The sequence below is a fragment of the Heptranchias perlo genome, chromosome 21 (genome assembly GCF_035084215.1).
Source record: "Heptranchias perlo isolate sHepPer1 chromosome 21, sHepPer1.hap1, whole genome shotgun sequence".
In the NCBI taxonomy this organism is placed as follows: Eukaryota; Metazoa; Chordata; class Chondrichthyes; order Hexanchiformes; family Hexanchidae; genus Heptranchias; species Heptranchias perlo.
Window position 1 is genome coordinate 10,072,052 of NC_090345.1, and position 121,896 is coordinate 10,193,947.

A 121,896-nucleotide genomic window follows, 5' to 3' on the forward strand; every position below is an offset into this window, starting at 1 on the left:
ATATGGCTGGTCCAGTTAAGTTTTTGGTCAATGGTAACCCCCAGGATGTTAGAGATTACACAAATTGGGGTTGTATTCTCTGGAGTTTCGAAAGTTAAGGGGTGATCTGATCGAAATTTATAAGATATTAAGGGGAACGGATAGTGTGGATGGAGAGAAACTATTTCCGCTGGTTGGGGATTTTAGGAGTAGGGGGCACAGTCTAAAAATTAGAGCCAGACCTTTCAGGAGCGAGATTAGAAAACATTTCTACACACAAAGGTTTGTAGAAGTTTGGAACTCTCTTCCGCAAACGGCAATTGATACTAGCTCAATTGCTAAATTTAAATCTGAGATAGATAGCTTTTTGGCAACCAAAGGTTTTAAGGGATATGGGCCAAAGGCAGGTATATGGAGTTAGATCACAGATCAGCCATGATCTTATCAAATGGCGAAGCAGGCACGAGGGGCTGAATGGCCGACTCCTGTTCCTATGTTGATGGTGGGGGATTCGGCAATGGTAATGCCGTTGAATTTGAAGGGGAGGTGGTTAGACTCTCTCTTGTTGGAGATGGTCATTGCCTGGCACTTGTCTGGCGTGAATGTTACCTGCTGCTTATGAGCCCAAGCCTGGATGTTGTCCAGGTCTTGCTGCATGCGGGCTCGGACTGCTTCATTATTTGAGGGGTTGCGAATGGAACTGAATACTGTGCAATCATTAGCGAACATCCCCATTTCTGACCTTATGATGGAGGGAAGGTCATTGATGAAGCAGCTGAAGATGGTTGGGCCTAGGACACTGCCCTGAGGAACTCCTGCAGCAATATCCTGGGGCTGAGATGATTGGCCTCCAACAACAACTACCATCTTCCTTTGTGCTAGGTATGACTCCAGCCACGGGAGAGTTTTCCCCCTGATTCCCAATGACTTCAATTTTACTAGGGCTCCTTGGTGCCACACTCGGTCAAATGCTGCCTTGATGTCAAGGGCAGTCACTCTCACCTCACCTCTGGAATTCAGTTCCTTTATCCATGTTTGGACCAAGGCTGTGATGAGGTCTGGAGCCGAGTGGTCCTGGCGGAACCCAAACCGAGCATCGGTGAGCGGGTTATTGGTGAGTAAGTGCTGCTTGATAGCACTGTCGACGACACCATATACACCGCATCAACTGAGTTACCCTCATCTACCCTTTCTGTTACCTCATCAAAAAACTCTATCAAGTTAGTTAAACCCGATTTGCCTTTAACAAATCCGTGCTGGGTTTCCCTAGTCAATCCACACTTGTCCAAGTGACTGCTGATTTTGTCCCGGATTATCGTTTCTAAAAGTTTCCCCACCTCCGAGGTTAAACTGACTGGCCAACAGCTGCAGGGTTTACGGCGGACTCACGACTCACGGTGGAGTATAGTTCCACAGGTGATGTTCCCTGGTACCCTACCAAACTGGTCTACCTTCATGTGTGACTCTGGCCAACATTTATCCCTCAACCAACATCACTAAAACAGATTATCTGGTCATTATCTCATTGCTGTTTGTGGGACCTTGCTGTGCGCAAATTGGCTGCCGCGTTTCCTACATTACAGCAGTGACTACGCTTCAAAAGTACTCCACTGGCTGTAAAGCACTTTGGGACGTCCTGTGGTCGGTGAAAGGCGCGATATAAATGCAAGTTCTTTCTTTGATAGTATTATCAGGCTATTCCACCACGAAGCGCATCACATCACACAGCAGCTCAGGACTCCGCCCTCACCCTTGTTTTCCTGCAGCAATTGTAATAGAAGCGAGGCGTGCTGAAGATATATAATCACTATGGAGCAGCAATCAGCAAAGCAAATAGAAAGCTGAACTGTGTACCAAAAACTAGTGGAGCGTGAGGCTGAGGGTGTTACACTACCCCCTGTCCTGTGATCTGCTCTTGATTGCATCATGAGCAGAATATCCAGTTTCAGTTCCCACAATACCAGGGAGAAATTCAGTCACTGGAGACAGTGCAGCTAAGGGAGGACTAACTTATGAGAGAAAGGTGGGACTGTTCAAAAGGAGGCGGCTGATAGCAGGCCTCACTGGGGCCAATCGGTTAGCAACAGTAAAGGACAGATAAACCTGGAGCAGCACTTCAAATTCAGCCTCGATAGCGGGTCATGGGGGAGCAAGTTCAAACTGGCAAAGGGTAAAGTTAAGACTGATGCCAGAAAGCACTCCAATCAAAGTGCAATCAACATGCAGATTGGATTCTGGATATGCTTGTGAAGGCCAAAAGTTTGTAATCACTCAAGAAAAGGCTGGATGGGGGTTACAATAAGGTTTTCTCCTGAATAAATCAACCTTCCCCTTTCGTATTTAGCTTGCAAATCTTGAGACTTGGCTGTTGCTGTACAGGAGGCAGGGGAAAGGAGTTAAAGACCAGGGAGTAGATTTTGATTTTGAGCGGAGAGTGTGGAACGGGTGATAGTGAGTCAGCCGCCTGTTTTGCATCTCTCCTCATTTTTAAAAATTTCCATTGATGTAAAACGGGCTGCCGACTCGCCATCACCCGTTTTACATTATCGCCCAAAGTCAAGATCGACCCACCCCCCGACTCCCCCAGGAAAGAGAATATTTGTGATAGTGGCAGAGGAAAGGAGGAGAGAGATGCTCGGACAGGGGGGATGTGGAGGCAACGGAGAAAGGCCATGGAAAAACGGACAAAACAGTGACTGTAAACAGAAACACGCGCATGGCTTAAAAAAAATTACACAATGATACCACAACGGTGGCATGTGACAATTTAATTTCAAAACTGAAAAAGAATGGGTCAGTCGGACTAACTTGCAAATAATATATAAACCATAAGAAAAATCAAGGATGAGAAAAGGCTATTCAGCCCATCGTACATTAGCTGTCCCTTCATGGCATCCAATTGTATTTTGAATAACCTCAGATGGTTTTGCCTCTATTACCTCGCTTGGTAGATTGTTCCAAATATGTCTCAGTCTTTTGAGTAAAATGGGTTTCCCTGATTTATGCTGTAAATTTACTTTTCACCAATTTCCATTTATTTGGCCTGGCAAAATGCCACCTCACAAAAGTCAGCGGGCAGCGAATTGCCGGGGCGAGATCATACACTCGATCTCACGACCCAGGCCTGTCACCAGCAGGGCTCCTCACTCATAAAATCAAGGGGCACGTGTACATATATAAAATCACTGGCACAATACCCTTTCCATTTCTCAAGGTGTCAGCCGTGCCTCAGTGGACAGCACTCTCATCTCTGAGTCAGAAGGTTGTGGATTCAAGTCCCACTTCAGAGACTTAAGCACAAAATCTAGGCTGGCACTCCAGGGTAGTACTGAGGGAGTGCTGCATGGTCAGAGGCGCTGTCTTTCGGGTGAGATGTTAAACCGAAGCCCCGTCTGCCCTCTTGGGTGGCCGTATAAGTTCCCATGGCCAATATTAATCTATCAACCACCATAACTAAAACAGATTAGCTGGTCATAGGACATAGGAAGGACATAGGAACAGGAGTAGGCCATTCAGCCCCTCGTGCCTGCTCTGCCATTTGATAAGATCATGGCTGATCTGTGATCTAACTCCATATACCCGCCTTTGGCCCATATCCCTTAATACCTTTGATTGCCAAAAAGCTATCTATCTCAGATTTAAATTTAGCAATTGAGCTAGTATCAATTGCCGTTTGCAGAAGAGAGTTCCAAACTTATCCCTTTGCTGTTTGTGGGACCTTGTTCTGCACAAATTGGCTGCAGTGTTTCCTACATTACAACAGTGACTGCCCTTCATTGGCTGTAAAGTGCTTTGGAACAGCCTGAAGTTGTGATATGGGCTATATAAATCCAAGTGTTTCTTTTCCAATAACATAAGGGAAACTTCTGTTAATTCATAGTGGAGCAAAGTAACTTTTAATCGAATATTTCCCAGCCATAAGTGTGTAAGATGAAAATAATGGTAAACTGAAAGCCTTTTTCCACATTATACGTATTCCCCTCTGTACGTAGGGACAGAGGAATTTATAGACGAAAAAGACCAAGGTCCACCTGGTCCACCTTCTACCACCCTGGTAGTCGCACGATTCAATGATAATGAGTTGTTGACTGTAATCTGTACGGTGTTACATAACTTTGACTTGTTCTGCAAATGCTATCATTTGACCCCTATTTGTATTACCTGCACCCTTCCTTCCTCCCCCCCCCCCCCCCACCCCGGGTCATTTGAAGATGCTATCAGTCACAACATTTTCAAAGTGCAGTGTCATTTTTTTTGGCAATGTTGAACTTGTTTACGCATGGAATGTGCACTGATGGCATCGTGTTTCGGTGGAATTTTATGAGTAATGTTTTATATAAGCATACGTTTCTGACACGTTGTAAGCCTGGAACTGAAACACATTACTGATAACCTGGCTCAGTTGCCAACACTTTTACATCTGAGGTAGTTGTGGGTCAAACCTCAATCCAGTACCTGAACCCAAAAGTTTGCGAGGCGCACGATGCCTTCCTGATGGACGTCCAACGGCGCCCAAAATATTTGAAGGAGAAGAAACTTTGGCTCTTAGGGGAACAGGACCAGCCTTTGAACGCAACCCTTGGCAGATTTTGCACAGTGCTAAAGGACAAGTTCCTTGAACAGGCTTCGTTTGTGCCTGTGTCCTACCTGAATTACCTTAGATCGCAAAGTTCAGCGCAGTCCGCTCATTTAGTTACCGACACAGGCCGTGGGGCGGCGAGGCTCTGTATTGCCGGGATCACAAAATCGGGAGTGCGCTGGATTGTTGGAGGTATCGTCCTACGGATGTGGAATTAAATTGAAGTCCTGCCCAGGCGGATCCCATAGCATGGCACTATTTGAAGAAGGTGGAGTATCCAGCTGAGCGTTTCATCTCGATTGCTACCGAGATCATTCATCTCATTGCTGTTTCATAGAATCATACAGCACAGAAGGAGGCCATTCGGCCCATCGTGCCTGTGCCGGCTCTTTGAAAGAGCTATTCAATTAGTCCCACTCCCCTGTTCTTTTGACGTACCCCTGCAATTTTTTCCCCTTCAAGTATTTATCCAATTCCCTTTTGAAAATTATTATTGAATCTGCTTCCACCACCCTTTCAGGCAGTGCATTCCAGATCATAACAACTCACTGCATAAAAAAATTTCTCCTCATCTCCCTTCTGGTTCTTTTGCCAATTACCGTAAATCTATGTTCTCTGGTTACCTACCCTCCTGCCAGTTTCTCCTTATTTACTCTATCAAAACCCCTCATAATTTTGGACACTATTAAATCTTCCCTTAAGCTTCTCTGCTGTAAGGAGAACAATCCCTGCTTCTCTAGTTTGTAGGACTTGCTATGTGAAAAACAGTTGCCTACGTAACAGTGCCACTAAACTTCAAATAATTTCACTGTATTTGAAGCACTAACTGATGTGACAATATGTAATGTAAAGTGCTGTTGAAATGCAGGTTTTCCTTTAAAGCCATAATGGAAATTCAGATTTAAAGTGGGATCATCTTATACAATATGTTTGTTTCTGTTAATATCCAACTTCTGGGAGGTGGGGGGTGTCATCTTTTTTATTTCTCCTCTCTGTCTATCAGGTAATGGATAAGAAACATAAGCATGTCCCTTGCTTGGAGCCTTCAGGATGACTCCAACACATTGCAACAGCAACTACATCTCAAAAGTATTTCACTGGTTGTAAAGCACTTTTGGACATCCTGAGGTCATGAAAGGCGCTATATAAATGCAGGTTATTTTTTTCTTTCTTTCAACAGTGTACAGTTCTGGGCACCGCACCGCAGAAAGGATAGATTGGCCTTGGAAGGTGAGCAGCACAGATTCACCAGAATGTTACCAGAGCTCCAAGGGTTAGATTTAGAGGCGAGATTACATAAACGAGGTTTGCATTCCCTGGAATACAGAAGTGATTTGATTGAGGTTTTTAGGGTTTTGAAAGGAATTGATAGGGTAGATTGAGAGAAACCTTTTCCACTGGTGGGGGGAGTCTAGGACAAGGGGTCATAACCTTCACATCAGAGCCAGGCCATTCAGGAGAGAAGTCAGGAAACACTTCTCAGGATTTTCCCCTCCCTTAAACAAAGACATTGAAGCCAACAATAGTATCCCTACCCCCACTTCAGCTAAGATCAGCTAACTCAGAAGTGACCAGGGATCGAATCTGGGAACTTTCTTGGTCTGTATAGCTCAGCCACTCATGATTGGTTGAGTCACCGAGAGAGTCTGATTCTGTTTTTAGATCAATAATGTATTTACTTGTTAATGGATAAAAGTTTCTATTTGTGTGGAATAAATTACCATAAATCACAGCACCTTGTTTCAATTCCTCAAAATGCAAAGAACTGATTTATTTTACTGACACGTGTGACTGACATGCCAGTGGAAGTATACAATCCAAATATACATCGTGCGAGTAAAGTTTTTCTTAATATCTGTCCTTCTCCCCCAACCCTCCAAGTTCCACCATCAATCTCTCCCCACCTTCAGAAAGCCTCCACCAAACCTTGTCTTCAGTAACCTCCCCTAACTCTTCTCCCAATACCTGCTCAGTGTCCATTCCCCCCTCCCTTTTGTGAAATGCCTTCAGGTGTTGCTGTTCGATAAAGGGACAATAGAAGTGGTAAGTGTTTAAATTTACTTTTCACTAACTTCCATTTGTGCCCTCTTACTTTCTCGGTGTACTTTCATGTAATAATCTGGCTCTGCCATAGAGCAATATAAAGATGTACAGATGTAAAATATACCAACATCAACAACTTGCATTTATATATCACCTTTCACGTAATAAAACATCTCAAGGCACTTATACGCATGTTAGGGCACCATTTCTGCCAAATGCCCCTTACACTGTCAATACGGTCGGTATGAACTAAAAAGAAATTAAACATCTTGAAGGGAAAAAAAACCTGTCACTCAAATAACAAAAAGCAGAAAATTCAAACAATAACTTCACGGCAACTTGAACAGTGAGAAAACATAGCCACAAAATGCACACTCACGGGTGACAATAAATGTGCTGGTTAAGAACATTTGATGGTTAAAGATCAGATATATGCTCCCTTGATGTGCTGTGAGCTTAAGGGGAACAGTACTCACCAGCAAACACCATACTGCAGGCTCCTGTGAAACCAGATTTGGCATTGAGTTCCCATTAAGTCTCCACACAGAAGTCCAGGACTGATCAGTTCTGGGACCCCTTCAACTCTTATATAGTTTCTTTTTTTTTGCTCTCGGCTTCGGTTTCCAGTGACTAACACACTTTTCCTGGAGCTGGTGGGGTGTCAGTTCTCCATTTTTTTTCTTCTAGGCTTTTCTCTGAAATGAGGAAGCTGTGGGAGTGGCAACTCACCCATGGGAATGTAACAGTACCGTCTGATGATTCAGCTACTGAGAAAGATTCTGACTCCTCTCAGTTCTGATTAAAAATGGATTCTAGGAAAAAAAAATGGGGTAATAGTTTTCCTTCTGTAACATGATTTTTTTCTCCCTCTCTCTCTTCTATTGAATGCGGAAGACTTCTCTTCCTAAGCAGCTCTGCACTAATACAGTAACACACTCCATACTGTTATACAAGATTATAGGGGACTTGTGCCACTCGTGAAAAACTGAGCAATCTTACAACTATCAAAATGACTAACTACTCTCTCACCCCTTCACGTATTTCAGTTCTTTTTTAAGCAATAATGCACTGGAGTAGGGGAAGCCAGACAGGATTTCATAATGCAGTTCTGAATCACTGCCCTGTTATTTCCAACATTTCAGGTTTATCTGTCAGTTTAGTTCAGAAAATAACATTTTGGGACACAGCATATGAGTAATTTCAGACATGACGTATGGTGAGTGCAGCATGTTTGGGAGGAACAGTTTATTTTGGGCCGATGGTTCCCATAACATTCTACTACTGGGGTTTTCCTCACCTCATGTCACCTGGGCCTGTTGTAGACTGATTGATAGAGATTGATTGCTATGATTTACATTGAATCATGCGACTACCAGGATGGTAGAAGGTGAACTAGATGGACCTTGGTCTTTTTCTCCTCTAGCAATCGCTATTCTCCTATGTCCCTATGTTCCTAAGTCCATGTACCGCTATGTCCCCATGTCCCTTTTTTCCCTATGTTCCTATGTTCCTATGTGCCTATATTCCTATGTCCCCATATCTCCATGTCCCCATATTCCTATGTTCCTATATCCCCATATCCCTATATCCCCATATTTCTATGTTCCCATGTCCCCTTGCTCCTCTATCCCTATGTCCCCATATCCCTCTATCCCTATGTCCCTATATCCCCATGTCCCTATATCCCCATGTCCCTATGTCCCCCTGTCCCCATGTCCCTCTGTCCCCATGTCCCTCTATCCCCATGTCCCTCTATCCCCATGTCCCTCTGTCCCCATGTCCCTCTATCCCCATGTCCCCATGTCCCTATGTTCCTCTGTCCCCATGTCCCTCTATCCCCATGTCCCCATGTCCCTCTATCCCCATGTCCCTATGTTCCTCTATCCCCATGTCCCTATATCCCTCTATCCCTATGTTTAATTTTCAGTTTTATCACAGTCATTAGGAGTCATCATGCTTTTGAAAAGTAGCGCAGAACTGGTATTTTGCGGCGTACCTTTTGGTGGCGTACTTATTTCCGTTCCAGCTGGGCAGCTGGGTAAGTTTACGAGTGTTCATTGATGTGAGTCATTGTCGCGTTGCATGCCCCTTTAATTCGCAGCTGTGAAACCGCCAGCGAACCAATGAGTGCAAGTTCACGATTTCTGGGTTTCAGTGCACGTGTGCGCATTCGTGAACTTACTCCATCGATTCGCCGGTGGGGAGAGAGGACGCCGATATGGAACGGCGTCCCGACGTGAGTAATTTCTGGCCCATTACCATTCTGGTGAGATTAGCACCAGTTCATAACAACTTTTACACATGTGCAGGATAATTGGCCCTGTGCATTGTTCCTGTCCCTCTCATGTTGCTTCGTTTTCAGCTGAAGTCTTACCATTCTAAGGTCACAGTGTACGGGGTACATCAGTACTTACAGCTGTTACAGTTGCTGTGTGTTTGACGGTGATGTCAGTGATTTTGCAATACCTTGGTTAGAATGATGGGTTTTGAGGGAGATTTTAAAGGAGCAGAGAAAAGAGGAGAGATTTAGGCAGGAAATCCCAGAGGATCGGACTCTGGCAGATGAAGTCCCTGCCACCGATGGTAAATCAAAGGGAGGGATGCACAAGAGACCTGAGCCAAAGGAAAGGATTGTTTAGGTGGGGGAAGATGTAGGGCTGGAGGAGGTTACAGAGGTTACAGAAATAGGGAGGGGTGAGGCCGCGGAGGTATTTAAGGAGGAGGATGAGAATTTAAAATTTAAAACAAAACCACTCACTGATTTCTCCCTCTGAGGCCAATTATAATGGCCCTACCCCCACTTAGCGCAGGTGTCCTTTTTTACATTACTTACATTTCATTCATATAGTTTCATTTTTGACACATAGCAGGGCAAAGACACAACAGAATAACTGGAATCACATCCATTGGGAAGCACGAGCAGTAACTGCGGTCATAGAACCATAGAAATTACAGCAGGGAATGAGGCCATCCAGCCCATTACATCTGTGCCAGTGCTAGCTCTTTAACTGTGGCTGTCTGATCTAATCCCATTTTCCTTGTCCCTTTCCCATATCCATTTATGTTCTTCCTTTTCAAAAATTCATCCAATTCCCTTTTAAATTATGATATAATCTCTCCCTCAATAGGCATGTTCTAATAAGCCTGCATGTGAAAAGATATAAGTTCACCCTTTGTTCTTCTAATGATAGTTCTGATTTTATGCCCTCTTTTGTACCGATCTGCCAACCTGTAGAAATAATCTTCCATTATTTTATCTTTTACAATTTTGAAAGCTTTTAATAGCCCCTTCTTTAACCTTTTCTGTTCCAATGAAAAATCTTTCTTCATAACTGTAACCACTCATTACTGGTTCCATCCTAGTGAATTTTCATCCATGTCTCTAATGGACCAGAATTTACTGTAGCCGTGAATGAACGGCGCCCACCATTAGTTAGAATTGCCCTTGCTCTTTTAACTTCCATAAGACTTTGCACTGGAAGTTGCTGTTAGTGGGAGAGGGAAACGAGGATCTACAGGGCATCTGGGACCGGTGTGAACAGGGCAAGCAACTGCGTATCTCCTTAATCAAACAGATTGAAGGATTGCAAAATTAACAGCGCAGAGTCTGAACCAGGAAGTGTGAGTTAGAATAGTGACTTCAATGTCAAATCAGGTACAGAAAGCCAAATAAAGAGAGGAAAAGAAAAATTGGATCAAGAGAGAGAGAGAAAAAAGAGACAGAAAGAAAAAGTTTTTAAAAATTAAATTTAAATTAAAAAAAAATCTCCAACAACAACTAAAACCCGAAGGAATGAGACTCCACACTTGTAATAGTTAATTTTCAGTGCCAGAGAGGTTGTGTGGCAGTAATTAAGACTTATCACGCTATTAAAAAGAATACTTAGACTGAAGTGAACAAGCCCTAACTTGCAGTGGCGAGTTTAGTTTGTATCTGCCATGGAAGTACAGGAACTACACGCCGTTCAATGCACTTGATTGGAGAGTCAGACAGCGAGGTGGCGTTTTCGGGAAGCTAATGGCAGAGCGGCGCATCTCAGACAGCAACTTCTGGCTTTTCACGTTTAACCGCGCTTCTGCCCTCACCTGAAGTTGCTGTGCGATTTGCGCATAGATAACGGTGAGTGCCATTAGCTTCTCTCTTATTTTGACAGCAAATTCTGGCCCAGGATCTTTCCTATAATAGGATAACTACATGCAATACCCCAACCTACCATTACCTTGTACACATTTAACATCATGTGGAACTCTGGAGACAAACAGACCGATGTTGAGAGAGAGAAAGCAAGAGAGACAATGAAGGAGGGCTAGACAAAAGCTGACAGCAAGAATTGAAGAGAGGACAGAGCCTGTGGGCAATGACATTACCATGCCCTGGGACTAGTTCAGCGGGTGCTTCCCCTTTATAATCTTTGCTTCTTTTTGTTACATATTCTAATTCCAATTTTCTCCAGCTGGGATCCAGTCATGTGTCGCTCAGCACTCCTCCAGTACCTCGTTCCAATGGCTGTTCTTCCTGTGTCAGTCAGTGTTGGAAGGGTCTTCATCCATGGAGTAACATCTCATTCAACCCTGATGCATTTACTGTCCGGCCTGACCAAAGGGACGCATCTTTTTAAAAAGACACAAGGATGGATTTTTGGTATATGCAGCAATACAAACCATCCCACGCTCAAAGTTCACAAAGTGGACATAAAATATATCATGAGTTTGTGGACACAGTTAATTCTGGGAATCATACAATAGTTGGTAATATTACCCAACGTTTACTATTCACAGAGGTATATTATGCAATACTTGTAATAACTTCCCATATACATTTGTAATAGTTCACCACAGGATGACTAGGAAAACCAGTCAGGATTCTCATCTTGGACGACTGCCCACCCACTCCAGCTGGCAAGTGCAGGCGTGTGCATATCGGATGAAGAAGGGAGAAAACTGAAGGGGGTGGGGAAAGACCTTTCTGGACAATTGGATAAGCAGTAACTCTCAGTAGAAAGTACTGTTTTAAAAAAAAATTTCTCTCTGCAGGCGCTCACTTGGGTGTGCTTGTGTCGCTTGTTTGTTTTCAGGATTGATCCTGCTGGTGGAAGGAACAGGCACATCTCTGAGAGAAGTGGCACATCCCACCAACTGCACCACTGCTCCACGCAGTACACTCCCCATCACCCACCCACCAACAAACATTGCCCATCATTACGCAATGCTGCACTCAGCATGCTGCATCTCGCCTGCACATAGTACCACACTTGCAGGCCACACAAGCACCACTTACAGGTCACACACACTGGCAGCTATTCAACCAGGACAGGCACATCACCCACACATCTTGCAGAAGACTCACTGACACACTGTCCTCTGTCTTGCAGGAGAAAGTGGCTCATAACAGCCGGCAGCAGGTGGGACCTGAGGGTGGAAGGACACGGTTACACGTCCTCACCCTCCTAGAGGAAACAGTGCTTCGGATCATTGGGTGGGCCATCGGCGCAGCCGTGACAACGTGCCGCGTTGGAGGTACCGATTAAAGGGGGGGTCTCTGCATCTCTAATGCTCCTTCTCGTTTCCCACATCTCCCTTCTTCCAATAATCTTTTCTGACTCACGTGCTGCATATGCTGTCGGCATGCACTTCTTACTTGCTCCTCTCCCCGCTCCACAACTCAACCTGTTTCCCTTTGTCATTGCAGATACCCAAGAACACGTGGCGGCACCGTCCGAGGAGGAGGAGGAGGTTCACTGAAACCACACCATCACTCAATCTGACACTGCTTCCACCAATTCAGAGGCTGACACTGTGCGTCCTTTAGAGGCTAGGTTAGAGGAGGGATCTGCATGTGGTGAGACACTGGGTACAAGTGCACAGGAACTGGGGCGGGGGGAATGGATACCACAGGTGCCAGCTCGCCGGAGTGCGAGGTCACTCACTAGTTCTGCTGCAGAGGAGTCAGATGAGGACTTCGATGGGCCAGGCTACAGAAGACGGCTGATGGGCGTACACCAACAAATGCACTGGAAAGCCTGCCAGAAAGCCTGCGCACAATGAGAAGGGGCATGGAGGAGTCCAGCTCCAACTTGGCACGAGGCTTTGCGCAGAGCTTGCAGCCCATCCTTTCCCACATGGAGTGGGTGGTCACCTCCATCGGCACACCTGTGGAACCCACCACGATGCAGCGTCTGATGACCGATGTCACAGCTTCCATTGCAGCACAAACATCCGCCATCCAAGGTCTGACTGCTGCGTTTGGAGCTCAGACTGCTGCCTTGGAAGCTCAGACTGCTACTATCGTAGGTCTGGGGACCACTGTGGAACGGGGCTTCCAGGGCGTTACAGCACTCCAGCAATCCGTTCTCCAGCTGATCACCAAGATTGCTGAGGCGCCGCACCGGGAGAGAGGCAGTGGCGCCATAGCAGTCGGACCTGCTATCCTCTCTCAGGACGATGGCATTCCTACTCCCATCCCTGCCCCTCTGCCAGTGCCCCTGTTGTTGTCTATCGGCCAATAATACTCAGAACAGCAATTATTGATAATCACTCAATTAAAAAAAACTCCATTAAAAATTAACTGAAGTAATTATTTCCCAGAATTACTACTACTACTTTCGTATGCCAAAAGAGGTGATTAGCAACATTCAAATGATCAAGTCCAAATTGATAAGACGGCGGACGGCTTCAGAAGTGGTTAACTCTGCTGCCTGCATCCTTACTCGCGCCAAGTCCCATTCACTCTTATGCTCGCTATATTGGCTCCCGGTCCAGCAACGTCTCGATTTTAAAATTCTCATCCTTGTTTTCAATTCCCTCCATGGCCTCGCCCCCTCCCTATCTCTGTGACCTCCTCCAGCCCTACAACCCTCCGAGATCTCTGCGCTCCTCTAAATCTGGCCTCTTGCGCAACCCCGATTTTCATCGCTCCACCATTGGCGGCCGTGCCTTCGGCTGCCTCGGCCCTGAGCTCTGGAATTCCCTCTCTAAACCTCTCCGTCTCTCTACCGCTCGCTCCTCCTTTAAGATGCTCCTTAAAATCCACCTCTTTGACCAAGCTAATATCTCCTTATGTGGCTCGGTGTCAAATTTTGTCTGATAACGCTCCTGTGAAGCACCTTGGGACGTTTTTACTGCATTAAAGGCGCTGTATAAATGCAAGTTATTGTCCTGCTTTAAATATGCAGATCAGACTCTGATGACATCATCAGGGCCAGACTGCAATTTTAACCCGAGGCAGGGCAGGGGAGCCATCATGGCTACCCCTCCAGTTCAACCAGGCGACAAGTGGATCTGGGGTCAGAAGAGGCCCAGAAAGGTGAGTAAATGTGATTTGTTTTGTTCTGTTTTCCTTGAGCAGGTTGGGCCCCCCCTGCCCCGGGCCGCCCTCTCGACTGACCACTTATCTCAATACCAGGGCCACTACCAGCAGCAACCTCCTGCTGCCGGAAACCCTACTCCCACCTGCCGGCCTGCTAGCGCTTACAACTGGGTGCGGGATGTGGGCCTGCAGATGAAGCCTAGGATTTAAGACCTACTGGGCCTCGTCCTGCAGAGGTTTCCCAGATTACCTTGGCCCTCACAACCGCATGAATCCCACCAGGTGTTAAAATCCAGGCTTGTGTCCGATACTGCCCTCTCTTGACATCCATTTCCAGCAGGAGTCACTGGATAGCGATCTGGAGCAGGAACCCTGCCCAATTTGTCCTCCTGTAATACGAGTATTGCTTAGGCAAGTTTGGTGCTCCTACCTCTAACTCCAATTTAAGTAATTCTTTCAAATGAGATGTTAAAACAAGGCCTCATCTGGTTTAGATGGATGTTAAAGATCCCAAGGCCATATTTAAGCAAGAGCGGGGAGTCCCCTTGGGGTCTTGGCCAACCTTTCTTTCTCAACCAACATCACTAAAAAAAAATTGCTGCAAATATTGACGCATTCCTGCCATCCCCCTACAAATATTAACGCAGTCCCAGAGTTGCCTGCAAATATTCACATTCCTGCCTCCCTACAAATATTGATACATTTCTGGGCCCCCTGAAAATATTGACGCATTTCTGCAGAACCCCCCCAACACAAATATTAACACAGTCCCAGGGGTCAAACATCTTACATTAAATGTAACAAATATGTCACAAGTGTTAATATTTGTCAAACTCAAAATGTTTGCTATTTCAATGAATAGCAGGCAACCAAAGTCACTCAGCAACATTAGTCAAACAGCAGGTCCTCATCTTTTTCTTCTTCAAGTAGGTTGGCTGGCGCATCCACATGGCGCACCCTACGACCTAATGCAGTGCTCATTTTTATTAGAATCCAGCAACGGAAATAATGTCTTAGTAAGTCTACGAATATAAAAATGCAGAAATCTGATAACCTTTCTCAGGGTACGGGGGCCCTTTGGACTCGAGCGTTATTTGCCTTTGGCTTAGATGCTCAATTATCTGTTCCAGGTCTCTGTTACTTTCCTGCCAGAACTGAAACGGTAGTTGCATTTTTGGCACTATCGCTAGGGATTTGACGAGAGAAAGATTCTACTGTTGTGTCTGATGAGCAAACAACACTGACATGGAGAGATTTGAGCTGCTACACATAGATGGAAATGTGACCTAAGCAAATCTATGATTTGCATAGCACAAAAAATTTACTCATCACCTTCGATGCCTTCTACCTGAGATACAGCTCGTTTGCACCTTGGAAAACATACTCTTGACATGTGACTCTGGTTGTTCAGCGCTGAAAGACCACGATAATCTGCATGTCTTGAAGTACCAAGTACTTCATTGGCTGTAAAGCGCTTTGGGGCGTCCTGAGGTCGTGAAAGGCACTGAAAAAAATGCAAGTTCTTTATTTCTTGCTATGGCATCTGATCCACTGACCGATGTGGATCTGCGAGTCTCCCATTTGCACACGTGAGGGGCACGATTTTAAATCGGGGCGTATTCGGGCGGGAGGTAAATCCCTGGCGGGAAGATCAGCATGAGGCTTGGGCCATTTTACTATCCCTATGCTGACACCTGCCCGAAACCGGCAGGAGTGATGTCAGGACGGGTGGGAGCAGAACATAGGAACATAGGAAAATGGGACCAGAAGTAGGCCATTCAGCCTCTTGAGCCTGTTCCACCATTCAATGAGATCATAACTGTAGAAAGCGAGTTGGGTGCCTGAGGATGCAAAGAAGGGTCCCCCCACCCTGGGCATGAAGTTAGCTCTGGGGAGAGGGTTTCACAGAGGCAAGACCAGGGCTGGGGGAGGCTCAAGGACTCCCTGCGGAGCCTCGGGGAGCACTCCTGCTCCTCCTGGCCCAAGAGGATTTAAAATAAAAGTACTTTTCTCTTGAACTTCCCTTGGCCTCTTCTGGCCATTCCGCAGACTCATACCATGGGCCTTGAGCTGTCGGGGCGGGCTCCGACGCGGAAGTAGAATTGGCGCTGTGGCGTCGTTGGATCACGGCTTTTCAATGCAAAGTGGGCCCCGACCTGCCGGAGTGAATCCCAGCAGGATATTTGACTGTGGAAGCATCACAGTTGAGCCTGTTTCTGTTCTCACCTGATACACAGCAGCAAAGGTCACTATAGCGATCAATAGCAGGAGACAAAATTCTTGCTGTCAGGTTTCGTGCCATTGAAAACACAGTTGACATTTCCTCCTCTGACAAGCATCAGATGCTTAGAAGTGACATGCAATTGCAGGAATGTGATTATATCAGCGGCTCCTCCGGGCCCCTTCGATGCCTGTTCTCAGGAAAGGTACGATGGTGGGGAGGCACGAACATGTCGTGAATATGGCGCAGCACTCCCCTGCCATCTCAATCCCCCGGCCTGCACCGTCCTCACCTAGATGGGGGTGGGGGGAGAGGCTAAAATCAGCCCCCTAAGTCCAGTGCAGCAACTCTGAATCAGTGTTGAGAATGCATGATTTCCTCAGAAAGAAAGACTTGCATTTATGGAACACAGGCTGTCACAGCGAACGAAATACTGTTTGTGGGATCTTCAGTGCAAAATGGCTGCACACTCAAGGGCAATTAGGGATGGGCAATAAATGCTGGCCTCGCCAGCGACGCCCACATCCCATGAACGAATAAAAAAAAACTCACTGACATAGCAACAGTGACTCACTTCAATGTAATTAATTCTATGTGCAGAGCTTTGGATCATGATCAGGTGCTATATAAATTTTCTTTCTTTCTTTCTCTCTCTCTCTCTTTCTTTCTTTCTTTCTCTCTCAGATCATTCTATTAAAACAGCTAAACAAATGACAAAACAGATTACACCTGCCAAGATTTCAAATATTTTACTAAATTTGCACCAGCTGTCTGCACTGACTGTGCACTTCCAGCTTGACAGCAATCGACCAGTTTTATGATTTGCCTTGCAATGGCCTGCTTGGTGAGTGCTGGAATTCTAAATTTGAAGGAAACATGTGTTTAATTCAAAGGATCAGTATACTGCAGCAGATTGAGACACTAAGGGCAGTTTGCAACTCAACCAAGTTAATTATTCCAGCCACTCCACACATTAAAAATGCATGAGTGGATATTTTCAAAAGAGCCATTTGAGAGCTATCAGAAAGGCAATGGTATTGGTGGTGCTGTGTGAGGTGAAATTGTCTGTTAGTTTGGGAGCAGGAAACTGGGATCATGAGAGAGAGAAAAAAAATGAGTTTAACTTGGACTGTCGACAGTTTTCATGTTTTGTGTCTTTCACAAAAGTGCTGAGGTACACAGATAGAATTATAAACCACCTGCAACAGGGTTGACATAAGAAAGAACATGATTTGATATGAAAAAAAATAGATATCCAGTTTGGGTAATCATATCTGGATGGGTTAAGGCCCAGGCCAGAAAAAACATCCCAGCCAATGTGTTTCAGTGATACCTGGCGTGTTGAATTGCTAGACTCACTCCTGCAGGGCGAGCCACATGAGCCTCCACCAAAAAGATCAGGAAGGAGGAAGGTACCACGACCAGGTCAGTCAACCAAATCGGGTAACCTCGGATCGGAAGAGAGGACCCGCCAGTTCGGAAGGACTAAGGGCTGCGAGGAGGTTTTCCAGCTGCAGATGTCAAAGAGGACCCCGAGGAGAAGCACCTCTAACGAAACACTCCGAGACAATGCTATCCAGACAAAGTCCGATATTACAAACCAGAGCCCCAGTTTCAGTGGGCATGCAAACCAAAGATCGAACATGACTCCATACTACGCGTTAACAAAGCGAGAGACAGATTTATGGACAATTATGTCACTACTGTTTAAGTAACGTGTAAACTCTGAATCATAAATAATTGATGTACGTTTAAGTAAGAAAGAACATGTATTCACAGCACCTTGTCATGTTCTAAGGTACTTTGCATCCAACGATTTACTTCTGAAGCGCAGTTGCTTTGGGGTCAACGATGTTGGATTTCTCCCCTGATGTGGTTTGTGATAGTGTTGGGTGGGAAAAGACACCACGTGAACTCCCTGCTCTTTACATCGTATTATGGGACCTTTTGCACCCAATCAGGCAGGTGGGACTTCATCCAAAAGAGAACCCTATCCAACAATGCAGGATTCTTCAATCCTACACTGAAGTATCACCCAGCATTCTGTGTTCAGTTCCCTGGAGCGGGGCTTGATTCTATAGGCAGGAGCACTATCGACATAGCCAAACTGACACGCCAGCTCGCCCAATGGCTTACCACAATATGCACCCCCTCCCCCAATGGAGTACGGAGGCATTCAGGCCACAAAGGTCCTAGGTTTGGTCCCCTGTCTGTGTTGAGTTAGATGATCTTAGCAGCAGCAGCCACAGGGTCCACGACCATAAGGCTCTTAAGCCAGGGCAATCCTTGTACACTTCCACCAGTTGGCCAACCTTCATATGTGAACACTGATCGTGAATGTCGGCAGACTATTTGACTGTGGGGATCATCTCAGCTTAGTCCAATCCTTTCCATACGTGCATTTTCCAGCAGGAGCCACTAAGCTAGTGAACAGGAATGGAAGCCCTTGGCTTTTTTTTCCCACTTCCTACAGTGACAAGCAGTTTTTTTTTTGTTTTGGTTGGGGGGGGCGGGGGGCTGCAGGGGAGAGATGGGGAGGGTTAAGTTGGCACTGAAGTCCACTAAAGTTGAAGGCAGTAATTCATGTAAGCTGGTATCAAACTCAAAAAGTTGGCATAGCACTTGAGTTGTAGATAGGGTCTGTTCTCAAGCAATTCGCCCAGGGAAGCAGGCAGACAGGGGCAGGGCAGTAGATGAAATTCTAGCAGTCAGCTCCCTGCTATTTGAAACACAGGCTGACATTTCCTCCTCCTCCCATTGTTAAAAGTGCTTAACACGAATGCGGAATGACATACAAACGTTGGAATGTGACACTACCGGTGGCTCTGCCCCAGTTCCCATGCTTATAGACACCAGCATTGTTCCATTGCTGTGACAGCTTTGTTATGGAGAAAATATCTCCTTGATCGCTATTTAAATGCACTTGAAAAGAAGATGTTTACGATTTCACAACTCACAGCAACCAGGTAGTAACTCTCCCTGTGTTATTAAGTGTAAACAATTTTACAACACCAAGTTATAGTCCAGCAATTTTATTTTAAAATTCACAAGCTTTCGGAGGCTTCCTCCTTCCTCAGGTGAATGTTGTGGAAATTCACCTGAGAAAGGAGGAAGCCTCCGAAAGCTTGTGAATTTAAAATAAAATTGCTGGACTATAACTTGGTGTTGTAAAATTGTTTACAATTGTCAAGCCCAGTCCATCACCGGCATCTCCACATCATGTGTTATTAAGCACTAGTTATTCAGGTGACCTTGTTTAATTGTTGCAATAAAATATGACTTTATATAGTTTAGCAGTGAACCACAGCTTCACAGTACCCAAGAACTGTGGTATGTTTGATGTGGAGATGCCGGTGATTTCCACACCGTTCACCTGACGAAGGAGGAAGCCTCCGAAAGCTTGTGGAATTTAAAATAAATTTGTTGGACTATAACTTGGTGTTGTAAAATTGTTTACAAATGTGGCATGTTTGACAGCGATGATGCTGCTCCACAACATAGCCATTAGATTTAATACATCTGCCCTAGCAGCAAGTCTCTATGCTCAGTCGCTGCTCTCACAGCCTCACTGAAAGCAAACAGAACAGTGTTACTGTTCACTGTGAAGAACTGACCTGTGAAGCTGATGGATTGACAAGTCATGCCAATTTCCTGGTCTGCACAGCTCAGCTGCTCACTGAGTAAACCCACTGAGCCATCCAGGGACTATTTAGGACTATTTATGTTAAGTTGTACTCACAATATTTTTTAGAGGGTATGAATTGCTCTATGTTCTCCCCACTCCACGTTTAAATCTCTTGAATCATGTCCCTCATGAAGCCACACACCAGAGGTTTATTAGGAACAGGAGTAGGCCATTCAGTTTCTTGAGCCTGCTCCGCCATTCAATTAGATCATGGCTGATCTTCATCTCAGTTCCATTTACCTGCCTTTGCTCCATATCCCTTGATACCCTTACCTAACAAAAATCTATCAATCTCAGTCTTGAAAGCTCCAATTAACCCCCAGCACCCACAGACTTTTGGGTGGAAAATTCCAGATTTCTACCACCCTTTGTGAAAAAGTGCTTCCTGATTTCACTCCGGAATGGCTGAGCTCTAATTTTAAGATGATGTCCCCTCGTTCTTGATTCCTCCATCAGAGGAACTAGTTTATCTATATCGACACTATTGAATCCTTTTAACATTTTAAACACCTCGATCAGATCACCCCTCAATCTTCTAAACTGTCCTCATAATTTAAACTTCTAAGCCCCACTATCATTCTGGTGAATCTGTCCTGCATCACCTCCAAGGTCAGTATATCCTTTCTGAAGTGCAGTGTCCATACTGAATGCAGTATTTTGGATATGGTTTATCCGAAGCCCTATACAACCGCAGCATAACTTCCATCCCTTTGTATTCCAGCCTCCTTGTAATAAAGGCCAACATTCCATTAGCCTTTATAATTGCTTTTTGTACCTGTCCACTAGCTTTAAATGATTTGTGTACTCGGGCTCCCAAATCTCTTTGCTCTGCGACAGTATCTGGTTTCTCACCATTTAGAAAATATTCTGATTTATCTTTCTTAGGTCCAAAGTGGATGACCTCACACTTGCCCACATTGATCTCCATCTTTTACTCAATCACTTAATCTGTCTATGTCCGTTTGCAAATTCCTGCTCCCATCTGCACTACTTGCCATGCCTGCTAATTTAGTGCCATCTGCAACCTTAGATTTACAACTTTTTACTCCTTCATCCAAGTCACTAATAAATATGATGAAAAGCTGAGGCACCAGATCAGATCCCTGGGAAACACCACTTGTCACATCTCGCCAACCTGAGTACATACCCTTTATCCCCGCTCTCTGTCTCCTACCTTCCAACCAATTTCCAGCCCAAGTCAAAAGGCTATCTCCAATTCCGTGTGCTCTTATTTTTGCTAATAATCTTTTGTGTGGAACCTTATTGAACATCATTTGGAAGTTTATATAGATAACATCCATAAACACTCCCTTGTTTACCTTATTAATGACCTCTTCAAAAAATTCAACTAGATTAGCCAGACATGACCTTTAACAAAGCTATGCTGGCTCTCTGATCAGTTCATATTTGTTCAAGTGCTTAGTCACTCTATCCCTAATGGCATATTCTAGTAGTTCCCCTATAACTGATGCTAAATTGACAGGCCTATAATTACCTGGTTTCTCTCTCCCAACCTTCTTAAATAATGGAGAGACGTTGGTCATTTTCCAACCTAATGTCACAATTCCCAAATGAAGAGAGCTTTGAAAGATTATAACTAATGCTTCTGTAATTTCCTCACCTACTTCTTTTAATACCCTGGGGTGGAACAGCACCAACTGCTGTAAAATAATCTACTCCCGTGCCTTTGGCTAAGTTATCTGTTAGAAAGTAAATATATGAAAGCAGCCGAGAGTCCACAATCTCTCTTAAGTGTGAGCTTGGCTCAGGGTTGTGGCACATGAGTCAGAAGATAACGGATTCTAGCCCCACTCCTGGATTTGAGCACATAACCTAGGCTGACTGCAGCACTGAGGGTGTGCTGCATTGTCAGAGGTGCCATCTTTCAGATAAAATGTTAAACTAAGGCCCCGTCTCCCTGTTCAGGCAGACGTAAAAGATCTGTATTTGAAAATGAGCAGTATGTTTTCCCAGTGCCCTGGCCAAAATTCCTCCCTCATTCAGCAGCACTAAAACAGATTAACTGGTCATTATCTCATTACTGTTTGTGGGACCTTGCTGGACGCAAATTGACAACTGCATTGTTCATGTAACAACAGTGACTACATTTCAAAAGTAATTAATTGACTGTTAAGTGCTTCTGAAAGTTGCTATATAAATGCAAGTTCTTTTCTTTTTCCTTCTCTCTGTGGAAGGGACTTCGTTTTGATTTATTACCTTCCCATTGCTGAACAGTGGAGACAGAAAGCATATTCTCCAGCACCTCAACGAAGTTCCTATTGTTCATTTGTGAGCCAAAACGCTGAACGCCAACTTTGCAGAGCAATCTGGAATCAATGATGGCCACATTAATGCACCTTCCAGCAGGGGAACCCTGACTGATGTTTCCTCTCCATAACCCAGAGACACTGAGGTTAGTGTTGCTGTTACTGTTACCCTGGCTGAGATCACTTAATTCAACACAGACCAGGGACCAAACTTTTAAATGTTCCTGATCTGACTCAGTTCCACCCCGGGCAAATACGTCAATGGGGAAAATTCCTAATTATATTGTATTTCGATAAAATTTAACTTGGGGCTAGAAATTGTGATTCATCCAAAATTAACTGTGTTACTTTCAGCGCCCGGATGGCTTTGGCCGCAGGACATCTGTGTACAGGAGCTGTAGCCTACACGCAAGACTTTTATTGTATTATAGATGAGGTTTCCATTTCTGTTCTACCACCAGGTACTCTGCAGTTTCTTTCACTGTCTCCGCACACCAAGATGCATTTAAAGGGAAGCTAGATAAGTAGATGAGGGAGAAAGGAGATACGTTGATAGGGTGATGAAGTAAGGTGGGAGGAGGCTTGTGTGGAACATAAACACTGGCATGGACTTGTTGGGCCGAATGGCCTGTTTCTGTGCTGTAAATTCTATGAAATCTATCTAGGTCTTTTTAAGGTTTGACACAATGATAGTTCCCAATAGAAAACAAGTGCAAAAACATCCACCTCTTCTTCCTCCTCCTGTGGCATGTTTTTTTTTATTCGTTCATGGGATGTGGGCGTTGCTGGCGGGGCCAGCATTTATTGCCCATCCCTAATTGCCTTTGAGAAGGTGGTGGTGAGCCGCCTTCTTGAACCGCTGCGACGATGAAGGAATGGTGATATATTTCTAAGTCGGGATGGTGTGTGACTTGGAGGGGAACGTGCAGGTGGTGTTGTTCCCATGTGTCTGCTGCTCTTGTCCTTCTAGTTGGTAGAGGTTGCGGGTTTGGGAGGTGCTGTCAAAGAAGCCTTGGCTAGTTGCTGCAGTGCATCCTGTCAATGGTACACACTGCAGCCGCTGTGCGCCGGTGGTGAAGGGAGTGAATGTTTAGGGTGGTGGATGGGGTGCCAATCAAGCGGGCTGCTTTGTCCTGGATGGTGTCGAGCTTCTTGAGTGTTGTTGGAGCTGCACTCATCCAAGCAAATAGAGAGCATTCCATCACACTCCTGACTTGTGCCTTGCAGATGGTGGAAAGGCCTTGTGGAGTCAGGAGGTGAGTCACTCGCTGCAGAATACCCAGCCTCTGACCTGCTCTTGTAGCCACAGTATTTATGTGGCTGGTCCTGTTAAGTTTCTGGTCAATGGTGACCCCCAGGATGTTGATGATGGGGGATTCGGCGAAGGTAATGCCGTTGAATCTCATGGGGAGGTGGTTAGACTCTCTCTTGTTGGAGATGGTCATTGCCTGGCACTTGTCTGGTGCGAATGTTACTTGCCACTTATGAGCCCAAGCCTGGATGTTGTCCAGGTCTTGCTGCATGCAGGCTCGGACTGCTTCATTAGCTGACTTAACCACACCCCTACAATCGATATTATTGTTCTCTTCCTTTGTAATAGCACCTTTAAAGTAGTAAGAAGTCCTAAGGCGCTTCACAGGAGCGATTATCAAACAAAATTTCACACCGAGCCACATAAGGAGATAATACGACAGGTGACCAAAATCTTGGTGAAAAATGTAGGTTCTAAGGAGTGTATAAAGGAGGAGAGAGAGGTCGAGGGGTTTGGGGAGGGAATTTCAGAGCTTAGGGCCTAGGCAGCTGAAGGCATGGCCGCCAATGGTGGAGTGATTAAAATTGGGGATGCGTAAGAGGCAAGATTTGGAGGAGCACAGAGATCTCGGAGGGTTGTAGGACTGGAGGAGGTTAGAGATAGGGAGGGGCGAGGCCTTGGAGGGATTTGAAAATGAGGATGAGAATTTTAAAATCGAGGTGTTCCTGGACCAGGAGCCAATGTAGGTCAGCGAGTACAGGGGTGATAGGTGAACGGGACTTGGTGCAAGTTGGGATATGAGCAGCAGAGTTTTGGATGAGGTCAAGTTTATGGAGGCTGGAAGATGGGAGATCAGCCAGGAGAGCATTGGAATAGTTGAGTTGAGAGGTAACAATGGTATGGATGAGGGGTTCAGCAGCAGATAAGCTGAGGCGGGGCGGAGATGGGTGATGTTACGGAGGTGGAAGTAGGCAGTTCTTAGTGATGTGGTCAGAAGCTCATCTAAAGGTCAAATAGGGCACCAAGGTTACCATAAGACCATAAGAGATAGGAGCAGGAATAGGCCATTCGGCCCCTCAAGCCTGCTCTGCCATTCAATGAGATCATGGCTGATCTGATTTTTACCTCAACTCCACTTTCCCGCCCTTTCCCCATATCCTTTGACTCCCTTGCTGATCAAAAATTGTCTAACTCAGCCTTGAATGTATTCAATGACTCAGCCTCCACAACTTTTTGGGGTAAAGAATTCCAAAGATTCACAACGCTCTGGGAGAAGAAATTCCTCCTCATTTCCGTCTTAAACGGGCGACCCCTTATTCTGAGACTACGCCCCCTAGTTTTAGATTCCCCCATGAGGGGTAACATCCTCTCAGCATCTACCCTATCGAGTCCCCTCAGAATCTTGTATGTTTCAATAAGATCTCCTCTCATTCTTCTAAACTCCAATGAGTATAGACCCAACCTGTTCAATCTTTCCTCATGAGACAACCCTTCCATACCCAGAATCAACCTAGTGAACCTTCTCTGAACTGCCTCCAATGCAAGTATGTCCTTCCTTAAATAAGGGCACCAGAACTGTATGCCTTACTCCAGGCGTGGTCTCACCAGCACCCTGTACAGTTGTAGCATGACTTCCCTGCTTTTATACTCCATACCCGTAGAAATGAAGGCCAATATTCCGTTTGCCTTCCGGATTATCTGCTGCACCGGTATGTTGACTTTTTGTGTTTCATGTATGAGGACACCCAGATCCCTCTGTACTGCAGCATTTTGTAGTATTTCTCCATTCAAATAATATTTTGCTTTTTTATTTTTCCTCCCAAAGTGGACAACTTCACATTTTCCCACATTATATTCCATCTACTATATTTTTGCCCATTCGCTTAACCTGTCAATATCCCTTTGCAGACACTTTGTGTCCTCATCGCAACTTGCTTTTCCACCTATCTTTGTACCATCAGCAAATTTGGTCACAAGACACTCTGTTCCTTTATCCAAGTCATTGATATATATTGTAAATAGTTGAGGCCCCGCCACTGATCCCTGTGGCACCCCACTAGTTACAGATTGCCAATACAAACGGTCTGGTTCAGCCACAGACAGTGGCCAGGGAGAGGGATGGAGTTGGGGACCAAAGACAATGGCTTCAGTCTTCCCAATATTTAGTTGGAGGAAATAGGGGCTGTGGATGCTCAGTCATTGAGAATATTAAAAACTGAGATAGATAGATTTTTGAATTCTAAGAGAATCAAGGGATGTGGGGATTGGGCAGGAAAGTGGAGTTGAGGTTGAAGATCAGCCATGATCTTATCGAATAGCAGAGCAGGCTCGAGGAGCCATATTGTCGACTCCTGCTCCTATTTCTTATGTTCTTATGTCCTTTTGCTCATCAAGTACTGGATGTTGGACAAACGGTGTGACAAATGAGCGACAGTGGAGGTGTTGAGAGAGATGGTGGTAAAGTAGAGCTGGGTATCATCAGCGTACTTATGGAATCTGATGTTGTGTTTCAGATGATGCCGCCGAGGGGCAGCATGTAGATGAGAAATAGGAGGGGACCCAGGATAGATCCTTGGGGGACTCCAGAGGTACTGATGCTGGAGCAGGAAGAGAAGCCATTGTAGGTGATTCTCTGACTATGACTGGATAGGTAAGAATGAAACCAGGTGAAGGCAGTCCCACCCAGCTGGACGATGGAGGAGAGGCGTTGGAGGAGGATGGTGTGGTGAACAGTGTCAAAGGCTGCAGACAGGTTGAGAAGGATGAGGAGGGATAGTTTACCACGGTCACAGTCACATATAATGTCATTTGTGACTTTTATAAGGACCATTTCAGTTTTGTGGCAGGGGCAGAAACCTGATTGGAGGGACTCAAATATGGAGTTACAGGAAAGATGGGCATGGATTTGGGAGGCGACAACACGTTCAAGGACTTTGGAGAGGAAAGGGAGACTGGAGATGGGGCGGTAGTTTGCAAGGACAGAGGCATCAAGGGTGGGTTTTTTGAGGAGGGGGGTGATGACGGCAGATTTGAAGGGGAGGTGGACAGTACCTGAGGATAGGGAACAGTTAATAATATCAGCTAACATAGGGACCAGGAAAGGAAGTTGGATGGTCAGCAGTTTGGTGGGAATAGGGTCGAGGGTGCAGGAGGGGACATGAGGGGAGATAGGAGAGAAACTACAGAAAGATGCGCGTTCAGGGCTAGGGCAGGGGGGACCTTGGTGGAAGTTTGGTTTGGTGGGCGAGGGGAAGGAAGGGAAGCGGCAGAGGCAGCTGAGTGGATGGTCTCAATCTTAGTGGCATAGAATTCCATGAGCTCCTCACTCTTGTTGTTGAAGGTGAGGGTAGAGGAGGCAGGGGACAGGGATTTAAGAAGATGTTTTGTTGTAGAGAAGAGAAGCCAGGGGTTATCTTTGCATTGCAGGATGATCCTGTTTAAGTCTGTGTCCCTTGGACTTAAGGATGAGGGCCATACTGGGGGAACAACCAGGGTGAAAGAGACTAATGGTTTTAATTGTGACAAGGGCATCAAAGGTGGAGGTGAGGGTGCGATTGAGCAGATTGATAGCTGCAGAAATGTCATGGTGAATGGAGGGCCAAAGGCTAGACAGTTGAGAATTTGAAAGTGCAGTTCTAAATGACTTTGGGGGAGAGTTTTTTCCAGGGGCGACACAGAAGGATGTCGGGTTGGGAGGGGGAAAGGGATGTGGGTGGAGAGGGATACAAGGAAGTGATCAGAGCTGGTCTTATCCGAGATTGACACAATGGGAGGAGAGAGGCTACGTGAGATGGCAAGGTTGACGGGGTGGCCATGAATATGGGTAGAGGAGTTTCTTTGGAGGGAGAGATTAAGGGAGGTTAGGAGGGCAGTGAACTCAAAGGAGAGGGAGCATGATGAGTTGAGATGGAGGTTGAAATCACCGAGGGTGAGAAGTCGCTTGGTACAGTGGCTGAAGGAGGAAAGCAGTGAAGATACCTCAGTGAGAAACTTGGCGTGGTACTTGGGTGTAGAATGAGGATTTTAAAGGAGAGGTGAGAGAGGTGAAAAAAGATGAGATGCTCAAAGGAAGAGAAGGTGCCAGAGGAGTTGGAGGACAGACCAAAGTGTGATTTGCCACCGCAGTAGTCTGGGCGGTACAGTAAGCTCATGGATGGCAAGGGCCTTGTTCACAAGTGAACGGACATTCTGGAGAGAGTTGCGGAGAGGGGCGGTGATAGCTGATCGCTGCAGAGTCCACAGGGTCAGTGCTGGGAGGGGTGAGTGGGACAGGAAGGAGACTGACAAGATTAGCCCCCAGCAGGGGTGCTGGGCGGGAAAGTCGGTGAGAGAGCAGGGTGGTGCAGTTGGGGTTGATGCTTGTAAGGAGGCAGCGACAAGTGCCTCGATGGGCCCTTCAGAGGATGTCAAGAGAGGCACAGAGGGAAGCTGTAGGCTTATCCAAGAGGGAGTCAAGCCTGGGACAGCGGCAGGAGAGTAGGAAGGTCGAGGAATGCTGAAGGGTTGGGGTAGAGATTTCGGGGAGCGGGGGCAGAATACCCGAGGGGAGAAATGAAAGGAGACATGACAATAGGAAAGAAGGGCCTAGGCCTAGGAGGGGTAAAGAGAAAAAAAGAAAAAAGGGGAAATTTAAGCAATGGGTTCGGGTCCGGAGCGGCAGCCAAAAGGCGCATGCGAATGGACACAGGGAAACTCAAGTCACATAGGTGTGGTTACATAGCAAAATTGGGATAGATAGGTCCTGGTAATAAACTAGAAATAGAGAGGAGATAATAGGAGGGAGTTCAAGATTAAAGCCCGTGGTGGGATAAAGTTGACATAGATAGGGTGGAGTCAGCTTGGCGCATCGACGAACTGATGTCCAGGTTCGGAGACAGGTGTGGAAGGCTAGAGAGTCCAGAAGTTATTTGAAGGGTAGAGTATCGGAGGACGGAGTGTCGGAGGTATTTCCGTGGGAATGAAGAGCCAGGAGGTGAGCAGAATCGATCGCGGGGCAGGAAAGCGGAGGCAAAGTTGGAGGTCACTATGAGACCCAGAAGCGGCGGAGAAATGGACTACGGTCCAGCAGACTGAATTTCTGCCCAGGAATCACACTGTAGCAAAATAAATCTGAAAAATCAGTAGGACAGTCATAAACTCAGCAGGTAATAGCAGTGATGTGGAGAAGCCGGTGATGGACTGGGGTGGACAAATGTAAGGAGTCGCACAACACCAGGTTTATAGTCCAACAGCTTTATTTGAAATCACAAGCTTTCGGAGCTTTGCTCCTTCGTCAGGTGAAGTGAAGAGTTGCATGAAGGCACAGCATATCCAGTCAGAGAACAATGCCTGGTGATTACAGATAATCTCTCTAACTGCCCTTTATCACACCTCAGCAGAGAGATAATCACAGCAATCAAAGGAGTGAATGGTGTTCAGACAGGTTAGTCAGGGAAACATTACATCCAAGAATACTGAGGTGGGGTCACAAGGGGTGGGGAATGGGCTGTAGGCTAGACAAAGTCACTTTAAAACGTAAGCAATTGAATAGCAGATCAGAGTTGTGTCTTACAGTGTACTCCGGTCGAGAATTTTTTTTAAAAAGCACTCAAAGGTTCAAAAGTTTAATGAAACTTTAAGTGCAACCAGAGACAGAAAAAGCGTTAACTCATGTGAAACAAACATCCCAAAGTGCTCACATAACAGGCACAGCACTCAACAAATAGCTCTTATAAAAACATCTTTTATTGATGAATTTTCCAATACATAGCACAACAGTACAAAACATGATTAGGAAGTTAAAAAAAAAGTAGTGTAAAAAAAATTTCCCAATCATTGAATTGCATCAATAACATTTTTGCACGAAACTAATTTTTAAAAAATGGAAAAAAGTAAGGCTCGGGTTCGGAAAAAAAGTTATTTTTTGTACTTTTTGCAGAGTTGGGTCACCCTGTCACACACTGGTGAACTGAACTGGGCGCGGCGCGCTGCATTGTGGGATTTGTAGTCCAGCCGGCCCCGCTTCCTGCTCGCTCACACGGCCGTCCTCTTCCGGTCCGGAACTACAATTCCCATGAGCACCCGGAGCAACCCTTTCCCCTTACTTCCAGGTAACTGTGCCGAGGAGAGAGAGAGAGAGAGAGGCCGGGCCTCTGGTGGTGGTGGGAGGGGGGTGTCAGGTGCTTTGAGCCGAGGTTGCCGCGCTCTCTGTCGAGAGAGAGAGAGAGAGAGAGGAAGGAAGGCGGGAACTGAAGGGAAATATTTTTTTTTCAACCGAGCAGAGAGGCCGAAGGGCAGAAAACGTGAAGAGGGGGCGGGAAAACATGCGGCAGCGAATGGAGCGCGGCCTTTACTCTTCTCACTGCCGACAGCAGCGGATTAAAGTGAAGCCATGAAGCAGCGCAAACCTCTGACTTTTGGCAAAGGGTGAGGAGCAACCGGCGTAACTAACATCCGGCGGGAGGCCCAGTGTGTGAGGTGTTAAAGTTTTAATGAGTCTGTGACTGGCTTTATTTACACCCCTCCCTCCCTCCCTCTCTCCTCCCTCCTTCCTCTAACCGTTGCTTAGGAGCCCAGGGGCTGCAGGAAGAAAGTGCGCAGCGGCCTGTGCTGGGGACATCATCCCGGGGGGTGGGGGGTGTCTGTTTATGGGTGGCGAGCCAGTTGTTTTTACACTGATTTCCCCTCTCTACTGTTGCTGGTTCTCATCCCCACATTGGCCAGTTGCTTCCTCCTCCCCGGGGTTGGGTGCCCACCGGCTGCGCTGCCCGGGGTTGGGTGCCCACCGGCTGCGCTGCCCGGGGTTGGGTGCCCACCGGCTGCGCTGCCCGGGGTTGGGTGCCCACCGGCTGCGCTGCCCGGGGTTGGGTGCCCACCGGCTGCGCTGCCCGGGGTTGGGTGCCCACCGGCTGCGCTGCCCGGGGTTGGGTGCCCACCGGCTGCGCTGCCCGGGGTTGGGTGCCCACCGGCCCGGGGTTGGGTGCCCACGGCTGCGCTGCCCGGGGTAGGGTTCCCACTGCTGCGCTGCCCGGGGTTGGGTGCCCACCGGCCCGGGGTTGGGTGCCCACCGGCCCGGGGTTGGGTGCCCACCGGCCCGGGGTTGGGTGCCCACCGGCCCGGGGTTGGGTGCCCACGGCTGCGCTGCCCGGGGTAGGGTTCCCACGGCTGCACTGCCCGGGGTTGGGTGCCCACGGGCGTCCTCTCCTGCATGTTCTTACTCCCTCTTGAACTTCCTTTTCCCATTGTTTAATACACCTTCCATCTACTGATGGGTATCTTGGAAAACATGACATTGAGCTGGAGGTTTTTGAAGGCAAAGCACTCTGCTCTTGATGCTGTTTGCCTGATACAAATGGAGAAAGACTTCAGGCACAGCACAAATTAATGTGCTGGTGCCACAACACTTACTGTGATTGGCTAGCACAGAGTCAGATACACTGAGCCCTGGGGGCTGAGCTGATTTCTCCAACTTGTGACTCGTAAGCAAAGAGTGCAACACCTTTACACAATGACAGATAGCAGGAAGAGACATTGAGAAAAAGGTATAATTTAATTTAGCTTCCATAATTTAAAAAAACTTTTGGGTAAAATGTTTTTAATTTTAATAGCTTTGTGGTTCCTTAATTGTTTTAAAAAAGTTAATCTTGCATGCATTATTTTTAATGTGCTTGGTGGCATTGTGTTGGACCAGCAGTAGCTTTTTGCAAACCTTTACAAAGCTTTTTCGTTTTTGAGGCTTAGTTGAGTTATTTCTAAGGTTTTTTTACACAGTGCGTCAAATTGTTTATCTAGGAAAAGGCATAATCAGTGTACGTAAAGGATATTGCCAAAGCTGGTAATACTTTATGGGTCTGTGGTGATGATTATAAAAATTGCAAATTTCTTTGTAAACAGCAAGCTGAATAATATCTTCATTTGAAGTGAATGTTATGTTCAATCTGGTTTGTGATTGCTGAATAAGTTTTGTATTGTCCTAATCTTGCTATGGTAAGGCAGCGGCAGCAGTGGAAGTGCATACTGTTAGGTACTGTCATATCTGTGAAGACTGGGCTATTCTGTAAGACGATTGTGTTAGTTGTTCCATAGTCTGACCCCAGCGTTCTAATTTTCCAAAATTCTCGGTTTCTGGATGTGACATTGTCCAAATTAATTCTTACTCTTCCCTTCACTCGTGTTCCCAATACAAGTATTGAAGCTGATGTGATGTAATTGAAGTATTCATGCTAAGCTATACTGTTCAATGCTATATGTTGGCTTGTCTGCAACTGCAAAAATTACAGTACGATAAAATTACAGTGCAGTGACGTAAAAGGTGCCAGAAGCAGTTGGAAGCTCAAGTATCCCAATTGTGTTCAAGTCTGAATTTAGAACAAGTCTATTTCCATTGTGCTGTGGCACACTGTCCTAATCCCCGTCAGTAAATATACAGTATGATCAGTTTTGCACCAGAGTCGAGTCCAAACCTGTCCTTAATAAACATTCACACTGAGTCACTGAAAATCAACCAGGAGTGGGGACCGTGACTAATTATTCCCCTCTGTATTCCAGACATATTGAAGCCAATTGTCATACAGTCCTCTCGTGAAGACTAACTAACTCAATAGCAAGCTGAGATCAAGTCCAAGTACATTGGTACCAATAAGCTGCAGGGGAGAAAAGCTTGAGTCATAATGAGAATGAATTTGGACACTGTCGTATGTGCAAATCACATCGATTGCATCAGAAATTTTAACACCCGAGTGTCATGACAGTGCCACTATGTGCCAAACGTTATAAGTAGCTTGTTTAAATATTGGTGCCATAAAGTTTGGAAAGAACTGTTTATACCACTGTTACCACATTGATAGATAAATCCTAAATCAGAACATCAAGATCTGATAGTATTAGCAGTTTGAGATCTATGTTTGAGATCTATGCGAGTAAATAGGAACTTGGCTTTGACCTTTGTGCCCTGTGAGGTTCCATGGTACATGGAGAGTACATGCTTGGCTTTACAACATGGCCCCAAAGCCATATATCCACCACAATAGGGGAAAATGACAAATGCTGGAAATAGACAGCAGGTCAGTCAGCATCTGTAAACGGAACAGAGATTATCGTGCTTTATTGTGTACCTGTCATTTTGTCAGCTCTCTGTAATTCCCTGGAACATTATAATCTGTCATCTGTTTACAGATTGTATTTCCAACATTTTCTGCTTTTATTTTGCTATCAAAAAGACTGTGTAAAGTTTGCGGACACAGAAAATAATTTTTTCCCCCATTATGTGAAAGTTTAATCGGGCTTTCCCTTTCAGCTTCTTTGAAACGTTTCTACTGTAAGTAGGGCTCTCTCACTTTCACAGCTGTTTTTCTTCAGTTCCTGGTTTCTGTTGCTGACTGGGGTGTTGTAGAAAATTTGAACTGATGCATTTGCAGTGCTTAAAATAAAAAAAACAACACCACTGTTTCAGTTGTTCGTTTGATGGGTACTATATTTGTACTTTTACTTTGTTAGAATGTGATTTGAAGTAATGTGCAGTTTTAGTACAGCTAGCAATTTAAAATAATCAATGAAACCATTTCTTTTATTTCAATTTTAATTAAAATGGGGGGAGAGATGGATGAATGGACGGACTGACTGACTCCTGCTTGAGCGGAAGAGCCATGTTGGGTAATTTCACCAATTAAAATTATATATTGCATGTAATCCATTGATACTTTGCTTTTTTATGTATACTATACACATATTTTCATTGGAAGGCTCCAGGACAAAAACTTACCATTTGCATGCGCCGATGTTTTCCTCAGTGAGCCACACAGTCTAATCCTGCTTTCCTGCTTGATCCCTGCACTCCTTAATATTCCTTTTTTTCAAGCAGTTGTCAAATTTTCTTTTAAAAGAATTTATGGGCCCTGCTTCAACACATTTTATGGAAAGCTGATTAGAACTCTTATGTGCCAGGCACTTATTGCAAAAAGACATTTCTTCTAATCTCTCCTTCAATTTTTTTTTGGTGACTAAGTTTGTGCGCTCTGACCAGTGGAAACAATATGCAGTAATGGGGAGTTGCCTTAGAGTAATTCACATAGGGGCTATAACAACAGATATAGTATCCCTGCCCTTCTCTTAGTTATGAAATATGAAGAGCTCTGATGTAATTGTGATTTGAATGCAAGCCAAACTAGTCACTTAAGTGGTGAAATGATGAGTTTAACTTAAAAAAAATGCATTATGCAGGACTGCAGTTTTCGAATTCTGAGGCCTATTGTAAGCTTTATTTATACCTGATTTTGTTTTTACACAATTAAATTGTATCCTGGCAAATTAAAGGAGAGAGTTTCCATTCCCACTTAAATTTAAAACTATTTAAAACAGAGTGAAATGTTCAGTTTGTGGATTCCTATTCCATTTTGTAAATAATTGTTACCACGGGTTAATGATTGCATTTACATTTGATTTTTAAAAAATGCTTTGTAATTTCCGGTGTCCAGAGAATGCTAGAAATACTTTCTAATTCTATTCTTCTTCCAATTTAAACTGTCAGCGGATTTAGATATTTGTTGCTGTCATATGAGGGAAAGTTACAAAGGAGTAGTGTCCCCTTTCTCATTGTAACATTTAAATATAAATATAAACAAATATTTGAGTATTGGGGATTCATTTCTTCAGTTTTGTAATTTTATTCCATAAATTTCAACAATTCGTTTAATATCAAGAAAGTGTGCTGGTACAGTTTTATTTAGTAGAAAGATTGAACTTGCATTTATATAGCACCTTTCACAGCCTCACTTGGCCCTAAAATGATTCACAGCCAATGAAGTACTTTTGAAGTGTAGCCACTGTTGTAATGTAGGAAACATGGTAGCCAATTTGTACACAGCAAGGCACCACAAACAGCAATGAGATAATGAACAGATACTCTGTTTTCGTCATGTTGGGACTTGAACCTGTGACCTTCTGACTCTGAGGTGAGGGTGCTACCCACTGAGCCACAGCTGGCATTTAGGCTTTTGTTATGTGGCCCATTAGAGGTTTTGCTGCAGAGTGCTCACTTAGCACTTGATAGATAACACCTGATTTGGGCTAGGAGGCGAGGAATGTTAAAAGTGTGCGGCACATTTGTTTGGTGATCCTGTGACCCCAGTTGAAAGTGTGGGTGTTTGATGTCTGGTGATACGATTGGATTCAACTGTGATGCCCATCCAGTCAAATAGTCTGCTGACACTAGCTGTCTTGGTTCAACTGTGAAGGACAGCCATCTGGGTGAGATACCTGAGTGTGACTGGCATCTGTGGAACCATACCTTTTCAAGAGTCGATGCAATCTGGGGTGAAGGGTAGAGAGTTGTTGGATAAAGGAAGAAGCAGAAAATCTTGAACTTTGTATGATTTAGTCTAGCATTTGGGTTTAACATGATTCCAGAGATAAGCTACTGCAAACATTAGTGCACTGACCCGCTTCCCAGTGTCATGTGAAATGAACCGAATCGGCTGGACACTGGTACCCGTGATGGTGGGGACCCTCGGGAGAAGGCCAAGCAGGATCGTGCACTCAGCACCTCTGGCTGAAGATGCTAGCCTGACTGTGACGCTGCCACTGGGATATCGGGGCAGGCTGCAGCTGTTGAAAGACTGATCTCCACAGGAACGGGGACAGCAAGAAGGGAGAATGAGAGAAAGGACGTTGTAGCTGCACGTAAACATTGGGAAGAGAGATTTATGGCAGAGATTGGGGTCAGAAAGTAAAGGCTCCTTGGCACCTGGGGAGTTATGCCCCGGGTAAAGGATGAGTAGGCAGTTTGGATGGAGGAGGTACCTACAGTGGGACAGTGGCAACTCCATCACCCCACGATTAGCATCTTAGTGCTGAAAAGATTTTAAAGGCATCGGCAGGCTGGCCGAGGTGAGTGAAGGCTCGAGCTCTCATGCAGATGCTGTGATGCTGCTGGAAGCATGACTCCCCTCCGCATTGCCCTGCTGGCAAGTTCACAAGGGAAAGTATGCAGTCACCTGGGTGGAAACACATTGTAAATGAGTCTTTGTGAAGCCAAAGGAGAAACATGTGCAGAACCAGAGGCAAAGGACAATCAAAGGTGGAGGAATGGCCAGCATCAGGCCCCTCACACAAGAGGAAGCAAGATCTGTAACTCCTGGACAGATACACCAGGGTGCCTGTGGGAGATAAGAACATAAGAAATAGGAACAGCAGTGGGCCGTATAGCCCTTCGAGCCTGCACCAGCATTCAATAAAATCATGGCTGATCTACCTCAACTCCACTTTCCTGCCCTATCCCCATATCCCTTGATTCCCTTAGTGTCCAAATATCTATCAATCTCATTTTGAATGTACTCAACAACTGAGCATTCATAGTCCTCTGGGGAAGAGAATTACAGAGATTCACAACCTTCTGAGTGAGGAAATCTTTCCTCATCTCGGTCCTAAATGGCCGACTCCTTATCTTGAGTCTACGACCTCTAGTTCCAGACTCTCCAGCCAGGGGAAACTGCCTCTCAGCATCTACCCTGTCAAGCCCTCTAAGCATTTTATATGTTTCAATGAGATCACCCCTCATTCTTCTAAATCCAGAGACTATCATAGAATGGTTACAGCACAGAAGGAGGCCATTCAGCCCATGAAGCCTGCGCCGGCTCTCTGCAGGAGCAATCCAGCTAGTCCCACTCCCCTGCTCTTTCCCCGTAGCCCTGCAAATTTTTCTCCTTCAGGTACCAATCTAATTCCTTTTTGAAAGCCACAGTTAACCCTGTTTCCACCACCCTTTCGGGCAGTGCATTCCAGATCCTAACCACTCGCTGCGTGAAAAGAGTTTTTCCTAGTGTCACCTTTGGTTCTTTTGCCAATCACTTTAAACCTGTGTCCCCAGGTTTGTGTCCCTTCTGCCAGTGGGAACGGTTTTTCTTTGTTTACTTTGTTTAGACCCTTCATGATTTTGAATGCCTCTATCAAATCCCCTCTCAACCTTCTCTGCTCCAAGGAGAACAATCCCAGCTTCTCCAGTCTATCCACGTAACTGAGATCCCTCATCCCTGGACCCACTCTAGTAAACCTTTTCTGCGCTTTTTCTAAGGCCTTCACATCCTTCCTAAAGTGCAGTGCCCAGAATTGGACACAATACTCCAATTATGGCTGAACCAGTATTTTATAAAGGTTCAACGTAACATCCTCACTTTTGTACTCTATGCCTCTGTTTATAAAGCCCAGGATCCCGTATGCTTTCTTAACCACTTTCTCAACCTGTCCTGCCACCCTCAACGATCTGTGTACATATACCCCCAGGTCTCTCTGTTCCTGCACCCCCTTTAGAGTTGTACCCTTCAGTTTATATTGCCTCTCCTCGCTCTTCCTACCAAAATGTATCACCTCACACTTCTCAGCGTTAAATTTCATCTGCCACGTGCCTGCCCATTCCACAAACCTGTTTATGTCCTCTTGAAGTCTATCACTATCCTCCTCACTGTTCACTACCCTTCCAAGTTTTGTGTCATCTGCAAATTTTGAAATTGTGCCCTGTACACCCAAGTCCAAGTCATTAATATATATCAAGAAAAGCAGTGGTCCCAGTACCGACCCCTGGGGAACACCACTGCATACCTTCCTCCAATCTGAAAAACAGCCGTTCACCACTGTTCTCTGTTTCCTATTACTTAGCCAATTTCGTATCCATGTTGCCACTGCCCCTTTTATTCTGTGGGCTTCAATTTTATTGATAAGCCTATTATGTGGCACTTTATCAAATGCCTTTTCTATATACACAGCATCAACTGCATTGCCCTCATTAACCCTCTCTGTTACCCCATCAAAAAAGTTAGTCAAACACGATTTGCCTTTAACAAATCCGTGCTGGCTTTCTCTTATTAATCCACACTTGTCCAAGTGACTATTAATTTTGTTCTGGATTATTGTTTCTAAAAGCTTCTCCACCACTGAGGTTAAACTGACTGGCCTGTAGTTGCCTATTCGACTCAATCTCTCCTCGTAGGACAACCCTCTCGTCCTAGGAATCAATTTAGTGAACCTTCGTCGCACCACCTCTAAGGCAAGCATATCCTTCCTTAGGAGCTATAGAAGATGGAGAGCTGCCAGGTCCAGGCTGGTAATAGGATGGAGTGTTTATAGAGCTGAGAGTTTTTGATGTCAGCTGATATTTTGTTGACAAAAAAAGCCTGGTGCTATTTCTCACACATCTGCACAAGTCAGTTGGTTGTCCTTTGCATCCTTCACAGGTGCTGAAATTTTATAGGAAGAAGCATATGAGCTGCCCGGATCTTCCAGAAGAACCTGTCCTGCACCTGATCCACCCATTCTGTCATGGCATCTTGTTTACTTGAGTATGATATTGCCCATAGATGCATCCTTTAAATAAATGAGGGCACTGCCTATAATGAGTACATATAATGGTGGCTAATTAACAGAGTTGGTAAAAATGGTGCAAATGACAGTTCAGAAGTAGTGACAAGACTCGTGCTCATGAGGCAGTAGAGAAAATGAACATGGTCGTCATGGTAACTGGTCTTCATAATTCAGAAATGTATCGTGTGCAAAGCTGTATTTTTTATCATTCCTCTAGAGAGTCAATAATGGGTTGTGCAAGTGAAGTGTGGATTGAGATAAATTGTACGTTGGTGACTATCATTATAGGGAAGTTTGTGGCAGCATCAGACTCGTGAATTTGCTGCTTTCTTGCGTAAGCATGTGAATTGAGTGAAGTTTATTTGGCTGTAGACTTTGCTGCTTTCAACAGGTCGTGTGCAGTTGGTATTGTCATGAATTCTTTCAGTAACCATAGTAAAACTTCTAAGAAGAAAAAATATATTTGTTGCAGTGCATATATTAAATAGCCTCCAAAGTTACCCCCCCCCCCCCCCTTTAGGGTGTACGATCACCTTTGTACCCTCTTAATCATTTATATGCTACCCTTTAGTGTCATTTGGAAGCTTTCACATACATATTGATGACACTCAGCATCCATTATTCATCCAGAGCCTGTTGCAATCCAACTGCTTGCCTGGTATTAGGATCTAGAGGAATCAAAATTTTGGCAAAACTGGAGCCATCCTCTTTGGCTTCTGTCAGTACCTGTGTGCCTCCAACTAGACTTTCTCCTCCATTTTTCCACAAATGATAGCTCATTTGAAACACTGCAGCCATGCCAACACACAATCATGCACTTTTAACCATGCTTCCCTGTCTTTCTATGTTCCAGCACATTAACTTCCAAGATTTTAAGAAAAACTGCTTGGAGACCAGGTTTTGGGGGAGGGGTGGGTGGGGGAAGTGACTTTCTCTTTGTAAATGGGTTAGGATCATTGCTACTAATAGTTCTGCAGATCCACTGTGAAGATCCCATTGTTATCCCACCAACATATGTGAATATTTACAAAACAAAACTTGTCGTTAATTTAAGAAAAATAAATCTAGTGGTATGTTTTTTGGGTGCTTTTATGCAAATCTTGACAGGTGAGCTGCCTCGGGACAATCTCTCCTCCTTGGGCAAAAGCAAAATACTACTCATGTTGGACATCTGAAATAAAAACAGAAAAATGCTGGAAATGTTTTTCTCTCTGCAGATGCTGCCTGACCTGCTGAGTGTTTCCAGCATTTTTTGTTTTTATCTCAGCCTCTCTCATCCCGTAGACTAGGGAGATAGCCAAATGACCGTACAGGTTTCAGTGCCTTGATCAGGACTTGAACTGGACATGTACAAATTTGAGGGAAGCTGAGGATAACTCATTGATTTATTACAGAAAATCAAAATGCTTCATTCATGCAGGGAAGTGGCTAATATGTTTGGCGTCTCATTCTTGGAGTGTGCTGCAGATGAAGAACTTGCAGTGTGGAAAGTCATGGGTACAAACATGTCTTACTCTTGGCAGCACAGAAAGATTTGACATTTTCAAAATGGACACCAATTACTCTGTCGCATTGAGAATGAACTTTTTACTGAGATACAAGTTGGTCAGATATCTCCAAGTGGAGATTTTATTTCTGTAATACCAGACTCCTGGAATCAGCCTTGGTAATTTGTGTGTGGGATGAACAAAGAGTATTGGCATACTTTCAATACACCTATCCACAGAAATGTTATCGACCTTGTATTTTTAAAACTTTTGCTTAAAATATTTAAAAGAAAGAATTGCTTGTCATCCCTGGCAGTAAGTAGATGACATGGCAGTTGTGAAATGTAATATACATTGTTCTGGATATATATAGTTCTCCAGCGTATTGCTGGAGTCTGTCCAGCTATTGGTAGCTTCCTGTCAGAGATAAGCTGTTTGTACCTTTCAGTTTTGTGAATCTGCATTGAGATAATAAGAATAAGTTCAATTATTAACAGACACTTGCTTTTCCCAGCCTTTTTCCATATCACTCAACAGAGTAACTTGTAAATGTACTGTTGTTCAAAATCAGGGCTTTGAATCTGAAAACTAAAATAAAGGTTTGTGGCTGTAATATTTTCAGATTTGTTTTTTTAGGGATAAGACTACATATGTGTTTTCTTTTATTATTGCTCGCCCTGGGGGTAACTCTTATGTGCACATGGAATTTGAATGTTGATGCAATATTATACAAAATCCAATGGTGCGGAGTCTGCATTCTGCAAGGAAAGTGAACAATGCTGGCCGTGTCACAATGATTTATTTTCTGTAATTCACTGCTGTCTGAGTAAGAGGTAGAAAGACTTGCATTTATATAGCGCCTTTCATGATCTCAGGATGTCCCAAGCGATTTATAGCAAATGAAGTACTTTTTGTTTTTGAGTGAAGTGACTGTTGTAGAGCAGGAAATGCCTGAACAAGGTTCAGGAGAGGATAAGGGAAGAAAGTAACTCAGCTGGCAGTGTTTGGACAGGTTGTGTCGTGCATGGTCACATTGTACCATTAGATGCCACTGCTGGAATCAACTCACTGTGTATTTTTTTAAAAATTGGGAAACCCAGACGAAGGACTAAAATCCCAAGTGTAGAAGTTGGAAAAAGTAAGAGATGATGTAAACTAGGGAGTTGCGATTAGACACCAGAATTGGGTTTTCAAAGCCTGACTATTCTAAGAGGAAGAAAAGATGAGGGAAGGCAAGGAGTTCCACGCTGTTGATGTTGGGGATAGAATGATGTTGGAGTCTTTCCATGGCTTAAGTCAGCTGTTGTCTTCTGTATCGAGAGCATGGTGTTCAGTTGGTGTGTTTAGGGGAGTGCCCTGGAGGCAGCACAGGGTGTGTAATAGTTTGTCTTGATGTGCCTCTGTTAAGTGATTTGGGATGTTTTTCTACACCAACGATGCTGATAAATGCAAGTTGTTGTTCTGTGCTATTGAATTGGATTGGTGTAGAGCGTTGAGGTACAATTTCAAACCCAGGTCCCAGGAGTGATAGGGACAGCTTGCTCAGTCACTTCATTTAGTCTCCCAGGATAAGCTGTTGCCAGAATTAAGTTGTCATAGTTTTGAGCTGGAGTTCAGGTGCTGTAAGACTTATTCATCAGACTAGCATAGTTCATGTTTTATTATATTGGCCTAACAACAATTCACTTTTAGAATCCCTCAATGGCTTAGTAGCTAAGTGCAACTGATGGTGTGCTGCGTAGCTGTACAGATAGATGAGTTCCAGGTAAGATCTGTTGCCTCTGGGTGAGTTGTTCTCAGCTGGGGCAGAATTGGGTTTACTTCAGATAGTCTCCACCCATCTGGATATACCAATTGTATATTGTCATATCACACGGGCACTGTTCCATTTTTTGGGTGTATCGTGTGATTGGGGTTATAGCAAATTGTTCCACAGTGGCTGATAAAAGAGGGTGATTCAGTCACTGCCTTCTGGGATATTGGCATGCTTGGTGACAGCTCGGAAAAAAAATTGAGAACAGAGTAGATTAGTGAACTAGTCCTGAGATGCCAGAGGCTGTCAGGTGCCCCTAGAGTTGTATCCCATTGTGGACTCTGTCTTTGGCAGAGTAGGAGAAAAGAAAATTGGTGGAAAAAGAAATAATTTGGTGGAGAGGTAGAATAAGCAAACAATTTTCTCTCCTCAATGCAATGACTCATATTGACAATTGGACCTGCAGGTAATGGCAGCTTCTAACACCTCAACAAAGCAGCCCTATGGCAGACTATTTGAGTGTGGTTACACTGTAGCTGAGCCTGATGCTGTTTATGCTTGATCTGTGAACATAAAGCCTTTTGTAAACAATTTTACAACACCAAGTTATAGTCCAACAATTTTATTTGAAATTCACAAGCTTTCGGAGGCTTCCTCCTTCCTCAGGTGAATGTTGTGGAAATGAAATCCTCGAATCCTTTGCATTTATAAATCACAGAACAATGCCTGGTGATTACAGAAAGTCTTTCCTACTGCCCGTTGCCACGGCAATCACAGTGTGTAGACAGAGAGGTGTTATCTAAAAGGCCACCGAATATACAAACCACCAAAAAAAAAGAGAGAGGCAGAAACAAACATAGAAAAGACAGCAAATGACCCGTTATATTAAAAACAGATAACATTTGTTCGCTGGTGGGGTTACGTGTAGCGTGACATGAACCCAAGATCCCGGTTGAGGCCGTCCTCATGGGTGCGGAACTTGGCTATCAATTTCTGCTCGACGATTTTGCGTTGTCGTGTGTCTCGAAGGCCGCCTTGGAGTACGCTTACCCGAAGATCGGTGGCTGAATGTCCTTGACTGCTGAAGTGTTCCCCGACTGGGAGGGAACCCTCCTGTCTGGCGATTGTTGCGCGGTGTCCGTTCATCCGTTGTCGCAGCGTCTGCATGGTCTCGCCAATGTATCATGCTCTGGGGCATCCTTTCGTGCAACGTATGAGGTAGACAACGTTGGCCGAGTCACAGGAGTATGAACCATGCACCTGGTGGGTGGGGTGTCCTCTCGTGTGATGGTGGTATCTGTGTCGATGATCTGGCATGTCTTGCAGAGGTTACCGTGGCAGGGTTGTGTGGTGTCGTGGACGCTGTTCTCCTGAAAGCTGGGTAATTTGCTGCAAACGATGGTCTGTTTGAGGTTGGGTGGCTGTTTAAAGGCGAGTAGTGGAGCTGTGGGGATGGCCATAGCGAGGTGTTTGTCGTCATTGATGACATGTTGAAGGCTGCGGAGAACATGGCGTAGTTTCTCCGCTCCGGGGAAGTACTGGACGACGAAGGGTACTCTGGTTGCGTCCCGTGTTAGTCTTCTGAGGAGGTCTATGCGATTTTTCGCTGTGGCCCGTCGGAACTGTCGATCGATGAGTCGAGCGTCATATCCCGTTCTTACTAGGGCATCTTTCAGCGTCTGTAGGTGTCCATCGCGTTCCTCCTCGTCTGAGCAGACCCTGTGTATTCGCAGGGCCTGTCCATAGGGGATGGCCTCTTTGACGTGGTCAGGGTGGAAGCTGGAAAAGTGGAGCATCGTGAGGTTGTCCGTGGGCTTGCGGTAGAGTGAGGTGCTGAGGTGCCTGTCTTTGATGGAGATTCGTGTGTCCAAGAAAGAAACTGATTGGACACACAAATCTCCATCAAAGACGGGCACCTCAGCACCTCACTCTACCGCAAGCCCACGGACAACCTCACGATGCTCCACTTTTCCAGCTTCCACCCTAACCACGTCAAAGAGGCCATCCCCTATGGACAGGCCCTGCGAATACACAGGGTCTGCTCAGACGAGGAGGAACGCGATGGACACCTACAGACGCTGAAAGATGCCCTAGTAAGAACGGGATATGATGCTCGATTCATCGATCGACAGTTCCGACGGGCCACAGCGAAAAATCGCAGTCTTCTGAGGAGGTCTATGCGATTTTTCGCTGTGGCCCGTCGGAACTGTCGATCGATGAATCGAGCATCATATCCCGTTCTTACTAGGGCATCTTTCAGCGTCTGTAGGTGTCCATCGCGTTCCTCCTCGTCTGAGCAGACCCTGTGTATTCGCAGGGCCTGTCCATAGGGGATGGCCTCTTTGACGTGGTTAGGGTGGAAGCTGGAAAAGTGGAGCATCGTGAGGTTGTCCGTGGGCTTGCGGTAGAGTGAGGTGCTGAGGTGCCCGTCTTTGATGGAGATTTGTGTGTCCAATCAGTTTCTTTCTTGGACACACGAATCTCCATCAAAGACAGGCACCTCAGCACCTCACTCTACCGCAAGCCCACGGACAACCTCACGATGCTCCACTTTTCCAGCTTCCACCCTGACCACGTCAAAGAGGCCATCCCCTATGGACAGGCCCTGCGAATACACAGGGTCTGCTCAGACGAGGAGGAACGCGATGGACACCTACAGACGCTGAAAGATGCCCTAGTAAGAACGGGATATGACGCTCGACTCATCGATCGACAGTTCCGACGGGCCACAGCGAAAAATCGCATAGACCTCCTCAGAAGACTAACACGGGACGCAACCAGAGTACCCTTCGTCGTCCAGTACTTCCCCGGAGCGGAGAAACTACGCCATGTTCTCCGCAGCCTTCAACATGTCATCAATGACGACAAACACCTCGCTATGGCCATCCCCACAGCTCCACTACTCGCCTTTAAACAGCCACCCAACCTCAAACAGACCATCGTTTGCAGCAAATTACCCAGCTTTCAGGAGAACAGTGTCCACGACACCACACAACCCTGCCACGGTAACCTCTGCAAGACATGCCAGATCATCGACACAGATACCACCATCACACGAGAGGACACCCCACCCACCAGGTGCATGGTTCATACTCCTGTGACTCGGCCAACGTTGTCTACCTCATACGTTGCAGGAAAGGATGCCCCAGAGCATGGCACATTGGCGAGACCATGCAGACGCTGCGACAACGGATGAACGGACACCGCGCAACAATCGCCAGACAGGAGGGTTCCCTCCCAGTCGGGGAGCACTTCAGCAGTCAAGGACATTCAGCCACCGACCTTCGGGTAAGCGTACTCCAAGGCGGCCTTCGAGACACACGACAACGCAAAATCGTCGAGCAGAAATTGATAGCCAAGTTCCGCACCCATGAGGACGGCCTCAACCGGGATCTTGGGTTCATGTCACGCTACACGTAACCCCACCAGCGAACAAATGTTATCTGTTTTTAATATAACGGGTCATTTGCTGTCTTTTCTATGTTTGTTTCTGCCTCTCTTTTTTTTGGTGGTTTGTATATCCGGTGGCCTTTTAGGTAACACCTCTCTGTCTACACACTGTGATTGCCGTGGCAACGGGCAGTAGGAAAGACTTTCTGTAATCACCAGGCATTGTTCTGTGATTTATAAATGCAAAGGATTCGAGGATTTCATTTCCACAACATTCACCTGAGGAAGGAGGAAGCCTCCGAAAGCTTGTGAATTTCAAATAAAATTGTTGGACTATAACTTGGTGTTGTAAAATTGTTTACAATTGTCAACCCCAGTCCATCACCGGCATCTCCACATCACAACATAAAGCCTGGCAGCGGGTGGTGGTCTCTGCATTGCAATTGGAAGGGAAACTTAGCTAATATCCTTGCCCTGTTTTTTCCCCTCCTCGCCTTAAGTTCTGAGAAGTTGTAACACTCTACCTCCTGGCCCAGCTGAGATTGGCTAACTCAGCACAGACCAGTGAACTCCAGCTCTCAACAGCGACAAATAAAAAAATATATAGTTTTATAAGCTTTTACTGAGTCCCATGTGTTGTCTAGACACTGTCCTTGATTTATGTTCTGGTTTGTGGAGGAGTGTGATCTGTGGGAACTTCGTAGTGATCTTGTGTTTCTCCTGCAGTATAAAAGTACTTGTGTGACAGTGGTATTGCACTGCTGTGGAAGGGATGGATAATCCTGAGTTTTATATGAAGGTGTGTAAAAACTTTTATTATTTTTCCCCAATGTTTGATCCTTTTCAATTTAAAAAAATGCCTGTCCTGTTATATTTAGCCTGGTTTAATGCTGTGATTTTCCGTATGTTAACAGTTAAATAATGGCTGCTTGTCTTAGTATTATGCTTCCCCATCGATTCTACACTCACCCATGTTTTCATAGTTTACCCCAATTTCAAGTTTCTATTTTTTTATTAAAAGGGCACCCAATACCTGTTTTTAAAATGGTTCTGCTGAAATTTCAGGCAGTCTTTCGATTGAAATTAAACTAAACCTGCCTTCTAATGGTGTTGAATGAAATTGTTCCCCTTCCAATTTTTCCTTTCCACCTGCCGTCGAAGGCAGGGGAATCCTGCCCAAGTGATTATTTTCATGCGTTGGCTTATGTAGTGAGTATGGCCAAACTGTTTGACTCTCTGATCACAGCCAACCCCAGTTCTAGTCTTGACCTGGCACCTTCTGGCTGCGTTTCTCAAATATCCCAAAGTGATACGTAGGCAATGAATGATTTTGAAATACAATTACTGTTTTGCGCATAGCAATACTCCAAAAATAGCAGTAAGGTGAACAACCAATCTATTTTTAGTGGTGGTTGAGGAAAGAACGTTGGCCAGAGCACTGGGAGAATTCCGTTCAAGTGGTGATATGGGATCTTCAACATCCATCTGAATAGGCATGATTTAGGAGGCAGACTGCACTATGTCTCAACCAAAGGGCGACACTCTGACAATGCATTTTTTTCAGTATTACATGTTCAAGCCCTGAAGTGGGGCTTTGACCCAAGTCTTAGGTCAATCAAAATTTCCTCCAGTTAACCTTTGGAACTGCCTTCTAAACCATCTGAAAGCCCATCTCTTCAACCTAAGGTTCGGTCACCCCTCTCTTCCTGGACTGGCATCTGTTGTGTTTTCATCTGTTTTGTGAAGTCGTTGAGAGGTTTTTTTTTGCATTAAAGACACTGTAAAAATGCAAGTCATTGAACCAGCAACCTGACCCATGAGAGTCTTATGAATGGAGTCAAGCTGACCGAGATATAAATCTTGCACTGATGTATTCATCAGTGTAAGATTTAGATGCTATGTTTGGTGCTTTCCCTCACCTTTTCCATGCTAAATTCGAAATCATAGGACACTGTTTATTTTAAGATTTTTTTTCTTTGCAGTAGGCTTGTGAACTTTATTACAAGGTCTCATTTGAGATTTGTTCCTTAGCTCTCTTTCTCCCGTTGGCAGCATTAATTTACTGGTGTTGACTAGGATCAAGATGAATCACTTCATGTGGTCCCTTCAATTTTTAGTTTCATAATTTTAATCTCTAAGATCTTTCTAAAGTAAGTTTTTAATTTTTGTTTCTATTTTTTGGACTGAGCATCATTCCCTGAGAGTGTGATTTTTTTTAAGATAAAAATTCCTTTGAGATGTGTAAGTTAGTTCCTTGCTCCAAAGTTTCACTGCAGCTCCTAATGGTTGAGTGATGTGACTTTTAGTCACCTGTCTTAATATTTCTTTGTGGCTTGGTAATCAAATTTTGTCTGATAATGCTCCAGTGAAGCGCCTTGGGATGTTTTATTACATTGAAGGTGCTATATAAATAAAAGTTGTTAAGAACGATTACTTGGGACAAAGCATTGGCAGTCATGGAATTGTACTTCACCATGGAATGTTGCCTTCAGGAGAGAGAAAGGGAGCAGGGAAATTCACCATAGTTGCTGTGAGGTTTGTCAGTCAGTGCCAGAGATCAATTTCAAATCTTGTGCGTCCTGTTGAAGGACTTTTTTTACATCAGTGGCAGCTTTCAGTAACTTCATACACTTGAGAGTTTGTAAAATCCTAATGGGGCTTGCAATGAATAGCAGTTCTCCTCATGAAGTACAAGTACATTAGGTTAGATAATTGTGTGAGGTGGTCACTGCAACATGTTTTCCCACCACAGTTAAGGAGTACCCATAGAGTCATGATCTGCTTGGGCTTCAAATGTTGCAAGGAAAACGTTTGGGATATGAGCTACAAGGATCCAGTCATTCTGCCCCCCCCCCCCCCCCCCACTAAACTGCTGTTTTCTCCCATCTCGTAATGACATGTTCCATTCTGTGGATGGTTTCATCTCGAGTACTGGTATGCTTGTTAGGAGACCTCATCATGTTATGCATGCAAGAAGGAAACTGAGCAAAGAATGCTACCTTGGTTTAAACAAACTTGCTGCAGTTCAGGGTTCTTCAGAGTGGCCAAAAAATTATATTGAAGATCTGTTGGCTTTAGAATTAAAGCAGTACCTCACCTCCAGGCACCCAAGACTGTTCTTAGCTTAAATTACAGTAATGAAATTTAATTCATTACCACTTTCTTTTGAAGAGGAAATATTTTGTTGGCAGATCCCTGCACTTTCTATGTAGACCCCAAACTAAGGATGTTCATTGGGTACACAGAATTATTTTGCTCAGCAACAAAACTTCAAATGCATACAAACAATATTTGGTTAAATATCAGTGAAAGATGGTTGCTTTTTATATGCATTTCAGTAGCAATGTTGCAAGCATTTTTTATTTAAAAAAACAGTTGTGTTTGAGGTTTGAAATGGACTTTTGAGATGAATTCGGGTGTCTTGTGTCTCCTTCATTTTAGCTTCTAAGTGTCACAGTTTAGAGATGAGAAAGTGAAGTTAACCTGCATTTTCTATCTCTGAATTTAGAAGGTTGGTTTTAATTATTTTACTTTTGAAAATTAGTAATCGAAAAATAGTTTTTCTGGTAACCTCACTCCTGTTGTGTCATGGCTTTGCGTCAAAGTCAACAACCAAATCCCAATGACAGATGATAACAGTTAACATATTCATCTGTATCTCCTTATGCCAACTTCCAGCAGTTTCTGGCACAGGCAAATGTACTTAAATAGACGTAGATCCAATAGATGAGTAGATGTGTTAGATATTAGATAGTATTGTATAGTTTGAAAATGGTCATAATATTTTACAGTATATATTAGGCTGAGAGTTGAAAGGGCGGCAAATAACTAGACATTCTTTATATCTGACCTTGTTTTGGTTTTGTCCGAACATGGTCGAAATGGATGGTTATTTCTTTTGGAGACAGATGCACTTTATGTAAAATGATCTCATCCGAAAGATGCTGATTGCTGGACTATGGTCCAGTGGGCATCAGTACTGCTTTGGTATTGAACACTTAGCCATTCTTCTTGTATCAGCCCAAAAGGGAGTGTTGGCTGGCTATTTACCCTTGGAGAGCATCACAGTCAAAGCTGATACTGCTGTTGCTGCGCACCTACATTGATTTTTCAGTCACTGGATAGAGATCAGGAGTGGAAACCCTGGTTGATTTTTTTTTGTTCTTTTCCATATCTTCACCCTCCACTACCCCCATTTCCCCCCCCCCCACCCCATCCCCAAAAGTTTGTGTGCTGAGGCCAATTGTTTTGCTTCAACTGTTGCTCCTACTGATTCAGCACAGGCAGGCAATTGAATCCAGAAACTCTTCTGATCTCTGTCTCTGAGCTACACCAGATGGTTTTAACTACTGTGCCACTGGGGAGCTTAGTAGATGTATTTAGATAAATATTCATGTATACATCACTAAGAACATTTAAGATTCCAGCTGTTAGATACTTATCAATTTAAGCTTTTTCCTCTGGAAATTTGACATTCGTTATTGTACTTAAAACTTGTGTGTTTAAATGCTGGCTGAAGACCCAGTTGGATGACAAATACATAGGAAAATCAAATCCGAAGAAGATGAACGGATCTATGTGCCTTGTTTTCCACCCACCCCCCACACGAGTACTCTTCCCGCAGGTGTACTCTGAACCCAGCTGGCTTTGTGTCCCTCCAGATTAGCTTAAGTGACTGACGCAATGGTTAGATTTGTTGTGCCTGTCAGTGTTCAATTGGCTGTCTATGAAATAATCAAATTGTAGGGGAGGAGTAGGATGCTGTTGCAATCTGCTAAACCCGCCTACATTTAGAAGGGCAGGCTGGTTGGAGTGACATTTGGAAACTAAAAGTTTTGAAATGAAAGTCACCAATTTTTTTTCTCCTCTACTCTCTTGTGTTGAGTACAGTTTCATGGGTACTGGTCAGCCTCTATCTCCTCAAGTGGCCAATCTTCCTGTTTGATCCTTCACCGTGAGTGCCACATTGGTGACTGACTAGCCAGGCTTGGCAGTAGGTTTGTTACAATCTGCTCCATTCCCCTTTGCCAGCTGGCGTTCCTGATCCCAATCCAGTGGGTCCCGCTGGAAGGTACGTGTGTGGACGGCAGTGAAGAAGGATCTGGCTCTGAGATGGTTCTTCCTATCCCTCTGCCCCGCCCCCCCCCCCCTCCCTCACCAACTCAGCCACATATCCTACTGCCACTCACTGTCTGGACTCGCACATGAAGAGTAGCCGTTTTCCTTCATGGGCATCTGAGTTTGTTTTTAAATTCAGAATTTTTTAATGCTACAGTAAGTTTTTCTCGTTGCTAGTTTTTTTGTGTTTCATTTCACATTTGTTTCTGCTGAAAATAAAACTGGATTCTGGGTTTTACTGGGACATGTAGTCTGTTTTTGGCTTTACTAAAAACAACCTACTTTTTTGTTGGTGTAGTTCGCCGAGAGGAATAAACTGTTGTCAGAGAAAGTGTATCTTCATATCATGTTACTTCAATTTGCAAAGAACAACATATGAATTTTGAAGCCAACTAATTATGTCCACCTGTGTTTTGTTAACAGAAAAAGTCAACACAAATTGTGTACAGCTCAGATTCTATTACTGGAGTAAGACGGGCAGTTTCTTCCTCGTTCTAATTTGATTTTATTGGCATTCAAAATTCAACTTTTACAAACAAAGCCTCTTTGAAGGAACAGATCGCAAGGCAGAGTAGCAGACAAACTGGTGAGTGTGTGGGGGGCTTCTAGCCTAGGCACCCAACTGTGGGAATACGTGGGTGTGGGAGAATATGGATGGAGGATTAGGTTGAGGTAAGGTGACAGCAGAGTGAAGGGGAGGGGAAGATACAGGGGCTGAGTTGGTAATTCAAAAGGGAAGAGGTAAGGGTAGTGATAGGAGTTGTGGGGTAGTAGGAAAGGGATTGGGTGGGAAGGTGAAGGGCAAGGGCATTCAATGGGAGCGAGGGGGACAAGTGAGTGGGGGAGAGGACGTGAAGGGAGCTACCGAGGGCCACATTTCCCATGCAACCCCATGCCTGCAGCCATTGGCAGCTCCTTTCTCTGCCATACCATCCATTCAGAGAGAGAGAGAGAGAGAGAGCAGAAGACAACAGAGAGGAACAGAGTTATGGAGAGAGAAGCAGCAGAGACGAAAAAGAGAGACTGAGAAATGATAGCACACAGGCATCAGACAGATGAGAGTGACCATATCACACAGAATTTTACAGCACAGGAACAGGCCATTCGGCCCAACTGGTCTGTTCTGGTGTTCATGTTCCACATGAGCCTCCTCCCACCCTATTTCATCTAATCATATCAGCATATCCTTCTATTCCTTTCTCCCTCATATACTTATCTAGCTTCCCCTTAAATGCATCTATGCTATTTGCCTTAACCACTCCATGTGGCAGCGAGTTCCACATTCTCCCCACTCTCTGGGTAAAGAAGTTTTTCAAACAGTTGCTGTATACAACGCCACTGAAGATTGACTCATGTAAGAATAATTGGATGGTAGCGTTCTAAGACTTAATTGCAATTGAAGGGTTTAAGACTGCTGAAACTTGTGAACTGTTACATCTTTTCCAGGCTATTGGAGCCAGCGATTTTAGTTTTGCTGTCCAGGTTCTTGATATTTCCACTGCTGCCACACTTTACTGTTTGGAGTTGTGTGGTTGTTTTGTGCCACTGCTGTTTTGTTATTGGCCTAATGGAATGCTGGCCTTTATATCTAGAGGACTAGAGTACAAGGGGGCAGAAGTTATGTTGCAGCTACACAAAACCCTGGTTAGACCGCACCTGGTACCGTGAGCAGTTCTGGGCACCGCACTTTCGGAAGGACATATTGGCCTTGGAGGGAGTGCAGCGTAGGTTTACTAGAATGATACCCGGACTTCAAGGGTTAAGTTTCAAGGAGAGAATACATAAATTGGGGTTGTATTCTCTGGAGTTTGGAAGGTTAAGGGGTGATCTGATTGAAGTTTATAAGATATTAAGGGGAACGGATAGGGTGGATAGAGAGAAACTATTTCCGCTGGTTGGGGATTTTAGGAGTAGGGGGCACAGTCTAAAAATTAGAGCCAGACCTTTCAGGAGCGAGATTAGAAAACATTTCTACACAAAGGGTGGTAGAAGTTTGGAACTCTCTTCGGCAAACAGCAATTGATACTAGCTCAATTGTTAAATTTAAATGTGAAATAGATAGCTTTTTGGCAATCAAAGATATTAAGGGATATGGGCCAACGATGGGTATATAGAGTTAGATCACAGATCAGCCATGATTTTATCAAATGGCGGAGCAGGCACGAGGGGCTGAATGGCCTACTCATGTTCCTATGCCTTCAATTGCAGCTGCCAGTGACTGTAGTGAAATGTTCCCAGAAGAACACTGTGGCAGGAATTGATTGTGAGATGAAGAAATTTCAGAGTATTAAAGGGATATTTTGATTCAGATCAAGGTTTCTTTATCCTCTGTGCACTTTTAAGCCAGAAAACCTATCTGCAATAGTGACATTTATTAGAAACCCAAGTATCTCGCATTAGGGAGGCAAATTTTCATACATCTCCAACTGCTGTTGGAACATTCAAATGTATTTTCCCTTCCTGCAAAGATCTCTTTTCTGATCTGACCTATTCTTGAATATAAAAACAGAAGAAGCTGGAAAAACGCAGCATCAGTGGGAAAACAGAGGTCGATGTTTTAGGTCTTAGACCCTTCCTCAGGACTAGAAGATATTACCGATGTATAGCAATTAAAAAGGAACAGAACAAAGGAAAGGGGAAAAGAGGGAAAAAAAGTGGAAATAGAATGTCATGCGAAGTGCTTGGGTGGAGAACAAGAGATGTTTAAATGGTAGAAATGACGCTCCTCAGCATGAGACAAAAGGAGGCATAATGAGAGAAATAAGAGACATAGCCAAAGTGGGGATAGGTAGAAAGGGAAGTAAGAAAACCTGTCAAGACATGGTATTCGCCACATGTTGTATATCTGTGATCTATTCTTGATATTATTTTCAGTAATAGTAACTTGTTTAACTAACAGCCATATGTCAGAGGGAGGCAGCTGGCTGCAGATTTATAAAGTGCTATGTTTATTTCCATTCCATCTCCTATCCCTGAAGTTCATCTGTAAACATACTTTTACCTGACCTAGGACTTGTTTATCGAACATCGTGTTCTACCCAAAGACCCGTTATCACTCTAGTTGTTAATTACAGTCGGTCAACAGGTTTTCATTGGCAGTTGTTATGGGGCCACTTGAGGGCTGGGTGTCTTTCTTCCGCACTCTCTTCACTATTGCTTATGTTTTTTGGGTGTTGTGAAGTGCTGCTGTTTCTGCCTCTTAAAGTCATTCCCGATAGACCTCCTTGTCTCTCTTAATGGCCCTCTTTATTTTTTGTCGTCTCAGCTTCCTGAGCAACATAGAATTACATCGAATGTACAGCACAGAAACAGGCCATTCGGCCCAACAGGTCCATGCAGGTGTTTATGCTCCATACTAGCCTCCTCCCACCCTAAAGCCATGGAACCTGTTTGAGTTTTGCCTTCCAATTGCGCTCAACCAGGTTGACTATCTCATCAGTGATCTATTTAGAGTGCCTAGATTGTCTACCTCCTAGGATGTCTTCAGCAGTGCCACAGAGCTGATCCCTAAAAGTGGGCCCAGTCCATCTCCACCTCCTCCGTGGGCTCTGCCAATGCCTGAAAGTGGTTCGACGGCTCAAGTTTGAGATTATATTTTACTGATGGTGACTTGAGAGTTTCTCGACATCAAACCATTTGATGGCTGAGCCTCTGGGGAGATCAGAATTTTTTTTATTAAACCTTAGAGCTACAAAAAGACAGTGGTCCGAGTTGCCATACTCAGTGCTTCTGAAGACCCGGACGTTATCAACTTCACGCCAACAATTGCTTGTGATAATGTAGTCTATATTTCCTTTCTGGTTGCTCCATCGTTACTGTACCCTGTGTATCTGTGGATGTCTTTTCCGGGAAGGAAGGTGTCCCATTTCTCGAGGCTATGGGCAGATATCAACAAGAGTACAGCCATGAGCTGCCCACATCCATATACGAGTTCCACCTCAGAAGTTCATCTATAGAACCAAAAATGCAAGAATTGACACGTTGATATCCGGTGAGCACACCTTGAGATTAAAGAAGCCGTAGACAAATTGAAGAATAGAATGGTCCACAGCATATGTGGCATCACTCCAGAACTCCTGAAATACGCTGATGAAGGCACGAACGCCTGCTCCAGCTATTTTCACAAGTGTGGACTGATGAAACTATTCCTCACCAGTGGTGTCAAGGCATCATCGTGCACTTTTTTTTTTCCCAAAGGCAAGGGATCTAAAACAGACTGCAGTAGCGACGAGTGTAGGATCCTACTGTGAACAGTGGCTAAAGTATTTGCTTGGGTGATGCTCGCAACAAGAACCCTGGGAGAGAAATGCCGCAAACAGGCAGACTTCCAGATATTTAAATTTCGGCAGGTGGCAGCCAAACAATGCAAATACAATGAGATACTATATGTTGCCCAACGAATAGAGTGCCTATGGCTCCTGTTACAATTTTGGTCGGGATACTGAGAGATTGTATCATTAATCAGAGAGCTTTATGCCTACCCACACAAGCAGCTGGGTCCCTGTTGACAGAAAGCATTCTGATCTGTTTAAGTTTACTACTGGATTACGTCCAGTTTATGCTCTTGCCTGAACATTAGCCCTCTAACACAATTTCAAGTAAATGACCTGAATTATTTTAATTCATTCAAGCAAATAACTGGTCCTTTGTTGTTTTGTTCAAATTCAAATTTTTATGCAAAAATTTATAGGAACAAACTGTACTTTTTCCTGCAATCACTAGCCACCAAAACCTCCGTAGACAAACCAGAAGAGAACTGGATTGCCTCAAAAATACTTGCTAAAAATGTAGAGCTCTTCTAAATTGTGGATTTAGTTATTTTGTAATGGGCACTGAAGGGACATATAACAAATGATCAATAATGTGAACAACGCCCGTGTGCATTTGGAGGGCGGGGGGGGGGGGGGGGGATAAAAGGGATAGTGAAAAGAAACAAAGACTCAGATGACTTGAATTTGGTGCCACAATTTCAGGAATTAGAAATTGTGTATAAATATTTTACATCACCATAATCCAAGTAATTCATTCTGGCTATAAACCATAAAATCAATTGAGTTTCTGCTGGGAAAAGCTGACTACATTTCTAAGGCAGTGGAAATGAAGATCTTAATTTAGTTTTTTTTTTGAAGTGTTACATATTTACAGTGTTACCTTAATAATTTTCTGTGTTAGCAACAGTTAATGATAGATATAGTGCACCTTCTGTGGATCCTTTGTAATTTTGGCGTTAAATTAAGATATTACTTTATCAAAAAAGCTTATAGTTCATTATAGTAGCTAGTATGTATTGAGCATGGTTTAAAAAATATTTAATCCTTGCAATCATGTTGTTAAATGCTGCTTCGAGCTTCAAGTGTATGTGATATTGCGCGTTGTAACGTTAGAGTATTAAGGTTTAGCAACATACAGGTTACAGATTTCACTTTGAAAGGATCTAGGTAACTGAGCTAGAGATTATGACCAGTGTTCTTCTGGATGGTGGTTCACCTGCTGACAACCCATCTGTACCGCGCTGAAGTTAATACTATGCATTTGTGAACCTGGCAGTGTTTGCAGCATATTTGATTGTGGGGGCACCAGAGACAAGCCTGGTCCTGTTGTCCCAAGATGTCCAAGCATCCACCAGAAAAGAGGGGGGGGGGCTGTCACTGTTAATGATCGGAGTAGCAATCCCTTCTTAATGTGCCCTCTGTTACTCACAACTGAAGCCTAAAGGAAGTGGTGTTGAAAATTGCAGATGGTGACAAAATTGGAGGTATAGTTAATTCTTTGGTCTTTGCAAGAAAGCTACAAAGGGATACTGATGGGAGGATGAGCTAAAAAGTGGCAGATGGAATTCAATGTCGGTAAGTGACATTTTGGTTATAAAAACAGTAATTATACTGTGATTGGATGTATCTCAGTACTGTGCTAGAGCAGAGTGATTAGAGTATAGCATCACAAAACATTAAAGGCAGCACCTCAGTTGATAAGGCTGTAAGAAAACACTAATGGAATTCTGTGTTTTGTCTTGAGGTACAGAATATATAAGCGGAGAGGTAGTGCGCTGATGCAAAAATGTTAAGGTTTCAGTTGGTGTACTGTGTGTAGTATTGGGCTCCACACTACAGGAAGGATAATGAGGCTTTAGAGAGGGTACAACATTGATTCGCTGGCAGATGCACTGCCTGGTATGAGGAAAAACAAATATGAAGGAAGGCTTCAAAAGTTGGGTCTTCTTTCATTAGAACAACACAGGTTATGGGGTATGATAGAGTTTAAAATTATGAAAGGATGGGGCAAGATTGATAGAAGTAGACTATTTCCAGTCGTTGAGGGTTGAGAATAAAGGGCTCAAGCTTAAATGCAAGAGATTTTGGACAGAGAACAAGAAAAACTTATTTGGAGTTTTGAGGGTTAGTAGTTGAGGCAGCCATTATGTCGGCATTCAAGATTAGATTGGATAGGGGGAAGAAGGTAAATGGGAACAGGGTGGATAACTGATTCGCAATGTTTGCTCACGTGGGGGGTAAACAGACGTGGACTGGGTGCGCCGAATAGCCCGTTTCCGTGTTATAACTTCTATGTAAATCCTTGGGGACACTGAGGACCTTTCTCGTCCACCGTGCCTCAGTATAATTTGTTGTAGTTGACTTGTATATTCATTTTACTGGGCTATCTCTGTTCAATCATTTTGAGAGTTGCTTTCATTTCTGGAAAGAAATGTGCATCTACCATTTTTAAAAAAAAACTAATTGCACTGTGAGTGAGAGCTGTTTTCTTGATTGAGGTGAAAAGTTGTTCAGGAAGATGTATGAAGATTGTGCTGTCTCACAAGGCATTCAGATATTAAATATTTCAAATCTATGAATATGATGCACAATTTAGAAATAAAAGACCAATCCATTTTGAGCTTCTAGGAAAACTGGGTATTTTGGTCACTTCAGGCATTCTGGCAAAAGAAAGGATTTTCCCAGCATGCAGAGAATAATCCTGTAGAACAAAATGGCATTTATTGTATTGCAGCAGATGTTTCTGATTAAAACATTAGTACCAAAGAAGCAGACTGATGTCCCGAGTAAGGGTCTTCGATCTGAAATGTCGATTGATTCAAGCTCCTCCACGGATGCAGGGCATTTTCAACATTTTCTGTTTTTGTATTCAGATTTCCAGCATCTGCAGTATTTTGCTTTTTGTTTAGGCTGATGTAGTATTGTTCTCCTTGAATAGATGAGGCTAGCGAGCTGGGAACAACCATGAACTGCCCTGATATTCGAAAAGATGTTTCACTTATTATGATTAAGTGCTAGCAAACAAAAAGGGTAATACCTAATTAGTCATGTCCTTTGTCAAACAATTGTAAATTACCAAACGCAGTTCTGACATATCTGTCTAGTTGACTGACACCATGGAAAAGGGTCCATGTGGCTGTATTGATCATCTTGGTTGATCACTAACAGTTATGTTCTCTTAAGATCCCCTTAAGTGATAAACTAAGGTATTTAATATATTTTCCCATCCATTTCAGAAGGTTTCAAGAAAATTTTCAGAAGAGTAGAAGATTTTTAAAAAGTTAATAAGGAGCAATGGAAGAAGCTTATGAAAAACAAGGCAGTGTTGAATGGAAGCAAGGTTAAGTCTTCAATTGTAGATACATAAACTGAGAAAACGTATCAACTATTAGTCACTAGCTTAATTTTCTGAGCACAAAGTTAGGTAACAACAACTTGCATTTATATAACGCCTTAAATATAGAAAAGCACGCCAAAGAACTTCAAAGGTGTAAGGAAAAAAGTTAATGATACAGAGAAATAATGTATGAAAAAGGTTATTGAAGATAAGACGAGAAGTCAGCTGAAGAAAGAAGACCACAGATGACACACCACAGATATCTCCTGATGTGAAACCCAAGCATCCCAGAAAAAAGCAGAATTGCCCAACAGCCAGTCTACTACAAAAGGAGAGGTTGTACGTCGTGTATCGCAGGAGGATGGCTGGAAAATCCAAATTTATCTGTGATATGTTGAATTACAGACTGTAAACTTAACATTGCCAAACAGTATTGTAATCTTAGACATTGGAGTCATTTGACACTAAGCAATACCCATTATTGAGATATTTGTATACCTAGATTGTTCTGTCTGATTTGGACTTTTGATTAATAGTACATATTCAATTAGTTCTATAATCCTCAATACTTGTGATGGTTTTGTGTTTTCATAGGTGTTAATAAAAGTAGTTAATACATTTGTGTCCAACCTCATGACTGCGGCAAGTAGTTATTGACATTTCACTCTGTACCGCAGTTGTGTTATTGATTTGACTTGGGTAAATAGTGATAGAATTTGGACTGGGTTATGAGAGACTGTTCAAAGGTAAGCTAGTTTAGACAATTTATAAATGTTAGACTTGAATGGTAGTTGTCAATCCAATTGTCTGATGTGTACATATTAGGGGAAAAAGACAAAGATTTGTTTATACCTAAAACATGATCACGTATTGGAATTTTGGTGCAATATTTTGTATATTGTATGTGACTTAATGCTCATTTATCCAACAAGCTCAATGTAATTTGTGAGCCCAGTGTGTTATCACATAAGTTACCAGGCCTGTTGAAGGATGATTGGCATTATATAATCCTGATGTATTTTGAGAGGGAAGAGGAACAAGAGGGAGGTTTGTTTTTTGCTAATGTACCCCTCCCCAAATTCTGCAAGAAGATGTTCAATAAGTATCACCAGCTGGTTTGGAAGATGTAAATTTCACAAGGGAAGTTTTTCATGCTAGAGTAATAACTCCCAAAAGTGCCCTACATTTCTGCAGCAATTTGTTTACAATTTGCAACTATATATCAACTGCCCAAATCATTTGGCATCCTTCTCCTCCCTCTCCCCTCAAAGAAAGAAACAGATTAGTTGGAAATTTTAACTTTATTGTTCTGTCATTGATTTAGTAATTTTTGTGTGTTCTGTTTTTTTTGGTTTCAACAAAGTTGCGACATGTCTATTGTCACTAGGTTTATTTTATTGTTTTCGTCCCACTTTGTCAACTTAGCTCATTGCTCCCGCTATCAATGCTAGGTTTTTAACTCAGTTCATCCTAATGTAGTGTAGCCCAAGAGAGACACTATTGTGCTGCTGGGTATTTTTCACCATTCAAGTAGACACACAATGAAGATTTTATACACTCATTGCACTTTACTGATGTCACAGTGACAATACTGGTTGACGTATTGTGACCTCAAAGTTGGGCTTTATGATGTATTGCTTGTCACTAACTAACGGCATTCTAATTATTGTATATTCTGTTTCTTCAGAAACCAAGCCATTACTCAGTTTTTCAAACCAAGGCCAGATACAGGTTGGTATACGTGAGACAATTATTAAGATAACAACCTGAAGTTTAATCGGTTAACTGTATTTGAATTTATTTTGAGATTTTTTTAAATTAATGATTCAAATGTCAAGTTGAAAAATTGATAAACGCATTAAGGTAAGACTTTTTTTTAGCTTGTGCAGAATGGGAGCCAGACACTTCCACACAGGGAAGAAAATATTGGAAGGTCTTTCTAGATTTGTAAGATAGAAAACTCACATTTATATAGTGCCTTTCATGTCCTCAAGATGCCCTTAAACATTTTACAGACAATCAATTACTTTTGAAGTGCAGTGACTGTGGCAGCATTGGTAGTAAAATCCCTGGACTCTATAGAATTCCGGTTAGAAATAGGACATTTTTCTTCTCTCATCCTCCTCTGTTTCCCCCTCCCCCCAGCCATGAATCTGCCCTCTGTACATGTTACTAGATTCTAAAGGATGAGGAAGGCCATTCGGCCTATTTTAATTCATCCATTCAGAGCAACCCTGCACTCCCCCGTTGCTGCATCTACAAGATACTTATGGATGATTGTTACAAAGTTCCTCTCCCGTTCCCCCAAAGTGGGTAAAAAATTTGGAAGATGCAGATTCTGGCTTGTCCTGGCTGCTGTAATGGAGAAGGTATGGAATCAGTGGTGGTTTGGTACGTTACTTGGCAAATTTCGAAGGGACATGGATTTGTAATGTAATAATTGTTCAACCCATGCTGTTGTTTAGAACCCCCCCCCCCCCCCTTGTGCAGATTTCTTTACTCCTTTCAAGAATGGTGTCTCAAACTAATTTCGAGATGGAGGCACTTTACAGTGACTTAGTGCTGTAGACGCTCAATCTTTGAATAAAGTATTTGTCACTGTTTAATGGGAAATAGACCAATCTACAGCCATACGCTTACCTTTCATCCCTATGGGTATGGACTTTATTCAGCCATCTGTTAATCACATTTCTAAATGATCTTGCTTCAGTATTGGTAGTTGTGTGGGTAAACTTGGACAAATGCAACAGAGTCATGAAATCATTGAAATTTCAGCGCAAGTGTAGCCATTTCTCCCTAGTGTTGGTGCTAGCTCCACTTTGGAGCTGTCTACTCGTATCCTAGTTCCATGTTGTTTCCCCATACCTTTTTAAAATAATTTTTCCTTAAATGTCACAATTGAGTCTACAATAGCCAATTATATAATCCATTTATATACTAATAATGCTTTGAATGGTTTAAAAAAAAGTATTCTCCTCTTGCAGAGCGTGAATTATATTGGGCAAATCGACGAAAAGGAGAAATTATATATCTAATTTACCTGCCCATTTGTGTAAATTTGGGGGGTAAAAACTGGTATCAGTAAAAGTGACCATCAATCTGTCGGATTGTCCTAAAAACCCAACTGGTTCACTAACGTCCTTTAGGGAAGGAAACCTGCCGTCCTTACCCGGTCTGGCCCCTTGGCCCCTTTCCCCCTCCCATTGTGACATCAGAATTACATAATGTCTATGACCCTTCAATGGTCTTTATAATGTGATGTCACATTGGACTCACATTTAAATGTTCCTTTAACCTTACCTTTCCAATGAAAATAGATCTGGCTTCCTTAGCCTGTCTTCATAATTCAGCCATTGAAAACTAGGAGCATCTTTTATCCTTCTCTAAATTCAACCTGGTGTCTTGTAAAGAAGGATTACTACAATTGTACACGATGCCAGGTGATCTTGTTATAAGGAGCTCGTATCACTTTGGATGTATGGATGTCCTCCAGACTTTTTGCTATATAAATGCAAGTTGTGTTTGTGAATAATTATATAATTTCTTCAAATTGTTGATTCAGTTCTGTTGATGCCTTTTCCTCTAACTGTTAATTCCCTTTTTGTTACATATAAAGGAAATGATAGATTGATTTTGGGCTCGCCTCGAAGAGGGGGTACAGATGACACCTCTGAATTACAGCGTGCTGAACCGTTCCAAAAACATGTTACGAAGACGCCTTCATTTAAATCCAAAAGACCCATGCATTTGCCCTCATCTACTCAGAGAAGCCCTGTGCTAGAGGCTTTTATGAAGGGTGTCTTAAAGTCAGAGAGAAAAGAAAGCATGGGAGGTGTAGTTAAATGCCAAGTTACTCAGAACCCTGGCTCTCCACGAGTGGTAGTGCGAAGGCTATTTTTACCTTCAAGCCAGTGTCCCTCGGAGGGTACTGCAGTAGTAAAGGACCAAGGGAAAAATGTTAAACAATGTTCTAATTCTGAAGTAGCCGCTGCAACGCAGGAAGATACAAGTTCCAAATGCAATACAGATGACTATCGAAGTAACACCTTGTGGCGTAGGTCCCTGCCGGACCAACGGATAACGTCGCCACCAACTCCACTTGATGTTTTGAAGTATTCTAATGGTACAAACAGCTCAGACAGTGTACATTGGTACATGAGACCTCGTTTATCTCCTAGAAGGCTCCAGCAGCATGGATCATTCAATAATGATTTTCTGAATACGCTTCAGGCCTATAAAAGGGCACGAGAGCTAAGGAAACTCAGGTTGCAAAAAAGAAAACATTCTTCATATTCTTCAGCCAATCCTTTTTCAGGGGGTACCATAAACCAGGCAAGTTCACTTAACCAGGACAGTTGTGTTCCTCCTTCCCTCCTTGGTTTTACTGTGTGTGCGCGTGTGTATGCATTTTATAAATGCGCATCTTTTTTCCCCAGTGTTCCAGAGTAACAGTTGTTTACTACCCATTCAATCTATATGACTTTCCTGATTGTGACTGATTATAGCTAGATAATCTTAAATACAATTATGTGCTTGTGGACTTTAATTCTCTGGGGTGGGGTTAAAAGTAGTTGCATCCATTTCATAGGACTCACAGCAAATTTCCAAGGAAATCCTCACTTTACCTTTGTTTGCTATGAACATATGAACACGGAGCAGGAGTAGGCCATACAGCCCCTTGAGCCTGCTCTGCCATTCAATAAGATCATGGCTGATCTACGACCTCAACTCCACTTTCCAGCCTGATCCCCATACCCCTTGATTCCCCTAGAGTCCAAAAATCTATCTATCTCAGCCTTGAATATACTCAACGACTCAGCATCCACAGCCTTCTGGAGTAGAGAATTCCAAAGATTCACAATCCTCTGAGTGAAGAAATTCCTCATCAGTCTTAAATGGCTGACCCCTCATCCTGAGACTATGCCCTCTAGTTCTAGACTCTTCAGAGGAAACAGCCTCTCAGCATCTACCCTGTCAAGCCCTCTAAGAATCTTATATGATTCAATTAGATCATCTCTCATTCTTCTAAACTCCAGAGAGTATAGGCCCATTCTACTCGAGCTGCCTTCATAGGACAACCTTCTCATCCCAGAAATCAATCTAGTGAACCTTCGTTGCACCACCTCCAAGGCAAGTATATCCTTCCTTAGATAAGGGGATCAAAACTGTACACAGTACTCCAGGTGTGGTCTCATCAAAACCCTGCACAATTGTAGTAAGACTTCCTTACTCTTGTGCTCCAACCCCCTTGCAATAAAGGCCAACATGTCATTTGCCTTCCCAATTGCTTGCTGTACCTGCATACTAACTTTTTGTTTCCTGTATGAGGACACCCAAATCTCTCTGAACACCAACATTTAATAGTTTCTCGTCATTAAAAAAAAAATTCTGTTTTTCTGTTCTTCCTACCAAAGTGAATAACCTCACATTTCCCTACATTATACTCTGTCTGCCACCTTCTTGCCCACTCACTTAATCTGTCAATATCCCTTTGCGGACTTTGTTTCTCCTCACAGCTTACTTTTCCATCTAACTTTGTATCATCAGCACACTTGGATACATTACACTGGATCCCTTCATCTAACTCATTAATATAGATTGTAAATAGCTGAGGCCCATGCACCGATCCTTGCAGCACCCCATTGGCTACAGCCTGCCAACCTGAGAGTGACCCGTTTATCCCTATTCTCTGTTTTCTGTCCGTTAACCAATTCTCTATCCATGCTAATATATTACCCATAAGCCCTTATCTTGTGTAACAGCCTTTTTTATGTCAGGCGCCTTATCAAATGCCTTTTGAAAATCCAAATATACTACATCCACTGGTTCTCCTTTATCTACCCTGCTAGTTACATCCTCAAAAAACTAATAAATTTATCAAACATGATTTCTCTTTCATAAAAACATGTTGACTCTGGCTAATCATATTATGATTTTCGAAGTGCCTGGTTACCGCTTCCTTAATAATGGATTCCAGTATTTTCCTGCCGACTGATGTTAGGCTAACTGGCCTGTAGTTCCCTGTTTTTTTTCCCCTCCCTTCTTAAATTGAAAGCCACTTAAGATTTGGGTTAGTAACCCAAAATTGACCTTGTTCTCGATTCCATTTTCCCATGTTTCCCTCACCAATCTTCCCACCTCTCCTGAAGTATTTGGCTTCTTGCTGCTTTCTTACCCCTCCCTTAACTTAGGATGTGGACACTAATTTCAGAATCCTTATTGCCATGTTGGATGAGATCAGCTAACCCAAGGATTGAACCTAAGACCTTCCTGGTCTGTTTGGCTCAGCTTCTCGCTGTAAACCCGTGGGGCCATGACAGGAGCTTCTTGACTTTTTTCTGCTGTGAGATCAATTACTTATGATTTCAAAGGAAGTACTATATATGGAAAATAGCTGGCATTTACATTTTTGTTATGTGTCTTGTTACTGGAATTGTACATGAATAACGAGCAGTGAAATTTTCTTCAGGTTCTTCATTTACAAAGACTTGAGGGTGCGATTTGTTTTTTTTGTATGTACAAAAGTGTAAACTGAGGCTCCGCAATGGCAAGATGTTGAATGTGTAATTTATCTCCCGGGTAGTTGGGTGGGGTTAAACAGCTGCAGTGACAAAGATGCAATGAGTAATACAGTTGCCACTCACCAATGGGCAGTATTCAGGGTCTTGCAATAGCGTGTTCTTTTATGCCTTAAATAATGTGCTCTATAAAGTGTACAAGACTTTATTTGTAATTTTCTTTTTTTTAAAAAAAAAAGTTTTATTTTATTCTGGCTTTTTAATGCCTCCCAATGTCATGTGAAATGGTTTTTACCTCAAAGTCTTTTGTCCACCATCTTGAAAATCCTGCTGAGGTTAAAACTATAAATTGTGGGCTGTTACAGTTCCCATAACCTTATTTTTAATAACTTGAATTTTTAGCTCCTGGACTTTTGGACAGACATATTAATGCTGCGTGTGCAGCTCCCTTGTATTGTTGATGGAGGTGTGGGAGTGGGTGAATTATGGAGATAAATTTTGGTTAAATATTTGCACATTATTGACTGAAGAAGTTCTGGTCCCAGTCCCTCTGTAAATTCTGCAAACTAGATACAAACTTGGGTAACTGTTTAATTTTAACCTGTTCATATTTTCAGGATAACAAAACTTTTGAGCATCTGACAGATTGTGTCAGATGTATTTATATTGTGTTGATGTGTTTATATAATTGCTATATGCATTTTAAAGTCAATCCCTCATTTTGTTTGCTTTGGATGTGGAAAGTGAGGGCTTAAAATTGGCATCGTAGCCATTGTAAGACCAGAATCATATGATTTTTAACATCCAGTCTTGCTCTAATGTCTTGCATTGTTATATTTTATATCTAATTTTGTGCAACTAACTGCTGTTTCTTGGTTTCTTGCAGGGCAACTTGAAGAGAACCTATTCTCTACCTTCAACATCATTAACAGGTACCTGAAGCAATCACAGCCTAATCTAGAGTTGGTTTTATTTGGGTGTGTTTGTATAAGTGGTTTTAATATTTGAGTTTTCTGACATCATCTCATTATAAAAGTTTCATCAGCTGCTCTTGAAAATAGTTACATTTGGGATCTGCTTCTGGCTTGCCACCATAAGTTTGAAAATATTGCAGAACATGACTCATTGACTGTAGGTTTAGAAGTTCAACGTGTTGATTATATATTATGTTAATGATATATCAAAGCTATATGCCATGGAATGGTAGAATGGGAGAGGGAGGTTGTACCTTTTACATTCCCATTGTGCGATTGGATACTGCTGCACACGCAGCTATGGATCAGTGTTAAAACCAGCTCAAAATTTTCACCAATTAAGTGGGGAAAGAGGGCTGGAGAAAAACCAAAGGCATGATTGAAGAGTAGAGTTTTTAGGGGGGCCTTCGGAGGATATGCCACAGATGGCAAGATCGTGGGGAGAAAATTTCAAATAACATTTGATGGAATGGAGGATGAGCAATAATTCAGAGTTGTTGATTGGAGAGTGTAGTTGGAGAACATGGTTGAGTTAAAGTAGAGTGAGACCATGGAAGGATTTGAAAACTAGGACAGGGACCTTGATGTCAATATCAGATGGGAGCTTGGTAAGAACAATTTTCACCTCTATTTAATTCTCTCTTCTATGTTAGATCTTTAGTACTAAAGGGGGTGTTCAGTGATGTCACTAGGATTTCTGAAATGTTTCACGAAGTAGTGATATAATTTTGGACTCATTCCAAATAGACTTGCATATTGAGTAAACTTAGTTTGTGTTTAAGTGTCGGCCTTGACTCAGTGGTAGCACTCTCGCCTCGAAGTGAGAATGTTGTGGGCTCAAATCCCACTCCTGGGACTCGAGCACAAAATCTACACTGACACTTCAGTGCAGTTCTGAGGGAGTGCTGCACCATTGGAGGTGCTGTCTTTTGGATGAGATGTTAAACTGAAGCCCTGTCTGCCCACTCAGGTGGCCTATTCGAAGAAGACCCAGGGGAGTTCTCTCCCCTGTGTCCTGGCCAGTATTTATCCTTCAACCAACATCACTAAAACAGAATATATAGTCATTATCTCATTGCTGCTTCTGGGATCTTGCTGTGTACAAATTGGTTGGGGCATTTCCCTACATTACACCAGTGACTATGCTTTATTTTTTTTTAAAAGTACTTTATTGGCTCTGTAGCACATTGGGACATTCTGAGGTCATGAAAGGCAAGTTTGTTCTTTTTGATCTCTAATTTGCCGTAAGAATGCAATGAAAGTAATGTCGATCAGGAAACACCTGCCAGTTGATAGACACATTCTTCACAAATTACCTCCAGTTGGTTATTCATCTGGTGGTGTACTAAACTTCAGTGACTTAGATGTACAAGGTAGTAAACACAACAGCTATCATGTGGAAGACAACTTTTAGTTTAAAAATCCAGTTATGTTTATAATGCACTGAAAATATTTTTCAGGACACTTAGTCTGTATCAATAAAAAATCTTCTACAGTTCATTGGAACAGTGAAACAAGTGTGTGACACAAGATTTTCAAGAATGGGTGTCATTTATTAATGCGTGAAGCCTGTGTATCTTGAAAGTGATTTGTAAGTGACAGTTAATAATGTATTGGGAATTTTTAACACTTTTTCTCCCCCCAAAATTTCTATAACATGGAGAACAGTTTAATAGTTTCTAGTCAAGCAATGTGTCATTTTGCTAAAATCTGAGACTTCAGTGAAATAGCACAGATTTGCTTTTGAGCAAGTTTCATATTTAAGTTTAGAATGCCGGCACTGCAAACTATACTGTAGCATCTGAAATATGAAGTATCCTTTGAATTTTGTTTAGTTTCATAACTAACTATAAAATTGTCTAGTTAGAACACTCTAAATTGTTGAAATTTACCTCCTCAAAACAGGCCAACAATTTGTTACTTCAATGTGGCACCTGTATTTTTGGGGAAGTTGAAAAGGTTTCATGATCTGTGGCTGGCTGGCCCATATCAGTTCTTAAAATTGAAGACAGTTTCTTATCTCAATTCTAACCAACAGCTACCACCCTTATCTTTGACTTCACTGGTAGTCCTCCGTTATCTACTTTCTTGGTACCATATCTCCTCTGACCTTAAATGGAGTTCACACATCTCCATTGATAAAACTGCCTCTAAGCAGTTCTGTTTACTCTGTGGCAGCCACTTGTTTTCCACTTGACAACTCAACACTCTATAAAGCCCAACGCACTCTATAGCTTAATCCTACTCAATTGTTCCCAAGACCTGAAAGCTGCTAAGCGCCTTACTCCTACAGTGTTCAGGCTTTTGATACCCAAGGATAGTGTAATCTGGTCACCACTGGTTTTCTCATCTCTTTTACTCTCTTCAAACTTAATGATGTTCAGCACTTTGAGGCTTTACCCATCACTGTTTTCACTAATAAGTCTAAATTTCTTCATCTGCATTGTCTAGAGGATGCATACACTGGTTTGTTTCATGACAGTAAAGATCCATAATTCTCAAATCTTGCAGGTGCAAGTGACTACACTCCAATTAATTTCAGTACAATATTAATGCTGTTTGGTATCTGTCTGTGGGCAGGTACACTGCTATATTTTGCTCAGTGTACCCAGAAGCAAGATGCTAATCCTTGATCTTATGGGTGTGCCACTCAACTTGAAACAAATTGGGTAGCAGTAGAGCTCTGTTTAAAATGCTAAAATTTCAATTAAGGCATGCTTCACTTTTTTGTTTATAAAGAGTGACAAGTATCCAGGTAACACTGAACTTTCAGGCACTAATAATGCAAAATTGAAAATTCCAAGAGATACCAAGGCAAGGGGTTCCTCGCTGATGGAGTGCGGTCTCGAGTTTCCGGTTCAAGGAGAGAAGAACTTGACCAAATACAGGACCTACTGTTTGAGTTGAAGAGAGCCTTGTTGGATGAAGAATTTCTAAAGCTTAAGATGGTCAAAAAAATCCTAAAATTTGACAATCATTCTACAGAATGGGTTTGGAAAAGGGTTTTGAATGGTTTTTAAAAAAAGCACCGGTGAATGGTGGCTAAAATGCTTCTGAGCTGGACATTGAACTTTTCCCAAGGAACAAAAACTAAGCAATTTGCTAGCCTGTCTCAGTAATTGCTAAATGCTTCACACCCATTGTGTTGAGAAGTTCTTGGTCCCAGGCGATCAGCGGTCGTTGTCTGGCATGGCCCCTCCCCATTGTGAACACAGATAAAGCGGGGATAGAGACACTCAATGACTGTGCTTTTATAAACAATTTTACAACACCAAGTTATAGTCCAACGATTTTTATTTGAAATCTACAAGCTTTCGGAGGCTTCCTCCTTCCTCAGGTAAATGTGAGGAAGGAGGAAGCCTCCTTCCTCCTTCCTCTTCATTTACCTGAGGAAGGAGGAAGCCTCCGAAAGCTTGTAGATTTCAAATAAAAATCGTTGGACTATAACTTGGTGTTGTAAAATTGTTTACAATTGTCAACCCCAGTCCATCACTGGCATCTGCACATCTGTGCTTTTAAGCAGAAAGCTGCTAGGGCAGGCTTTTGTTCAGATGAGGTTAGGATGCAGGAGGATAGATAGAAGTTATTTTGTTCAAATTAGACAAGATAACTCATTGATTCAGGAAAGGTTAACGTCGTCATTATTTTGTAGTATTATCCAAAGACAAGTTATGTTGAATGAGTTAAGTTACGCCAATTATAACTGTTGCTCGGTATGTTCACTTAAAAGAATATCTGAGAAATAAAAAGGCTTAATGTTTTGTTCTTGTCTTGCTAAAGTATAAACAGTTTGCCTGTTGGAAGATTGGAGAAGTACATGTGGGTACATGTGAAAAACGTTCTACCAGTTCATGTATGTCAAGGGGAACACATTGGTATATCACCTGGGTTAATGCTATTTTTTAAGCAGATGTTGGGTAATGTGAGTCAACCATAGCGCATAAAAATTGTGGGATCCGTTTACTCAGAGTGCTACTGAACCTGAGCAGGTACCTCTGCCAGACCCGAATTTGCAGCACAAGATTTATTTTGTATGATAAAGATGAATTTGATTTGAACAAATGGATCTGAGACTTGAAAATGATTCTTCAAACAAATATGGATTGTTCTACAACCTCAAACTATGAGCAGGAGCTCCAGAGGGGCTCTGATGAAATGGAGATACATTGGTGCATGAGAATGGAATTGCAGAGGAGAAAGACTGTTTTCTGAATCTGTAATGTTTGGAAATGAAACTTCTCTGGTTTTACCTTTCAATCCTTAACTTTAAACTTCACTTAAAAATATTTGACAAAGAAACATAGGGACTGGAGCAGGCCTTTCAGTCCAGCAAGCATATTTGCCATTCAGTTCGATCATGGCTAATCTGTACCTCAACTCCATTTACCTGCCCGTTGTTCCATATCCCTTGATACTCTTACCTAACAAAAATCTATTGATCTCAGTCTTGAAAATTTCAATGGACCCAGCATCCACAGCCTTTTGGGGGAGCGAGTTCCAGATTTCCACTACACTTCACGTGGAAAAAGTGCTTCCTGATTTCACTTCTAAATGGCTTAGTATTTCTTTAAAGAAAATAGCTGTCCACCTGCTACAAATGTATTCTACCTGAGTTCGATGGCATTAGTCAAGTGGATTTAGGCATCAGTACCTTTTTTTGTCCTGGTGAACCATAACAAAAGAAAAGCATTTGCAAGAACTTTGAGCTCATAAACTATTCCTTTACACTGCTAGCTTATTCAGGCTAAAAAATGGAGCCTGCAGAGTCCACCTGGCATGGAAATGCTTCGAACTGAGTCATTATTTGGTTCAGACTGGTCACTGGAGTTGTGTATTCAAGGAAAAGATGCTGCAGTAAGAGCCGCCTAGAAGTGGAGCCTTGCCAACTAGAAAAACTGAAATGCTCGTTCTAAATAATACACCTATGTAGGCTTTCAAAAAAAAATCCCACTTCTTTTTGGAGGAAGCTATTTGAAATAGAAATTAAAGAAAATAATTGACATCAGATTTGAGGCTTTCTTTACAGAAGATTTACTATATACAGCGTTGTTTTACAAATGCTTGCTAATGTATACAAACCTTCGATTTGAACAGGATGGGAAAAGTTTGTTAACCATGTCCCACCTGTCCCTTATTGGTAGTGAGTTGTTCTGTTAGGGTTGGGTGGTCAGGCTTATTGTCATGATTGCAGACTGGCTTGAAGACTTTTACAGAACCACAGCTTGTTATTGTGCACGTAAGTAGATACAGACTTAAGCTGTACCAATTGTGATAGAGCAACAGCTGTCAAACTTCTCCATGCATCCAGAAGGATATGAGCTTCAGAGGTGATACTTTGGGCAGAGATGATGAAGGAAAGGCTGTATCTAATGTAGAATAAAGATTCTTAGTTTTCCTAAATATTTCTGGAAAGAGTATCCACCATAATACAGAAGGTAAATGGGTACATGTTACAAGCCCTGTCTCTATCTTTCTTGATGTGGAGATGCCGGTGATGGACTGGGGTTGACAATTGTAAACAATTTTACAACACCAAGTTATAGTCCAGCAATTTTATTTTAAATTCACAAGCTTTCGGAGATTTCCTCCTTCCTCAGGCAAATGTTTCAAGAGCTCCTTGAAGCCTACGCATTTATACATATAGAACAATACATGGTGTTTACAGACTGCCCCTGCAACTGCCCGTTGCCAAGGCAATCACCGTGTTCAGACAGAGAGGTGTCACCTGCAGAACCCCCGAATACACATTCAACAAAAAAACAAACAGGGAAAAAAAACAGAGAAGAAAAACAGAGAGAGGCAGAAACATCCGGAAGGCAGAGAGAGCCAGCAAATGACCCATTATATTAAAAACAGATAACATTTGTTCGCTGGTGGGGTAACGTGTAGCGTGACATGAACCCAAGATCCCGGTTGAGGCCGTCCTCATGGGTGCGGAACTTGGCTATCAATTTCTGCTCGACGATTTTGCGTTGTCGTGTGTCTCGAAGGCCGCCTTGGAGTACGCTTACCCGAAGGTCGGTGGATGAATGTCCATGACTGCTGAAGTGTTCCCCGACTGGGAGGGAACCCTCCTGTTTGGCGATTGTTGCGTGGTGTCCGTTCATCCGTTGTCGCAGCGTCTGCATGGTCTCGCCAATGTACCATGCTCTGGGGCATCCTTTCCTGCAACGTATGAGGTAGACAACGTTGGCCGAGTCACAGGAGTATGAACCATGCACCTGGTGGGTGGTGTCCTCTCGTGTGATGGTGGTATCTGTGTCGATGATCTGGCATGTCTTGCAGAGGTTACCGTGGCAGGGTTGTGTGGCGTCGTGGACGCTGGTCTCTTGAAAGCTAGGTAGTTTGCTGCGAACGATGGTCTGTTTGAGGTTGGGTGGCTGTTTAAAGGCGAGTAGTGGAGGTGTGGGGATGGCCATAGCGAGGTGTTTGTCCTCATTGATGACATGTTGAAGGCTGCGGAGAACATGGCGTAGTTTCTCCGCTCCGGGGAAGTACTGGACGACAAAGGGTACTCTGTTGGTTGCGTCCCGTGTTAGTCTCCTGAGGAGGTCTATGCGATTTTTTGCTGTGGCCCGTCGGAACTGTCGATCGATGAGTCGAGCGTCATATCCCGTTCTTACTAGGGCGTCTTTCAGCGTCTGTAGGTGTCCATCGCGTTCCTCCTCGTCTGAGCAGACCCTGTGTATTCGCAGGGCCTGTCCATAGGGGATGGCCTCTTTGACGTGGTTAGGGTGGAAGCTGGAAAAGTGGCGCATCGTGAGGTTGTCCGTGGGCTTGCGGTAGAGTGAGGTGCTGAGGTGCCCGTCTTTGATGGAGATTCGTGTGTCCAAGAAAGAAACTGATTCTGAGGAGTAGTCCATGGTGAGCTTGATGGTGGGATGGAACTTGTTGATGTTATCGTGTAGTCTCTTTAGTGATTCCTTGCCGTGGGTCCATAGAAAGAAAATGTCGTCGATGTATCTGGTGTATAGTGTTGGTTGGAGGTCTTGTGCAGTGAAGAAGTCCTGCTCGAACTTGTGCATGAAAATGTTGGCGTATTGGGGTGCGAATTTGGTCCCCATGGCTGTTCCGTGTGTTTGGGTAAAGAACTGGTTATCGAAGGTGAAGACATTGTGATCCAGGATGAAGCGGATGAGTTGTAGGATGGCTTCCGGAGATTGGCTGTTGTTGGTGTTGAGTATTGATGCTGTCGCAGCGATGCCGTCATCGTGGGGGATACTGGTGTATAGTGCCGAGACGTCCATCGTGGTGAGAAGTGTTCCTGGTTCAACTGGTCCGTGGGTACTGAGTTTTTGTAGGAAGTCTGTAGTGTCGCGACAGAAGCTGGGGGTTCCCTGTACGATGGGTTTCAGGATGCCCTCGATGTATCCAGAGAGGTTCTCACACAGGGTTCCGTTGCCTGATACGATGGGACGTCCGGGTGTGTTGGCTTTGTGTATCTTTGGGAGGCAGTAGAAGTCTCCCACGCGGGGATTACGTGGGATGAGAATGCGTAGGATGCTTTGAAGGTCTGGATCGAAGGTCTTGATCAGTTTGTTGAGCTGGTGGGTGTGTTCTTTGGTCGGATCTGCGGGTAACCGTCTGTAGTGTTCCTGGTTGTCCAGGAACACTACAGACAGATCTTTCTTGCCTGCCCTTCACCTGCTCCCTCCAAAATATTATCTTTCCAGATCCCAGTGGAAGAAATGCTTTAAAGTAGGCAATATTAACCCATGCTCCTCATTCTTTGCTGTTCCATTTGTCGAGAAGGATGGATATGATGCATTCTTGTAGATTTACAGAATGTCGGGACTGTGACTTCCATGCCAGCATTGGTATCTTGTGCATCACACACAGGGTTAAGAACTTAACTCACCACCAAGAGGAGTGATTAGTAAACTTAAGATAGTAACAGAACATCATTTCAAGTTCAAGGTGGTTCTGTTTGGAATGATTCACGTACCTTTCCAGCATTTTGGACGTTTGCCAACAATGGACAAACTGAGCATGCTTGGGGTTGATGTAACCATTTGTCATGTGAGCGTGTGGATTGTAACTGGTGTATACTGGCTATAGAACAGTGTGTCTCAATGTGGGGGAGGACTTTAGCTGGAGCACCGTTCACCAAGTCACGTGGCGGAAAGGAATGTGACTGAAATGGAGAAGTTTTGAAATACAGGCTAATTGTATATGAAAGCTTTGTGTAGGCAAGAAATTGCATAGGGAAAACAAAAGTGAAACTGTAATGCAGAAAGATTTAATTAGCTGAGGACCACAAACGGACGACAAACAGAAACTGATGAGAAGCTAGTTAGTATCCCAGCCTAGATACTTGAAGTAATTTGATTCCTATCAATAGTGGTTAATACTTAATTTAGTTGTGTTTATTTAAAAAAAAATCAGCAAGACAAAAATCTGTATTTAAAAACAACTGAAAATTCTAAGGATAAGTGGCGACCTATACCTGTTCTACTACTACATTAGTAGATCTCAACTTTTACTCGACTATGGGACTCACTGCTACCAGAAATTGGGAGTCTGTGCAAGTGCAAATTTAAGTGGTAAGAAGTGAGCTGAAATGGCTTTTCTGCCTCTGTACTCTTTGGTTTTCCTTTGTATGAAGGTGGTGAAAGTGTAATCTTTTGGTGTAATAAGGAAAAATATATCGCCATGCAGTTTGCCTTGCATAACTTGTCCCTTTGGACTTGTAGAAATTGTCCACTGTGTGCATGTTCATCTTTCAGCTTCCCCATCCAGCTCCAAATGCTGTTTATCGGCTGCACTGGCCTACATCGGAACATCTTGTTTTCCAGCTGAGACTGGTTCACAATGGTCGATACTTTGAAAAGGTAGCTCAAAGCAATGCAGCAGGATAAGCATCTGCCTGTCTATGTAACATCGTATGAAACATACTGCTAAACTTTAGCAGACAGATGTTTGAATTTCCTTTCATATCTGCGAAGTGCAGATGCGGGATCTCAAGACTTGTCCTATTATGTAAATAAGCTTGGGGGTGGGGGGGCGAAATCAGCCTTCAAGTCCTGAATTGTAAACGTGAGAAAAATGGAATGAGGTTAGAAAAAGCAGGCTGTGCAGTACGCAGTTTAATACTATTGGGCAGTTTGCCACCAATCTAGTCATTTCGTTGGGACGTGTAGTTAGTACAAAGGAAGAATGCGTCAAAATGCAAGAGGACATTAATAAACTTGCAGAATGGGCGTGTAATTGGCAAATGAATTTCAACATAGATAAGTTTGAGGTGGTGCATTTTGGTAGGAAGAATAAGGAGGGCACATACTGCTTGGCCAATGGTCTCAATGGGATAGAAGAGCAAAGGGATCTAGGGGTACAGATACACAAATCACTAAAAGTAGCGATGCAGGTTAACACAGCCATAAAAGAAAGTACTGGGGTTCATTTCCAGAGGGATAGAATTGAAAAGCAGAGAAGTTATGTTAAACTTGTATAGAACCTTGGTTAGACCACACTTGGAGTACTGTGAACAGTTCTGGTCTCCATAATATAGAAAGGATATCGAGCCATCGGAGAGGGCGCAAAAAAGATTCACAAGGATAATACCAGAACTGAGAGGATATCCTTATCAGGAAAGGCTAAACAGGCAGAGCTCTTCTCTCTAGAAAAGAGACGGCTGTGGAGTGACCTGTTAAAGGCCTTTAAGAAAATAGGATTTGATGGGGTAGAGGTAGAGAAAATGTTTCCACTTGTGGGGGGAGTCCAAAACTAGAGGTCATAAATATAAAATAGTCGCTAATAAATCCAATAGGGAATTCAGGAGAAACTTCTTTACCCAAAGGGTGGGAAGAATGTAGAACGTGCTACCACAAGGAGTAATGGAGGCAAATAGCAAGATGCTTTAAAGGGGAAGCTAGATAAGCACATGAGGGAAAAAGGAATAGAAGGATATCCTGATGGGGTCAGTTGAAGCAGGGAGGGAGGAGGCTCGTGTGGAGCATAAACGCTGGCAGAGACCACTTGGGCCGAATGGTCTGTTTCTGTGCTGTAGTTTCAATGTAACTCTATGTTTTATAACATTAAAGATGCTATATAAATGCAAGTCGTTTAAATTGGATATGGTGATGAGCTCACTGTAGTGTCCGTGGAACATGATGCCTGCCCTCGGAAACTTTTATTCAGACTACAGTTGGGTTAGAACAAGCATCAATGCACATTAGGAATGATTGTCGAGCTCCTCTGCTTTTAGTTTTTTTTAAACTGTAGGGACTTGTTTTTGTATTTAGTTCTTGGACGATTAGAAGAATTACTGTATTGCTACCAAGTCCTGGAGTGGCTCATCACAGGCCTAGTTTATGTTTTTTTTTAATCAGCCGTTTCTAACAGAATGGGAGCAGAATGTGAGTGCATTTGGTATCTGCTGGTTGTCAGAAACTTGATTTTATGAAATCTGACTTTTTGGAAAAGCTTTTGGCAGATTTCTGAAAGCTTGAGTTGCCAGTGTGACTCCCATACTGTGACACCCATAGTTTTCACTAGGAATTTGCTAAATCTTCATGGTGGATATTGCTGGCTGATTGGGGCTAGCGGCACTTCCCACGAGCATTTTCCTCTTTTTTCCTTTCTGTTTGTCCCGTTCACCCATCACCCCGGTGCTCGCTGACCTACATTGGCTCCTGGTCTGGCAGCGCCTCAATTTTAAAATTCTCGTCCTTGTCTTTCAAATCCCCCCCATGGCCTCGCCCTTCCCTATCTCTAACCTCCTCCAGCCCTACAACCCGATGATATCTCTGCGCTTCTCCAATTCTGGTCTCTTGTGCATCCCTGATTTTCACCGTTCCACTATTGGCGGCTGTGCCTTCTGCTGCCAAGACCCTAAGATCTTGAATTCCCTCCCTAAACCCCTCTCCTCCTTTAAGACACTGCTTAAAACCCATCTCTTTGACAAAAGGTTTTGGTCATCTGTCCTACTATCTCCTTATGTGGCTCGGTGCCCAATTTTGTTTGATAATGCGCCTTGGGATGTTTTGCTATGTTAAAGGCGCTATATAAATGCAAGTTGTTTCCCCTTTACCATTTTCAGCTTAAATGCCCTTTTAATATTTGATTTATTTACTTATTTTTATTCCCTCCTATATTCTTCAGTCCTGTCGTACTTTTAATTTTCACTGCCACCTTCTAGTGTTTGGCCGCATTTTATTTCTTGATGTCTGTTTTAATTTTCTCTCGCATTTCCTCTCTTACCGCCCCCCCGTCCCCCCACCAAATCCGATTACCTGTACAAGCCAGACGGGTTGCACCTCAACAGATCCGGGACTAATATCTTCGCAGTGGGGTTTGCTACTGCTGTTGGGGAGGGTTTAAACTAGAGTGGCGGGGGATGGGAACCTGAGCGGGGAGTCAGAAGAGGGTAAAGTTGAAAGCAGCAAGAGAGGGGAGGACCCAGGGTAAATTTACAAGACAAATAGTACAAATAGTTGTTCAAGAACAAGTGAAAGGGAAAAGCGTAAAGCAGCAGAAAGAAAGTGTACTTTAGGCACTGCAGATAGTTAAAACTAGAAGACGTAAAGCGATTAACCCAGCATCAAAGCTGAAGGACAGGCTAGGGTATGTGGCCCAACTAAGAGTTCTATATGCAAATGCACGGAGTATAAGGAATAAATTACATGAACTACAGGCACAAATTCAAATTGGACGGTATGACATGATAGCTATTACTGAGACATGGCTGTAGGACGGTCAGGATTGGGAACTAAATATACCAGGTTATAAGGTCTACAGGAGAGATAGGGAAAATGGAAGAGGGGGAGGAGTAGCCTTAATGATTAGAGATGAAATCACTTCAATGATAAAGGAAGATATAACAAGAGGTAAGCAGCCAACAGAGACCTCATGGGTTGAATTGAGAAATAGGAAAGGATCTAAGACTATAGTGGGAGTTGTATATAGGAGCCCTGGCAGCAGCTCTGAAGTGCTAGATTGTATAAATGCAGAAATTAGACAAGCGTGTAAGAAAGGCATAGTGATCTTAATGGGGGACTTTAACCTTCACATAGATTGGGAAAAGCAGACTAGCAACTGTCAGAAAGGTAGTGAATTTCTCGAGTGTGTCTGGGATTGTTTTCTACAGCAGTATGTCCTAGAGGCAACAAGGGGGCAAGCTATATTAGATTTAGTAATGAGTAATGAACCAGATTTAGTTAACAGCTTAACTGTGCGTGAACATCGATCCAATAGCGATCAAAACATGATCAAGTTCAAGGTAGTGTTTGAAAGGGAAAAAAGTGAATCAGCTGCTAAGATTCTAGACTTGGGTAAGGCAGACTTCAATGGGATGAGACAGAGACTGTCCACAGTAAACTGGGCAAATCTGTTCATGGGTAAAACGACTGACTATTGGTGGGAAATGTTTAAAGAAACATTTGACGTGATACAGAACCGGTTTATACCCCTGAGGGGCAAGAACTCTACTTGCCAAAAAAACAGCCTTGGACAACGAAAGAGGTAAGGGACAGTATCAGACATAAGGAAAGGGCATACAAAAAGGCAAAAAATGGCACAGATCCCAGCGAATGGGAAAGACACAAAGATCAACAAAGGGTCACAAAACAGATAGTAAGAGCTACAAAAAGAGAATATGAAAAGAAACTTGCAAGGGATATCAAAACCAATACGAAGAACTTTTATCGTTATATTAGGAGTGGTCAGGAGCAGTGTTGGCCCCTTAAAAACTGGAAGTGGAGATATTGTCATTGACACTGGGGAAATGGTGGACATGTTGAACGATTACTTTGCGTCAGTAATTACAGTAGCAAAAGAGGATAGCATGCGGAAATCCCAAGAAAACTAATATTGAATCGGGGACAGGGACTTTATAAAATTAACATAAGTAAAGCAACAGTAATGAAGAAAATAATAGCACTAAAGAGTGACATATCCCCAGGACCAGATGGTTTCCATCCCAGGGTTTTAAAGGAAGTAAGTGAGCACATTGCAGATGCCCTAACTATAATCTTTCAAAGTTCTCCAGATTCAGGAACTGTCCCTCTAGATTTGAAAATTGCACACGTCACTCCGCTTTTTAAGAAAGGAGAGAGAGGGAAACCAGGGAATTATAGACCAGTTAGCCTAACGTCTGTTGTGGGGAAAATGCTGGAGTCTATAATTAAGGATAGGGTGACTGAACACCTCGAGAATTTTCAGTTAATCAGAGAGAGCCAGCATGGATTTGTGAAAGGTAGGTCGTGCCTGACAAACCTGATTGAATTTTTTGAAGAGGTGACTAAAGTAGTGGACAGGGGATTGTCAATGGATATTATTTATATGGACTTCCAGAACGCATTTGATAAGGTCCCAGATAAGAGACTGTTAGCTAAGATAGAAGCCCATGCAATCGAGGGAAAAGTACGGACTTGGTTACGAAGTTGGCTGAGCGAAAGGCGGCAGAGTGTAGGGATAATGGGAAGGTACTCACATTGGCAGGATGTGACTAGTGGAGTCCCGCAGGGATCTGTCTTGGGGCCTCAATTATTCACAATATTTATTAAGGACTTAGATGAAGGCATAGAAAGTCTCATATCTAAGTTTGCCGATGACACAAAGATTGGTGGCATTGTAAGCAATGTAGATGAAAACATGAAATTACAAAGGGATATTGATAGATTAGGTGAATGGGCAAAACTGTGGCAAATGGAATTCAATGTAGACAAATGTGAGGTCATCCACTTTGGACCAAAAAAGGATAGAACAGGGTACTTTCTAATGGTAAAAAGTTTAAAAACAGTGGATGTCCAAAGGGACTTAGGGGTTCAGGTACATAGATTATTGAAGTGTCGCGAACATGTGCAGAAAATAATCAAGGCGGCTAATGGAATGTTGGCCTTTATATCTAGAGGACTAGAGAACAAGGGGGCAGAAGTTATGCTGCAGCTATACAAAACCCTGGTTAGACCGCACCTGGAGTACTGTGAGCAGTTCTGGGCACCGCACCTTCGGAAGGACATATTGGCCTTGGAGGGAGTACAGCGTAGGTTTACTAGAATGATACCCGGACTTCAAGGGTTAAGTTACGAGGAGAGATTACACAAATTGGGGTCGTACTCTTTGGAGTTTGGAAGGTTAAGGGGTGATCTGATCGAAGTTTATAAGATATTACGGGGAACGGATAGGGTGGATAGAGAGAAACTATTTCCGCTGGTTGGGGATTTTAGGAGTTGGGGGCATAGTCTAAAAATTAGAGCCAAACCTTTCAGGAGCGAGATTAGAAAACATTTCTACACACAAAGGGTGGTAGAAGTTTGGAACTCTCTTCCGCAAACGGCAATTGATACCAGCTCAATTGCTAAATTTAAATGTGAGATAGATAGCTTTTTGGCAACCAAAGGTATTAAGGGAAATGGGCCACAGGCAGGTATATGGAGTTAGATCACAGATCAGCCATGATCTTATCAAATGGCGGAGCGGGCTCGAGGGGCTGAATGGCCTACTCTTGTTCCGATGTTCCTATCGGTCCTTCCCTTGCAGTCTTTACAGGTCCCTGCTAATGGAGGTGACGGTTACGCCCACTTAATGAAATCTCTCACTTTCACAGAAGGGGTAGCGGTATAAATATAATGAAACTTCATTGAGGTGTTGGAGTGGGATGGTTTCCACTCCACATAAACTTCATTTCAAACAGTAATTTCCAAAGCTCATGCTCTGGGAGCCTTGATTACTCTATTTTTAAACTGTATTTTTACTTGAATGATTGCTTAAGTGGCTTTGTTTTTCTTCTCTTTGCCTTCTAGGGAGTGCCACTCTTTCTAAACGGAAGGAATCCGTTCTGACGCTTGTAACAAAAACGCTGCCTTCAGGTTCGCTTGCTGAAGAGAACAACTTGTGCAGTAAAGAGGCTGTCCAGCGGCACCGTTCCTACCCTCCGTGTTGCGATAGGAAAAACTCATTAAGCGCCTTAATCAACTTTCCAGCAGGCTTGTCTGTCTCGTGTTCGAAAGATAAGATGATAAAGAAAAGAAAACGGGATTCATTGAATCAGGAAATCCGAAAAAAGAAGCGATTAGATGCAACCTTCCATAAAAATTGTGAAAGCAAGATCGCTGATAAATATAGCACTGGTGTGACTGAAATTAATTGCAATGGCGTACTTAAAGATCACAATAATGGTGTATTGGAAAATGAGGACACTGCTCTTGAGGCTGATGAATTTCCAGATTCTGACAGTTGCTTGCCATTTGATTCATTGCTAGATGAGGAAATATCCAGGCACACTCCTCCAAATTCATACAGTAGGCTGCCTACAGAGGAGAAGGCCAAGACTGCCCTAGACAGTGCCATCTCGTCAAAAGAAAATCGATCCGGACTCTTGGGTAGGCAATCTCTGGTAACTTTTGACAGCAAAAGAACACAAAGACTTGAATCCGGTTCTTTAACTGTTTTGCCTTTGGATGAGGACAGTAGGCCGTCATTACCCTCTCAAGAGATGAGGCAGTTGGAGCGGTTCAGTACAGCCCAGTTACCAGACAGCAATAAAGGCCCTGAGAGGAAACAGAGAGACAGTTACAGTGGTTTGGACAGTGATGATGACGTCTGTTGTAATTTAGATAGTGATGAAGAAGATGAAACTTTGATGGCTTTGGATGATCTTCTAACTTTACGCAACAAACCAGTATCTGGCACGCCTGAAAAATCTGGCATTTCCTTTCAGCTGTCTGCCCCGAACACACCGACAGCGTGGATGACTGTAAGTTTGTAAATATATCATTTAGGTTTGTGACCGCCTACTTCCACCTCCGCATCATCGCTTGTCTTCGCCCCTGCCTCAGCTCACCTGCTGAAACCCTCATCCATGCCTTTGTTACCTCCAGACTAGACTATTCCAATGGTCTCCTGGCTGGCTCCCATCTTCCACCCTCCATAAACTTGAGCTCATCCAGAACTCTGCTGCCCGTATCCTAACTCTCACCAAGTCCTGTTCTCCCATTACCCCTGTGCTCGCTGGTCCGGGAACGCCTCGATTTTAAAATTCTCATCCTTGTTTTCAAATCCTTCTGTGACCACGCCCCTCCCTATCTCTGTAGCCTCCTCCAGCCTTACAACCCTCCGAGATCTCTGCGCTCCAATTCTTGCCTCTTGCGCATCCCCGATTTTAATTACTTCACCATTGGTGGCCGTGCCTTCAGCTGCTTAGGCCCTAAGCTCCGGAATTTTCTCCCTAAACCTCTTGACCTCCCTACCTCTCCTCTTTAAAACCTACCTCTTTGACTACGCTTTTGGTCATCTGTCCTAATACCTCCTTATGTACTCGGTGTGAAATTTTGTTTGATAACGCTCCTATGAAGTGCCATGGGACTTTTTACTACATTAAAGGCGCTATATAAATGCAAGTTGTTTAATCCTCCATTCAGGAGGATCACTTGACTCCCATATTTTCCGTAACTTTTCTCATTTTCTCGCACTTTACTTTTTCTAACTTTGTATTGGCTATCAGTGAGATTTTGAAGATGGGTTAGACTAACAACTGAAAAGCAAAGCTAGGTCAATCTTAAAGCCGCTGTACTGGCAGGAGGGTGGAGGGATAGAATGGAAGGGAAAGAGGTCAAATGTAGCCCAGAGTCTGTTGGGCCTAACTTTGCAAGTTTAAAAAGAGTTCTTTTTCCATGTAAATGAAAATTTACTGTTGTGAAAACACCTGTGAGGCACTTAAACGTGCAGCAGTGATGACCAGGGGTTGCATCTGCAACTTCAGTAATCTCTGGGAAATTGGGCTCCAGTTGAGGGTGGGCAAAAATGCATAGTGTTAGTATTCTACATGCAACAACGTTGAAAGTATTTAAGCAGCCACCCCCAATATCAGAGGTTATCCATCGAGAAACTGAGCCACATATGTCAGGTTTGATTATTTGCTTAGTTACCTGATCCCAGCCACTGTGGCAGTAATGACGTGACAATAAGCCTCAGCTAGAGGGACAAATTGACAGGGCTCCCTCCTGCTCATCCCCTGCCAGAGTGACGAGTGTGGATGCTGGGTGATTTTTATTTTTCAGTAGGGTGTTTCTTATGTAGAAACCCATTATCGTGTTTTGAGTTTCCAAACCAAGCTACTGAGAAATACACACGTGTAGAATTTTTGATTCCCCTCTTTTCCCATAGGGACGTTTCCCACTTGCCGGAGTCCAGAGGGCTTAGATGCTGGTTGGCAAGAGCCAAGGCTGGTTGAAGCCTAAGTGTGTGCAAGGACACTGCTGAAGTTGAACCAGCTAAAACCATGCAGCTAACCACAGGACACCGGTAAGATTCCCACAACTTGTCCAACCAGGACCACCCTAAATGCTGGGGAATACTTGGCTTGTCAGTTATTTGGGGATGAGTTGGAAGAATCACAGCTCCCAGTGATGGGTCTACCTCTTGTTCTGTTAGTGAGCTAGATTGGCTGATCAATTATCATGGATATCTGGTGACAAAATTGGACTTAGTGGTGATGTCTCTTGTGGTGGAATAGCCTACTGACTGTCAGGTAAATAATGGCCACTTGCGCAAAATACTGGAGGGTGGCAGGCCCCTGCGGGTCCATACCTGAGCAAGGGAGAGTGAGATGGCAAGAAAAATTAATTACAAATTACAGGTAGTAGAACTGCAATATTTAGTCATCAGCAATTTTTATTTGTGGCTTTTAATGTCTGCTTGAGCACAATCAAGTCGAACAGTATGAAATTCCATGGTTGTTACAATAGTGACAGCAGAGTCAGAATATGATAACTATGACAGCACAGGCAAATAGGGTGTGAGGTTGATTCAAGAATGAATGAAAGAAAAACAGGTAGTGCTTGTAACTATTCCAACTCTTGTGCTCCTGGACATACGCAGCTTGCTTAGTTTTACCAGTGTGGAAGTAAACTTCAAACTGGAGCTTATCTTCCTTTCTGCTAAAAGTCCTTTATGATCGTATCTTTTGAATTCCAGTTCAAATCTAGACAGACAAATTACTCAAACAGCTTTGAGCGACTACTTAAAGAAAAGAAGCAGTCTGAGAGGTGAGTGTTTGGTTTTTTAGGCCTTTTATCCTGGCTACGCTTAAAGTTTTGTTTTATTTACCATTTCACAGCTGAAGTTAAAAATCTACTCAAACCCATTTTTTTGACCTCATCATCTCCATAGCTTGGTATCCATTCTCTCATTTGTGAAGTGTCTTGGGATTTTTTTTTACAGTAAAGATGCTACGTTAACACAAGTTCTTGAAGTTATGAATGGAGACCTTTGCTCAGCTGGTTTGGACCATAATCCTAATTGTTTTGTATCTGTACCATGACTGATGTCTCAGGCACCCTTGTGTATTCTGCTTTATAAGTCCTGGCTAGTCGATGTGGGAGGCAGACGGATGATGGAGAACTCCCCTGCTGTTCATAAGTCCCACAGTAGTGATGAATCAGACTTAACGCCCCAGTAGCACTCTTTATTCATGACATCATTGCAGGAGAGCATTATGATGTTAGTGTCAGGAAGACCCTATACAAATGTGTCTCCTGAACTTCCTCTCGCACCGGTAAGAGAGGACCAGCGAACGCTGACACTAAGTGATCCTGGCAGTTTTTGAATGCAATTTGTGCGAAAAGAATTTGGTCAGTGATATCTGTTAACTGCTATTTGATTATAGGCACGAAGGAACCAGGAGAAGGCTATTCAGCCCCTCGTGCCTGCTCCGCCATTTGATAAGATCATGGCTGATCTGTGATCTAACTCCATATACCTGCCTTTGGCCCATATTGGGTACGGTAGCATAGTGGTTATGTTACTGGACTATTAATCCGGAGTCATGGACTAAAATCCGGAGTCATGAGTTCAAATCCTACCACGGCAGCTGGCGAATTTAAATTCAATTAATTTAGTCTGGAATTGAAATACTAGTATCAGTAATGGCGGCCATGAAACTACCGGATTGTCGTAAAAACCATCTGGTTCACTAATGTCCTTTAGGGAAGGAAACCTGCCGTCCTGACCCGGTCTGGCCTGGATGTGACTCCAGACCCACAGCAATGTGGTTGATTCTTAATTGCCCTCTGAAATGGCCTAGCAAGCCACTCCGTTGTAAAGTCTCGCTTCGAAAAGTCATAATAAGAATAAAACCGGACGGACCACCCGGCATCGGACCACTAGGCACCGGACACGACAACGGCAAACCAAGCCCAGTCGACCCTGCAAGGTCCTCCTTACTAACATCAGGGGACTTGTGCCAAAATTGGGAGAGCTGTCCCACAGACTAGTCAAGCAACAGCCTGACATAGCCATACTCACAGAATCATACCGTTCAGCCAATGTCCCAGACTCTTCCATCACCATCCCTGGGTATGTCCTGTCCCACCGGCAGGACAGACCCACCAGAGGTGGCGGTACAGTGATATACAGTCAGGAGTGAGTGGCCCTGGGAGTCCTCAACATTGACTTTGGACCCCATGAAATCTCATGGCTTCAGGTCGAGCATGGGCAAGGAAACCTCCTGCTGATTACCACCGACCGTCCTCCCTCAGCTGATGAATCAGTCCTCCTCCATGTTGAGCACCACTTGGAGGAAGCACTGAGGGTAGCAAGGGCACAAAACGTACTCTGGGTGGGGGACTTCAATGTCCATCACCAAGAGTGGCTCGGTAGCACCACTACTGGCTGAGTCCTGAAGGACATAGCTGCCAGACTGGGCCTGCGGCAGGTGGTGAGCGAACCAACACGAGGGAAAAACTTAGTTGACCTCGTCCTTACCAATCTACCTGTCGCAAATGCATCTGTCCATGACAGTATTGGTAGGAGTGACCACCGCACAGTCCTCGTGGAGATGAAGTCCTGTCTTCGCACTGAGGACACCATCCAACGTGTTGTGTGGCACTACCACAGTGCTAAATGGGATAGATTCAGAACAGATCTAGAAGCTCAAAACTGGGCATCCATGAGGCATTGTGGGCCATCAGCAGCAGTAGAATTGTATTCCAGCACAGCCTGTAACCTCATGGCCCGGCATATTCCTCACTCTACCATTACTAACAAGCCAGGCGATGAACCCTGGTTCAATGAAGAGTGTAGAAAAGCATGCCAGGAGCAGCACCAGGCGTACCTAAAAATGAGGTGCCAACCTGGTGAAGCTACAACTCAGGACTACATGCGTGCTGAACAGCGGAAGCAACATGCTATAGACAGAGCTAAGCGATTCCACAACCAACGGATCAGATCAAAGCTCTGCAGTCCTGCCACATCCAGTCGTGAATGGTGGTGGACAATTAAACAACTAACGGGAGGAGGAGGCTCTGCAAACATCCCCATCCTCAATGATGGCGGAGTCCAGCACCTGAGTGCGAAAGACAAGGCTGAAGCGTTTGCAACCATCTTCAGCCAGAAGTGCCGAGTGGATGATCCATCTCGGCCTCCTCCCGATATCCCCACCATCACAGAAGCCAGTCTTCAGCCAATTCGATTCGCTCCACGTGATATCAAGAAACGGCTGAGTGCACTGGATACAGCAAATGCTATGGGCCCCGACAACATCCCAGCTGTAGTGCTGAAGACTTGTGCTCCAGAACTAGCTGCGCCTCTAGCCAAACTGTTCCAGTACAGCTACAACACTGGCATCTACCCGACAATGTGGAAAATTGCCCAGGTATGTCCTGTCCACAAAAAGCAGGACAAATCCAATCCGGCCAATTACCGCCCCATCAGTCTACTCTCAATCATCAGCAAAGTGATGGAAGGTGTCGTCGACAGTGCTATCAAGCGGCACTTACTCACCAATAACCTGCTCACCGATGCTCAGTTTGGGTTCCGCCAGGACCACTCGGCTCCAGACCTCATTACGGCCTTGGTCCAAACATGGACAAAAGAGCTGAATTCCAGAGGTGAGGTGAGAGTGACTGCCCTTGACATCAAGGCAGCATTTGACCGAGTGTGGCACCAAGGAGCCCTAGTAAAATTGAAGTCAATGGGAATCAGGGGGAAAACTCTCCAGTGGCTGGAGTCATACCTAGCACAAAGGAAGATGGCAGTGGTTGTTGGAGGCCAATCATCTCAGCCCCAGGACATTGCTGCAGGAGTTCCTCAGGGCAGTGTCCTAGGCCCAACCATCTTCAGCTGCTTCATCAATGACCTTCCCTCCATCATCAGGTCAGAAATGGGGATGTTCGCTGATGATTGCACAGTGTTCAGTTCCATTCGCAACCCCTCAGATAATGAAGCAGTCTGAGCCCGCATGCAGCAAGACCTGGACAACATCCAGGCTTGGGCTCATAAGTGGCAAGTAACATTCGCGCCAGATAAGTGCCAGGCAATGACCATCTCCAACAAGAGAGAGTCTAACCACCTCCCCTTGACATTCAACGGCATTACCATCACCAAATCCCCCACCATCAACATCCTGGGGGTCACCATTGACCAGAAACTTAACTGGACCAGCCATATAAATACTGTGGCTACAAGAGCAGGTCAGAGGCTGGGTATTCTGCGGAGAGTGACTCACCACCTGACTCCCCAAAGCCTTTCCACCATCTACAAGGCACGAGTCAGGAGTGTGATGGAATACTCTCCACTTGCCTGGATGAGTGCAGCTCCAACAACACTCAAGAAGCTCGACACCATCCAAGATAAAGCAGCCCGCTTGATTGGCACCCCTTCCACCACCCTAAACATTCACTCCCTTCACCACCAGCGCACTGTGGCTGCAGTGTGTACCATCCACAGGATGCACTGCAGCAACTCGCCAATGCTTCTTTGACAGCACCTCCCAAACCCGCGACCTCTACCACCTAGAAGGACAAGAGCAGCAGGCACATGGGAACTCCACCACGTGCACGTTCCCCTCCAAGTCACACACCATCCTGACTTGGAAATATATCGCCGTTCCTTCATCGTTGCTGGGTCAAAATCCTGGAACTCCCTTCCTAACAGCACTGTGGGACAACCGTCACCACACGGACTGCAGCGGTTCAAGAAGACGGCTCACCACCACCTTCTCGAGGGCAATTAGGGATGGGCAATAAATATCGGCCTCGCCGGCGACGCCCACATCCCATGAACGAATAAAAAAAAAATCCCTTAATACCTTTGCTTGCCAAAAAGCTATCTCAGATTTAAATTTAGCAATTGAGCTAGTATCAATTGCCGTTTGTGGAATAGAGTTCCAAACTTCTACAACCCTTTGTGTGTAGAAATGTTTTCTCATCTTGCTTCTGAAAGGTCTGGCTCTAATTTTTAGACTGTGCCCTCTACTCTTAAAATCCCCAACCAGCGGAAATAGTTTCTCTCTATCCACCCTATCTGTTCCCCTTAATATCTTATAAACTTCGATCAGATCACCCCTTAACCTTCGAAACTTTAGAGAATACAACCCCAATTTGTGTAATCTCTCCTCGTAACTTAACCCTTGAAGCCTGGGTATCATTCTAGTAAACCTACGCTGCACTCCCTCCAAGGCCAATATGTCCTTCCGAAGGTGCGGTGCCCAGAACTGCTCACAGTACTCCAGGTGCGGTCTAAGCAGGGTTTTGTATAGCTGCAGCATAACTTCTGCCCCCTTGTTCTCTAGTCCTCTAGATATAAAGGCCAACATTCCATTTGCCGCCTTGATTATTTTCTGCACCTGTTCATGACACTTCAATGATCCATGTACCTGAACCCCTAAGTCCCTTTTGACATCCACTGTTTTTAACTTTTTACCATTAAGAAAGTACCCTGTTCTATCCTTTTTTGATCCAAAGTGGATGACCTCACATTTGTCTACATTGAATTCCATTTGCCACAGTTTTGCCCATTCACCGAATCTATCAATATCGCTTTGTAATTTTATGTTTTCATCTACACTGCTTACAATGCCACCAATCTTTGTGTCATCGGCAAACTTAGATAGGAGACTTTCTATGCCTTCATCCAAGTCGTTAATAAATATTGTGAATAATTGAGGCCCCAAGACAGATCCCTGCGGGACTCCACTAGTCACATCCTGCCAATGTGAGTACCTTCCCATTATCCCTACTCTCTGTCGCCTTTCTCTCAGCCAACTTCGTAACCAAGTCCGTACTTTTCCCTCTATTCCAAGGGCTTCTATCTTAGCTAACAGTCTCTTATCTGGGACCTTATCAAATGCGTTCTGGAAGTCCATATAAATAACATCCATTGACATTCCCCTGTCCACTCCTTTAGTCACCTCTTCAAAAAATTCAATCAGGTTTGTCAGGCACGACCTACCTTTCACAAATCCATGCTGGCTCTCTCTGATTAACTGAAAATTCTCGAGGTGTTCAGTCATCCTATCCTTAATTATAGACTCCAGCAATTTCCCCACAACAGACGTTAGGCTAACTGGTCTATAATTCCCTGGTTTCCCTCTCTCTCCTTTCTTAAAAAGCGGAGTGACGTGTGCAATTTTCAAATCTAGAGGGACAGTTCCTGAATCTGGAGAACTTTGAAAGATTATAGTTAGGGCATCTGCAATGTGCTCACTTACTTCCTTTAAATCCCTGGGATGGAAACCATCTTGTCCTGGGGATTTGTCACTCTTTAGTGCTATTATTTTCTTCATTACTGTTGCTTCACCTATGTTAATTTTATCAAGTCCCTGTCCCCGATTCAATATAAGTTTTCTTGGGATTTCCGGCATGCTATGTGTTCTCATATTGTTTTCCTGGGGGCATCTTTACTTTGAAGATGCAAGGAACTTTCATTGCTGAAAGGGTGAAGTTAATTTGTTTTTGTAGACGAAAACTACTATTGATTTTGCTAAACCATGGACTTCAGCATTACATCTCAGAAAGGTAACTTTGACTGCTATTGTAAGAATCTACCTTTCAGTCGAATACTGATCACTTTGCACTTCCATAGTCTTGGGAAAACACTAAAGGACCTGAAGAAAAAATTGCAGGATGAGCTTAATGAGGCACACGACATCAGTTCTCTGACTGAGGAAGATGACGAACAGAGCATGGATGAAGACATGGATCAGATTGCGGAGGAACACAGGTTAGTGACTCCCAATGATTGAAGCACTAATATTGTAAGGAGAGGCAATTTTTGGAGTTTCATCCCAAGTTATTGTAAGGACTTGAGTATTGCAGACCAAGACTGCATTTCCTGAAGTATTCCATGAATTCCCAACCATCATCACCATTCTTAATGGGAATTGAAATTTAACCACACTAGCTGAACTTCCTTTCTAGACTGCCACCTATACAAGGATTCTATCTTTGCCTGACATCTACACACCTTAACTTTCCAGCAAGAGTCACTGGTCAGAGATCAGCCAGGGTTCCCAATTATTATTGAGCGATTTTTTTTGTTTTTGTTACCACTTCCCCAACTGACAGCCTAACTCTGCAAAGACCAGAAATCAAACCTGGGACAGACTTTGTCTGTGTGACAGCCGAACACAGGCTTTTCTAATAGCAGCAACACCAAATGATGGGGCTTGTACCACAAAGTGTCATGAATTGTTTTGACACTGAGGCCTAGCTTGCTGTTTACTTTTAAAATGAGGACTGACTGGTATTTTGTAATTCAGTGTCACCTCTTGATTTTTGATCCATGTTCTTGATTGTTATTTTAGTCCTAAGAAGTGGCATATAGACAGTACAACATGTTAAATCATTTAAAATGGGTGGGTGGCTTCTCATAACTAACTCTAGCCTGTTGGGAAGCTTGAAGTCCATATTCATCTAGAAACCTGTACTACTTTTGTAGCATAACCTGCTTGCTTTGTCTGCTGCTGAATGAGCACATTGGTCATAACTGAGAAGTATGCAAGGTCCTGAATATCTGCCATTCAAACAATCTGCATCTTGCTACCTTCCTATTGATCTGTACTTGTACTTCTCAAAGCAAAAAAGTATGTAAGAAAATCAGTGCATATCTGTGTGTATTTTTAATGTGGCAGAACCAGAGGGGGAAATAGTGGTCGGTCAAATAAAAGAGCGCGTACATTTACTCTTTTGGTGTTCTGTTTCATAGAACTGCCCAGCAGTATGAACAGGCAGCTCCATGAAATGGGAGACACTGGTTTCCAAAGCAGAGCTCAGATTCAACACAATGGCTAAACTACATCCAATCTTTCTGGGCTTCTAGGTCTCTAGGATGAAGAGACCATGAGTGGAATTTCTCCCTCTGTTAAAATGGAGGGAGAGAAATGTACCTGCATTTTCTCGAAATCTTCCCCAACTGTTCACCATTTCTTTGTGTTTCAGAGAAACAAAAATTTCATGTTTTAGACAGGCTTTCCTTCAAAAGAGTTCATGGAATTATATCTTAAAGGATTATCTTGTCCTAAACTGTTTTGTTTCCTTTTTCACTGTTGACAGGGCATTCTTGCTCAGGTTCTCTGTAAAATCTGATGGAATACCAGACTTGCATCCTGGAGAAAATATTTTCAACCTGTTACAGGCTGGAAAACTTTTTAATGAGCAGAACCTCAGATTGACTAAGTGTGAATTGACTCCTCAAAATTTTCTGGAAAGAACTCTAGTCAGGTGAGGAAACAGTATAACCCCATTTTCCTAAGAACTAAGAGCAAGGCCTTTTGAGATGAACATCTGATGAGTACAGTTTAAGATGAAAACCTCAAATGCTTTGTACCCACGAGTGGTTGTAGCTATAAATTCCTTTCAGTGAAAATATTTTCACTACAGCTTTGAAGTTTGGCTACATGTCGGAGCACAAATTTTATTTGGCCTTTCATGACTACAGTAAAAGTGTTTAATTTTCACTGAAATGCAATAAGTCAATTTTTCAGTTTCATTTTAACTCTTCACTCACTTGGCTCTGCTGGAAGCTGCAATAGTTTTAATTATTATTATTGCCGTACCTGACGATCCTGATTTTTACTGACCTTCATAAGTGTCCTCCCTTCATCAGATACCAAGCTTCCTTTTGAATACGGGCATGTTGCAGACTATTCACATGCCGTGTTTGGATTTGTGCGTCAAGTGATTTGGCCTGCTGCGAACCATTGAACTGCAAATTCATTTAATAAAGCAGCTATCACAGGCCTACGGTTACTTTAATTTAGCCAAGGCTAATTAAGATAAACTTGTTGCATGTTCGTCAATGTCTTGTGCCGCACTGAATGCTTCTGAGGTTGTGTGTGGCACTTGGGGATTTCAATTAACTTTGAACAGAGTTTGCTTTTTGCAATCCAGCCTTTTCTTTGCATTACAATTAAAGTGGCGTTTATTGTCCTGTTGGAGAGTGGTATAATTGAGGGGTACACATTCGCCGTTTGTTTTTTTTTTTGCAAAGAGCCCACGATAAAAAGGAAGGATGATGTGCATTCTAGAAAGAGTAGATGTATTGGTATCTGACTACTAGAAGTTGTATCAACTTATTAATTATTTTGAGATTTTATTTTAAAAATCACTTGCCTAACACCTTTATACTAAAGATTTGTCTAAAATGTTACTTAATGGTTTTGTTCAAAATGTATGTTCTAAGGCTTCTCAATCTGTGTTAGAAAGTTTTATTGCGATGTTGACTTTCACAGGGATCACTACTCTTTCACGAGGAGCCCATAACATTGGCTGTCCAATGGCCGTTAGCAAATACAACACTATTTAGCTAACGGCAGTTTTTTTTGTTCTGTTTTTCAGTTCTGGAATCAGCCAGCAGGTATTTTTATTCACTAATGGGATTGTAAGCCAAACTTATTACTCGTCACCATGTCCGCAGCCAGTTTTCAAGTTCTTATTTAAGGTGAGAAGCGCATGGTCACAGAAAAGTTAAATCGAGGTTAACATTGATAGACGGTGTGTGTTCTACTAGGATCAACTTATCACAATTTTTGGATTAAAATGTATTACGACAGCACCAGGTCATGCTAGCATTGTGCTTTGCTGTGTTAGAATGCTACAAGTTTGTACAATTTTCTCACTTTTTTTTCCTTTCTTTTTAAACCATTGTTTTGAAGGGCCGTGAAACTGGCCGTCTTGCACCTCCTGGTAGCTTGTAGCTGTTATGACACCAGATGCAGTGCAGTGTGACTATTTACATCAGCTGAATATTTTCCACCATGCTTCATTCCAAACAGCAGTGATGATCAAATGCGTGTAGGGCAGACATGAGCTTCACAAATAAAATCTCTCTATATGCCTGGACACTTAGGAATTTATGCATGTTAAGCTTTCTTACCGGCTCCGAAATGTTTTTCAATCAATCAAGTTTCAGTCTAAAGACTGACACACAATGCCGTGTGAAAATTCTGTCATGTGACTAGTCATGGACATAGGCTGTGCCAAAATAAAAATTTTTATTGTCCCAATTATTGTAGCGTACTTGTTCAATTTGATTTAGCAATGTTATTATCAGTAGTTCATTATAACCCGGTGTTGTAAGATTCCTTACATTTGTGCACCTCAGTCCATCACCGGCATCTCCACATCATCAGTAGTTCAGTCGTTTGAGCAGTTTTAAATTGGTCATCTACCCCCCCTTCTCATTTTTGGTTATGATGCATGTAAGCTAACCAGTTAGAATTTAACGCGATGCATTATAAATAGTCCAGCTCAAGCATTTGAAGAAATTAACTTGAGACTTCCTGCATATGTATCTGCTTCCGCTGGTCTCTCCTCTCCCTGCCAGCCTGATGAAAGTTTAAGCTAATACCATGGTGAACCCATGTCAGTCCATTTGGTACTGCGGTCTGTTCTCCCTGTAATCCAGCCTAATTAACATCTCATTGAGTGAAGTCACCAAAATAAGTGTTACACTTGTCCTGCTGTCTGCAAAGGAGCCGGTTTTATTTAAAAGTTTTGATAGTGAGTTGAGCAGAACTGTGTTTACAAATAAATTGAGCAATTGAGTGTAGAACTATTGCAGTGGTAATGATCCAATTTTTAGAACAACATCCATTAATGTAAAGAACTATTGCCTTGTGAGGTGTTTCACCAAATAAGGCTCTGGAAAACTTTCTGTATATGTATTGGCTACTGATGGTCAGGATAGGGAAGATTATAGGTGCAATAGCTTGGTGGAAGAAATGGGTTTTGCAGAGGATATTAAAGGAGAGCAAAGCGGCGAGGTTCAGGCAGAGAATTAGAAGGTAGGACCGGGCAACTGAAGGCCCTACCACCGGTGGTGAGGATAATACAGGGGAACAGCCCAAGAGGCCAAAGTCAGAGGACCAGAGTATTGGTGAAGAGGGAAGGGTGGGGAAGTATAGGGCCAGAGGCAAGGGTGCAAAAGCAGGGTGGGGCAAAGCCAAGAAAGGATTTAGAAATCAGGACAAGTATTTTAAATTTAAGGCTTTGGAAAACTGGAGCCAGTGTAGGTTTAAAAAGGTGGGTGATGTGCCAGTGGGACTTGGTTTGGGATAAGATGCATCTAGTCGAGTTTAGGATACGTTGGAGTTTGTAGAAGGAGGAGGAGGATGGAAGGCCAGTAAGGAGAATGTTGGAATAATTGAGTTGAGGTTAAGGGTCTTAATGATGGAAAGGATAGAAATTTGATGATCGGAGTTGTATAAGTTGATTTAAGAGTTTCTCGCCTTTGATCTTTTTGAAGCATTATGGTTAGATTTATTGCAGTGCAACAAATCCCATGAATTTCTATATTTAGAGAGCAAGAACTTGCATTTGCATTGTGCTTTGCAGCTAATTAATTTTTTTTATTTGCAGTGTAGTCACTTATTTAGGCAAATGCAGCAGTTAATTTATACATACGCTGAGTGAATCTACATTGCCTCCCATATCACCAATGCCTCCAATTTAAAATTTTTATCCTCATGTTTAAGTCCCTTCATGGCCTTAGCCCTGCCTATCTCTATAACCTGCTTCAGCTTTACAATCCCCTCAAATCCTCCCTCCCTTTGAGTTTGGCCTTTTGTGCATGCTCCCTTCCCTTTACCCCAACCTTCAGCTGTCTAGGCCCCAAACTGTAATTTCCTAACTTCACCTGCCTCTCCAGCTTCCTCTCCTCCTTGAAGATGCTCCTTAAAATTCACCTCTTTGACCAAGCTTTTGGTCACCCTGCTTAATATCAGTTTCTTTGGCTTGGCATCCATTTTTGTATGATTATGCCTCTGTGAAGCACCATGCTACATTTTTCTACATTAGAGATGCTATATAAACAAAAGTTGTCATTTAAGATGATTTGCTACTCAAATACTTCAATATTGGATTTAAAAACACCAGACGGAGTGAAAATCCTGATATCTAAGCAGTTCTAAGTAATTAATTCACTTATCACAACAATTCACTTGCGCTGACGCGAGATTTGGCAATATACAGTTCTGCCTTGTAAATAACAGGTTGAAACTTCTTTGCTTTGCAGATGATGACTATTCATTCAGATTACATTGCTTCAATGCACATTTTCAAAGCACTTTGGGACATCTGCACTAATGCTGCCAACAGAATAGGTTAGTGTACGGTCACTTTTTGGAAAAAGAAAGTTCATGAAAAATTGTCCCGTGTTCTTGCTTCATGCTTTGTGCCTTGTCAAAAAAAATAACACAGCACAGGTTTCTTTGGGAGGAGGGAAAATGTTGCAAATCGCATTGAATCCAAAGCTTCTGTGGGTCTGATGCTGAGTTATGTCCACTAGAAAGGTCCTTGTTTTGTGCTGGTTTTAGTCAATTTATGCTGGGAGAGAGACTTCCCTCCAGAGGAGGAATCGAGAACAAGGGGACATTAGAATTAAAGTTGAATCCAGGGAATGCGTTGTGTGGTATGATGATGAGTTATGCTTTGTACGTAGAATGCATTGCCCATAAGGCTGAAATTGAATCAATTAGGGAGTTTTAATGGGAAGGAAGTAAGAGCCTTAAGAGATAGGAGAGTATGAAGGGGCTGCAGTGGCTAACAAAATGGTAGAGCAGGGGCAATGAGCCAAGTAACCTCCTCTTGTTCCTAACTATCCAAAGCCTGCGTTACCTTCCATCAGTTGCTCCTTTGTAGTTTAGCAGCAATTATTCAAAAGGATTGAAGGTTCTGATTGAGAGCTAAAACATGTAGCTGAAACTTTTCCTCTCGCTTGGTGTAGAATTATAAAAGCGCTCACCACGGTACTTTCAGTAAAACTTGTATTCTGGTTGCATTTCTGTAGTCTACAAATGGCAAGACAAAAGTTGATTCCTAACCATATTTTCCTAATTTCTGTTAGTTAAGGGTGGCGCCAGTGAGTTCAAGGTTTGGACTCCAAGTCTCCAGGATGTAGTTACTGTCTTTCTCAACCTAGGAGCACAGATTGGCACTTTGTTTCCATTAAAGCACCTTCAGCCAGACTTCACTGAAGAGGATATATTGTAAGTTAATAAAATATTCTGTTCACAATTGAGCTGTGTTTTGTTTTCAGAAGTTTTTTTTTTAAGACTCATTGCCTCAGAGCTACCTTTGGTCAATACAGTGCTGTTACCCTGGACCCACGCTAGTGTCGTTTAGCTGTTTCAAGGCATTAGGTAGGGGCAAACGTGTGATCAAACATCTTGAATCCATAGAAGAAGCTAGAATTGCCATCTGATACCAATTTGCTTTCCACTTTTGCCATGTACAGAAGTTTAGCCTGAGACTCCATAGGAACACAGAAATTGCTAGACGGAAAAAGACCAAGACCCATCTAGGTTTGCCTTCTACCATCCTGGTAATTGCATGACAGAATGATAATGGAGTTGTTGACTAATCATAGCAATCAATCTCTATTAATTAGTCTTCAACTGACCCAGACATGATGTGAGGAAAACCCCAGTGAAGAGCTTTGGGACCCATAGGTCCAAAGTCACCTTTTTCCTCCCAAGCCTGCTACACTTACCACATGTCATGTCTCAAATTACTCATATATTGTCCCAAAATGTTATTTTCTGAAAGATTCTGTCTCGGCTCTAAGCTTTAGAATTCCCTCCCGAAACTCCCCCGCCTCTCTACCGCTTCTCCTTTAAGACACTCCTTAAACTCCACCTCTTTTGGTCACCTGCCCTAATATCTCCTTATGTGGCTCAGTGTCAAATTTTATTTGATTAAGCTCCTGCGAAGCACCTTGAGACATTTTGCTACTTTAAAGGCGCTACATACTAACAATGATGGACAGGAAAAGACTGTCTGGTCCACCCAGCCTGTCCCACGCAATTATGATACCTTGTGTATTACAATACATACACTCCCCACCCCACACCATGTGATTCCTGGGAGAGGCGACAAACCAGGCCAATAAACCCTGGCCAGTTTGGGGGGGGGGGAAAATCTGGGAAATTTCTCTCCGACCCCATTGGTGATCGAAGTTAGTCCAGGAGATCACTCTGGCCCTGGATTCTCTTCATTACATTACCTACCTTTTTGTAAGAGGTGATCTCCGCCCCAACCAGCAACAGGTCCAGCTATCGCTTGAGGGAATTTAGTGAATCGGCACCCACCGCACAAGCCAGCAGCCTATTCCAGAGGTTTAAATGCAAGTTGTTGTTGAGTGTCTATCTCCGCTAAAGAATTTCCATGCAGCAGTTTGACTGTTAGTTTGTTTTTGTTACTTTTTGTATTTTCGTTCAAGATAGATTTGTAGTCCAGCACGTTCCATTATTTCTGAAGACTTGCAGGTCTGGTGTTAACAGTTTCTCCCCTTACCTGTTCCATTTATTCCCCAAACCTGTTCTATTTTTCTCCCCTTCTTTCCTTAATTGCTGGACTATAACTTGGTGTTGTAAAATTGTTTACAATTGTCAACCCCAGTCCATCACCGGCATCTCCACATCATTCCTTAAGGTAGTGAGTAGACCTGAGGTCCCCTTACTTGAAAACCAAAAGAAACTTAAGTTTTATGCAGTGTGCTCAATTTTAATAATTTTAAAAACTGTTAGACCGGTGGTACCTCCAACACGATTAATAGATTTAAAATGATATGCTTTGTTTCTGTTTTTAGGTCTGGACTGCAAAATAATGAGGAAAATTATCCAAAGGATAGTGTGCCAGCTTCCCAGAGAGAACCCATCTTCAGCTCTCTGCCAGAATTTGGCATAAAGAATGTAGTTAAGGTAAAACTCTCATAATTCATGGTTATTTTAACAGAAAATATATTTATTAAAGGCTCCTCTTGTACTGCAGTAAAATTAGTCTGTGCCTCTATTTTCCCACTTGGTTTATTTTTTTAATGTTCCTTAATGGATGATTACTACCTTGTTTTCTCCCCCTTGGGGGAATGGTATGGGAATTAATTATGTAATTCTGAGAGATTTTAATGAAGAATAAGATAGACTTGTACTGAAGTAGGGATATGCTAAGACTGCAACAAAAATCAATAATCGAAATGTCTTCAAATAAGTATTTGTACAGGCCACAAACTGGCTTGAGGTGAAGCTATCCTGATCTAAGGAGGGCAGGAATCACACATGTTGGAGATCTGTTATATTCAATGTTTAACCATAGATACTTTGCTTGCAGAGGGTCTAATAGGCAAATGCAAATTAAAAAAATGCCTTCTGGTGGTTTAAAATCTTTCATGCTTCATTGAGCTCGCTGTTCTCTAGAGTAATATGCCCTGTTTTTGTTTTTTTTTTAATTCCATTAGTTTCTACTGCTCTGTACCTCCATTTGCCCTGAAGCGTATTCTGATAAAGAATTAGTGTTGCTGATAAGCTTGTTGGGCAGAATCAGCCTTGAACAAGAGCTCCAGCTAACTCTTTTGAAAGATTTTCAGTGTTTGCTGGACAACCTTCTCAACAATGTCAGGCAATGGGACACAAAGGTAAGAATGGCTATAGTGAACGATCGGTTTGATTCAATGGATGTGCATGAAAATAAGAGGTTTTATTTTATGAATTTAAAAATGATTTGTTTTTTCTCATCAAAAGAGTGATCAGTTTTGAGTAAAGAAACATTGTTCCACTTGGACGCACCATATTCAGACACTCCCGGGTCAGGTATGGTGTCGTGCAGAATAAATTCTACCCGGCAATATTTCTTGGCTATAACTGTAGAAAAACATCCCTTACTCCCAAGTGATTTTTTGTTGTTGTTCTGTATAATGCAGCAACGATGGTATCATATCACTTCCTTGGTGTAAATTGTGAGCAGGTTGGTGATGTGGACCCAGGCATACTTGGAACTGGATTGATGTTTGCCCTAGTGCTGTTTTACGCAGGATTCTTGCAACTCGCAGAGGGAACAAACTTTCCTTCAGTTTAACCTGCAGAGATGAGACTTTGCATCCTGTTAGTTTTATATTTTACTTCAGATCACAGGCGTGTTAATGCACTTGTGTTACTCACTCCCTCCAGTACTTAACATTTTACTTAATCGCATTTATAGGTACATAAAGTTACAAATTTGTAATACTTGCGCAAGACCAGTTCAAACTGCCCATCTGTCTGTTGAAATCTAAACTGTGCCACAAATTGTATTACATAGAAACATAGAAAATAGGAGCAAGAGTAGGTCCTTCGGGCCTGCTCCGCCATTCAAAATTATCTTGGCTGATCGTCTAACTCGGTACCCTGTTCCCGCTTTTTCCCCATATCCTTTGATCCCTTTAGCATTAAGAAATATATCTATCTCCTTCTTGAATACATCTAATGACTTGGCCTCCACTGCCTTCTGTGGTAGAGAATTCCACAGGTTCACCACCCTGAGTGAAGAAATTTCTCTTCATCTCTGTTCTAAATGGCATACCCCGTATCCTGAGACTGTGACCCCTGGTTCTGGACTCCCCAGCCATCAGGAACATCCTCCCTGCATCTAGTCTGTCTAGTCCTGTTAGAATTTTATATGTTTCAATGAGATCACCTCTCATTCTTCTAAACTCTAGTGAATATAGGCCTAGTCGACCCAATCTCTCCTCATATTTCAGTCCTGCCATCCCAGGAATCAGTCTGGTAAACCTTCGTTGCACTCCCTCCATGGCAAGGACATCCTTCCTCAGATAAGGAGACCAAAACTGCACACAATACTCCAGATGTGGTCTCACCAAGGCCCTGTACAACTGCAGTAAGACATCCCTGTTCCTGTACTCAAATCCACTTGCAATGAAGGCCAACATAGCATTTGCCTTCCTAACTGCTGGCTGCATCTGAATGCTCACTTTCAGCGACTGGTGTACAAGGACACCCAGGTCTCGTTGCACCTCCCCTTTTCGCAGTCCATCACCATTCAGATAATAATCTGTCTTTCTGTTTTTACAACCAGAGACTAGAAATTACAACTAGAGATTAAGAAGCTCCTTTTTAGAAATCTATGGTTAGTTAAGTCCCAACAATGTATTGAGTGAGGAGATCGTGCCTGTACTTGTGAGATTTTACATATAAAGACTGACAAATTTTTAATCCAGAGCCATGTTAAAAAGAAAACATCTCACATTTCTACTTGCTTTTTATATTTAGTTAATGGAGTATTTCATTACGTGGTTAATTATAGAATGTTAACTGTTTTATGCATGAAGGGGATAATCCAGGGTAAGGAGCAGATTGATGGCATGAGTACACAAACCTCAACTTCCTAAAATTCTCCTTGGCAGCAAAAATTTCTGTAGCACATGAATGAATAATAAGATTTTTGAGTGGATAAGCACCTGCATGTTCATCTGAAAAATATAGTTATGCAGTGGTGCACTGCACTTATGTTAGTTGAAATAGTAGTGTGGCAATTCCACAGAAGGGGTTGCTAAGCTATGATATTTTATTTAAATTATGTTGGTTGTATATGTCGCATGCTCCACTGCATTGTGAATGAGTGCACAAAGCTCCCTAATAAGTCAGTAGTAAATTTGGATTAAACTATACTTAAAAAAAATATATATATTATTTGGTAAGTATGTCAATTTAGGTCACTAACTCTGTACTACTCCCTGGTTATCAAGTATTAATTATTATCCAATAAACTCAGTGGTCGTGTCACAACAAGTAATCCTTTAGTAAGATTGACCGTTAGTCTGTTATCGTGGCTGTAAACAAAAACCTTGAAACTGTATCAAGCCACCCCTATGAAAGCTACTGTATCTACTGCAAGTATGTACACACGGGAATGACAACAAGCAGGAAAGGTGGAGGGGTATAGATAAATCACAAAACTAATGCCTCAAAGCCTCTGCTTCATAGTCACTACCTGGTAAGCATTCTGTGCCATTGTGAATTCTACATTGTTTAGCATGGGTTTGTATGTAAATATGGCAAAATGTTTTTAATTCTAATGTGTTATAATGTCCTATTTCACCGTGTCATCCTGGGAGAACTTTGAATTATGAAAGATAATGTGATATATTTAACTTTTTGCTTGGGTTAATGCATATGATGCCATTTTGTTAGAGCGCTATGTATGTTATAAAACAAAATGCTAGTTATGTTTCTGTGCTGACGGTTGTATTTGCATGTGGTTTTGACAAGCTGTCTTGGTTTCAAACAGATGTTCGATCTCTGCATGATCCTAAGTGACTTATCAGAACATCATCATAACCTTTTGTACCTGGTTCAGTTGCTACCGGATTTCTCTACACGAGGAAGGTAATGCATGGTGCTACATATGGACATTGTTGGTTCTGTTTTAACACTGTAGCAATTTGTAGTGTTTCTTAATGAGGACCAGAGCCTGCTGTCTCTTCAACCCATCAGATCCTAGGAGAAAGCAACCAGGGAACCAGTCTGATCCCAGACTGCCATAAAAGTGGATCACGTTCAACCATAAATTCTGTGGCATACGGTTTAAGAACATAAGAAATAGGAGCCTGCTCCGCAATTCAATAAGATCATGGCTGATCTGATCCTAACCTCAAATCTAAATTCATGTCCAGTTTCCTGCCCGCTCCCCGTAACCCCTAATTCCCTTTACTTTCCACGACAGTTAGGAACATAGGAAGAGGAGTAGGCTATTCAGCCCCTGGCACCTGTTTCCCCCATTCAGTTAGATCATCTCTATCTTAACCCCATCTACCCACCTTGATCCTGTACCCCTTAAGTCTCTAACCCAATATTTTAAGGGGCTCACTGCTACTTCCCTCACCCCAGGGCCCCTGAGCAAATGTGGCAGAAGTGTTAGGGGTGGGGGGCGGATGGGAGGTGGTAGATGATGTGCTTCCAGGCCTCTGGGGTTCTTCCTCCTCAGACAAATGTGGCCAATGAGGGGCTACAGAAATGAGCACATTTTAATAACTGATTTTCTGCAGCTAGATGTCATTAACAAACTTTCTTGATGCTGATTTTTGATAACCAGTGGATGCTTCATAAAGATCACAACTGTTCTATCTCGAAGATAAAGTATTACGTAAAATGTACATCACAGAAACAGGCCATTCTGCCCAACAGGTCCGTGCTATTGTTTATGCTCCACACAAGCCTCCTCCCTCCCTACTTCATTTAACCCTATCAGCATGTTCTTCTAAAAATAAAATGTACAGGCTTATTTTCCTTGGTCAAGTTATATTTCTTAGGTTAAATTACGGGGAGTTGTTAAACTGCAAGTCCTGATTTTGCACCCCCCCACCCCGCCCCGCCGAAGACTGTCTTAAACCTGTCTTTTAAATTGTGTTGGGACCTTGAGCTAGAAGTATAATTTATACTCATTATTGTAAAATGCACCTTAATGCAGGTTTTGTCACCTAAAAATGTGGGGTTGGAACTTGCATTAAGATGCTGTATACACTAATTTGGTGTGAAGGGGGAATGATAGTTTTGGTGCTGATGCTGTAACTGCTCTGTATCTTCTTGACCCTTACCACCTCTTCTCTCTCCTCCTCCTCTCCCACCCTCCCAAATTACTGTTCCTTTCAGCTTTGTTGATTTGTATTTTAGAAATATTAAAAGGTGGGATAAGAGGAGGCGGGAAACCTGTATAGTGGAATAATCAGTGGGTACTGATACCACAAATGTCCTGTGGAACACTACTGACATATGTGCATACTTACACTAGTTTAAATTAATTCTTAATATGGGCGTCACTAGCAAGGCTTTCATTTATTGACCTAATTGTCTTTGAGAAGGTGGTGGCGAGCCGCTGCAGTCCACATGGTGAAGGTACTCTCACAGTGCTGTTAGGTAGTTACGTATTATGCTCTTATGTGTGACTGCTTACATTTGGTTTAAAACAGTGCACTCATTCATACCTATTTACTCATTAAAAACTAACAGAGAACTGGAAAAAGGAATGATATGTAATTGTACAGGATCAGATTTCCTCCAATTATAGAACTATAAATTAATGGGCTAATATTTTTCTAGGCAATTAAGGCGGCACCTTAGCCTGGTGATAATTTCAAAACTTCTAGACAAAGGATGCATGTATGTACCAAAGGATCCAGATTTGAAGGTATGTGATACAGCTTCATTGTGTCAACTATGACATACATGTAGATAAAAATACAGTATGTGCATCTTAAAATTAACTACTGTAGTTCCATATAAAGCTTTCAATTTTGTGAAGTTTACCACAATTTTTTTTGCATATAATCATTGAGTGTTGAAATGGGTCATAAATTAGGGAGTGTTCATCTGTGAAGAAGACTGTAAGCAACAGAAGGAAATGGATTGGGCAGAAAGATGTCTGAAATTTAATAGAGAAATTAGTTGATAATTTTGGGAGGAAGAATGAGAGGACATACAGACTAAATGATAAAATGTTTTTAAAAGTGGAGGAGCAGAGAGCCTTCAGGGTTCAGAGATACAAGTATTTAAAAGTGGAAAAGTAAGTTGATAAAGCTGTTTTTTTAAAAAAAACAGCTTTATAATAGGATCCTAGGTTTTATGACTGGGGCATATTGTGCAAAAGCAGAGAGCGAATATGAAAGCTGTACAAATCATTGGTTCAACTGCATTTAGGAATACTGTATGCAGTTTTGAGCACCTTTCGGAAAGATGTCAAGGCCGTGGAGACGGTTCTGAGGAGATTCACCTCGGTGATACCAGGGAGGGCGCTATATTTGGAGAAACTAGAGTAGAGCAACTGGGACTCTCTTCATTGGATCAAAGGTTAAGAAGAAATTGATGAGCTGTTCAAAATTTTGAAGGATTTTAATGAGGTGAATAGGGGAAAATGATTTCCATTAGTCGGTGAGTTGGTAACTAGAGGGCATACATTTATTATAAGAGTATGGGAGAAGTGAGGAGAAATGTCTTTATGCAAGGGTTGTTAGGACATGGAATGCTTTTTCAGAACCGCTGGTGGACGCAGAATCCATAATGGCCTTTGAAAGAGAATATTGGAAAATTTTAAAAGAGGGAGGAGAATGGGAACAAACAGATAGCTTTCAGGCAGTTGGCACAGCTTCAATGGACTGACCAGCCTCCTGTGCTTTACAATTCCAATTCTATAAACCCAGGTGTGCATTGAATGTTAATGTTTTTATGTTATATTTGCTGTGGCGTACCTGTTCTTTAAACCTGTGGGATAGATCAAGACCCTCTGTCGCATAGTTTATAGACCCGTATAGAAGCCTTGCAGTGGATGTGTGCTACTGCAAATGTGAATTAAAATGGCTCACGGAAAATGAGTAGCTCTGATCCTTTAAGATTCATAAGATGGCATGATAGACATGGATGAGGAAAACCATTCCATCCATCCTAGTTCATCCATTTGTAAAAAAAACTTAGTCCCCCCCACGTCATGGCATTTATTGTTTCTTAAATGATTCTAGGGTCTTTACCTTAATTTTCCTACCAGGAGGGTCTGTGCTCTTTATTGATCCCTGTATGAAGAACTTCCTGATGGTCTTAAGTATGCTCTTTACTAGTTTGAATCTGTGCACCCCCTCCCCCAAAATTCCGATTACCTTTGCTTTCTGTGGGTGGCTGAGAAAGAGAACAGAACAGTAGCATAGGTTTGACATGAATGAAGTCTAGTGGAATTGATGGAGAGTGCAACAAAATCCCAACATGACATTCTAAGCAGTTTCCAGTGTGATCAAGTGACAAAATGGTCTGAATTAAGGAAGCTTGCTGGCGAGAGACAGAGCATTTAGCACGGTCGATGACTTATCTCCAAGCCACGTGGTATGTCACATGATCTTGTATTTCAAGGGCAGCCCAAATCTGGATAATTAAAACTTGTAAATTCGAATGAGCTGAGCACATGGAACCATAAAACAGCCAAGCCGTTGGAAATCTGCCTTACAATGACTTTGGCCTAAACAAAGGTACCTACAAGCCTGAACGTGTCTACACAGCTGACTTTGCCTTCAAGAGTAACATCGTAATACAGCAGTGAGCATTATGCATATTTGTCGTAGTATAAAATTCACTGTACCCTATGTTTAGAACATTCTCCTTCAAATAATGGCGATGGAATCCCCAGTTCTATTAATTAACTGGTAAACTGCAATACCTCATGTCAAAATAAAATATTAATAGAAGAGAAAGTGGATTGTAACGTGGGAGTAGATTTCAGTTCTTAATGCAAATTTATAAATATCATTTATATCTTTTTCTGGCTGCAGATCTCTCATCTCTGTCGATTCTTGTACTTGATGAAACCATCCTCTTTATTAAAAACTATTGAAGAAACAAGTAAATCTGAACAGCAGGGGCAGCGAAAAGAAGCTGCACTTACAGAGCTTGATCAGCAGGTATTGCTTTGACTTGGTTGGGCTGCTTTTTTGTTTAAAAAGAACTTCACTGCTGAGTTTTACGGAAGAACCTCATTGTGGGCTTTGGGACTGGAAGGGTTTTAGTAACATCGGGCGATAACATGTTTAAAAACTGTTTAAATATTTCTTTAAAATGTGCCTTCGGATACAGTAAATGTCCTAATTTATCAGTAAATGCAGTACACTGTAGCAGGCACCAAAGTACAATATTGTAAGAACTTAAGATTTGGAAAACTTGTTCCTTTTTGCACAAGTGCCAGCTTCTTTGAAGTGTCCATAAGTCTGTGCTGTAAGGTGTGTGCTGCTCGATTAGGTATATTATGGTTGTGTCCATAAACATTGCTCAAATGCTTTGTTGGATTTTTAACAAAGTTAGTGTGTTTTTAAAAAAAAATAAGCTTAGAAACTGACCATACATCTCAAGTGACGTTACTTCAACTTACTCATTTAGGGAATTTTTAAACATCCGTAACCAAGGATTTCTTGTTTGGGATTTTTTTTTTAAAAAAAACAAAAAAGCACGTTGGGGGAAAAAAAACTGTCAAGACATGGAAATGTGCATGTGAGCACTAAGTAGTTTGCTCAGTCGAGTGTCAAATTTATTCTTTCCTGCTATGTTGATAACTACAAAAATATTTTTCAAATACATTCTAGCACTTCTGTCCTTGAAAGAGTTGCACCTGACCTTTTTGTTGTTGAAAATTGGACTTTTATTTTTGCATGATTATTCCCACCATCATCATTAACTGCAGAGTATTGGGTGAATTTTGTTTTCCTGTGTACTTAAACGCAATTATAAATAAAATGTAGTGATTTAAAATCCTGTCCGATCTTGTCTTCGAAAAGGCTGGGATTAATTGCTGTTTTGAAGAATCCACTTGACGTTGCTTGATCTTAACTCTGAATACCTTGAGCGCAAAAGATCACCCCACTCTCTCAAAAAACATCTTTAGTGCTTTGGCTTAGTGCCAGATTTTCCAAATTGAGGTCAACAGGGAGATTGGTTTTTAAAAACCTAAAATGTGATTTTACAGAATTGTTTAATGGTATTTTAATTTAATTCACCAGGCCTATTACCTGTGCTATAACCTTCTAGTCTTGGCAAACGAAGTTGTACATATAGAACATATTCCTTCCAGTCAGCGGGTAAGTTTCGACTTGTTTTTCATTGGGAGGGTTGATGGTATTATTACACTGTGCGCTATTGTAGAAAATAATTGATCTGGATTTTGCAATTGAGTTTCACAATGAAAATTGTAGGCAAGTACAGCCACATCCAACTAAAGTTACATTCCACTTGATTGCCAGTTTTCTCATGTTTGGCTAATGGACTATTTGTAGTTTAACATAAAGAATGTGCTATTGCATAGTTTTATAATTTTTAAAAAAAAAACATGGTTGAGAGGCATTGTGGATCAATGACTAGTTTTCAGTACTGCTTGCTAATGGAACATTTTTGGACTACCTAGTACAGGTAGTTCAATTTTTTTTTTAGGGAAGCTCCTCAAAAAAAAACTCAGCAACATTAGTTACTGTCTTTATCTTTGGTTTCTTATATGACCCATAAGTGGTCAGTGATGGAAGACTTGCATCCCTGTTGGGGCAGGTGACGGAGCCCATATCTTGTTCCTGAACGCAACACTCCTCCAAAGCCGTAACTAATAGTCTTGCTGAGGTAGGCCTACTCCATGCCAGAACCTGCCTTCCACAGCAGACATGACTAGCTTGTCAATCTTTTGCAGAATTGTACAAGAATTACTAGTGATTTAGACAAACTTGTTTGTGTCTGTTGCAGCGATATCTTAATTTTGTATTGATTGAAAATATCTGTGTAGAAAGAATAGCAGTGGCAGAGTTTTGCATACATTCACCACCACTTACACTGTCCACACTTGGCATGGACAGCTGCCTGTATCGGGCAAATGGCACTAACAATTTGCCATTACCAAAGGCGTCATGGGAAGTTGTACTTCTGTCTATTTCAAAGTGTTTCATTATATTAATTTACTTTTTATGGTACTTGTTGACGGAGTTTTCATTTTGTTCAGAATCACCTTATACAGCTCTGCGCTGGAATAGAAAAATACATCAAATGTGACATAAGAGAGGACCCCAAACTACTTTACCGAAGCAAGGTACTCTACAAACTCGTTGAGTAGATCTATCTCGTTGCTATAACTCAACGCAATTTAAGTGCCTTTTGTATGCTGCTAACTTTATGGAGCACAATTTCTGCTGTGCTCTGTTCAGTTTGATGCCTCTTCAGGGCTCTCCTGCACTGAAGTACAAAACTTGCTGTATTTCAAACATTAATGCAATTTTTGGAGAAGGGGCTCCAAATAAAATTGAAATGGCAGCTGTAGGATGAGTAAAATTTCAGACTTCAGTTTGGTCAAATTGTTTGCTCACAGACTTATCAGGAAAGGCTGAACAGGCTGGGGTTCTTTTCTCTAGAAAAGAGAAGACTGAGGGTTGACCTGATAGACATCTTTAAGTTGATAGGGTAGCTGTAGAGAAAACGTTTCCACTTGTGGGGGATACCAAAACTAGAGGTCATAAATATAAAATAGTTGCTTATAAATCCAATGAGGAATTCAAGAGAAATTTCTTTACCTAGAGAGTGGTAAGAATGTGGAACGTGCTACCACAAGGAGTAATTGAGGCAAATAGATAGGTGCATTTAAGGGGAAGCGCGATAAGTACATGAGGGAGACAGGAATAGAAGGGCATGCTGATAGCATTAAATGACAGAGGGAAGAGGCTTGTGTGGATCTTAGATGCCGGCATAGACCAATTGGGCCGAATGACCTGTTTCTATGCTGTAGTTTTGATGTAACGCGATGTAAGGCTTCTCTTCTGTTGTGTTGCCTTGTAACCTGCATGCCAGGCATTAAATGTGCAACATATGACTTGGGCTGCACATCAGCCTTGGGAAGCCCTTTTATCACAGATGACGAGTTCATGGAATGTATTGAAGACTGTTTCCTAGAGCAAAACGTCATGGAACTAACCAGGGAACAGGCTATTTTAGATCTTGTATTATGTAATGAGATAGGGTTAATTAGTAATCTCACAGTAAAAGAACCTCTGGGGAAGAGTGATCATAATATGATAGAATTTCACATTCAGTTTGAAAGTAATGTAATTGGCTTTATTTAAGTTTGAGGGGTGAGTTGTCAAAGGTAGATTGGGAAATTAAATTAAAGGGTTTGACAGTTGAAAAACAATGGCAAACATTTAAAGAAATATTTCAACATTCTCAACAAGTATACATTCTATTGAGAAATAAAAAAAGTGATCCACCCGTGGCTAACTAAAGAAGTTAAGGAGAGTATTAGATTGAAAGAAGAGGCCTATGATGTTGTCAAGAAGAGTAATAAGCCTGGGGATTGGGAGAGTTTTAGAAACCAACAAAGGACAACCAAAAAATTGATAAAAAGGGAGAAAATAGAATATGAAAGTAAACGAGCAAGAAATATAGAAACAAATTGTAAGAGCTTCTACAAGTTTGTTAGAAGTGAGAGAGTAGCAAAAGTAAACGTTGGTCCCGTAGAGGCAGAGACAGGAGAAATTATAATGGGGAATCAGGAAATGGCAGATGCGTTAAACAAACATTTCACAGTAGAAGACACAGAAAGCATACCAGAAATAGTGGGGAACCAAAGGCTAATTGAGAGTGAGGAACTTAAAACAATTAAAACACTAGAGAAAAAGTACTGGACAAATTAATGGGACTGAAAGCCGACAAATCCCCTGGACCTGATGGTATACATCATAGGGTTCTAAAAGAGGTGGCTGCATTGGTTATGATCTTCCAAAATTCTCTAGATTCTGGAACGGTCCTAGTGGACTGGAAGGTAGCAAATGTTACCCCGCTATTCAAGAAGGGAGGGAGAGAGAAAACGGGGAACTTACAGGCCAGTTAGCCTGACATCGGTTGTCGGGAAAATGCTGGAATCTATTATGAAGGAAGTGGTAACAAGGCACTTAGAAAATCATAATATGATTAGGCAGAGTCAACATGGTTTTATGAAAGGGAAATAGTGTTTGACAAATGTATTAGTTTTTTTGAGGATGTAACCAGCAAGGTAGATAAAGGGGAACCAGTGGATGTCAGATATTTGGATTTTCAAAAGGTATTTGATAAGGTGCCACATAAAAGGTTGTTACATGAGGTAAGGGCTCATAGGGTTGGGGGTAATATATTAGCATGGATAGAGGATTGGTTCAAGGACAGAAAACAGTAGGGATAAGCAGGTCATTCTCAGGTTGGCAGGCTATAACTAGTGGGGTGCCATAAGGATCGGTGCTTGGGCCTCAGCTATTTGCAATCTATATTAATGACTTGGATACATTATACTCAGTCCCTTCATCTAAGTTTGCTGACTATACAAAGCTAGGTGGGAAAGTAAGCTGTGAGGAGGACACAGAGTCTGCAAAGGGATATAGACAAATTGAGTGAGTAGGCAAGAAGATGGTGGATGGAGTATAATGTGGGGAAATGTGAGGCTATTTACTTTGGTAGGAAGAATAGAAATACAGAATATATTTTAAATGGTGAGAAGCTATTATGTTGGTGTTCAGAGAGACTTGGGTGTCCTCTTACAAGAAACACAAAAAGTTAGCATGCAGATACAGCAGGCAATTAGGAAAGCAAATTGCATGTTGGCCTTTATTGTAAGGGGGTTGGCGTTCAAGAGTATGGAAGTCTTACTACAATTGTACAGGGCTTTAGTGAGACCTCACCTGGAGCACTGTGTACAGTTTTGGTCTCCTTATCTAAGGATGGATATTCTTGCCTTGGAGGCAGTACAACAAAGATTCACTAGATTAATTCCTGGGATGAGAGGGTTGCCCTATGAAGAAAGGTTGAGTAGAATGGGCCTATACTCCCTGGAGTTTAGAAGAATGAGAGGTGATCTCATTGAAACATATAAGATTGAGGGGGCTTAACAAGGTAGATGCTGAGAGATTGTTTCCCCTGGCTAGAAAGTCTAGAACTAGGGGGCATAGTCGCAGGAGAAGGGGTCGGCCATTCAAGACTGAGATGAGGAGGAATTTCTTCATGCGGAGGGTTGTGAATCTTTGGAATTCTCTACCCCAGAGTGCTGTGGATGCTGAGTCATTGAATATATTCAAGGCTGAGATGGATGGATTTTTGGATTCTTAGGGCAATCAAGGGATATGGGGATCGGACAGAAAAGTGGAGTTGAGGTCAAAGACCAGCCATGATCTGATTGAATGGCGGAATAGGCTCGAGGGGCCGTATGGCCTACTCCTGCACCTGTTTCTTATGTTATGTTCTTATTTGCAGGTTTATGTTAAGCATGGCTTAATACTTGGTGGAGGCTTGAAGGGTGGGGACAGAATCTCTGCATGGTAGCAAATGTATACAGATGTTTGCTGGAAACGGTGGCGCACAACAGACACTTTTGCCTTTGCGTTTGAGTTGCAGGTTCCCTCCTCCATCCGTGATATGCTCCTCCTGCAAGATGTGGGAAGTCATGGACACTACCAGTGTCCCTGCCGACCATGTGTGCGGGAAGTGTGTCCACCTGCAGCTACTGACCGATCGTATCTCGGAGCTGGAGCTGCGGGTGGACTCACTGTGGAGCATCCGCGATGCAGAGAAACTCGTGGATAGCACGTTTAGCGAGTTGGTCACACCGCAGGTAAAGGGTATACAGGCAGGAAGTGAATGGGTGACCACCAGGAAGAGTAAGAGATGCAGGCAGGTAGTGCAGGGGTCCCCTGTGGCCATCCCCCTCTCAAACAGATATGCCACTTTGGATGCTGTTGGGGGGGATGACTTATCAGGGGAAGGCAGCAGCAGCCAACTTCCTGGCACCACGGGTAGCTCTGCTGCACAGGCTGGGAGGAAAAAGAGTGGCAGAGCTATAGTGATAGGGGACTCAATTGTAAGGGGAATAGACAGGCGTTTCTGCGGCCGCAACCGAGACTCCAGGATGGTGTGTTGCCTCCCTGGTGCAAGGATCAAGGATGTCTCGGAGCGGCTACAGAACATTTTGGAGGGGGAGGGCGAACAGCCAGCTGTCGTGGTGCACATAGGCACCAACGACATAGGTAAAAAAGGGGATGAGGTCCTAAAAGCAGAATATAGGGAGTTAGGAGGTAAATTAAAAAATAGGACCTCAAAGGTAGTAATCTCAGGATTGCTGCCAGTGCCACGTGCTAGTCAGAGTAGAAATAGGAGGATATTTCAAATGAATACGTGGCTAGAGGAATGGTGCAAGGGGGAGGGATTCAAATTCCTGGGACACTGGAAACGGTTCTGGGGGAGGTGGGACCAGTACAAACCGGATGGTCTGCACCTGGGCAGGGCCGGGACCGCTGTCCTAGGAGGAGTGTTTGCTAGTGCTGTTGGGGAGGGTTTAAACTAAAGTGGCAGGGGGTTGGGAACCTGAGCAGGGAGAGAGAGGAAAGCGTAACAGGAAGGGACAGAAGGTATGGAGTAATAGGTAAAGTGTTAAAAAAGGAAAAAGCAGGAACTAAGCGTCACAAAACAGATTTGAAAGTTCTTTATCTGAATGCACGTAGCATTCGTAATAAAATGGACGAGTTAACGGCACAAATAACTACGTATGGGTATGATCTTGTGGCCATTACAGAAACATGGCTGCAGGGTGACAACGACTGGGAATTAAATATGCCAGGGTATTTAACAATCAGGAAGGACAGGCAGGAAGGAAGGGGAGGTGGGGTGGCTATGTTAATAAAGGAAGGAATCACTGTAACACAGAGAAATGATATTGGGACAAAGCATCAAGATAATGAAACAGTTTGGGTGGAGATAAGGAATAATAAGGGAAAAAAAACATTAGTGGGCGTAGTATATAGGCCTCCTAATAGTTGCAACTCTGCTGGAAGAAGTATTAATCAGGAGATAGTCGGGGCATGTAATAAGGGAACAGCCATAATTATGGGGGATTTTAATTATCATATTAACTGGACAAATCAAATTGGGCAGAGCAGCCTTGAGGACGAGTTCATTGAATGCATCAGGGATGGATTTCTTGAGCAGTATGTAACTGATCCTACAAGGGGGCAGGCAACCTTGGACCTGGTCCTGTGTAATGAGTCAGGATTAATTAATAATGTCCTAGTTAAGGATCCCCTTGGAACGAGCGACCACAACATGGTTGAATTCCATATCCAATTAGAGGGTGAGAAGGTTGATTCTCAAACAAGCGTACTGAGCTTGAATAAAGGAGACTATGATGGTATGAGAGCGGAATTGATTAAAGTGGACTGGGAAAATAGATTAAAGGGTAAGACGGTACATGAGCAGTGGTGTTCATTTAGGGAGTTATTTTACAACTTTCAAAATAAATATATTCCACTGAGGAAAAAAGGGTGTAAAAGAAATGACAGCCATCCGTGGCTAAGTAAAGAAATCAAGGATAGTATCCGACTAAAAACAAGGACATATAAGGTAGCCAAACTTAGTGGGAGGATAGAAGATTGGGAATTCTTCAAAAGACAGCAAAAAGTAACTAAAGGATTGATTAAGAAAGGGAAGTTAGATTATGAAAAGAAATTAGCAAAAAATATAAAAACAGATAGCAAGAGTTTCTATAGTTATATAAAAAGAAAAAGGGTGGCTAAGGCAAACATAGGTCCCTTAGAGGATGAGACCGGGAAATTAATGGTGGGAAACATGGAGATGGCAAAAATGCTGAACAAATATTTTGTTTCAGTCTTTACAGTAGAGGACACTAAGAATATCCCAACACTGGACAAACAGGGGACTCTCGGGGGGGAGGAGCTAAATACGATTAAAATCACTCAGGAGATGGTACTCAGTAAAATAATGGGACTCAAGGCGGATAAATCCCCTGGACCTGATGGCTTCCATCCTAGGGTCTTGAGGGAAGTGGCAGTAGGGATTGTGGATGCTTTGGTGATAGTTTTCCAAAATTCCCTGGACTCAGGAGAGGTCCCGGCAGATTGGAAAACTGCTAATGTAACACCGTTATTTAAAAAGGGTAGTAGGCAGAAGGCTGGAAATTATAGGCCAGTTAGCTTAACATCTGTGGTGGGTAAAATTTTGGAGTCTATTATTAAGGAGACAGTAACAGAACATTTAGATAAGCATAATTTAATAGGACAAAGTCAGCATGGCTTTATGAAGGGGAAGTCATGTCTGACAAATTTGCTTGAGTTCTTCGAGGATATAACGTATAGGGTGGATAAAGGGGAACCAGTGGACATAGTGTATTTAGACTTCCAGAAGGCATTCGACAAGGTGCCACATAAAAGATTATTACTTAAGATAAAAAATCACGGGATTGGGGGTAATATTCTGGCATGGGTGGAGGATTGGTTATCGAACAGGAAGCAGAGAGTTGGGATAAATGGTTCATTTTCGGACTGGCAACCAGTAACCAGTGGTGTTCCACAGGGGTCGGTGCTGGGTCCCCAACTCTTTACAATCTATATTAACGATTTGGAGGAGGGGACCGAGTGCAACATATCAAAATTTGCAGATGATACAAAGATGGGAGGGAAAGTAGAGAGTGAGGAGGACATAAAAAACCTGCAAGGGGATATAGACAGGCTGGGTGAGTGGGCGGAGATTTGGCAGATGCAATATAATATTGGAAAATGTGAGGTTATGCACTTTGGCAGGAAAAATCAGAGAGCAAGTTATTTTCTTAATGGCGAGAGACTGGAAAGTACTGCAGTACAAAGGGATCTGGGGGTCCTAGTGCAAGAAAATCAAAAAGTTGGTATGCAGGTGCAGCAGGTGATCAAGAAAGCCAACGGAATGTTGGCTTTTATTGCTAGGGGGATAGAATATAAAAACAAGGAGGTATTGCTGCAGTTATATAAGGTATTGGTGAGACCGCACCTGGAATACTGCATACAGTTTTGGTCTCCACACTTAAGAAAAGACATACTTGCTCTCGAGGCAGTACAAAGAAGGTTCACTCGGTTAATCCCGGGGATGAGGGGGCGGACATATGAGGAGAGGTTGAGTAGATTGGGACTCTACTCATTGGAGTTCAGAAGAATGAGAGGCGATCTTATTGAAACATATAAGATTGTGAAGGGTCTTGATCGGGTGGATGCAGTAAGGATGTTCCCAAAGATGGGTGAAACTAGAACTAGGGGGCATAATCTTAGAATAAGGGGCTGCTCTTTCAAAACTGAGATGAGGAGAAACTTCTTCACTCAGAGGGTGGTAGGTCTGTGGAATTTGCTGCCCCAGGAAGCTGTGGAAGCTACATCATTAGATAAATTTAAAACAGAAATAGACAGTTTCCTAGAAGTAAAGGGAATTAGGGGTTATGGGGAGCGGGCAGGAAATTGGACATGAAGCTGAGTTCGGATCGGTCAATGCCCTGTGGGTGGCGGAGAGGGCCCAGGGGCTATGTGGCCGGGTCCTGCTCCGACTTCTTGTGTTCTTTAGATTTGTGGTTGGGATCAGATCAGCCATGATCTTATTGAATGGCGGAGCAGGCTCGAGGGGCCGATTGGCCTACTCCTGCTCCAATTTCTTATGTTCTTATGTTCTTATGTTCCATCCGAGTGGGGAAAGCTACTTAATAACATTGTGTAACAATCAGCAGGCAGCAAATTGGAGTGCTGAAATGGTGAACTAATCACGAGTGGTGAAACCCTGTGATTCTAACCACTGCAAAACTCCTGATCTTGAAGGGAGGGTCCTGAGTGTTGCTAGGCACTTAGCCACAGGAAAAGGAGAAAGAAAATAAAGCCCCTTTTAGTGACCAGTGGTCAAGTGACATTGGAAGAGTTAGGCATAAGAGTTCGCCCGTCAGTCTTCCCAGCCAGTGCATGTGGCTGAAGTGTTTTAAAGTCATGAGTAGGCAAGACCCTCGATTAGATACTAGTCCACGTTTCAGTTATTTTGATTTGTCATCTTAGTAGAGCTGCAACTGGATTTGTCTAGCGGTAGCGGTGGAGAAATTGTTTAGATTGGTATAAATGTTTTTTTTAAATCAGCTGTTTCGTTTTGTGCAGGTGAAAGATTTAGAAGCAAGAACTCATGCAAAATGGCAAGAGCTGTTACAACGGTCACGGCCTCTTCAGGTAGGGTAAACTAGCTGCGATAATGCAATTCTAGGGGAATTCTAGAGTGAGATTGGTAGAGACCAGGGAGCTTTCTCTCTCCACAGATGCTGCCTGATCTGAGTATTTCCAACGTTTTCTGTTTTTACTTCTGACGTTCAGCGTCCGCAGTATTTTGCTTTTGTGTTGTGTGGGATTTTTCTTGCTTCAACTGAGGATTTGCGACCTGTAACTAAAGTTGCAAAATGATTCTGTGTGTGTGTGTTTAAATGTAATAATGGGGGGGTGCATGGGAAAGACATTGTACATCCCAGAAAAGCTTTAGGCTGCCAGTTACCATCTTGTCACTGGCAGCTTCAAACTTTACTTAATGGGAATTAAGAATTAGGAGACTTAACAATTTCTGAAACTTATGACTCAGTTTGGTAAAGGGAGTGAGTAAATAAACCAAACACAGCAGAAGGTTCCATGTTCAATTCCTGGCCTACCTAAATAGCTGATCTCTGCTAAAGGTGGTGGGATTGCGATTATTGGCCTCGGCACCCCTGGATTAGTGAGGAGATAGATAAGCCATTGACCAGAAACTTAACTGGACCAGCCATATAAATACTGTGGCTACAAGAGCAGGTCAGAGGCTGAGTATTCTGCGGCGAGTGACTCACCTCGTGACTCCCCAAAGCCTTTCCACCATCTACAAGGCACAAGTCAGGAGTGTGATGGAATACTCTCCACTTGCTTGGATGAGTGCAGCTCCAACAACACTCAAGAAGCTCGACACCATCCAGGACAAAACAGCCCGCTTAATTGGCACCCCATCCACCACCTTAAACATTCACTCCTGTCACCACTGGCGCACAGTGGCTGCAGTGTGTACCATCCACAGGATGCACTGCAGCAACTCGCCAAGGCTTCTTTGACAGCACCTTCCAAACCCGTAACCTCTGCCACCTAGAAGGACAAGAGCAGCAGGTACATGGGAACAACACCACCTGCATTTTCCCCTCCAAGTCACACACCATCCTGACTTGGAAATATATCGCTGTTACTTCATCGTCGCTGGGTCAAAATCCTGGAACTCCCTTCCTAACAGCACTGTGGGAGACGATTCACCACACGGACTGCAGCGGTTCAAGAAGGTGGCTCACCACCACCTTCTCAAGGGCAATTAGGGATGGGCAATAAATGCTGGCCTCGCCAGCGACGCCCACATCCCATGAACGAATAAAAAAAAATTCCTGCTCCTGATTGCAGTGTAGTGAGACCTGCTGGAGAACTGCAAGTGAGGAAGCTGAGTAAGATCATCATCAGGTTAGTGAAAAGTCTGACGACACTCGCAGCCCAAGTTCAATTGAGCAAGATCCCAAGGAGTATCGAGCACCCAAAGAAATATACCCTAGAGAGAGTTGGTACCCTTAGAAGAGGAGCAGAAGCAATTGGGGATGGGAGAAGAGATTCTGAAGGTGCATGTGTTTTCTTAACTTCATAGAATCATAGAAGTTTACAACATGGAAACAGGCCCTTCGGCCCAACATGTCCATGTCGCCCAGTTAATACCACTAAGCTAGTCCCAGTTGCCTGCACTTGGCCCATATCCCTCTATACCCATCTTACCCATGTAACTGTCCAATGCTTTTTAAAAGACAAAATTGTACCCGTCTCTACTACTGCCTCTGGCAGCTCGTTCCAGACACTCACCACCCTTTGAGTGAAAAAATTGCCCCTCTGGACCCTTTTGTATCTCTCCCCTCTCACCTTAAATCTATGCCCCCTCGTTATAGACTCCCCTACCTTTGGGAAAAGATTTTGACTATCTACCTTATCTATGCCCCTCATTATTTTATAGACTTCTATAAGATCACCCCTAAACCTCCTACTCTCCAGGGAAAAAAGTCTCATCTATCCAACCTCTCCCTATATGTCAAACCATCAAGTCCCGGTAGCATCCTAGTAAATCTTTTCTGCACTCTTTCTAGTTTAATAATATCCTTTCTATAATAGGGTGACCAGAACTGTACACAGTATTCCAAGTGTGGCCTTACTAATGTCTTGTACAACTTCAACAAGACATCCCAACTCCTGTATTCAATGTTCTGACCAATAAAACCAAGCATGCTGAATGCCTTCTTCACCACCCTATCCACCTGTGACTCCACTTTCAAGGAGCTATGAACCTGTACTCCTAGATCTCTTTGTTCTATAACTCTCCCCAACGCCCTACCATTAACGGAGTAGGTCCTGGCCCGATTCGATGACTTGTGGCATCCTTTATTGCATCTCCTTTTTGTCCAGCTCAGTGGGACTTTTCCTGCTCCATGCTTACCTATTGAATCATAGCCAGAGCATTTCGAGAAATGTTTTCTCCTTTTTTTTCCCCCCCCCCCCGCAACACACGCACTTATGAAGTTCCTCCAAAGATCCATCCTTGGTCCCCTCCTCTTCCTCATGTACAAGACATTAGTTATGCTGCCACTTAGCAACAACATCATAGACATGGGGGCAGCTTTCACATGTACACAGACAACACCCAGCTTTACCTCTCCGCCATCTCTCTCAATTCCTCCACCACTTCTGTACTGTCAAACTGCTTGTCCGACATCAGTCTTGGATGAGTCGTAACTTCCTCCACCTAAACATTGGGAAGAGCAAAGCCGTTGCGTTTGGCCCCCATTACTCTCTGACTCCATATCCTCTCTGACTCCCCTGTCGCCCCCAGCCCCAAACTCCGACTACAACTTCAGTCTCCTGTTTGACCCCAAGCTGAGCTTCCAACCCCACACTGTCCATCACAAAGACTGCCTATTTCTGTCTCTCTAATATTACCTGCCTCTGCCCCTACCTCAGCGAGGCTGCCATTAAAAACCCTCATTCATGCTTTTGTCATCTCCAGACTCGTTTGCTGCAATATTCTCCTGGATGGCATCCTATCCTCCAACCTCCATAAACCACGTCATCCAAAACTATGCTGTCTGTTTCCTATCCCACACCAAGTCCTGCCTGCCCATCACATCTGCCCTTGCTGATCTGCATTTTGATCCCAGTTCTCCAACGCCTCATTTAAAGTTCTGTTGTGTTTACATCCGTCTATGACTTCACCCCTCCCTATCTCTGTAACCTCCGCCAGCCCTACAAACACCCCAAACTCTCTGTTCTTCTGACTCCGGCCTTTTGTGCATCACCCCTTCCCTTCGTCCCACCACTGGTGGCCTTGCCTTAGCTGTCTAGGTCCCACTCATGAATTCCCTTCCCAAACGTCACCACATCCCTCTCTCCCTTTAAGGGCCTCCTAGAAAGTCACCTCTTTGATCAAGCTGTTGGTCACCTCTCCTAATATCTCTTCCTTTTGGTTCAGTGTCTATTTTTCGTCCCGCCTCTCGAGTGCATTGGGAAATTTTTCTAGGTTAAAGGCGCTGGGTAAATGCTATATTTTTAATGCTTTTTGTATCTGCTTCTGTAATTTTATCATAGGGAAAACTTCACGACTACTGGAAACCTATGCCTGAAGATCTGAATCACCTGAGTCAGTCCTCTGTGTTTGAAGAGGAGGCAGAACACTACATGGTTCACAAAGTTCATGATAGAGATAAAGATTTGGACATTGTTTAGTGCAACAAGTATAGATTTTTTTTTTACAGCTATAAAGCTCCAATCCTGTTATATATATATAAAAAAAAAGTTTAGACCGTAATCAGTTTGTGTTCTGGTTTTTGTTCTTACACATGGACCTACACATGGTTTGGCATAACTTCTATTAGACTTTGTTATAGCGGTTAATGTTTTTGATATTTTAGCTCTGTCTATCAAAAGATTTGTCAAAAAATATTTTGTAATAATGTTAGAGATCGAGTTTATTTATATAATTGCAGCCATGTTTGCAATGTTTTGTAGCATCAATTTTATTGCTGTACATAAAAGTTTGCCTCTTTTTGTAATGTTCTTATTTTTATTGTACTTTGATATTGTAATAATTGAACCTTTAAAATGTTCCACTTGAAAAGTCACTGTTTTTGTTTTTCTTTATGCCATTTAGAAAAAAAAACAAACTGTTAGATTCAACGGACTGTTTTGTGTGGAAGGTGCAATGAATTCGCATATCTCTAAGGGGAAAAAAAACAAATGACAAGCTGCACATTATACATACTGAGGCTGTGATTCTGCACAGTTTGCAAAGACTAATCTCTGTTCTAATTGAGTTTGCAAGTATTTCTGTCCCCACACTCTCTTATTTTTAAATTGTAGCCAATAGTACTGGCATACACTTTAAAGTGTTCATGTATGGTTAAGATTCTAAACATTTTAAATCTTTTTCCTCTCTCTGACCTCTTCCAATGTAATTATTTGTCTATTTGCACTAGCATGCAATAAGATGACTTGTAGGCTGAAACAGCCGATTCCAGCCCTAATTTATACGTGTGTATAGAATAAAAGGCAGGTGAAGTGAGTCAAGCGGCATTAATACAAGTAGGTGGTTTAGGTGTCTCAAACCAGGAACATAAGAACAGGCGTAGGCCATTCAGCCCCTTGAGTCTGTTCCGCCATTCAATGAGATCATGGCTGATCTGTATCGTAACTCCATTTACCTGCCGTGGCTCTATGTCCCTAATACCTTTTGGCTAGCAAAAGTCTGTCGATCTCAGATTTAAAATTATTAATTGAGCTAGCACCTACTGCTTTTTGTGGGAAGAGTGTTCCACCCTTTGCGTGAAGCAGTGTTTCCGAACTCCCCTCCTGAATGGCCTGGCTCTGATTTGAAGCAAAGTTTTGTGCAGTTAATATGTACCACTTGAACCTCAGGACTGTGTTTCTGCCTTTAACTTTTTTACCTCACTCTTATGTATAAGTTGTAAATTTATAGCTGTCTCCCATCTTTAGGGAGTGCAAGTTAAAGAATAACTGGGACAATTACGTAAGATTGTGTGACTGTTAATGGCGTATTATATGCTTGGTTTTGTTTGTAGAAAATGCTGGATTATTCACTACCTGTGTACATTATATTTATACTTGTTTTCCCCTCCAACTAGTGCAGGGTGGTAGAGTTCGCTTCTCCTAAACATTGCAAAACTTCCAACAGGAACAAACATCTGCAGCTTACACTTTTTAATACTAAAGTAAAAAGGTGCGATCGTTTTGTTAGATCGACTTTTTAATTGAGCTTTCCAAGGGACTGACCTGTTTGACTGCGTACCGTATATGAACACGAGTGGAAGTAATGGTCACAAGTACTTCTGTCAGGTACATAGTTTGTATAAATGAGATACGCTACCTAATGAAATGTCAGTTTTCACATTATGAAGAAATCTTTCCCTGAAGCTTTGGTCCAGGTGCTTCTGAGCTACTGACTCGAGCCCTTACCACGGCCGGCCTGGCATTTTGTTACTGTTCTTTTGTTTCAACAGGTTAGTGAAGGAGAATGGTAACGTGCCAGTGCACATGGCTGTAGGGGTGGGTTCCTCTATAGCATCCCCATGTGACAAGTTCCCAGCCCTGCCCAGGCCAACCTGGTCTCTGTCCCAGAATAAGAGAGGAGATGTTTGTGACCAGAGGCCAATTTGGTATGTTTCCTGTCAACTTATTGATGGAGGGGTGTTGAGTTCCATGTCTGCCAGGCCTCTGGGCTGGAGAGTGTCATTGGGGAACTTTATTCTTTTTTAAAAAAAAAGCAACTATATAACTCGTTTTCTTCCCACTCACTCCTGCTTTTCTTTGTCATGCTTCCTCAGATGAGAAGCTGTGATTGTGACCTGGTAGACATCTCTTGATAGGCCATCAAGAGATGTACCCCTCTAGTCTTGCCAGTTCCTATTACCACCAACTGTCATAGACTGTGCCGTCCATCTAATGGTGCAGTGAGAAACTTGGCAAAATGCTTCCAGTGAGAGATGATGATGAGATTGAATGTATTAAAAGTTTGGATTTAATCTTGTATCTAATTTAGTACACAATTTTTTGCTCTAAATTCAACATTTCTATAGTCCAGTGTTTTGAAATATCTCTTTGAAGTCAAATATTTTCGATGATTAATTGTTAATAGTGATAAATTTAGGCAAAAAGTGTTGCCCAATGGTGCACTGTTAAGATGAGGAAAAGACTGGCTCTCCCAACATGTTGAAATACCCATTGGTCTAGTTGAAATTAACGGGTTTTGTAGTCTGGTATTTCACGTTAGAATCTTTAACCAAAGAATACAAGATTAAGTTCTCTACTGCTAGTTAATCTACCTCAGGACAGAACTGAGCACTTGGTCAGAGCATTTGTCCTCAGGGCACTTCTGTCGTAATTCTGCCACCTTGCACTTTAGGCTTCAGAAATCTGTAAAAGACTTGAATATTTTTTTCTGCTTTAAAGCAATTGTGTGATGCATAAAATTTGCTTTTTTTTTTAATTTTATTTTTTTTTAAAAATGAGTCCTTTATACACAATTTTCAAGTTATTTTGACAATAAATTTTCAGTACTATTACAACATTTGTGTTTTTGTACTGTTTTGAAAGAGTTCATCCCACCGCATCTTGCCGGGTTTAAACAGTTGCATCGCTTCACATTTTTAAGCGTGTGTTATTTTTAATTTATTCATGGTTCCTCATCTTCCATTCATTAACACCTCCCAGCATAAACAAAATGGGGAGCATGAACAAAATGGTGACTTGCCAGTGCACATGATTGTGAGAGGTGGATTCCTTTATAGCATCCCCATGTGACGGGTACCCAATCATGCCCAGGCCAATCTGGTCTCTGCCCCAGAATAAAAGAGGAAAGGTATGTCACCAAAGGTCAACTTATTGATGGCGGGGTGTTGAGTTCCATGTGTGCCAGGTTTCTGGGCTGGAGGGTGGCATTGGGGAACCTTATTCTTCTTTTTAAAAAAAACAATATAACCTATTTTGTTCTCACGTACTCCTACATTACTTTGTCCCCGTTACCAAAAAGAGGTTCTTCCTAACACATGATGAACTAAGATTACTGCTCCTCTGCTGGACAGAGCAGCTATTTGAACACCTGCTACACACGCCGGACATTTCACACTGATTTTTGCATTACACTTGATGTCACAATACTTGGGATAGTGACTGGGAATGTTACTTTTATGATGTCATTACTGCAATGCCTAGCAATGAACTACCATCAACAGTGCACATTTAGTTCACTGTTCTCGTTGAGGGTGACTATCCGCTTCTGATGGAACAAATGCCGTAATTGACCATTTTAAGTTTCCTCATTTATCTTTATCACCATCTCCATCTTTCAGCAGAAATTGTGTTGCTCATGTGTCTGAAATCTATCTGAGACAATCGCGGCTAAACTTTGTAATTCCTGAATCATGGCAGCCACAGAACGGTGTGATTTCTCCACTCTGAACCGGTACGTAAAATTATTGTCTTACTCATACAGTTGCCATGGAAGAATAACAATCTGAGCAGCTGGATAAATGCCAGTCAAGTGGATGGAACCATGGATGTTGTTCACTGTGTCTGCACATCTTCAGCCCGGTGAGTGCTCCCGTTCAGCTGACTGGTACCGGTGGAAGTATGGGGGACTCTGTACTGGTGCCTGCTCCAGTAGTGATAGTTGTGGGAGCATCTTGTGATCTAGATGTGCTCCTGTCTTGATCGTCCAGTTTCTCTGACAAGTGCGAAAGGGTGGAAATTAGTTTACTGTACAGGTGGTATGAGAGTCCAGAGTACTGTCCATACGTATGAACTGAAAAGTGCAAAATAGCATGAAGCAGGCCAATGTAACGTCAAGTTTTATCCAGGAACGTGTATGGGAAAGCAGCAGATAAGGACGTGTGCCAGAGTCACTGGCACATACCCCCAATTCAACATCTGCGTCTTCATTTGTAGTTTTGTGTGCCTATCAATTATAAGCCAGTCAGTCTTTTACTTCACTTTGTTGTTATGG

At 43.0% G+C, this 121,896-nt stretch overlaps 1 protein-coding gene across 1 annotated transcript; it reads left to right on the forward strand.

Annotated features, from left to right (window-relative positions):
• Nucleotides 1–29,445: 29,445 nt before the first annotated feature.
• Nucleotides 29,446–120,460, forward strand: LOC137339969 (SMC5-SMC6 complex localization factor protein 2-like). Its single transcript, XM_068002085.1, has 20 exons — nt 29,446–29,737; nt 58,704–58,747; nt 60,633–61,348; nt 64,421–64,466; nt 79,250–80,202; nt 82,422–82,492; nt 88,308–88,445; nt 89,777–89,944; nt 91,061–91,163; nt 93,738–93,825; nt 94,569–94,710; nt 96,312–96,423; nt 96,957–97,133; nt 99,782–99,879; nt 101,590–101,677; nt 103,800–103,928; nt 105,018–105,095; nt 105,998–106,084; nt 113,955–114,023; nt 117,468–120,460. The coding sequence occupies exons 1-20, from the start codon at nt 29,703–29,705 to the stop codon at nt 117,603–117,605; spliced, it is 3,480 nt and encodes a 1,159-aa protein (XP_067858186.1). The 5' UTR covers nt 29,446–29,702; the 3' UTR covers nt 117,606–120,460.
• Nucleotides 120,461–121,896: the final 1,436 nt, after the last annotated feature.

Excerpts from the sequence above, each read along its gene's own strand:
- LOC137339969 (XM_068002085.1), top strand. The coding sequence starts at position 29,703 with ATGAAGCAGCGCAAACCTCTGACTTTTGGCAAAGG. Across the intron at positions 61,349-64,420 it reads CAGGGGGTACCATAAACCAG|GGCAACTTGAAGAGAACCTA; the intron begins GCAAGTTCACTT and ends GGTTTCTTGCAG. Across the intron at positions 106,085-113,954 it reads AACTACTTTACCGAAGCAAG|GTGAAAGATTTAGAAGCAAG; the intron begins GTACTCTACAAA and ends CGTTTTGTGCAG.